This window comes from Rhea pennata, chromosome 27, assembly GCF_028389875.1.
Source record: "Rhea pennata isolate bPtePen1 chromosome 27, bPtePen1.pri, whole genome shotgun sequence".
In the NCBI taxonomy this organism is placed as follows: Eukaryota; Metazoa; Chordata; class Aves; order Rheiformes; family Rheidae; genus Rhea; species Rhea pennata.
The window spans coordinates 5,206,586-5,348,110 of record NC_084689.1 but is presented as its reverse complement, the minus strand read 5'-3'; the positions used below and the strand labels follow the sequence as shown (position 1 = coordinate 5,348,110).

Sequence of the window (141,525 nt, the reverse complement as noted above, 5' to 3'; positions counted from 1 at the left end):
CGTGCGGTTTTTTTCAGAGCTTCCTCCCGTGGTTTATGGCACCTCCAGAGACTACACGGCTAAGACCCCACTGGGGCACACGGCACGCAGCGCCCGGGGCAGGGGGCTGAGGCGACTGCGGGGGCACCGGCCCGGGGGTGGGAGCGGCCTGAGTCCAACCATGCGGGCCTCGAGGCCCCCCCGACACGGCGAGGAGTCACACCGGAAGCAAGGTGGGAGTTGCGGAGGCTGAAAACCCTTTTTTTTTTTTTTTTTGGTGTTGTCTTGGGGTTTTTTTTCCCCTCCCCTTTCGCGCGGGGGGGGGGGGGGGCAAGGCGAGCCGCAAGGCGGTGGTGCGGTGGTGCGCTGGCGCCCCTCCCCCACCCGCCACGGAGCACCTCTCCCCTCCCCCACCTCCGCGACGGGGGCGGCGACCGGCAACCGGCGCTTGAGGGAGAAGGGGGAGAGGCAGGGCGGGCCTGGAGGGAGAGGGAGGAGGGCGCCCAGCGGCGCAAGGGCCGAGGGAGGCCGCGGCCCCTCACCTGCTCTGTCCGGTACTGAGGCTCAGCACGGCGGGCATGACGGTGCTTTTATTCCCCTCTTTCTCTCTGGCGAAGCAGTGACTGTTGAGTATCCGCTGCAGGGAGGATTTCACCATCCGGCCGCTCTGGTCCGAACCCCGAAACCCTCCGCCGCCCCCCCCCCCAGCCGACCACTCTCCAGGCACTGCTACATAAAATGGCAGCCGGGCTGCAACGGGTCCTTATATAGCCTTCAAGCCACGCCCCCTCCGCCATGGCAACGCCCCTCAGAGCGGGCCACGCCCTCGAACGGGAAAGGACTCCTCTGCGGTAAACAGCCCAACTGTCCCTTAGAGAGACTCGCTCTCCATTGGCTGAGGGGAGAGCGGAGGCGGAACGCAGTGCTCTTTTCCTATTGGTTGGAAGCATAAGTAGGCGGTTAACATTGGTTAGAAGCGCGAGAGGCCTGGAATGGGGTAGGGAGAGGGGGCGCTGATTGGCTGCGTCTGCAGCGGGTGGGCTGAGGCTGGCCTGGTTCGGCCGGGAGGCTTCAGCGCGGCGCCGCAGCCATCACTCCCCTCTGAGGCGCTAGTTCGAGCCCGGCGTCCGCGCCCCCGCCTCTCTGAGGTAAACGGCGGGGAGGGGGAGGGGCCAGCCCCAGCCGCGCGCATGCGCCGGCGGTGGTGGGGGAGGGGCCGGGCGGTGACGAGGCGGTGTCCGTTAGCGGCCGGTCGTACCGGTGCGATAGCGGCGGCTGTGGAGGGGTTCGGTCTTCCCCGCTGTCTCGCGGCGCGAACCGGAGCCGGGGGAGGGGGAGGCTGGGGAAGGCGAGGCGGGGGCCCGTGGCGGTGGCCCGTGGCGGGGCTGGGGAGCGCCTCGGTTTTGCCGTCGCGGGGCAGCTCGGTAGACTGCCGGAAGGGCGGCAGCGGTGCCCGGAGGCCCTGCCGCCTGCCTACATGCCGCGGATAACCTTCATCAGCTCAAAACTTAGAGAAACATTAAATAAAAAAGCTTCGGAGAAGAGTAGGCTGAAATGGTGACTTGTTTTTGGTGTTTTCCGTTGTTGGTCTGCACTCGGCTGGAATTTCAACACCTTAAACCTTTCCGTTCCCCCCGGCTGGTGTTTTATACTGTGCACTGTGTGGTAATTTATAGTTACAGCTGAGGTAGTGGGGAGTGGGCTGCTGGTAATGCTTTTAATTGTGGGGGAGGACACTTTGCTGTGCTGTATCTGAATGAGGAAGTAAGCAAATGTTGCTTATTTACATGGCAGAAGCTAGTCTGCACCCTCTGCCTTTAACAAACAGCCAAAACCACTTCCCTGCTAATGTAACGCTACATGTTTGAGCTCCTACGAGCATTTTGGAAATACAAGACCTCGAGACAGACTTGGGTCTTTATGAAGCTGATTCATGGCAAGAGCAAGGTCTAGAGGGGAAGATGCAAATTGGATAACCCAGACATCCCTTTTGGACAATACTGGCATAAACGCAGACTCATGTTTTAGGGAAGGGTCTTCAAAATTCATCCGAAAAGCAGCAGTCAAATGTGTGCAAAAAGTAAATGCATTGTAATTCCCATGACAGCAGATCTTTGGCTTAGGCAGTTCTGAACATTGAAGTCTGTAACATACTAGGTGACACCAGCTATCTTCTGAAAACCAAGCCAGAAGCTGAACGGGGCAGATCCTAGAGTGTGTATCTTATTATTCAGCATGGAAAGAAAGCTCCAGGTGAAGGTTTACCTGATTCTGAATCAAGTTTGTGATCAGGTGTGCCTTGTAAAGTAAGTGCCCTAAAAGTAAGTAGAAAAAAGTGGATACAGAGCCTAAGAAAAACTGGAGGTATGTTTGTTCAAAAATACAACTTTATAAAAAAATGGAGATCACTATTTTTTTTAATCAAATCTAGCTGCGACAAGCCTGTCTTATTACCTTCAGGTACTGTAGCTGTATGGGCATCTTTTGTTTTTACATTATTGCTTATTTTTATTTGCCTTAAAATGTTCCCATTCAGGAACTCTGAGCACATGGATATTCCATTGATTAGTTCCACTTCACACAAGAATAAGTATCTAAATCCCCACCCACCTTCTGTGTCCTGAAACTACATTGACTATGATAGAACAAAGTGTATTGCCAGAAAAAAACATTGTCTGTTTTCCTGCAGCTTAGATGACAAGCCCGGCCTGGCCAGCAGCCAGTTACTTGTCTGGGAGTCATGGTAAGTAAGAGGTGCAAGGGAAAAATTCTTTTCCTGCTGCAGGTATCTGCACTTAACTCCCAGAACACAAAATAACTGAGACATTAGTACTTGCTTTCACCTCACTCTTGAGACTTGGCTATTGATTTATGGAGGTGAATCAGTGTAGTGTGTCCTCCAGAGACCGATCTGAATCAAGAGCATAGCTGCAACTCGGAAATACTCAGGCCAAGCGAAGCACTTCAGAGGAGATCTGGCAATTCTGCATTGTATGTTGCTTTAGAAAGGTTTTTCTGGGCAAGGGGGAAGGGGTTGGATGGATTCAGCGATGGAACGACTGCCTTAGAATTGTGTTTTAGGTTTCATTATTTCTAATAATGATATTTATTATTTATGTGGTAATCTGCTTGTAATTCTTTATAATGGCTCGGTGACAGAAGGCATCATCTTTGCAGCTGCCTCCCTCTTTACTGTGACAATTGAAATAGCATTGATCTTTGGATCCCTGTCATCTCAGTGGGCCGTTAGACCATTTTACAGATGAGTGACCTGGACACTGCTATGCTGTTTTGTAGCCTGAAAAGGGCCCAATCAACTTGGGGTTTTTTTGTTTGTTTGGTTTGGTTTTTTTTATGCATTAAATACTGTGTGGGATTAGTTCCAGCTGCAGTTTTGTTTAGATAGCCTGACTTTTCCAGTTTAGCAGTGACAATGAATCATAAATCCTCATAGGGAGGACTCTGACTCACAACTTTAAGATTAACAGCTGAGGCAGTTTGAGATGTTGCCATCTCCAGCTGTGTATTACCAATGTTTTGCCACGATTACCATACCCATAGCAGAGTAAGCAGAAGTAATTATATGTCTGTGTCTCAGTTGCTCCAGCTGCATTCATAGTTTGGCATCTTAGTCCAAACCCATCCCAGTCCCTGGTGTTATCTAATGATATTAGAGTGACCTCTAATAGCTGAGGTGTGGACACCCATTCCTACATGCCCAATTCTGCTGTGGCATGATAACTTTAAACACAGAGGCAGGATAGACAACTGCAAATAGAGAATCTTGTCCTGAGGCTCTAGTTCAGCCCATGTCCCCACAAAATACAGACCAAGACGACCTTGTTCCACTGGCTCCCCATGATCAGAGCCTTCCCATCTCCAAGATACTGTTTCAAAGGACCAGTGTAGTCCCCAAAGCAGGGGATATGCCAAGGAGTCAGTGGCAATAAGTTTATATTAATTCCCTCCTGAACTCTTTTAGAGCATGCACTGAGTCCAGATGTTCTGTGTTCTTACACAAACACATAGCAGCAATTAGGCTGTATAAAATTACCTGGGAAAATATCTTGTACAATCTGAGTTACTAAATAACCAGACCTGCAAATGGAGAAAGGAAAGAGAAGCAACAAAATGGAATACCACAGTAGGAATCTAAGTTTAAGTTGTTTCAGGTTGAGGAAAGCCAGAGTTTTATTTTCTAGAACATTATCCCTTTTTAACCTCATTTCAGCATGCTTTTCATTCTCTTTCTTTTAACAAGGGAGATCCTGAACATTAGTCAAAATTCTCAGCTAAGGATTCTTTGTCAAGCTTTTATAATTTTACTTTCTGAAAGCTCTTAGATTGGAAGTAGAGTTTCTGGTAGCAAAGGAGTATGTAAAATCAAGTTCAGGATTAGTAGCTGATGTTAACAGACGTTAGAGCAAGAAGTGGGCAAAATAAGTAACTGAATGTCTTCGTCGTTGTCTGTTTTCAGGTTTGCAAGTGTTTGTGATCAGATGACAAGAAACTTAATGCTTAAAAAGATTTGCTGGACCTGAAATACTCATTGACCATTCTGAAACTCTGCATATTAATATCATAGTTCCACTGTGGTTTTTTTTTTTATTTAGAAAAGGAAAGATCAACAGTTCTGGTTTTTAGCTAATTAAAACTTAACTAAACAGCAAGGCTGCAAATATTAGTGCATCTGTTTTTTTTTTTCCTCCCGCTGAGAAGGAGCTTTTTGAGAGTGGTCTGCTGCTGGCCTCACTGACTGTTTCCAAGTTCTAGAGGAGTAACAAAGCTCCAGTGAAGATGAATGGAAAAAAATGATATTTGACATGTCGCAGAAAACCTACTGTATTTTCTGCTTAGCTGTGTCATGCTGTCAGAGCTCCTCTTGAATGTGGAAATATGGGCTGTTTATGACATTGAGCAGCATCACAGGAATTAATCTGCCTCTGATTTGCTGAATAGGGAAGTTCAGCAGAAAGAAAAATATAAACTGCCTTTTAAAGTGTGCACAGTCCCTGCATATCTTTATAGATTTATTAACTCCCCCCAAAAAAGGTAAAAACTTTTTAATAAATTCAGTGATTAAGACTTTCAATCAAGTGGTTCTGATTGCATTTCTCTCTCTTTCCATTGCAGGAGGGCTCCATTTGTTCTTACAGTTTTAAGAGTTATACAGAGCTGTAGCTAAACACCAAAACAGAATAGAATATGAGACAGAAATGTCAATCATAAGATGTTTTCACAGAAATCATTGTATGTGATGACTTTTCCACCCTGTAATTTAGCGGGTTTTAATCCCAGGCTACTATAAATGTTCATCTGGGTCAGCTCCATGTGGAGAAGTACAGTAAAATATTACAAAGTCTTTACCAAAACACTGGACAGTGTTATATCTAAAATTTATAACATCTGTAGTTTGTCAGTCTTATAAGGTAGACCCTTAAATCCATCCGTCTCCTTCTTTGGAGCTTCTGATTCATTGCCTTACGGTAACAGTTAACTCTCAGCTAATCTTGAATATTCCCCCAGTAAAATGATATTTGATGTGTTGCAAGCTATTATCTTTGTGGGACGTTTAATTAGAACACTTTTTCTACCTGGAAAACTCTCCTCATTTTCACTGACTCTTCCCTCTGAGGATGATTTGATTTGAAGGTCAGGTTTTTTTGCAGATCCACTTGTGCTAGAAGGAAATTCTGTGTGCCACTGCAAAGTAAAACTAGCATTCTTAGATGTTTATCAGCACAGAGAAGAATTTATTTTCCAAGGTCTTTGTGAGATACTAGACTAGAAAGCAGCCTCTCACAGCTCAGGCCAACGAATGTCTGTACTTCTCACCTAGGAAACTTTGGATCTCTGCTTTCTCACTTAAAACAGCTGGTATGAAGAGGACTGTATATTGAATTGAGGTAACAGATGCTTAATATGTTTTTTAAATCTTGTTATCTGTTTGAGGGGTGTAACCCAGTGTAGTGGTGACCACCTAGTAGGTTCTGAGTTGTCTTCTGTAAGTTTGCAGGATCAAACTTATTAGGCATTCTTTTCAGTTGCTGTAGAAAAATAATGCGGGGGTGAGGGGAGAAGTGTGAAGTGATTACAGGAAATATAGTCAGCTAGATAGCGAGCAAGTAAGCATTATAGAGACACAAGATATTACTGGGTTCCTTAAAATTTCAGGGAAAAGAAGTGTGCCAGAGCACTTCCGCAATTTGCACTTGTGATTTTGTAATTTAAGAATAATGTTCCGCAAACTTTTTATTTTTGTGCTGATTTTTTTTTTCCCTCTCTGGGTGTTGCTGCCAATTATAAACAAATGCTCATGAAGAATACAGAGGTAGTTGCAAAACAATACGGTGCCAGACATTGCAACATCCTCTCCGCCATGGTACGTTGCCTGGTTTATTTGCTTTGAGCCAGATCCCGTTCGCAGTGTTTTCCCTCCGCGTCCCCCAGCTCCCCCTCCCCAAGTTAATGCAAAGTGATTAAGATCAGATCCTTGCAAAGTGTGCAGTCCCGTAGAGGGGAGTTTAACTTGCGGATGAGATCAAATGCCTTAGTTGCCTGGAGCACGGAGGAGAGCAGTGGGGTGCACAGCACCTCGCCGAGCCAGGTCCTGAGAAAACAAGCCCCTGTTTGATCATGTGCAATTAGCATTTTGGGTGTGCAGTGGCTTTGTGGAATTCTTTCACCAACGTTTTCTTTCTCCGCTGACCCTTTTGCCTAGCCGCTTGCTGGAGCCTTTTGTGCTGTGGATTTATTCGTTTATTTTTTGCTTAGCTTCCCTTTTCTTTAACGGACTGGTTCAGCACAATCCAATGTTTCTTTGCAGGGTGGGCCGCTTTCACACCCCCCCCCCCCCCCGTTTTCATGATGGGGGGGAGGAGGCCGCACTGGGTAAGGTTGGCTATTTTCATTTAATTCCTATTGTGCTCAGATCGGTCAACCTTAGGGCCGAGGAAGTGCACATACAGCTCGGTTTTTGTAACTCAAAATTTCATTTGGAAACGTTATCAAAACACACAGATGCCGGCAGGATGAGCGTCAAGACCTGTGCAGAATCTGCTCCGTCAGAAACAAGTTCAGAGTCCGTTTTGCCTGCCTAAACATTTCGCCCAGCACCTCATTAAAATGGATATATTCAAAGGAGACTCCCCCCCGCCCCGATTAGATCATTCCTTTGATAAGAGTATTAACGAGCGTATTTTCCCATAAATAAAACGAGCAGGCCTCCAGGGCAGGGAAGGTTATTTAGCCTGTAATAAGTTACACACCACACCGGTCCTTTCGAGAGTTGCTGGTACGGGAATCCGATGAAGGCCTCTGGCCGGCAGAATTGGCCCCGGGGCGATTTCTTGCAGCCGTAGGATTGTGCTGCTTGCTGCTTTCTTTTGGGTACAGCAACCCCGAGATGTGATTTTGGTAACACCACCACATCTGCTTACGGGGTTTTTAAATAATGCTCTTGAATTACAGGCTAGTGAAAGGTGACAGCTTGACAGCTCTGATAAGCCCTTCCCCGGCGCAGCAGGTACGGCAGTGGAAACACAAGCTCGCCCTGCAGCGTATTCCCCTCCAGCCACCTGGCTCGCTGCCCCTCTTGTCCCGGAAAACCCCTCAGAGGAGCGAGTAAGGAGCAGACCCCCACCCCGAGCTTTCCCCACCCATCGCTCTGGAAGCCGCAGAAGGAAAACCCAAGACAACTGGTGCTGTCGTGGTGTTCATAAGGGGTTGACTCCAAGCTGCCATCAAATAAGTCACCAGGATGTCAAAAGACATGATTTTTAATCGTTATTGATTTAGGTTTCGGAGCCTCTAGTCCATTACCAGAGTTTTCCAGTTTTCTTACAGGTTTTTATTTATGAAGCTGTTCTAGATGCACATTAACTTCCATTGCCTCCTGTTTCTCATTAACTTCTAGGAGAAGCTGAGAATTGAAGGGGTTCATTACTTACCCCGATTGAAAGGTTCGACTCGGTGCGAAGCACCGCCAGGCCATTTTGTAATGTTTTACAGCAGCACTCTGGAGAAAATCACGTCGGCTGTCCCCGTGTTTCCTAAGTAACCGGGCCCTAGGGGAGCTGTTAATTCCCGAGTGTCCCGCTGCGTGTAAGTACAGCAACCTCGCCAAGATACGCTAACTCAACCCACAGGGGCTTCCGGTTGCAGAGGCAGGGTCGTCCGACAATTAAATCTCCTGACTATAACGTAGTGCTTTTGACTTCTCCTGCCGCTCGTTTCTGGCGATTTTGGGGAAGGTCATGGAAATCGACTGTCTTTTTATCACTGCAAAAGTACGCTGCCGTGGAGAGCTGAGTGCGTGTTTGTAACTTAAGACCAACAGATTTCCTAAGGTGCTGAAAGATAAAGAGCTGACGTAAGGAAGGCAAGAAAGCTGGAAAATGCCATTCTGGATCAGACCAATTCAGTTTGTTTTCTTGCTTACAATGACTTTTACCAAGCAGTTCAGAAGAAGGTCTGAAAACCTAGTGCTTCAGAAGTCTATCTAAAGAAAGGGAGCAGTTGTTACAGTCTATTTTTACTGTCTAGACAGTGATTTGAAAATTAGACCTTGAATATATTTTGGGGGTATTTTAACTGCTGAAGCTATTACTTTTGTTCCTATGGATGTCTGATCTCCATGTAAGTGTTTATCTCAGTCCTTAGGGAGTTTCACAGGCTAATTCTGGATTGTTTAGCATGTCCTCTTCAGTTGCATGCAGACTGCAGTTCAACTCGTCATCTATAAACCATCCCTTGCCTTTCTGGTACTTTCCCTGGATTTTGTCATAAAGCACATGTATTTCTTACCTCACAGTTTATTATTCTCCTTGATGTTTCCGTGCAATATTTGTTTTGCTTTGGACACGGACATGTCCTCAATCTCTGATTGCCAGCTGTCAAGCAGCACCGGTAGCCAAATATCATATTGTCCAATTGTACAGCCTCAGCCCATCTTCAGACTCACTGAGCTCATTTGGGAGGAGAATGTAATCAGCTCCTCTTTAAGGAGCGGGATGTGACAGGAAGCGATGAACATCAGCAGGTCAGTCCTTAACAGCTGTCAGAACAACGTACGCAGTGCGACTGCTCCATCGTTCTGCTGAATCGAGTCATGGACTTAATGGGCTGGAGTATGTACGTTAAAACCTATCCCTGTAGAGCATCCCTTAGGGAGGCTGGAACTTACTGCACTTGTGTTAGTATAGATGGGGAAAATGAGAGACAAAAGGTAGAAAGGACTATCCTCAGGGCACGCAGCAGCAAAGCTGAGAGGGGAGCTGAAGAGTTTTTACTCATTTCAGGTTGCCTCCTCTAGCCTCAAATTCTGCAAAAAAATGGACTGAGGGGGTTTTTGGGGGGTCACTTTAAAAACGTCTATTTACCTCAAAGCACCTTTGAAATAGGCAAAAATGTTCCCTTGACATAGAACTAAATCACCTGTCCTTATCCTGCCTCACTTCTTGTTGATAATCCTCTTCTTGTCTTTAAAAATGTTTGTGGGAGACTATTCTTTTGCAAAGATAGTCATGTTTAATTCTCTTTTATATTATACTGGGCATTTTTTTCAATGATTTCCTAATGTCTTGCTGTTTAGAGTTCAATTAAGTTTATGTATTGTGGTTTTAAGTTTTTATATAGGTTCAGAAATATGCTTGCTTGGTTGTAACTGGATGCTTTTTTCCCGTGAAATGTTATGGAGGTGGTCCTGAATCATCAGTTCATATTAAACTATTTTTTTATTTTAATATTCTCATGGTAATGCAAATTGACATTATCTTTGTCTTGAGTCTCTGAACAGCTCTAACTGCCATTGCTGTTGTTTGTATCTTTGCCAAGCAACACCAATGCGATGGCAATAAAACTCTGGTCATTTGTACTGCTACTTTGGAGAATCCTCTTGGTGTCCCTGAAACTTTTAACCCTTTTGAGTTTTTACTAAAAAGGGCTTTATATTGCAAAGATCTGATCCAAGTTTGAAGCAGCGTATCTTCTAGCACTGAGTTTGATCAGCTAGTGCCTCCCTGGGAAGCCAAAAACCTTAACATCTGGGACAGTAGATTCTTTCATGAGCCTTGCATGCAAAGCAGTGTGAATAAGCTGCCATGTAAAGGTTTAATTCTGAATAAGGCTTGATTTAAGCCTTTATCATTCTAATTCAGACTGTAATACCACATGTTTTCCTGAGTTACTCCTGATGGAAGTGTATCTAACCTGTTCTTAAAATCTTCCAGTGACAGGGAAGCCAAAATTTCCCTAGACAGTCTCTTATAGTGCATTTTTGTCCTTACTACTAGAAAATATTTGGGCATTTTCTCTTTAAAGTCATTTCTGCTATTCAGCTTTCTGTAACCATGCTTAAGGAAGACAGTTTTTCTTTGCTCTCTAGTTATTGTATTCATGCAGGACATATTCAAAATGTTTTTCTCAAGCCATAATATTTCTCACAGCAGTTCTGATGAGACCTTTTTTCCATGACCTCCAGGTATAACAGCCATGACACATTTGTTTGGAGGAAACTGAAAGATTAGGAAAAACAAGCTGTTCTTAATTTTTGTTGAAAATAAGCTATTGTTGTAGCTCTCCAAGTTCCTCGCTCATTATAGCATTTTGAAAAGTTAACAGTCTCAAGGCACAAGCAATCCAAGAGAAGTCAGCTTATGTAGCTTCTTTGATTGATTTTTCATCTGGGAGGATTTCAAGAGTTCTTGGCAAAGCTTTGTTGGGACATTGAGCACTGGGACACCCTTCCTCCTCCTGCCCCTCCTCCCCTCGTGCTGCAAGGTTTAATTTCCCAGTTGCAGAGACTTGAATGTGGGACATCTTTAGTAATGGGAGCATAAGGCTAGAAGACAGCTTCTGAGTCAAATCCAGTCCTGTTGTCATCACACATAGTCCAGGATACCATTCATAAAGGTATAATGCTCCATCTTCAAAGCATTTGGATTTTTGCCTCCACTATGTCCTCTGAAAGCCTGTTCCACAAGCTGAGTGCTCTAAGAATTATGAAGGTCCTTTTTTAATCCCAGTTATATTTATGTGTGGCTGATTTTTACCCAGCTGGTCTCATGCCAACATTGTCCATATGCTTAATTAAGTGTCTAAGCCCTCTCAAGAGTACTTTTATACATAGCAATCATACTCATTTTGACCTTTGTTTTGTTAGGCTAAGCAAACCAAGATTGCCTTCTGTAATAGCTTCATTTTTCCGTGTTGTTATACTTATTGTCAAAGAAATACCTTAGCCAACTTAAATTTCTGCTACTCAACTTCTATATACAAAGAATCTCTCGGTGACCATGTTAAGTGCCATCATCTCTTAGGTGGAACCTAACTGTTTATAAATGCATTCACTGAATGCTGAAATAAGGTAAAACACCCACACATATCCGAGTACAATAGGGAGAGAAAAGCTTGGCATATGCACCTGGGGGTTCTCTTTTGACAAGAACGTTAGGGCTAATGCTTGTTATGCTTACCAAAAGGGCTGTTGGAACCTCAGTATTGGATCCTGTGATTCACTGAGTCTCTGCTTTGATGTTTTGTTGAAAGCCTTTTTCAGTGGTCTGGCAGAAGGATGCAAACCACCAACTGAACCACTGGTGCAATAGTATCTTGGTGGAAAGAGGTTGGCAAAACTTTACTCTGCACCGCAAAAATGTTACTTAAGGATTTCCCACCAGTCTGGGCCTGAGTCTGTTTAGCTTCTATATGCTTATTTTTGATAAGGAACTAAGAGTTTTTTGTTTTTCATTTTTTTTTTTTGGCTGAAAACTAGTTGCTTTTCATCTTTCTTTGTGCTCAGAGCTAAATGTACTCTTAACATGGTTTCCCCAAGACCACCGGTATTGCCCCTTCAGCCCTAAAGGCTCCTAGTACGGAGTAGGTTTCTCAGGATGGTGTGTTTAGTAAGCATCACTCGAGGAAGAGCAAGAATGATGCACTGAAAGGGGCTCAGAAATGATGCTGTGATTTTATTTATAAGAGCAAAGAACTTGCCAACCCAAAGCTTGCTCCCTGCTGTCCTACAAGTCCTGGAAACAGACATATAAAAGCAATTTTATTTGGAAAAGGCTGTAGCTCTTATTCTGGATAGAACTGTGCTATAAGAACCAGCTGTGCTTTTCATAGCCTTGGGTAGGCTTGACACCCGGGTGGGGGGACTTTCAAGGCACTGAAACAAGTTCCGCTTCCTCCTTGTAGCTGGGGCTGCTGCTGCTCAGAGCTGGGAAACTCTTTGCCAGGGGAAGTGGACAGTAACAGAAATATGTTCCCCAAACCGAAAGGAGTGGAGGCAGAAAGGGAATTAAGATGAAAAGGTTTATGGCCAGGCCTTGCCTGATTCAGGGATCACCCTGTTGTGCATCAGGACTAGGGCTGCACTCTTCCATCTCTCAAACCTCCAGCATCTAGTAGCTGCACTGCTTCCCCCAGTTGCATTTAGACCCCTTTGGGCTGTGCTGCTGTGGAGACTGTGAGGAACTTGTGTGATGCTGAGGATGCCTAAATCACTCTACTCCAGTCTGCCTAAAGCCTCTGAGCCCCAGTGTGGCACCAGCATCTGGTAAGAGCATGGACACGTGTTCTTGTCGTCTCTCGCAGGGGGCAAGCACCCTGCAGGCTGGTGTTTGCACAGAGCCATGTGGCTTCCTTCCAGCCTCTTGGCTGTGTGGCGAGGCAGTTGTACCGCACAAGGAGTGCAAGCGGTACGTCCCCCAAATCCCACGCGTTCATTCTGCCATGCTGAGCCTGCCCCATCCCCTCTCCCCTCCCCAAGTAGCCCACATACCTGGGCATTTTTGACTCTGCGCTTGCTCTGTACTGTGGCTAAGTAACGATGACTCAGATGTTGCTTTCCGACATCCCCTACGTGCAGAGCTAAAGGAGCTGGAGCGAGTCCCACGTCATGACATTAGTATCTCTCCCCCACTCCTCCTCCCCGTCACCCTGCACCTCGACTCCTCAGCAGTGGAGGGTGGAGCAAGACCAAACTGGTCTCTGCATGCATATTGCCTTTGTCCGTTGTGGATGAACGTAGAGTGCTGGAGGGAAGCATTTTAACGACGAAAAAGCATGCAGGGCTCAATTGTTCCCTGCATGCGTGGAAAATTACTCGTGCTCGCTCTTCCCTTTGCTTGAGCAGCTCCAAAACAGGCTTGTAGGGGAGGGAGGAGAGGAGGGAGGTGTACGTATGTGTGGAGCCAGGCTTGTTTATTTTTCTTCCTGCCTCTGAAGGATTTGTTCTGAAAGATTCTCACCTTCATGTTGGTAGGAAAACACGCAGCAATCGGAAAGCGTTTTGGGGCCAGCCAGTTTTAAGTGTCACTAGGAAAAGAATAGAAAGAAACGGGGGGCCCCTGACGTCCCAGCAATGCAGCGCCGTCCCCTGTCCCTCCCTCCCCTTCCCATCTGGCCCAAGTGAAAGCAGATGGGAGAGGTGGCCACAGCGGAGACATGGCAGAGGTTGCTGATTGCAGCGCGGACACAGGTTACCGATCCCACTTATTCCTGCTGGCCCTGGGGCACCCACCAAGAACAAGCTCCCCCACTGCGTGGGGCACTGCTACAAAGAGAGTGATGGTCAGGTAATTGGACAGGGCAGGGAAAACAGGTCCAAAATTCTGATACACAACGTTTCAGTGACCCTGGGCATCTCTCCAGACCTCTGCTGTGTTTGTGGAAGAGGGAAACCATCTGTGTACCATGCAGATATGTTCTCAGGTGTCATTCTTGCAAAGTGCTTGGAAGAGAGAAGGTGACAATATGAGCAGCATCTTATCCAACTAAAGCTACCCAACCCTCCAAAATTAGTATTTTATGAATACATTGAATTTCAAGTTGTAAATCCTTCTCTGCCTTCCCACAGTAGGTGCTTGAGGACTAGCAGGGCTGGTACCTTTGCTCACCTGCAAGCAGATCGGTTACTGCTTCTCCAAAGCACCTTGTGTGCACACACACCCACACATGCGCTCGAGCCCCCAGCTGGCTCCGGGTAGGTCGGGGGAAGCTTTGTGCTCCTTCCTCGTAGCAGCTGGACACGGGATGTAGATCACCATCCCGTGAACCTGCCCTGGGTCCATCCCCACTGCCTCCATGGCTGCTTTTGTTCGGGGTTGATTGAGCGTGTGCTGTTCCTGCCTGCTCCCCTTGGGTTGTTTTTTTCTTTAGTGCTTCATTATGCTTTTTCTCACCACTCTGTTTTTTTCACACCCTGCCTTTTTTTTTCCCCCTGAGCTGCTTGCTTGTTTGCACTCCTACTTTCTTGATTCTTCTTTTCCTTCTCTCTTCTGTATTTCTCCCCTCCCTACGCTCCTCACTCTGTCCAGTTTTCCTGCTTATCTCTTGTTCTCATTGCATTTTCTTTCTGGACTTGACAACAATTTTCTTAAGTATAAGAAAAGAAAAACTCCAGCACTATGTTGCCGCGAGGCTTTCATTCCTTGGCTGCATTCATTAGGGATATAGGCTGATCAGACTGATTTTTTTTTATTATTCTCTGTACAAGTCATGCCTTCCCCTGCTGCTCTGCTTCACCTCTCCACTTCCTTCCCCGGGTGGATCCCCAGAGGCTGCACTCTCCCTCCAGCCCAGCCAGCTGTATTCAGTTATCTTTTTGCCTTTCTGTCTCCAAGCAGAAAACATTTCTGCTCCTCACTGACTCGCCCATTGGCTGCCATCGCCGCCGGAGGAAGCTGCGTGCGGGAGGAGCGGCGTTGCTAAGAGCTCTGCAGCGATGGAGGTGGGATGGGGCAGGGGAGAAATCTGCTGGGACGTGGCTCCCTGCTGGGCCAGGATCTGCTCCCGAATGCCAGGGAATAAGGGAGCAGATGTCGCAGGTTGGCTGAGCGATCGCGGCCGTAGCCAGCTGCCAGTGTTTACTGCCCAAGGAGGAAGAGGAAGTGGCAGCAGCGTCGAGGCTGTGTCGTGAAAGGGATTAAGCTAAACTAATGGAAATTGTAAGCTGGGTGTCAAGGATGATTTCTGGCTGTGGGTTGTGGTAAGCTGTGGATCATATCCCGAGAGGAGGAATGGAAAAAAACATTGTTTGGATGCTGAAAGCTGAACAGAGTAAAGCTCTAGAGAATAATGTAGAGTAACCGGGGCTGGTGGATTTAAGATTAAACTTTGCAACACAAATGCAGACTACAATAATAAACTCATCTAGGTTCTCTTCCAACCTGTCTTAATGAATTCATTTACCTTTCTGTGCTGTGGGGAGGGCAGCAAATATTCTTCCTATTTTACAGAAAGGGAAGCCGAAACCCTGAGAGGCCGGGGAATGGTCCCGGGGTCAGCGCCCGCGGGGCTGCGTGGCAGTGCTCGCGCTCCAGAGCTGTGTGAGCCTCTGCCTCATACACGTGAGCATGATTTTCTCCAGTCTGCATCCTTCAGACCCGTCCTGTTGCAGGAATACAACAGGCTGCCCTGACAAGCTGATCTCTTCCTGCCAGCAGTGTGAGCTTATCTTCAGATTTTCCCCTTGCATGGGTGTTCCTGGCATCTGTAACTCTTTTTGCACCCAAGAGTCTTGGGCTGGGCAATTTTGCATATATTTTTGCCTTTTTAATTTGTTTGACTTTGCTTTGGGATCCCTTTTGTGAATCTAATGTCTTTCTGAAATGCAGCATGAGCCTTCTTTCAGAGGAGTGGGTCAGCTAGGAAGCAAAGCAGTTTGTGTCCCAGGTGTTTTGCTGTAGCACTGAAGCTTAGTGCCCCTCTGTGTCTCTGTGAAATGCTTCGGGGTCATGGCATGAGCCATCCATTTTTTTCTGGAGATCCTTTCAATTTCTCTAGTACCCAGATGCAGGTTCATTGGGAAATCCTGATTTGTACAGGGATGGGAAGGAGGGAAGCTGGAGTGATCTCCCTATACAGTCAGGGAGTTGTCTGCTGTCATTCCCCCCTTTTTTCCCCCCTTATCTTTCTAAGCCCTTGAGCTGTTTCAGCTTTCTCTATGCTGTCCAGGCCTGGACAGGACAGCAGGGAGCGGTATTTAGAGAGTTTGCGAAACTGCAGCCGAGCTGCATTCTCTCTGCAGTGACCTCTCCCTTCTTGGTTTCAAATTCTTCACATCCCTCTTTCCCATGTAAGTGGAGAGTTGCTCTATTTAGGGAGCAGTGAACACACCACTGAAGGTGTGTCCAGCAACAGCTTTCTGTGGCTTTTAGGTATTGCTTGAAGTCCCAATTCACTGTCTTGCTCCTGGCTGTTAGAAAGGCTCCAGGCAGAAGGTGCAGGAAGCCAAGCTTGGCTTAGGTGTGGCTCCCAACTTGGTCTCTTTTGTAAGCAGTTGCTCACAGCGGCCTCAGTTACTGCCTTCCCCACAACCCAGCAGCCTCTCCCTTCTTGATGTTGGAAATTATTTCACTTAGAAATCAGGAATCATGAAACTGAGCTCATGGGATTGGTTAGTTACATGAAGGGAAGCAATCCCACAGCATTTTTTCCCTATGAATAATGGTAAGAATCCCTTTTTGGGCACACATTGCATGCCATCATGGGCATGGTTACACTGAGAGGCATGCACAGGGTAAGTAAGTCTGAACCCCGGGGAGACTGGAGAAACATTCCCTGGCAGTGGGATAGTGGAGAAGGGCATTGGTACTACTAGTATAAATCCAAAGTAATTCTATCAGTTTCACTGGAGTTAACCAGAATTTATATCCGTATCACTGACATAGCAACCTTGATGGTTTGACATCTAGGGTTAGAAGCTTGAAGGACACATGTAATTTAAGCCAATCAAGAATTTAATGGATGTATAAGACCAGCGACCTTCATGCAAGGGGATAGAAAGTGGGGGGAGTAGCAAAAAGAACAGCTGTAGTAGGGAATAAGTTAGTTAGATGTTCTCATAGTGCGCAATCGGTTAGTTTCTTTGCTGTTTTCTCGCTACACCTCCACTGTCGTCATCTTTAGTTTGTAAATCATCTTCCCTTTGCACAGCCCTTGAATTCCAAATTGGCAAAAGTTACATGACTTTACCACTTATGCCGTTTTTTTCTGGCCTGTTTACATCCCGTAAATTAAGATAATGATGAGCTTGGCATGGGATCTGGAGGTTTTTCACAGCAGGCTTGGTTTCTTCCCTTTAATTAAACATTACAGGTTCCTCATGAATCATAATTCATGCTGTTAAACTTTGATGAAAAGCCTTAACATAGTAATTTATGGGAAATCTGTTTTGATGTGCAGATTTGGACCCCACATCTAACCTTGTACACAACTGTAAAGCTCCTGTAAATCATCTGACTTTGCTAGATTCGCACCTACCCTCCACTGCGAATCAGCAAACCAAGTCCAACGATGCAGGCGTGTGGCACAGTCTCTGTCCTCTGCGGTGGCCAGTTTAATGCCTTTCTGAACCATGAGCTGATCCTGGCTTCGGGAGGCTAACAGCCCCTCGTGGGCCGGTCCTCCATGTATTTCTTTAAACCATTTTCCAACATATTTACTCCACAATTTCATGATGTGGCTGGGCAAAAGTACTTCCTTCACTGGTTTTTAACCTGTTGCAAACTGCATCTGGGGCCCCGGGTTTTCTGCTATGCGAATTAAAAAGTAACAGTTCCCTTTCCCACCTTCCCCATGGCATTCCTGCTTTTTGGAGCTCTTTCAGGTAGTCGTTTTTCTTCCAGGCTGACGTTCTGCTGTTTTCCCTTACATGGGAGCTCTGCCCTTCACGTGCTCTGCCCCCACCTCCATCCCAGCCCTTTTTCTATCTTAATTGTATCTTTTCTGACATGAGGGGACCAGAGCTGCTGGCAGTGTTCACCATACATGTGCACAGGGGATTTATACAAAAATACAATGGGTTTTTCCAATGTGATCTCTATACCATTTGCAACAATTCCCTAGGATGCCTTTTCACTGTTGTAAAGCCTGAGCTGACATTTGCAGAGTTGTATCTGCATTGACTCTAAGATCTCAGAGCAGCATTAGCTCATTTTCAGCCTGTTACTGCATAAGGATGGAGAGGATGAAGAATGTAAATCAGGAAGAAATGAGGCTTCTTTGGTTCCTCTGGCTGCAGAAGTCGTCCCCTGTGATTGTTTGATTAGCACCAAATTTCAGCTGCCTGGTGCCTTGTCACTCGGCGCCGGCACAGTGTTCCTGTCCAGGGACAAGTCAAGTCACGCGGCTTTTCAGTAAGATGGTTTTAAACAGCCATGTTCCAGACAACTAAATATTCTCATTCAGCCCAAAGTGCAGCAGGCCACATTTTCAGAGGGGTGTCAGAAAATCAAAAGGAGCCCTCTGTGCAATGGTAGCTTTTATAAAACATCTGCTTGGCAGAGATGATCACATGTCTGATCCCAACATGTGTGTCAGATCATTTCCATCTCTTTTCCATGTGAAGCTTTCGCCACTTATTCCCACTGCTCTGCCTGGTTTGCCCTATTTATAGAGTGCCCTTCACTGGAGTATCTAGGCTTTTAACCTTTATTCTTGGAAAATTATTCACTTCTTGGACCTGCTGTGGAGCAATTATTCACCAGCACTCCTCCCCAACGTGACATTAAAAGAAATTCCCACGAGGCAGCGCATAACTTCAAATCTTTCTGCAGCCAAACCCAAACTCTGCCTTGCGTTGTGAGCTGTTTTGTCTTGTCCTGTAATTCTCAGCCTGGCTGTGTTGTTCATTCACCTGCAAAAAATGCTCTTCTGCCTTTGATTCTTCCCTGGTGAGATCATTCACCTCCGAACGCAAGAGCAAAACACACACCAAATGATATTCTGGCGCAAGTTTATTTGAGTCTTTTTCAGTCACTGGCTTATTACCTCTGCTGGGCCACCACAGCTTCTGTTCCTGGTCCCAGTAACTATAAACAGGCCAGTGGTGACAATGGAGCAATCTGGGAGCAGTTAGTTCCCCAGCAGAGGATATCTTCTGTGTGCATTTAAGGCCGAGTTGTCTCTGCTGTCTCAGCGTTTCTGTAGCACCCTTCCCTACATTACGGAGGTGCAGAGACACAAATAATCAGCAGGTTGTCAGAGGTGTGTATTGTTAATTGGCTTCCAGGTGGCATGTGGGATTCATCAGACATCCAGGTGGCATGTGGGATTCATCAGACATCACGAGAGGCTTATTTCCCAAAGCTTTGCTAGGAAGGGAGGGGGGGGGGACTGTGCCACCTTCACATCTCTGGAGGGATAGAGGTGATTAAAGAGGAAATGGTTGTGCTCTTTTTGCTTTTGTTGTTAAAATCTCTGGATTTCTAGAACGTGACATCACTTGCATTGCTGTAGAGAGCTGAAACCGGCTCCGCCACGCTGGTGAGACCTGGCTCCTTCCTGAGATACAGAGACCTGGGGCTGGCAGACACAGTGTCCAGAGCGAGGGAGGCTGCTGGTGTCTAATACTACCGCAGCATTTCCTACAGCAAGAAAACTCCAGTGATTTTGAATGGCTAATTTGGGGCCTAACTTGGGGCTTGAGGAGGAAATTCTTTCAGTCTGTTGTTTGCATTTCACTGGAACAAAAAACCAGCAGAAGGAGTCAGCTGGCTCTGCTTTCATACCTCCCAGCATGAAGCAGGCTGGATACATGGGGGGCGAGGAGGGGGGAGGAGAATTGATGAAACTATGGATATTAATGTGTAAACATTTGTCTTGGAGCTGTTTCGCAAGAGAGCATCCCTTTGATGGGCTTCGCTTGTGCCCCTGAGGCACCACTCGAGGGCAGCCACGCTTCAAAGGAAAACGCCTGCTCCAGAGCTTAGAAAGGGCAAGGCACTTCCACCTCCCCTTCACTGCATGGGTGGCACCCTGTCCTTGAATGCTGCTCTCCAGAGCTAGGCAAAGCCAGGCAGATCCCAGGAGCAGGAAGGGTTTGGAAGTGCTGCTGGAGACCATCCAGTTGGGATGAGTTCAGCTGCAATGGCTCTCCTTGGCTGCATCCAACCTGCCAGTCTGGGAGCGGGCCATGGTCCTGCCCTTCCATGTCCTTCTGCCCTGGCTGAAGCCCCCTTCTGACTGCTGTGCCTAGATTTGCTTCAACAGGATAGAGCCTGCATTTGGATCCAGGTCGCTGGTCCTTTAGTTGAGCTGTACACCCGAAAGCACAAAACCTTTAGTGGATTTCTGTTAATTTAAGGAGTTTTTAGACAAGAGATAAGGTACAAGCAGGGAACAGGGCCTGAGGAGCTGAGCACCTTGCTGCTGGTATAAGGCTGCGGAGAAGGAAATCATCTCCCGCTCTTCTGCCCACTCATACAAGAGTGTTGCCATTTTTTAATAATTCCATCATCACTTTAAATAGCTGTTACTACCATAGCCTCCAGGCTCCTGACTCAAGTCCTCACTGGCTGTACACAAAAGCAAACACCGGCACCGTGCCATTTTCTCTATATATCTCTGCTCCTACCTGCCTCATCCTGGGGCACATTTCATTACTTTGTGCCTTTTTGCCAAGAAATACCAGACTGGTGTTGTAGACAATCATGGGAATTAATTCAGTCTGTGCTGAGCTCTGCTCCTGTGATCCAAGATTCCTGGATCCAGATTACTGTCTCCAGCCCCCAGAATAGAGCACAGGGTGCTGGTCCTGGAGTGAAAGTGAGGTTGCTTAACCAAGCTGTCTTTGAGAGGAGAAAAGGGGAGGATCAGTAGTCAGAACAAGCCTTGGTACTCCCATCACCATGTTATATTGGTGAGAAAACAGCATAAAAAACAGCGCACATAGCCAAAGATTAACCAGAATGATTGCATAACTCAATGGCACCTCCTGTGGAGGTCTTTGTCCAAGTTCCCTTACAGACAGGCAGCCAAGTGGAAAAGAACCTACTTTCATTAAAGTTTCATTCTTGCATCTTCTGGTCTGTCAGTTCATAAAAAAAAACCTGCTTAAGCTTGTGTTAACCCTGGCAAGTTTGCGATCACACCTTGGCTTTTTGAGAACATTTGTTTCTTCTGGTGATGGGAGGCAGGTTTGCATGAGCATCCATCTTACACACTGGCATTTTTGATACCAAAGAGCCACAGCTCTCTAATCCCCTTGTAAATCTGGCATAACTTTATTGATTCAGTGAAGCTGCCTTGGATTTATACTAGCAAAACTCCTCCTGGCCTGCAACTCATAGTCTCAACTAAAGGGTTTGCAATTTAGAAAGCCCCAGTAGGTTGTGGGTATTAACGATGACCTGTGAGCACAAGTTACAATGATTTCTGTCCTCTTAGGACTGTACGAATGGACACTGCACAAGCACCAGATGCCGAAAGTAGAGCAATGCTGCCAGAAGGCTTTTGTGTTTAGTCCATGAGGTGAAGGTAAAATTAATTGCTTGGCTGCTTACTGTCAGCCAAAGCCAAAAGTATGCTCATTCTAGCACTGCAGCACTGGGTTCCCAGGCTCTGCGCATGGTTGCTTGCGTATTTGGCAGTGCAGGGTCAACAGAAGCTGTTTCAATGGTGAAGGGAGATGCTCCCTTCTGCATACATATCTCCGTTCGACTGCTTGCTTCACCCGGTTTCAGCCACATATTTCTAGAAATTTGGTCATGGAGAGTCTCAAACCTTTAGTTTAAATACAGATCTTGTTCCGTGCTGTTTGACCAGGCAGGGAGATTTGGGGAAAGGAATAGAAAATGTTGGAGATCGTGAGATTTGATGTGTTTTGATTTAGCTAGGAGAATGTGATCCCAGAGCCCCACAGTTCCTACGGGCCTCAAGTAGGGCAGGAGGACATGAATATTTATGTTTGCACTGTTGCAGTAGAATTGCCTGTGCTGGACAAAAACCTCTCTGCAGGTTGATGTTAACAATAGTGGGCAAAAAGGAGAGAAAAATAAATAATTTAGAATGCAGCTTTGGGAAAGGGAGTTTGCTGCTATTTTAAGGCTGAAATGGCCTTAAATGGTTTGGTTCTTGCTTGTTATTATGAATAATGTATTGTGTTTGGCGTTTGTACAGGTAAGGAGAATGAAAGCTGAGAGCAGAAGGGAACTTCACGCAAAAAACCTTGTCCCCAAATCTTAGCCTTTTCTGTGTTGTTTATAGTTAACTGATTTAGAGACCAGACCAAATTTTGGAGAAGAAGAGGCATCTTCAAAGTTTCCAAACCTCAGAAGTAGCAAAACGCATCCATGAGGACACTAGTACATTCCTTAGAGAGTCAGGAAACACTGGAGCAGACCATCCTGGTGGTGTCAAGGGGAAAACTTCTTTTTAAGAAAGCAGAAATCAAAATCTTTTCAGCTTGCTTTTTCCCTCACAGGGAAACAAAGAAATAAATGGTGTGAGGCAGGGTAGAGAGAGCAGACAACCGGTGTGTATGAAACCTTTGGGTGTTGTCTTTGAAGGCTCCTGAATATTCACTTGAGGTTTCATTGTCTGGTAACAACAGAGAGAGAAAAATTGCTCAAAGCTGAAAAATGGGGAATTGCGTGGGGGAGGAAGATGGCATTGAGAAACATCAGCTGAGGGTCTCCCGATGGTTAAGAAGTTCCTGCTATTTTTGTCTTTGCTGCAGTGGCTTCAGCTCTACTTTAAGGTGTACTTTGTACTTTTATGATGCACCTAATCCTAAAGACTTGAAATCGGCCTGCCTGGGGCATTTTCTCCCTCCTGCCATGTAACCCAGCCAGTGCAAAGGGCCTCTGGGCAAGCATCCTCCCTGAGGCCCCCAAGCTCCAGGAGCTTCCTGTGAAATTGTTGAGAGGCTCCTGCGAACCACGAATATCCTCCCTGCAATGACAGAGGGTCGAAAAGGATTTTCTTTTGACATGGGCTGATTGCTTTTGAGATGACTGCTCAATCCCACCGGGACGTGGCAGCATTATTAATGGTGTCAGGGCAACCTGGAGCCCTGGTTAAGGCTCTTTTGATGGTTTGCAAACTGAAGAGGTGAAAGGAGAGTGCTAAATCGACAGGATTAGGTCTCCTACCATCATCCCAAAGAGCCAAAGTAATCCAGAAAGACAGACCAAAGCTGGAGCAAGCACAGAGAGAGGCTGCCACGATGGTGAGAACACGAAGGCTCTCTCGTGGCTTGAGAGGACCTGAAATTGGGTGGTTTAGTCTGTGTTTAGGCTGGAGGACAGGGCTGCAGCTCTGGCCTAGGTGAAGAACGTGGCCTGGCCGCCAGCAGCTGAGGGATTACAGTGAAATCAGACCCCAATGGCTGCTTCGCCGTGCAGATGCCAAGGGGAGAGCGCTGCTTGACCGGTCACATGCCATGGGCAAAAAGAGGGGGAGATCTGCACATCCCACCACGCAAGGTGCACATTCAGCCATGGTCAGGGGCAGCAACGAATCCGTCACTGCTCACTGGAAAGAAAGTCAAAACAAGGCAGAGTTGTGCTCGTCGGGACGTTATTCCCAGGCCATTCCTGGGGCTGACCAGCCCCCCTCCCCCCCGCCAAAGACTCGCTTCCCATTTTATCTCCTTTCACCTCAGTTTTCCCCGACGTCCGTGTTTCAGACTAGACAGGCTGATGGAGCAACAACTCCCAGCGGTAACCCTTTAAGGGACAAACATCGCAGCCTGTTTCCCTGTTCCCAGACAGCACTTCCAAGGACAGTTCGTTTGAAATGTCATGTTCAAACACAGTCACTTACTTGTATTCTCCTCAGAGGTACTAACGGCTGTAAATCTTCAAAGAGAATAATGATTAGCCCTAAGCAGCACTGGGCTGTGAGAAAACGTATAATGGAACAATTATTGAAAGCAGCTGAGACTAAAAGTAGCATTTAATGGGATCCGGCATCTTCTGTTCCAGCTGACCTGAATGTTGCTTGTTCTGCCAAGCATAGAGAATGAAAACCTCTGAGATTTGTAAGTCACAGTATTTAGGTCACACGTGGATTAGAGTGTGATCAGATTGGCTTTAATATAGAGCTGCTCCAAATAGATGTAGATCATACAGTGTGCGAAGGAATCAGTGCTTTCAGTGGCTTTTAGGGAGATCACAGGGGAGCCTGGTGAAATGCTCTACCCCCAGAGCTGTGTTTTGTAAGGTCTTTCAGAGGCATCATAGATTACAAGTGTTATTCACCTGCGTGTGATCACAGCAGCTGTGGGCAGGGGCTGAGAACCCTTTGCCACAGTCCAGATTGCCACCACGTTGGCTGCAGCAAACCTATGCACCATGCTTGTCCCTGCTTAGATGTAGACATCCAAGTGAGAGAGGAGATTGTGGTGCAGCAGAGGCTTTGAGCCTCTGTCTTGACATAGACACTAGTCACCTCTTCTGCTCTTTGCCATGAAGGTAGCAGAGACCTTTTTCTCTGAACTTATTTCATCAAAGAGCGTATCCATACTGCTCACAACCAGCTCTGGGTCACAGATCCATTAGATGCGGTATTTTCTGTCCCTGACAGCCTGATGTCTTGTAATGGTGCTGAGATGTCCGAGCTCTGGCCAGCCCTGGAACTAAAGCTGATAAGTGAACCCAGGAGTCTTGTTGGGGCCATCTGGAAGGCCAGGACCTGAGAGCAAACCGAAGCCAGGCTGGATCTGTTCATGTTATCTGAGCAGCTGCTTTTTCACCGTATCAGCATGAAGGGTGATTAGCGCTGGCGTAAGGCCAGAGCAGAGTATCCGTTTTCTGCCGGGCCAGTTAATGGCCAAGTTCTCCCCTCCTCCTAATGGATAAAACAGACGAATGTGATCATTAACACTTCCCCGCCACCAAAACCTCACACTCCTGGCAGAGCCACAGAGCCTGGAGCCCCCTCTGGGTGCACTGAGGGAATGTGTCTCCCATTGCCATCAGTGGAGGTGACCTTCTTCCTGGTTTTGCCTGAGCCTTTCATCAACAGACCACCCCAAAGAGCCACTCCGGGGACCAGAGATGGCTTGGGTCCATCTGCCTTGTTCTCCAGCAGATCCCTGGGCTCCTGAGCAATGGCTGCTCCTCACCCTGCAGGAGCTCTGCAGAGCTGAGGCCTGCCACCAGCATGATTCAGCCATCACCACTAGGAACAGTTATGAGAAAACATGGACCCTTAAAACAGTTGGATGCAGCTGATAGCTAAAGACACTGCCCTGTCCCTGAGTGAAGGGCTAGCTGGCTGTAGTTCAGTGCTGGAAAGGTACAAGTGGGAGAGCATTTCTGGGATGGATGTGATTATCTTTGCTATCCTCTGCTGGAAGAATGTGCACACAGGAGGTTATGCTGGTGCTTGGTTTTTGGCATCATGCTAGACCCCACTTCACTTCTAAGGAGCAGTGGTGTTATGTCCTCACAGCCTGCTCCATGGGCATGTCCTTGCCTTCAAATGAAGACCCATAATCTCCCTGGCTTGCTGTCCCACCAAGAGCTACACGCTCTGGGTAAGAGGAGGACAGAGAAGAGACTCAAAGACTCTACAAACTGTGATCTCTTAAAGCACAGGCCAGACTGAGATGTCACAAATCCCACAGAGTTGCTGTTTCTTCCCTGGCCAATTCTGCCTTGCCTCAGCCGAGGGACAGAAAGCATCCTCAGCTGTGATTTCTTGACTAGGCAAATCACAGCAACACTGAAGCTACAGGGGAAAGCCTAGGTCTGAATCCTTGTAGCAGTCCTGCAGTATTAGATGTTTTCTCATAGCTGAACCCATCAGGGCTGGGACCTGCAAGCAGCCAGACAGGGCATTGCACCAGTACAGTGGAGCCCGTCCAGGTATTACCTGTGGGTATTGGCCTGCACAAAGGATGCGTGGTCTGCCTCGTTGGATCCCTCCCAGTGTGTTGGGAAACATTACCCAACCCCATGGTTATGCTTGGTGGCACAAAGCCACAGGAACATCCAGCTTCCAAAATGCCCCAAGCTTGCAATTAGCTGCACCTCCACGAGGAGATTGCTCAGCTCAACATATTTAAAATCTTCCATGATGATAGATTGTGATTTGACAGGAGACTTGCAGTTGGCAGACTGAGAGTGTCTCTTCACTTCCTGTAACTTCCAGAGTGTTCCCAAATAATGACAGTATTCATAAAGGTCTGTGGTTCTTCTAATCACCTGGAGAAACCATCTCTCTGGCTGATGCTGATGTGTTGCTACCTCAGGGTTAGGAGGCAGCAGCTGTATTTCAGCACACAGATATTGCACAACTCTTCAGGATGAGAAGAGCTAATGGCTGCTGGATCCAATTGAAAGAGGAATTTTAGGTCAGCAGAATATTGTTTGCAGTGCTGGGTTATGGCCAGGTTGCTATGGGGACACCTGCACCTTTAGATTTTTGATAGTGCAAGGAACTGGGATGCTCTTTCACCTGATTTCCCCCAGAAATTACACTGCTGTGAGCCTTTCTTCCATCCATCAGCCCTGCTCCCAACTCCAGTCCCTCCTGAGCCCAGTGGTAATCTCCAGCCACAATTAATAGCAGGGCGGAAGGGTTCAAAATGTGAAGCATCTGCAACAAGCCCGTGCAATGCCTGGCCTGAGTGCCATGCACACCTCCTGCAGATATTTGTTTGGCTGCTGGTGGCTGCAAGGCAGCACATTGTGTCGGGCTTGCCTAGAGCCAAAGGGGCCATCATGTGCATCACCTGGGATTGCTCCAGCGCCTGCCGCTGCCTGCCACCGCATGAGGGACTGGGAACAATGTTGGCATGGAGCTGAATCTTGCTCAAGCAACGTTACAGAGCACCTCATATGGAGCTGGGCTGGAGGTGATGTCCACAAAGCCCAGTGGTCCTTGCCATTGGCTGGACCTTCCTAGCTAAGAGTCAGTTAGTGCATACCGTGGGCCACTCTAAATGAAAATCTAATGCCAAATGGCCTCCGTGCTGTGTCCTTCAACTCACTGCAAACCTGCACCCAAGCTCAGGCCGCCCGTGGAGACACCAGGCTCTTTCAGGCCTGAACATAGGCTTGGGCTGAGGCTTAGCAGGCAACACTGAAATTCCTGTCATTAAATGAGGGCAAGAGCCCAACCCTGCCTACATGCAGGGTTGGAAGATAAATGCTTCGAGGACTGGAAGAAGGTAGCTGCTTCACAGGCCTGGGGAATCCAGCTGGAAAGGTCTGATATAGCCATGGGTGACATCCAACTTGCAGCCAATGAGTGGAAAGGCCTGGAAACATACCTGGTGAGCCAGTGTACCTGGACCAGGGCCTGGGGAAGCAGCAAATCCAGCCATGAAACTGGCCTCCAGCATCTGCCTTCCCTCATACATCTGGCAGGAGATGAAAGAGGCAGGACTGGGGGGCTCAGAGGCGGGAACAGGGGCTCTAGGGACGGTGAATGAATTGCAGGGAAAAAAAGAAAATTCATCACCAAAACTAACCCGCACGGAAAATAATCAGTGACTAATTTTATGTCTTGATGATTGCCTTTTAACTGCAAGTTATTTAAGACGGCAACAAAGAAGATTATGTCCTGGTGGGAGGATAAATGAGTGTTGCCATAGAAGCGAGGCGATGCTGCAGCACTGCTCGGTCCATCCGGACCCGCAAACCCGGGCTCTTGGACTACCAACCGCCGAGCTGTGGCAGAGCTGTGGGGGTGTCCAACGTGCCGCGGCGAGAAAAGCACTCGTGCGAATCCGAGGCAAGCTGACAGCCTGGGAAGGCGGAGAAGATAGATTTGCCTTGAGGAGCCAAAGCCGGAGAGCTGATATTTAGCTTGAACGCTGAGCAGAGCCTGTGGGCGGCCGGGCCCCGGTCCATCGTGCTGATTGATTATCCCTTGTGCTGCTCCGCCAGCCACTTTCTCCCTGCGTTTTTGCATAGCTGGATCACATTTCCAAGGCTTTTTCCCCCAACTTCTCCCAGCAAACCTGGTCCCTTATCAATCTTAAGGCAAGGGACCAAGGGGAGTTGCGAGGGATTAGGAAAGAATTGGCCCTTGGGAATTGCTTTCCTCCCTCTGCCTGGGTTAAATTGTGCAGTGATGATGGAGGCTTTCGAACTCGGCATGGGAGTGTTCAGAGCTAAATGTGCAGAGACAAAAACACTCCCAGTCCCTCCCCACTGCAGGAAACGTGTGTTGCAAGATTCCCCGGAAGGGATGGGAGAGCAGATTTCTGTCCCACGTCCCTGCTCCAGAATGAAGCACAGCTTGGGCTTGGCATGTCTGCAAGCATTAATCCCTCCATCTCCTTTTTTTTTTCTCTCTCTCTCTTTTCCCTGGGAGGATGAGCTAGTCAACAGGAGACGAGGGCAAGATTACGATTCTGCAAGCATCACGTGAAACGTGATTAACTGGGAACAGAAGGGATTTTTATTTGGCCTGTGTATGATGTTCTGCTTTCATTGCATCCTCATAAAGCAAACATGCCTCGCCGGTTAACTGCCCTGCCCTTACCGGAGTGGGAATAAAATTGAGAAAAATACCCTTGGCACACGAGCCCGCAGCCCTGGCACAGCGAGGTCTTTGTTTATAGCTCCTCTCTTCCTCCATCTGGGTTCAGCTTCTGCAGCATGTTATTTATACTGCAACACGGTTCACTGCGTGCTTTGTCCTGCCTCTGCCAAAGAGGGGAAATCCCTGCCCTGGAAAGCAGATGACTGCTCTGGAGTTCGTTTGCTGCATGCTCCTAAAGCAGGACCACGATGTGTTTTTCCTCGACGAAAGGTGCTCTCGGGCAGGTGCCCATGGAGCAGCAGGCTTCCTTCGCGCTGCGTGGGTGCATCCCCACGGTCCAGGCAGGAGGGAAAAGCCAGGATCCTCCGCGAGAAGGAGAGACATGACGTGCTTGGGAAAGCCCAGACAGAAATGATTTGCAGTCCTGTTTGGGACTGGAATTTGTGGTTTGACTTGGTCTTTCTGGACCTACCTCTGGTTCTGCAGGCCAGAGCCTTGCAGCTGTGGCAGCTGCTATCATGCCAGGGTGAAACAAGGGAGCAAACATGCACCCCGCCACCCTGCAGGTCTCCTCCCTGTCCCTTCTCACTTCTGCCCTGGGATCCGTGTGAAAACTCCTGGGAAACCTCCAACCTTGGGCACAGGCCAGGCCAGGCCATACATCACGGAGAAATCAGAAAAACAGAGACGAAAGTGATGTTAAGGGGAAAAAATGTGCTGTAAGTTATTTTTAAGGCTGGTAATGGGAAACAGAGAGGGCCATTTGCAACTGTCCGATAACTCCGGGACTTTGAGGAGCGACTGGACCATTTTTGGTGATCGGTTCCCTTTAACTTCTGGTATCAGGAAGCCAGGAGGAAAGCATGAGATCCTCTGGGAAACCAGCACCTGGTTTATTCCTTCTTTAAATCTTGCAACCAACCAATTCTCTAACCCGTGCTAAAGAAAAATACCAATACCGCAAAACCAGAACATCCCGTGGTAAGGCTTATAGACCTAAACCCTTTCAGAAGTGGATGTCCAGAGGGCGTCACCTCTTCTCCACCGGGCCTGACGCCCGCTGGCTTTGCACGCCACCGACACGCCGTGGCCGTCCGGCCCGTCGCTGGGCCCCGCGTCCCCCCTCGGCTCTCGCGGCGGAGCGAAGGCGCCCGCTGCCGACTTGCCCTTTCGGCACGCGCGGCGGGCGGGCCGGCCTCCCCGCCGGGCGCCGCGTTTCGCAGCGCCCCGTGATTGGGTGCTATTTTGCTCCGGCAGGATCCGGCAGCTGTTGCTGTATATTATCCCGGCGAGACCCGAGGCGGACGGGAGGCGAGGCGGCCGCGGCGGAGCCCTAGGTACGACTTTGCCGTGCTTTTAACCCTTTTCGCCGAGCGCCAGGCGGCCTGCAGCGAGGAGCAGACGCGGCCCCGGGGCCGGGCCACCGCCCGGCAGGCGCTGGCGGGACGGGCGGCGAAGGCAAGGGACTATTTGGGGGGGGGTTTGGATGCGAGGCAGCAGCAGAGGCGCCCGTGGGACGTGGGCAGCAGAAGTCCCGGCGCCGGCAAAGCGGGCAGAGTCATTTCACGGCCGCGGCTTGGCACGTTCTGCAGAGCGGGCGCGCGGAGGTGCGCCCAGGGCAGCGGGCGCGCGGCGGCGGGTGGCACCGCCTTCCCACGGGAGGTTGCCTCCATCCTTTCGAAAGCTCCGGCAGCAGCCGAGGGCTGAGGTCAGCTCTCCAGGCTGCGGGCAGCCGTCCTGGCCGGGACGAGCCATCCCCGGTGCCGGTGGCCATCCCCACCGCCTGGCCGGGATGGTTGCCATGTGGTTGGTACTTCCAATCCTCACTCCGGAGGAGCCTCCAATGTTGGGAAGGGGCTCAGCATCCTCCTCTGGCCCCGGTGCTGGGGTCTCACTGGGACCCCGCTGAGCGGGGACACCCCGTGGTGGCCGTGCCACTGCAGCTCCGGCATGACTGCACACGCCGGGAAAAAGGCGTTGTGCTGTAGGCAACTGGCCTGCCCCTGGCAGCGGGGCAGGATTAGTCCCCATCTGCCCCCTGAGCAGAGACCCTGTGTGAATCCAAGCCAGCAACAGAGCCGGGCAGCATGGAAGGAGCCCGGGGCGGAGGAGGATGAAGCATTAAAGCACACGGGGCCTTTTGCGCCTCGGACCACGTGGAAAAGTGCAGCCCTGAAGGCTGCATGCGGGAACAGGGACGGGAAAGTGGCAACCTCCTTGCTCCGGGGCCCGAGCACCCAGGCGCTCGGCTACCGCGGGCAGGCGCGCGTCACCCTCACACCGTCCTCCACGAGGCCGGATCGGCAGGACAACAGCCCGAGCACGGGAGCTGAGCTTAGCCTGGGACCTCTAATTCCCGGCAAATGGCTAGAGGACACGGCGGGATGGCCCGCCGGCTGCGTGTCCTGCTCCTTCTTGACCGCCCTGCGTTTGCTTTGTCCCTCTCGGTTTAGCGAGCGTCCCTCGAGGTGACATGGCAACGGGTCCCTGGGAGGTGCTGGAGTCTGACTTGGGATGCCCTGAGGCCACCGAGGAGCTGCTCGGGCAAGTGGGGAGCGCTCAGAGGCGGCCGAGGAAGGACGTGAGAAAAGGTACCTAGCCCTCGCTGGGGCCCTGGTGGCTGTACTGACCCTGGTTGGCCTGATCCTGCAGCCAGGGCATTGGAAATGCTCCTCTAGATCTTTCAGGAGAGCGCTGAGCATCTCCATCATACTGAAGTTTGGGGTGACCTTACAACGGGATGGGCACCCTCCGCTGGTCAAGAGGTGGGGTGAGATGAGCGGCAGCACGTTTGCTTTAAAGACGATTGAGAACCATAGAGGCTTGTGCCCTCTTCTGGGCTTCGCAGCGTTGATCTTTGCATAAAAAAAAAAAAAAAAAAAAAAAAAAAAAAAAAAAAAAACACTTGAAAAGGGAATTTCATTCATTCCGTTTTAAATTCAGGCCTCGTGCAGGGTGGTGGAAGACCGTGGCTGGCCGGGGAGCTGATGGGGTTGAACTAACCTGGCATAAGGTGCTGATGAACTGAGAGGAGCGATTTTTTTTGTTCATCTTACAACGCAGGCTGCAAAGCTTCTTCAGGTTTGCTGGGTTTGTGAAGGTCTATATGGCTCGAAAACAAGACAAGCTTTTGGGAGAAAAAACCTTTTAACAAATAATTCTTCATCTTTGTGCTTTAGCGGGGGGCCGGGAACCTTCCCAGCTGAGATCTCTGAGTCCTCGTGGCAGGTCCAAGACTTCCCAAGAGGGAAAAGACCAGAGTTGCCATTCCTGATGTTGTTGAAACAAAAACCAAACATGTGTTTTGTTTCCACATTGAAAGCAAAGATCTTTTTGGCTGTTGTTCTACAGCCAAAAGGTTTCCTTTTATTTACGTCTTTTGCATCCAGTATCATGTTTTAGATTTCATCTCAGGAACTAGTGTTGTTTTTTTTTTGTTTTTTTTTTTTTTTTCCCTCAGTGTTTATTGCTCCACTGGGGAAAAACATATGGATTCTGGATCAAATGGGGCATAATTTCTGCTTCTGATGAGCACTTGTGTGGCCACAACATTCAGGTCCCAACGGAGCGAGTGCTGAGATCAGAGTTGCTGTGAGAGCCGAGACCTCTTCACACTGAGATCAGTTTAGTATTTCTTTAATTCTATAGCTCATGCCAAACCCACAGGTGCAAAAAATGACTGACTGCAATGACCAAGAAGGCCAGCTTGCTCCTGAATCCACTGAATCTAGTCGTGGTGAAGCGCTGGAGAGCTCTGGTTACTCCTCTGAGTAGTTTTCCTTTCTATTTAGCATCTGGAATGAGCTGTGAAAGTGCAGGGTTTGGAGGCGAAGCAGTTCGTGGTGCTGGGAATGGTCTAGATGGGCTCAGGCACCTCCTTGCTGCTGCCCTCAGAAAGCTGAGATCCATCCGCAGAACCAGCCTGGAGCAGCGCTCCCATCCACGCATGTACAACATCATGTGGGTGCAGTCAGGACCACCAAGGTTCACAGTCCTCTTTGGTGGCTCAAGGCCTTCTTGAAGATCTGAGTAGCTTGCAGAGGTCTGTCTTGCTGCCTAGGCTATGGCTTGAGCTGCATCTGCTCTCCCAGCTCTGAACAGTGTGTTTCTGAGCCGGTTTTCAGGGCGTCCTGGTGTATCCCGGGCTGTGTGTTTGCCAGGAATGTCACCATCCCCCTCTCAGCTTTAGCTCACCCAGGGTGGTGATATTTTGGGGCTCAGCAGCCTGCAATTGATGCTGCTCTTAGACCTGAAACTTCCAAGCTGGTGCCGTGACGCTGAGGGCAATGGGCTGCAGCCCAGCTGGCCGGTGGCTTTTGCCTGTCTTAGGAGACCTCATTGCACATGCGACCTGCGGAGGCTCTGCCGTGAGGCTGGAAACGTGCTGGCAGAGCCGCTCTTAGGGGCTTAAGATTGCTCCAGGCTGAAACAGCCGCAGCTCTGCCGCGCTGAAGGGGAAAGCACTGACGTGCCGGGAGCGCGGTTTCCTTTCCGCCGGGCTCGCTGGTGGCACTGCGAGGACCGCGCCGCCCGAGCCCCCGGCGATGCGCACACGTCCCAGCCTGTTGCTTGACAGACTGTGTTGTGTTTGTCTTCAACAGGTGCCGATGTGCCGGGGAGCAGCGACGGGGCGGACGGCAGGTCCCATGTAAGCACGCCGGACGCGGGATTGCCAGCAGCGCTCCCTGGGGTGCTGCCGAGGGGGATGGGCGAGCGTGGCCATCACGGCAGGGTTTCGGTGCTTGACCTCTCCTTGAGGGGACTGGGCCACCAGTCCTGGGCCGTGGGGCTGTCCCAGCCCCACGTGCTCGGCTGAGAGTGGCCACTCTGGTTGAACGGCCCAGGGCAAAGCCACGAAGCGCCTGCAGAGGCTGAGATTTCCCATCTGATGACCCAGGAGAGGATGCCGGTGGCAACGGTTCGTGTCCTGCCCTGGTGCCTTCGGCTCTGGCCACGGTCGATGCAGCTGCAGCGGAGGTTTTTCCATCAGGGGAGCAAAACCAGAGGCGGGGGGGGGGGGGGGGTCATTCCCCAAGGACGTTTAGGCAGGAGCGGGGCCCGGCCGGGCTTTGCAGGGAATTGCACCGCATCCATCTTGTGGGAGCCAAAGGGCTCCCGGTTCAGCTGTCGCTGTCACTGAGCCGCGCTGGCCGGCAGGCCTCGCCGGGGCGCGCGGGGGGCCAGCCGAAGCCGCCCCTGCCCCGTAGCTGCCGGAGGGAGGATCGCGCCCAGCGGGGCCGGGAGGATCGCGCCCAGCTCGGCGCTGCAGCTCTGCCTCTTCGTCGGGGTGCAGCTGCGCGCGCGCGCATGTGTGCGTGCACGCGCGTGTGCGCTCTAGCGGGGCTGCACCCCAGCGCCTTCCCTGCAGCACGGAGAAGCCAGCTAGTGGCTGAACTGATCCTAGCAAAACAAAAACAAACGAAAAAAACCTTTTTTTTTTTTTTTTTTTTTTTAAAAAAAGGCTGCCAAGCAGGTTTAGCTGAAGCAAATGCATGCGCCGGGGTTGGCTGCTCCACGGCTCAGGTCAGGAGCCCGGTTGGTGCCGCTCGGGATCCGGCAGCAGCGTTCGGTCAGCCCCGTTAGACCTCCGAGGGTCTGACTGCAAATATTCAGGGGACTTGAGTCCACTGCATTAAGCACCCTCTTCGCTGGGAGGAGGCACCTGCACAGAGTCACGTACCTCCCCCCGCTTCCCGCCCGGCCACGCTGCTGGTGTCGCCCTGGCTGTCGTGTGATGCTCTGACACCCCATGTCCCCTCTGCCCCCGTAGGGCCTAGAGGAGGAGACGTCCCAACTTGGTGTCTCCAAGGAGGATCAAGCCGAGCGGGAATTGAGCATGCCGGAACCGGCACCCCTCGACGTGGATAAGAAAGTGGTGGAGAAGAAGCGTGCGGAGAAGGTGGGAGCGAAAGGCAGCGCTTCTGTGCCCCCAGGTAGGTGTGCTTGGAAACCTCTCATCCACCCTGACACAGTCACCTGGTCCCACAGTGGGGACAGACACCCCCCCCCCCCCCGTCCTGCCTCTCTGCCCAACCCAGAAAGTACATCTGGCCATGGAGCCATGATGGGATAAATGGTCCTCTCCACAGGCCCCAGGAGCTCAATGGCACTGAGAGGACATGGCCCCTCCAAAGTGGGAATGGGTCTTGCTGGTCACCTGCCGGATCTCCCTCCTTGTCCTGCTGGGCTTTGCCACTGGGCCTGAGACGGGGGAGAGCAGAGAAGCCAAGGACAGATCCGTTTGAGCTGTGGGATGTTAAAAAGCTGTTGCAGCCTGAACAGCTCAGGTTGAACCCCACATCCCTTCTTCTCCCTCTTCTCCACAGCACAAATCCACTGCTGGCAGCTCCTGCCCCTACTTCTGCTTCAGCCCTGAAATGGGGGTGATGCCAGGAGCTCTTCCCCCCAGCACTGAGCCATTTGCCATTTCCCTGCCTTCCCCTTAATGCTCTTTTCCTTTGGGCTCCCCAGTGCCCAAGAGCCTCCCCGTGAAGAGAAAAGTGGAGCCCCAAAGCCTCGACGCCGAGGAGGAGCCGCTCATTTGGGAAGGGCTCACCCTCAACAAATGCATCCTCGTGGCCTCCTTCGTTGCCCTGCTCAGCGTCAGCTTCCAAGTGCTCCAAGGTGAGCGGCGGGCGGCAGAGACCAGCCCCACTCCTGCGACACGGCCCCATCGGGGCTCACAGGGGCTCGGGGAGGGGTGAATTGCCCAAGGCCAGCCAGCAAGTTGCTGGAACAGACACCCCCCCCCCCCCCCCCCGGTCTGCTGGGTCTCAGCCCACCGGCTGCTCCTGGGCTGGTTTCTGCGGGGGACGGGGCACAGCTCGGGGGGATTTGGGAAACGCAGAGCAGAGTGAGGTTCTGGCCACGCTGAAAGCCGCACACTGGGCTGCCACCAGCACAACGTAGTCCCCAACGAAGGGCTGCAGCTCCAGCCTTGTGGTGTGGCCAGGATGGCCAGACCCCTCCAACAGTGCGTCCCTCAGCTCCACTCCTCCCATTTCCTCTTTGCTTCTCTCTTCCAGCTCCGTGCTCTAGGGAAGGAATTAGCAGTGACACACAGGCCCCTCCACCTCCACCCCTGCACGGTAGGTTCAGACGCTCTGGTCTGGCTCAGGACTGTCCCAGTCCTCTGGGTCAGGCTTGAGATAGGGCCATGCCCTCATGCAGCCAGTGGCTGGGGTGAGATGGCCCCCAGGAACCCTGTGTTTTACTGGCACCAGGGACCAGAGTGGGCACTGTGGGGGGAAACGCTGATAATCTGGGAGAGGAGACATCCAAGCAGCCCCCCCCCACCCCTACCCCTCCACCCTGGCCTCTGTGTGTGCACAGAGATGGAGGCCCTTGGGCCTCCCCAGAGCATTGGCTCACCCTAGTCCTGTCCTAGAGGTCATCGACTCCGAGGAGGATGTCCCAGAAGTGGTAACTGCCCCACCAGTCCAGCCCAAGAGCAGCCTGTTCGAGGACAGTGATGGTGACGATGACAGAGACGATGACAGTGATGCTGACAGCAACCTGGTATGGGCCTGGTATGGGGTGGTTGGGGAACAGCAGCCTCTGGGCACTTCCCATTTGGTGGAGCATCTCACCTCCCAAGGGGTGGATGGGAAAGGAGTTCCAGGCCCTTCCTGCGATGGGCTGGCAGATGTCACCAGGGCCTGGCTAGGGTGGAGCCACTAGCCAGGGAGGTCAGTGCAGGGACCAAGGCTTCGGCCACGAGAGCATGGCCAGCTAGAGCTAGTGCCCTGCCTCACTTTGCTCTCCCCACAGGCCAAGCCGTGGATCTTCAAGAAATGGTTTGGCCGCTTGGAGCCAGAGGATGAAGAGGAAGAGCCTGAAGCTGAACCCAAGGAGCCACCAGCCAAGGTTGAGGTGAAGAAGAGCCGAGAGAAGCCCAGAGGCCCGGAGAGGAAAGAAGAGAAGCCCAGGGAAAGTCATGCGGCCCAGATGGAGAGGAGCAGCCGGAAAGAAACGCGACTCAAGGACAAAGCCCCCGAGGACAAGGCTGCCAGAGCCCCAAGGGCACCCAAGGAGCCAGAGCAACAGCCCTACAAGAAGCGGGGCCGGGAGGGTAAGGAGGGAAGACGAGAAGGGAGGGAGCGGGAAGAGCACAGGAAGGATGAGTGGAAGGGCCGCCCTGCCAAGGTGGACCGCGAGGACAACCGGAAGCGGGACTGGAAGCAGCAGCGAGGAGAGCAGAAGGGCAAAAAGCCCTGGGAGCATCACACGTCCGCCCAGGGGAAGGACGGCACCGCCAGGCCCAGGGAAGGCAAGAAGCGTGACTAAGACCCCGGCCTGCAGGCCTGGGATGAACAAGGGGCTGAATGACACTAAATCCAGGGGGGTTAAAACAGCCCCCAGCCTGGGCGCTGCAGCTAGCACCCCAGCAACCCTCCAGGGCCAAGATCTTCCCGCTCATCCCTCACGCCGAGCCTGCTCTCTGGAGACACCAGACTCCATCAATCTGCTGAAATCTCCAGCCACAGGGACATCTCCACCCCATGCTTTGAGAGGAGCCAGCAGCTCGTGTGGTCGAAGCATCGGGTGAAGACACCTGGGTCCTGTTTCCCATTCTGCCACCAGCTTGCTGGGAGACCCTGCCCAAGTCACGTCACTTCTTTATCCATCTCCCTGTCCCCGAGCCAGTGTTGTGGTCAGAGCAGGCAGATGCTCCAGCATCTCTGAGCAGAGGCATCAGGCAATTAGAGCAGCCCGGGAACGTGGTACAAGCCTCCCCGTGGACTTTGGACCCCCTCTGGATTAGATGCATAAAGGCAAGCTGAAAGGACTGGGGAAACGAGCCTCTCGCCACTCGGGCCTCACCCTAGTTCTCCAGCCCCACCAGAAATACCTCTTGCCGTTCATTTTAGCTCTGCGAACCAGGCCCACCGCACGGTACCTGAGGCATCAGGATGGCACAGTCAGCAAGGCGCTGGCGTAGTGATACCCGCGAACAGAGCTTGCCTGCAGACTGTTTAGCACTTGAATTCAATTAATAGTTTTATTAAAAGCAAATCAAGAGAGAAGTTTATTCTAGGTTAAAGAAGCCAGACTGCTGCCATCCTTGGATGGACGTCAGGGAAACGAGCACAAAGCCCTAGCCAGGCCCTGGTACCATCACCACAGGATGAGCGAAGCTTGCTAGGAACAAAACACCGCTGACACAGCCCATCACCCTGGGCTCCCTTTGGGATTTGCCTTTACAGAGTAGCTTGTAGGAACAAACCAGAAGTGCAATATCTCGCAGTGCTGTAGTAACTACAGGCGATGTTAATAGCCCCAGACCGCGGCAGATTGCAGTATTCACTACATCGATAGAGGTTAAAATAAACTATTTTCATTTTTAATAATGTAAGAAAAAAAAAGAAAAAAGAAAAAAGAAAAGTTGGTCCTGGGTTTAGTTGTGTGGTTGCACAGGAGCTCACCGGAAGCTCAGCCCCGGGCGGTGCCAGAAGGCCCCGTGGGGCCTGCACGGCTGGGGCCAACACGTGCCGGCCTCCAGCCGTGCCCGCGGCCTTGCGGCCGGCGAGGGGATGGTGCAAAGCCGAAGAGCCGATCCCTGCGCTCGGGGCGGGGGGGAGGGGAGGGGGTTGCAGTTTGGGAGGCTGGAGGGAGCATCTCACCCTTTGGGGGGGGGCAATCAGGCCCTACATCAGCTCCAGGCAGGTCACGCCAAGTGCTGGGGCAGAGCGGGTAGGACCGATTTTTCCGAGAAGAGGGAGGCTCTTCCCTTTCGTTCCTGTTACCGCGTCCAGAGGGAAGAAGAGCTGCTGCAGGGACGAGCGTGCGCAGCCGCAGCGGCTGGGGCACTGTCACTTGGAAGATGATCCAGGTGCAGCTGGGCTCTTTGGGGCTGACGCCAGGAGGCGGGGGGGACGCTGGATGAGGACCGCAGAGCAGGTGCCCTGGCAGCCACCCGGCCCGGGGAGGTGACAGACGCTGCCAACGAGGACAGCGGGGGCCACAGTTTGCATCCTATTTATGGTGTTAGCAGCGACTAAGCTGGGCCGGGTTTGTCTGAGCATGCAGGGGGGATTTTGCTGCCTGTCTTGTGCTTCAGAGCATTTGGAGCAACGTAGACAGCGTGGGCTTAGTTACGGGCCGTGGGCTGGACTCGGAAACAGCCGAAGCGTGCTGCAAGCGAAGGGGTATTCGAGGAAGCAACAACTGCCCTCCCCTGGGAGCTACAGAAACAGAAGGCAGTGGATAGTCGTGGTCGTAACTGGATCAGCCAGATCTTTTCCTGCCTGTGATGGCCCTGCACCTCCTGTATCCAGCCCAAACCTTGTTGGTCAAACAAGCCTCCTGTATCCAACCAAAACCATACAGCAGCTTGGGCCTCCTGGTGCATTGGACATCCCTGGCCTCATGAAAGGGAGCTGGGAAACAGCAGGCTGCAAATCAGCTCTCCAAGAACTAGCAAGGTTAAAAACAACCCCAGAACCAGAGCAACACTAAAGCCAAACCATGGGGAAAAGGCAGGCAGAGGCCACGCACCTCAGCAAGGAGGCCCAGCTCCAAGCTGCAAGGGCAAAGCAGGAGCAGAGTGAGACTAGGGAGGGTCGGGACACGGCCAGGAGCCTCTACCGACAGCCACACTCCTCTGCTACCATGTTGGGGAACTTGCGGACCTCCAGCCCCTCCGTGGAAATGCTGATGATGAGCTGGTCCGAGTAGCGGACGGGCACGCAGCAGGGAGCCCGCTGGAGGGGCGAGCCCCGCTCCTGCATGCCCAGCAGCAGCACGGTGTGCGAGTAGTAGCTGGGGACGCGGGTGGAGAGGGGCAGCTTGCAGGGGCCCTCGCAGTTGTTGGCCACGTACACCGTGGGCATGACGATGAACTTGCGGTCGTGGAGGTCGATGGTCAGCTCCTGCAGGCGGCAGTGGGCCTGGTGGCGCGCGCTGCGGTTCTGCCGCAGGACTTTCCTCCTTTCCTGCCAGCGGGCACGCACCGTCTGCAAAGCCTTCAGCAGCAGCAGCGTGTGCAGCTTCCCGGAGTTGGGGGGCTGCTCGCTGGCTTGGACCTCACTTGGCCCTGGCGTGTAGTAGCAGAAGCTCAGGAGATGCTGGAAAAGTCCCATGTTGGCTTGGAAAGAGGGGATGTCCTTAAGCTCTTGAATCACTGCCTGCAGCTTGCCCATCAGCAGCTGCAGCACAGTCCCCTCCGGCTGCCAGCCCCCAAAGTGCTGCTCCAGCACAGCGGTGCTGTCCTGGGGGAAAAGCAGCACCGAGGGCTCCTCTGACTGCACCAGCCGCTCCAGTGCTGCCTTCTCCGACAGGTTGAGCAGCTGGTGAGGGAGGGTCTCCATCATCTGGAAATCCAGCCAGTGGTGAGTGCTGGGCTGGGTGGGCGGCTCGCTGGAGGGGCTCAGGACCTGCCGGATGAACCTGGTCAAGGTGTCCAGAAAATGGCTGCTGCCACTGAGAGCTGGGGCTGAAGCATTGGCTTGGCTTGGCAAGGTGGGGGACAGCAGCTCCTTAGGGTCAGTCTGGGGTGGGCTGCAAGGGAAACATAGAGAGGGTCACAGGGGCCCTTCTGCACCCAGGGTGGTGGATCCAACCTGAGCATTCCCTTCCCACCAGGCCTGCCCCCAATCCTCCTGGCCTCACTCCTACCCCTCCCAACACGGCCCATGTCCCCAGACCCTGGGCTGGGAAGGCTCCCAGGTCCCAGTCACTCCCTGTGGGGCTCCCAGGCCGCTCAGTGAGGAGCCCAACCAGTGTCAGACCCTGGGCAGCTCCCAGCCAGGCACCCTAGCCCAGCACCTTCACGGGGTCTGCCCTGTTCCCGTCAGACACCCAAGCCTTAAGAGTATCCACACTGGCAGGGGAGAAAGGCCAGGACACTCTCCCTGCTGGCTTTCAGTCCCTGTGCTTTTCTGCGGCTGTGCTGAAGCCCACAGACCTGAGCTGTGGGTATGGAGCCACTTCCACCGCCCCAGCAGCAGAGAGGTAGGAAGAAGGGGCCAAAGCGTGTTCTGCCCGCCGTGACTTCGCCAGCAGGAGCAACACAGGTGTCATCCTGGTGAAGCACTTTTCATCAGAGCCAAAAAGGAGCTGCTGGGTCTCTGCTGAGGGCAGGGAGGCATCTGGCAGGGAGAAAGGTGGTTAGGACAGTGGTCCAGGGCCCGACAAACATGCCCACGTGGCCCCACAGTCCTCATAGGAGCCCACAGCCTTCCCCTTGTTACAGTCAGGGTTGAGATGATGCCAAATGCCCAAGTCAGGGCATAGAGACCATTAACAGAAATGTCCCCTGCTGCCACAGGCTTCCCACAGTCCCATGTCTCCCACATCTCCGGCTGCCTTGGACCATCGCTCCATACCTCTGTCACCACGACGGCTAATTGCCAAGGAAACCTCAAAGCTGAGCTGCTTGTCTGTGCGGGTCACAGATGCTACTGAGGCTCCGAGGACCAAGTACTGGGTGTCCTTAGAGAGGCAGAAGCTCTGTACAGAGACAAAAGACACAAGCTGCTGAGAATTTGGGTGAGACATCATGGGGGGAGGTAGTAAAATGATCCCCTCATTACAGTCCTTCCTGGCTCTGGATCCCCTGGGCCTGACCCTATCCAAAGTAGGGACAGTGGCTAACATGACCCACCAGTGTCGGGTACCGTCAGATGTTTTAGTGACCCTGGAAACGGTCATGTCCACTTCCAGGCCATCCTCGAGGTTGACCGATGGCTTTGTGAGATGTCTGGGAACCCAGCTGGCAACAAAGTAGGCACCCAGGTAGGCAGTGAGATCAGCCCAAGGGCCCAGCTGTAGACATGCTTCTCCTTTGCTAATGTGTCACTAGAGCTGGCTTTGCCACTGCTTCCCCAGCCAGGCTGGAGAGCACTGGGACAGCTGGGAGGGGAGGGAGCAGTGCAGGCAGGGGGGAGCTGTATGGCCCCCCAGATTGGACCCCCAGCCTGGGTTGTGTCACCTCCTTAGTGCTCTCTCTTTGTCCCTGCCAGCAGCTTGGGCACAGGGTAACAGCACCATCTTCAGGCACGGCTCAGCCCCGCTGGCCCCAGCCGCTACCTGGAAGAGATGCTGGGATGCGATGAGAAAGGTGCCAGACCAGGAGTGCCAAGATTCCTCCTCTCCCATCTTTCCCACTAGCTCTCCAGGCTGGAGCTGGCTGCTCAGGGCAGCTACGTGTGACTGCGCCTACCTGCTCCTGGGACAGCCCGTGGCCCGCTGCCAGCAGCTCCGCTCTCTCCCTGGTGCCTTTCCTGGCTCGGCCGCCCAGGTAGAACAGCAGCAAGGCGAACCGCAGCTCTCCCAGCGACTGCCCCACGTCCGCCTGGAAAACCAGCTTAAACTGCAGCTTTGCCTGGGTCTCCCACTTCACTGAAAGGAAAACGCAGAGAGTGAAACAACCCGCTTCTGGCACGCGGCTCGTCCGCCGACTCCTGGAGGCACGCCGGGAAGGGGCAACAAGACCACACGTACACAGCTGAGGAAGGGGCTTCAGGGTCAATCACTGGTTCTACACAGCAGTTAACAGCGGGGGATGATAGGAACGGGTCCCCTCCTTGGCTGGGTGGGTTATTTCACAGCACAGTCACCCATGTCCACAGTTATTTCACTGTTCTTTGAACCAGCTGTTGGGCCAAATAAAAACTCTTGGTGGGAAAGAGCAGGGAGATGTTACTGATTTGGAACCTTCTGGTGGCAGAGACTGGAAGCCCCAGCTGCTCGCCCTGAGCTGGTCAAGTGGAAGGACACTGCACATTTCCATCCTTCTTTTCAGGGCAGATAATCAACACTGACAAGTTCAGGTGAAAACCCAAAACCTCCTAAGGGGAGGAAATAATTTCAAGGCCAGAGAAACAACTGTGATCTTCTTGCTAACCAGGAAGCCGGATTAAAACCAAGGATCGAACCAGGCAGCCCTCCCTCAAGTACATAACTTATGATTGAAACAGCAGTGTTGCACGTATTTGATCTACATGCGAGAATTAAGCTATAAAATAATACGTTCAGGTTCCAGGACTATCAAGTCAGTATTAAGCATAAAATATCGGCACTTTTTAGGCTGCTGCAGTCAGAAAGGTTTACTCCGCAGCAGGACCGCTCGGGTCTGCTGGTCCGATTGTCCCCTCTCTTTTCCCCAGCAGACAGAATCAGTAGTGGGTCGCGTAGGAAATCCAAACGATTAAGGCAGAAAGTGAGAAAAGCTCTTGCTTCTGAAAGCAAAATGGGTATAAAAGCCACTGACACCGTGGTACTTGGGTGTTAATCACAGCCAATGACAAAGCATGTTACTGCATACACGCTGTCATCACTATTAAAACTGCAGCTGCTTAAAAATATAAATGGAAAGACATTTTATTACATCAGTCGACTGATTCTAAAGTGAACCCAACCCCACAAACTTAATTCTTTGGTAGCATCTCTAATTTAGGATCATAAAATAACATTCGTCTGCCTGGGCACCATGCTCAATCCTCTTCTTTTAGTCTTAGCTCAGCAATTTTGCTTTCTTCCATCAGGAAAGCACCTACCTTCCTCTAGATGCAGCACAAGGAACCGATCCTCCCCTGGCTCTGCCAAGTGAGCGCGGATGTGTTTCAGGGAGTGGAGAGCAGCGTGTGCATCCCCGGCCGGACAGATCCCAAAGGTTTCAAGATAGCTTCCATCCCAGCTGGCACGTTGTCTTAACAGCTTGATGAAGCTGCTTTCATAGCGGGTGAGAACACCCACGACTTCCAGGTGCCTTGAGGTCATTCCATCCTGCTCCATTTTCACCCTGCACACTGGACCTTCCAGCCCCCCAAGTGGCCAAGGGTGAAGGCTGGAATCAGACCAGCTTATGCCCCTATCTTCAGTGTTCAACTGGAGGCATTTTGCTCCTGGGTCAGTCTTGGAAAAGAGGCGAGTAGCAACAGTCATCTTTGATCTTGCCAATGAGCTCGGTCCTGCTCTTTCATGTACACTTGCATTTTCTCTCTTCCTCTCCTCAAGTCCCAACTCCTTTGAAAGAGGCAGCTCTAGCTCATCAGTAGGGGAAATCCGTTCCCCAACGCTCCCTTTTCTCGGCAGTGCTACAGATGGGAGCAACAGCACCAGGCACTGCAAAAGCACCCTGAGAGCAGCCTTCATGTTCCCGCTTCAGCTACTCCAAACTCTGTTGTCCGAGTTGCTCAAATGCATCTCTCAAAACAGTTGTGCGGAAGGGGAGGGTTGCATCTCCCTTTTTAAAAAGCAGTGGCCTTGAGTTGACAGTGCACAACACACCTCCCTTGAGAAACCCAAAGGCTGTCACGCTATAAAGGAGGGAGGGATGTTTCAAAGAAACTTTTCTGTTCTATTTTTGGGTTTGCATGTAGTATTGGAAACGTAAAAAAATTAAAGCTGTTTCCCTTTCTTGTAGGGATGTATGTCCTTGACTTCAGATGTTTTTTTTAAAGGATGATAGAAGTCTAGACTTGAGTCTTCATGGGGACTGGCACACACTATTCCCATCAGCAACGAAACACTAGGAGGGAAGAATTAGCTAGACTAGGAGGAGTCTGGGATAAAGACAGATAATGGGAAGAAACTAAGAAGTAAATGTAGAGAAAGTGTTTTCTCTCTCTCTCCCCCCCTCTCTCTCTTCACTGGAAAGCCACCTTGTGCACTTCACAGTTTAGAAAGGCCACCTTACATCTCTTCCTGAAATCTATATTGCTCGACATCACAAAACTACAAGAATATGTAAAATAGTATCTTAAGGGGTGCAGCAGGAGCCTTATAAATTTGAATACTTAAGACTTGACTAGATCAAGTCTTAGAAAGTGACAAACACATGTAAAATTATAAGGATTCTCCCTTGATTAGATACCAATGTTCACTATAGCATTTGGCATTACTAATGCCAACCACCTAATCCACTCTGGGGAAACCTCCCCCCTGGCCAAGACATCTTCTTATTTTGGTATTGGAGGGGAAAGGAGAAATGTACCTTCAAAAAAGTTCAAGCACACGGTCAGACCCTTCCCTGGGTTTCCAGGACTCCTGCAGTTGATTAGGGCTCAGGAACTGGCTACAGGATCCAATCTCACTGTGCATCAAAACCAGACTGGGATAAAGGGTAACAAACCAAAGGGCTGGTGAGTACAGCTCTCTCTTCTAAAGGTGCTAGAATAAAAGATATGAACCTGACAAAAGTGAAATTCACCCAGCTTGATTCAGACATCAGGTCAGCTCAGCTTAGGAAAAAAATGCTTAATACTGTATTAAAGCCAGCGAGAGTTGGAAATCCTCTGCCTGGCTCTTGTCTTTGCATGGCTCTGAGCGGGATCCGTATCAAGCCAGCAGAAGAGGCAAAGGTTTTGATTCTTCCCACCAAACAACAGGCACGTAACTGAAGTGCTCTAGCGAGCACAGCCTCCCTAGGTAGTCGCTGAAAAGAGCCGGGCACTGGCAAACACCGAGCCTGGGGTCAGCCAGCTCAGCCTCCAGCAACGCACCCTCCGTTTTACCCACAGAGTGCCCTCGTGCTAACTGAAATGCACCACTTAAAGGAGGTGAATCCCAGAAGGGACAGAGAGGAGAAATCGCCAAACTTTTTCTACTTTTTAATGGGAACAAAATGATTGTTTGAAAGAAACATTCAGTATAAAAATAACCCACACAGAGAGGGCTAAAAGCTTGCCAAAACTAATCTACCAGTGGGAGGATACATACAACAAAAATCATATGTAACGACAGCAGGTGCTTCATAAGCAAACAGACAATATTTTATGAATTACAGCAATAAAGTAAGATTTTAATATAATTGCAGTTTCAGTAATGTTTTTTGACTAAACATTCCCAGAATCTCTGCCATTGTCAAAGATGATTAAAGCACCAACAAACTATTAAAAACTTTGTTTGTGAACCCATGCTTGGCATAAACAGTCTAGTGAGCACGGGGAAGGAGCTAGACAGCTGCATACCAGAGAAGGATGATGTTTAGAATTGTCAATTAAACCTTGTCTGGGTCTTTTCAAGGACTCTTGAGAACCAGTCCAAACTAATTGCTCAGTAGAGATGCCTCTATGCTTTTAGCTGGCAACACCTGAGCTACAATAGTGCTCCAACACTGGGAGAACAGAAGGTTTCTGATATTGCACAACCAATGCCTTTCTGATTCACTGAACTCGGCACAGACACAGAGAAAACTGCATTCAGAAACTTCTACTTGCCTTATGGTCTGTCCCCCAATGTGATTACTGGTGCTACAGTGGTAAAGTAAAATAAAATCCCTTCAGGTGAGACTGAAGAATCTCCCAACCACTGAATGAACTGCTTGACAGAGAACATAGCTGAGTATCAACTGATTACCTGGCTGATTATTTATGGGATACACATCAAGCAATCTAAAATGGAAAAACATGTTGAGCTAACACAATCGAATTATTAATACAGTTATCTCAGTTAGAAGTAGGTGAAGCGCCTAGAGATTTCCAATACTTTTTCTCCCACTGGGATATTTTCTGACATATAAGCAGATTGAAAATGTTTTGATACATTTAAAGGCTAAAGAACGTGAACACACAGCAACATTTTTAACCAAGACACAGGAAAACAGAGAAAGCGAAGCTGAAAACCTTTTAATGAATCTACAGGATTTGGTCAAAATCATAGGCATATAAAACAGAAAAGTTTATCCGAATCCATTCTGACGTGCATATAAAAAGACACAAGCCAAAGGAGTCCAGTGGGACTGAGTCCAAGAGGGGCTTCAGTTGGAGGGAGGTGGAGGGGGGATAGTGCCTGGCCCCTCGGTGGGGAGAGGTGGTCTCATCATGGGTGGCAGAGGAGCAGGGGGAGGTACACCGGGTGCTGGTGGCAGCTGAGGTGGTACTGGCGGTGGTGGCACTGGTCCAGAGGGAGGCATAGGTGGCAGAGTCATGCCTCCTGGAGGAGGAGGTGGCATGGAGTCTGGCAGAGGTGGCCTTGGGGGCAAGCCATTCATCAGCGGAGGTGGAGGTGGCCGCTTCACAGTTGGGGGCCCTGGAGGGAGGTTTGGGGGAGCTGGGGGCTTCTCCATTTTGAAGTGGAATTGAAGGAAGAACTGAGTGAGGAGAAACAAAGAGAAGGGAACGATTGGACCTCGGGACAACTCCGGGACATCACACACGCACATTCTCTGCCCGTTCTCTCCCTGCCTCAAGGAACAAAGTTTGGTTCTTTCCTCAACTGTCACTTTCACAGATCACAACTGGTTTTCTACTGTGACAGCGTTCAGGGCTTTCATCAGTTTTGGCTGGTACGTTAACTCCTCTGAAACTTGTTCTAAACGCTTTGCTCTTGGTGATGGGGTCAACATCCCCCACCTATGCACTGGTGCCCTGTCCCCACATGTGATGCCTGGTGGGTATATACATGAAACAAGCTCATCACAAACAGCTGCGTGCAGGACATGCACAGTGAGGAGCCCATATAGTGGTGCAGTGTGTATTTCTGCCCTGTTCTGCTGCTGCTGACAGCAAATTTCATTCAGAAGATTCTGCCTCCCACACTAAATTCTCACAAAAATCAGATACAGAAAGATTCCTCAAATCAACTGTGTCTTATTTAAAAAACAAAAACAAACAAACAAAAAAAAAACTGAAGTGCTTGGACCTAGCTTCACAACAAAAGACTGAAATCCCTTCTTTACGCTCCACATAGGTATTCAGTTCTGCAGCAGCTGTACAAGCTTTGCCTTCAACACTGCATTTCTAAATCCATCCTGCCTCTAGACACACTTAAGGGGCAAGAAGGTCTTGGAAGTTATCTCAGTGACCTAGTCAAATCTCAGTCTCCTTACTGAGACTATGAATAAAAGGGACATCTCAAAAAAAATGCAGAAACTGCTCAGTAGGTAAACACTGTCTCCATTCAATGTCAGGAGCCAAAGAAACTCATTTCATCTATCTCAAAAGGAGTCATAACGCAAGTACACTGAAAGAGTCAAGATCTTAGCATCAAAGCCAGTGACATAACATCAGTGTGTTCCTCCTGGACTGCCTTTTTCCCCAAGCTGCTCTGCCCCTCTGCACTCTTCTATGCCTAAAACTCCCTCTGCACTCTCTTCTACCCCAAGAAAGAAGTTCCAATGCTCCAGCTACCTGTTTGGTTTCCCTGTTCCAATGGGTCCAAAACTTTCCTTCTGCTTTGTCGATTTCTCTGCTTGGCACCTGCAACAAAAAGAATAAGGAGCTATTATTAGCTCCACCAGATTAGCTCAATGGCCCTTTTTAGCCCTAGAGCCTGCAAGATAAGCAAAGTTATTCCAGGCCTTTGTGAGATGTGCTAGTCTCGGATGTTATTAGATAGAGATGGGGGCAGGAAAGAATTAAGTTACTTTCCTATCGGTCAAGGACAAGTGTGCTGGCAAAAAAAACTCTCAACATCTGCACAAAGGCTGAGGAGCAAAGCCCAGAAGGCTCCTTTCTGTGCCAGACAATGAGAATTCAATGGCTCCCCAGAGTTCAGTATATAGCCTAGTTTTCATGCCAGAGTTCTCCACCAATACTCATTGGGGTTAATGACTTCCAGGCATCTCTTCTTGACCCCCCCCTTTCCACTCTATTAACCCCACAAAGCCTAGAACTGAACAAGTCTATACTGCTGTTCACTGGGAATTAATGTCTTGGAAAACGTAGGAGGGAAACTCTTCTCATAATCAGTTAATCTCAAATCTTACCTTGAAAGCTATGGTTTCATAGGGCTCTGCTGCCATCAAAAGGTATTGCCAGCGTCTATCAGGGGGCTCAATCCTTTGCTCATACGCTGACATGAACCGATGCCGAGGCATGATACTTTCTGCAATCTCTGGATAATCAATCTGTCGGAGTGTTATTGCAACATTAAGGAGAACATTCCCTTCTCAGTCCCCCTTCCTACAAAACAAACCCTCAAGCTATGAAGAAAGTCAAAAGATCAGCTCCACAAGGAAAACTTAATGCTACCAAAAGGAACTGGCCTGACATGTACAATCATGGATTTGTCCATTTACTGCATATACATGCCATCAGCAGCAGAGGTCTAGTGAGGAGAGGCCTTTATTTATTTATTTATTTATTTATTTATTTATAATGAATCCTGGAAAGAACTATTTACTTAGCAGCTCTTTTACTTGGACAACATAGACACCAAGAATATAACAGTGCCCTTACCTGGAAAAGAAGGCTCTGTTGGCCCGTTTCTGGATCTCTCTGTTTAGTCACTGCAAAGACAATAGGAAAACTCAGTACCACGCTAACAGGGCAGAAATAATGTTGCTCTGACCCTAGGTAATACACAAAGCTCTTTGCAACAAAATATTGCAAGTTCTTTTAGTTTAACAAATAAAATACTACATTGTCTTTAACCAAAGCTACTATGGGTCACTACTGAAACTCAGCTGCTGTGGGGCAAAGACACTGACACACTGTGCATTGAAAAACAAAGCTGGGAGATGGACTGAAGGCCAAAACAAAACAACGGGGAGTTGAGTGAAAAAAATAGAGCTATACGCTCAATGAGTGATTTGTGAGCATCAGTGAAAGATGGTACAGCACAGAGATTGAAACAATGTCATCATCTCCTGTCTCACTATTACAGTAAGAGCTGAAAGACTGAGACACACTAATCTCTTATTAAAAAGGTTCTCACTTGATTTTCAGCTCTAAAGAGATGTTCCGTGGGCAATTTAAACAATAAAGGACATCGAAAGATAAGGCCATATCTTATTCATGGCCAGATCTGCTAAAAAGACTAATAAATAATTCATACACACAGCACTGCACTTCTAGCAAGCTCCACCAGGCATTAACCATCTGCCATGACAGAAACCCCCTTGTACCTTTATAACCTGGTCGTCCAATTTTCACAAATTTCTTCACTTCCACTTTGACTTTTTCTGGTGCAGGCTGGGCAGGAGCTTCCTTAGCTTCCTTGGCAGCCCGACGAGCCCTGAAATCATGAGGGAAGGGTATCTAGATGCACTCTTGACACAGACAGACTTATACAGTTTGCTTTTAAAGCTCTTTTTCCCCCTTCCTTCAGAAATCCCATAACTGGCTTTGATCTTCAGCTTGAAATGAAGCTTCGCAGAACCACTGTTTGGAGTAGATTTAGTCCATACCTGCTCACCAGTGTCAAACTGTTCACTTCAAAACAAATACAGTCAAAAGACATTCAGGCACAGTGTCCTGCTACATAACGGAGTTCAACATTCATAGACGAACACAATCATAACTTTGAAGTGTCTAAGTAATGGAGAATAATGCTACAATTGAGAATGACTTACAAATTAGTCTGATGCTTCTTCCCCTGGGTATGTGCTAAGTAACTTCCCTGAAATGAAAGTAAGATAGAAGAAAGTTGAATGAAGACAGGACTGTTTTTAAACTGGAAGATACTTGTCACAGATCAGAGGCTATGTTACATGTTGAGAAGTAAAAAGTGCTCTAAACTACAAGGAAATTTTAACCTTAGCAGGGAGGAATGTTACTCAAAAATTGCAGACCACTCACAACTGCTGAGCAGTCGTTAACTGTTGTGCTTAACACACACAAGCCACCACCCATCCACCATCTCCTCAGCAATCAGTCACTACATATGCCCCGGATTGTTGCATTTGAAGCCAATATTATTCTAAAATATTTGTTCCCATGGAGATCAAGAGAGACTCACCTCATTGTTGTGTAGCGTTAGGCAGAGCTTGCATTCATAAGAACCCAAGTGATTTTTCATAAAATAAGGGTCCTAAGAAGAGAGTTTTTAGAAAGTTACAAGTAAAATACATGGCAAAACAACACAGTAAACAAAATAAATAATGCAGAATTTTTGTTGCACTGGAAGAACCAAGTTCCTGGATTTAAATTATTAGCATAACATTATTCTAGGAATATAAAAAGAGAGACAAACAATAGTAATTCTGTTAATTGGTAACAGCATACCCAACCGCTGTGAAGCAGCGGCAAAATATGAACCAGTCCCGAGAAGCCCAAAAATAACACAATAGTAGCTACTTGAACACACAAGTGTTGGCATCCCTCTGTTCAGCCCTTTCACAAACGTTTCTCCTGCAACTCCTGTATTAGAAGAAACAGAAGTATTTCACTCAAACCCACAACTCTCCATCAAGTCTCCAAACTGGTTCATCCAAGCAGAGCTCTGAACTTCTCCACAGTTTACAGGATGGAAGCAACACATCCTTTCGTTCCTATATTCACAGAGTGGTCAATGCTCACCTTGTTGATGTCAATCGTTTCCAAAGCTAGCTGTCGAAGTCTCTCCCTACGGTCTCGGTTACTTTCCGAAGCGGAGGCTACGCCTCCGCTTCCAGTTTTACCTCCAGGACGATGCTGAAAATCCATGATGGGGACTTCTGTACTTCAACTAGTTAAGAAGAACGGTCTTGGTCTTGAAAAAGTGAAGAAAAGCAACATAAGCGATAATTAATGTTTTTCCTAACCTGGACTTCATATTCTTATTTAGACCCATCAGTAATAACAGGAGACAAGTACAATAAAAGCATTCGCTAAGAGCTCACCACAAAACGCAATTTCAGAGTCAGGAGGTCATGTGCCACTGACTCAACAAGTTGAGTAGAACTAAAATGATCTAAAACCCTACATAAGTCACCAGACACCTTCCAGTCTCCTCAATGCCTTCTTCAGCAAAAGGACAGATGGATTCCTCCCTCCAAACATGCAGCTGGGCTCCAGCAAGGCTCTGCAGCTTCACTACCGACACATAAACCCTGCACGAGCTGCACCAGGCACCCCAATTCCCTCCATCTCAATAATGAACAGCCCCAGAGCCCTATCAAGGGTCCGAGCCTCTCCACCATCAAGGCTCAGAGCTGCCCCACTGCCCCAACACCTACCAGCATAGCCCCAGAGCCTCTTTCGCTGAGCCCCCCAAAACCTCAGCAGACCACCCACCCCAAATCCTCAGCAAGGCCATGGCCTCAGCAACTCTCCCCCCAACTCCCAGCGAGGCCCCAGGGCTGCCCCATCCCCTGAGCAGAGGTCCAAAGCCCCTCGCACACACCCTTGCTCCACAGCAAAGGTCAAAAACACCCCCCCCCAAATCCTCCATCCCTGAGCAGAAGTCAAAGTGTCTCTCTCCGCCGCACACACATCCACACACCCATCCCCTCAACAAGGGTCAAGCTCCGATCCTGCCAGCCCCTCAGCAAGGATCAAAGCCCCCCTCCCATCCTCCATCACCCCAGGAATGGTCAAGGACCCCCCCAACCCCATAGCATGGGTCTAAGGCCCCAAACACCACTGCCAGTCCCTCAGCACAAGTCTAACCCCCTAGACACCACCCCCAACCCCTCAGCACAGATCTAACCCCTCCAAACACTGCCTTGAACCCCTCAGCATGAGTCTAACCCCCCAGACAACACCCCCAGACCCTCAGCACAGGTCTAACTCCTTCAAACACCCCCCCTGAGCACCTCAGCATGAGTCTAACCCCCAGACACCATCCCCAGCCCCTCAGCACAGATCTAACCTCCCCAAACACCCCCCTGAGCCCCTCAGCATGAGTCTAACCCCCCCAGACACCACCCCAGCCCCTCAGCACAGATCTAACCCCTCCAAACACCCCCCTGAGCCCTTCAGTATGAGTCTAACCCCCAGACACCATCCCCAACCCCTCAGCACAGATCTAACCCCTCCAAACACCCCCCTGAGCCCCTCAGCATGAGTCTAACCCCCCAGACACCATCCCCAACCCCTCAGCACAGATCTAACCTCTCCAAACACCCCCCGAGTCCCTCAGCATGAGTCTAACCCCCCCAGACAACATCCCCAGACCCTCAGCACAGGTCTAACTCCTTCAAACACCCCCCCTGAGCACCTCAGCATGAGTCTAACCCCCAGACACCACCCCAGCCCCTCAGCACAGATCTAACCCCTCCAAACACCCCCCTGAGCCCCTCAGCATGAGTCTAACCCCCAGACACCATCCCCAACCCCTCAGCACAGATCTAACCCCTCCAAACACCCCCCTGAGCCCCTCAGCATGAGTCTAACCCCCCCCAGACACCATCCCCAACCCCTCAGCACGGGTCCAACCTCCCCACATGCCACCGACGGCGCCTCAGCACGGGTCTAACCCCCCAAACGCTTCCCTCAAGGCCCCAGAGAGCTCCCTTCCCCCCAGCCCTCCAGCGACAGCCAGGCCCCAGGCCCTCCCGCCCCCCAAGGCCCAGGTGTCCGCTGCGGCCCCGCAGCCCGGCCTGGCCCGTACCGGCCCGCGCCCCGCGCCGCGCCGCGCATGCGCCTCGCCCCCGCTGCGGCGCGCGCCTTCCGGCGCCGTGGGAGCGCTTCCGGGGCGGGGTGGGAGCGCTTCCGGGTCGCGGCCGAGGCCGAGGCCGAGGCCGAGGGTGGCGGGGGGGCGGCGCTGGCCGGCGGCCGCCGAGGGCGGCGGCACCTCGCCATGCGCTACAACGAGCGGGAGCTGCTCTGCCTGGCCCGGCAGCCGGCCGAGAAGGCGGCCGAGATCCTCATGCGGGTGCCCAAGAAGGGGAGCGGTGAGGGGGGCCGGGGCCGGGGCCGGGCGGAGACACTGGGGTGGGAGGGACTGCGGGGAAAGACGGGACCGGACTGGGAGTACTGGGGGGGAGGGCGAGGGCCAGACTGGGATTACTGGGTGCAGGTCAGGGGCTGGACTAGGAGCACAGGTGTAGGACAGGAGCTGGACTGGGAGTACTGGGTGTAGGACAAGGGCTGGACTGGGGGTATGTGGGGACAGGACAGCGGCAGGACTAGAGCAGAACTGGGAGTACTGGGAGCCTGGACTGGAGGTAGGCCTGGGGTGTAAGACTGGGGAACAGGAAGGAGGATCTTGGGCCTGGACTGGGAGTGCAGCATCAGGGCAGGGCTGGGTGCTGGGCTGGAGAGGCTCGGGCTGCGGGGGAGGTACTGGGACAGGACTGGAGGTACTGGGGTGAAGTGTGGCTTGCAGAGGCCGTGAGATTGGGGCTCGGTGATAGGAGGAAGAAGCTGGCTGGAGGGATATGCAGACACAGAGATGTGGAGGGATTTAAGAGGCACCGAGGTGGAAGGTAAATAGGAGCTTTTCTCTCTCCCAGCACCTTGAGTGCGCCAGTCAAAATAGTCAGCTCTTCGCTGAAATGCTCCAGCAATATTCCTTGCAAACCAGCACTGAAATTTTTGTTAAATCAATGCTCTTGCTCAGAGCTTTTCCTTTTCCTGAGGATCCTGACGAGCTTTGTCCCTGACTTTCTTGCTGGTGGTTCCAGGCAGAGGTGGCATGTGCAGGAGGCTGTTACGTGTATTGCTGACACCGTGCTTTGAGATCTGTCCAGCGAGAAGGTGTTAGGGTTTTCGTTACAGTCCGGCTAAGAGCAGCCCATTGGGATAAATCAAGACGGTGCATTTCCTGAGTGGGGCGAGCAGCATTTAGGATTGGATGTGCCTTGGTATGTGGCAAAGGTTTAAATTAAAATGGAGCTTCCCCCTAGGCTTGGCTGAATCGGCGTGATGCTAGCAAAGATGGAATGCGCTTCTCTTTTCCTTTCCGTTGCCAGCTGGCTCACACGCTTCATCCCACAGACTTGCCACCTGAATGCTCTTTTTCTTTGCAGTGTTAAAGAAACGCCTTGTGAAGCTTGTTGTCAACTTTCTCTTCTACTTCCGGACAGATGAAGCGGAGGTATGGAACCTGCTTTTTTTGTGTGTATATTAATTCCGTGTACTTTGTAAATTGGTACAGTAACAGGCAGCCATAGCTAGAACAGAGTGCCCATATTTGCTATTTTATCAAAACAGTAAAAGCTCCTAGGGGTGAGAAGAAATCACTGCCATCTAACCACACGCATCCAGATACCGTTAGGATGCATCTGGAATGAATCCTTTAAACAGAACCATTGCCCCAAACTGCAGAAGATGGAATCTGTAATGTTTAGTTGTAGCACTGTAGCTTTTTGTGTTAAACTGTGAGAGGAAGTTTATGTTATGCTCTCCTGGGAAAAGAATTAGCATTGTTTCTTCTTTTCTACACCAGGAATATTGCTTACTGTATGTAAGAAGAAATTTGCCTGGCTATTCTTTGTTAATATTATTATTTTTGGCATGCAGAGGCCTGTGGTAGGCCTTAGGACTATAGGAGAATATAGGATATATAGAATATAGGAGGGATGGGACATCTGGGTTCTGTTTCTGGTTTTGCCACTGCAGAAATATTATAGTGTTTTGCTGAATTCCTTGATAACTGTTGCTAAAGATTGTGTATCTGAAAAATGAACATAAAAGGAATCTTTATAGCGTGTGTGAAGAAAGGTGCTGTGTGTGTGCTGGCAAGAGGTATTACAACTTAATTAATTGAAAAGCATTTTGTGGCATTTTTAGACTGTGTCTGTTATAAAATTTAACCCTGATAATGGCTGTGCTCTTATTTTAAGACATTTCTTTTCTCCTGCCTACTGAACTGCAGTCACTAATCAGTTTTCTACTGAAGCTGCAATCACATTGCTCTAGGTATGGCCAAAAGCTGAGCAATCATTCTCGTGTATGTGTATGTATAAAGATTCATCTGTAACGCCCATGTGAACGTTCCGTTATGAGCCTTTGAGGATGCTCCTTACAGCACGTCTCCTTTACTGTAACCCAGAGCTAGCTTTGCTGTTTTCTGTTCTGACAATTATTATTTTTAAGCACTCTTGTGGGTTTTGATGGAAGGCAGATGATGTTATTGAATGGATCAAAAATAATTTGGCAGGTAATTAGTTCTAAAGTAAAAATATCATGCCAGAAATATAAATTAAAATGTATTTTTCAGTATCATCTTTGCTGCTTTATTTGTCTCTTGCATTTTGTTTAGGTTGGACAAAAGAATTCACTTGTGGCTTGCTTTTATTTATGGCTTATATCACTCCTTGGTTTTCATGTCCTTGCTCAGTGTGCACGGGGTGGCAAATAGTACCTACTATTTGTCTGTTTATCCTGAACTGTCCTAGTTCATCAACACACTGTTCTTAGCCTCTTGTGAAGCTTTGTGTCCGGCCTTACAAAGTTAAATGTGGAATTGCATTAGTCTTTCTATGTGCCATGTGAAATATTTCATCTTAATTTGATCTGTTGAGCTAGAGAGTAAACTGTGCCACTGTCTGTGCATCACAGAAGTGAATGCTAACCCCCAGACTGAATCTGAAGAAGCAGAAACACAGCGTTAAAAATAAGGCTAGTACAATGAAGCATGTCAGCAGACATAACCAGGCTGCTTAAAAGAATGCTGAACATTCATTTAATTCTGGACTAAATTACCTTAAAGGTGGTGTGAAGTTTTGAAAGGCAATGACAAAATTATGTGGGTTCAGAACTGTGTGAGCAATATCTGTCTCTCTCACGTGTTTCAAGCTGTCTTCAGAGTTAGCTGAGCAAATCTTTTTTTTACTCCGCAAAGGAATGAGGCTATGAGTGTGCACAGCAATTCCAGCATCAGCTGATGGTCAGGAACTTGCTACGCTGGCATAACTTGGGTGGTTTGGATTTTCTGTTTATACTGCAGTTAGCGCAGAATATGCAAAGATATTCTGGAAATATATTTCCTCTGATAAGTTTCCCCTGTAACTACTCCTGGGTAAAAATGAATCTGGTCACTGTCACCCCTGGTGATCCGCATCTGTAGAACTGGCTGGACAATGTGTGTTTAAACCCTCTCTCTTGGTCTTTTTCCAGCCCATCGGAGCTCTGCTGCTGGAGCACTGCAGAATCACCAAAGAAGAAGAGAACGTCTTCTCAATTAGTGAGTTCTGCATATGGATTCCTTTAGCTTTTCCCTTATGCAATTAAAAATACTATGTAAAAGGAAATATTTTGCTACTTAGTTCTTGTTTTTCCCTGTGTTTCTCTGGTTACACAGGGGTTTCTCAGCCCCTGTCTTCATCAACTGCCAGTTATTACTGTGATTTTGCCGTTGTCCATTCCTGAGGCAGTGGTATTTCATTGCTGGCCAAAATCGTATGTCTGTGATTTGCACAGCTGCATGTGAGGAAAGAAGCTGTAAAAACACACTGGCTGTGGCTCAGTGCTTGTGGAAATCCCTCTCTAGGAGGATTTGGTATTGACAGATTGCTGCTTCTGTGCTGTTACATTTTATCAAAAAAAAGTGAGCCTCAGATAAACCATCTGTCGGGCTAATCTAGCACCAGTCCTCCCGCCACAGTGTTTGTCCTTGTGTTGATAGCCATGACTCCAGCTGGCTCACGGTGTGTCGTCCTTTGTAAGCAGCCTTTCATCCAACAGCTAATCATTGTGCAAGAGGTATGTGGCAAAAATAACAGGATGTTTCTCCAAGGCCATCCCCATATCTTTTTGGCCTGGCTGTCAGGCACAGCTGCTTTTTTGTGCAGAGCCTTGTCTTCTCTTCCAGCCGGGAGGGACCGTGTTCTCACTGTCTCCAAAGGATCCTTGAAACAGCCTGAGCTTACCAGCCTGTCTAGGCACCACACTCTGAATTACCAGGACTTTAGGACTGTCAGGAGCCCTGGTAAATCAGGCTTCCTGAGAAAGGTGTTAAAAGTGATGGCACTTGGAGTCTGGTTGTGTCCCTGTACAGCAGCCCTGAGGGGAGTGATGCAGTCTGACCCAGTTACTTCTCAGCAGCAACCTAGATTTCTGTGACTTGTGTACTAAAGTGCAAATCTTTGGGAACAACATAATTAATTAGATGTCGATGTCCTGATTTTGTCTTGATAAAGAACTACACATTAGCACAGGGACTTATTTTCCACTGTGCACAGTACCAAATTCCCAAAGCTTCAAGCAAAGACAGGTCAGTGCCTTCTCTGAGTGTGATTTAATTCCTCAGATAGATGCCCTTTGCATATATCAAAATCATTTCCTCTGAGCCATTTTCCATTTTGGTTACCCTGGTGACTGCTTGCAAGTAGGCTGAGGGAATTTTAGTCCTGAATCTGGCCATGTTCATCCAGATTCAATTCCCAGTTGTCACTCTCAGTTTGAGAAGTTGTTCTTTCCTCTCCGAAGTCGCTGGCTGCTATAAGCTGACAGACGCTGAAGGCAGCTGCCCCAGGCCACCCGGGAGACGCTGCACAGAAGTGCCTCTGGAGTTAGTGTCGCTTTTTTTTTCCAGGCAAGAAGAATACAAAGGGATTGTAGCAGTACAAGGTACTCTAGGTATCCAAGGCACTTCTAGGCCACCATCACTTCTGTGCTGCTTTAGTATAGCTGTATGAGGAAGGACATTTATGTATAAGCAGCCAAGCAGGGGAGGGATTGGGGCAGCTGAGTAGCTGTAGCAACTTGTCTGCTTTTTCCAGTGCCTCATAACAGGTGCCCAGAGGAAACTGGTACCTGAGCTGGACTTTGAGTGCGTAGAAGCAAGCTTGGCTGGGTCTTTGCCCTTAAGAGGACAAGGAGCGAGTGTGATCCCAGGCCGTCCAGGGAAACCTAGAGGGGACAGCCATACCAGAAAGAGGCCTGGGTTACCAGCTTGTTCACAGGCCATCTTAGATGAACAGAAGTGCTAACCACAGCCTGACACAGTCTGACAGTGCTCCAGAGACAGTGGAGTGCAGGTGACTCTGCCAGGACTTTTCTTACTCCTTTTCCTTATCCCTGGTAGGTTTCATTGAGGAGCCGGAGAGAAAATACTGTTTTGAATGTGACAGTGAAGAGCAGTGTCAGGAGTGGATTGAGGCACTCAAGCGAGCCAGGTAGGCTGGGCACTACAGCAAGGTCTGTACTGTGCAGCCTTGTGCTGTTTGTATTCTGGGACTGGCTTGTGGTGAACTCGGGGAGGAAAGTGGTTGTCTCCTCCCAAGCAGGCTTCCCTTCAGCTCTAAATAGCATCTGAAACTTCCCCACATCCTTTTCTGCTCATCCTGCTGCTGCATGGTCTGTTCCTGTCTTACAGCTATGAATTCATGAGGAGGAGCTTGATTTTCTACCGGAATGAGATCCAGAAAATGACAGGGAAGGTGAGTACTTTGCAATTGGCTTTTGAGATGCTGGCCTGGACGGGGGGCTGGTGATCTCAGATGTTGCTGCCACCTGTCCTACACAAAGTTGTTTGCCACTCTGTGTAGGAAAGAGGTCCCTTAATAAGTCTATTCTTGAAGGTATAATCTGAACAGCCCGTCAAGCTCAGTGACCTGAGAGTCTTCCTCTGCTGGGGAAGATGCAGTTTGCATCCAGCTGGGACACGTGCATGAGGCTCTCGGAGTGTAGTGCTCGGCTCAAGCCCGTGTACATTCTGTACGCAGGGCAGAGTGGCTTCAGGTTTGCAGTCAGACAGACCTGTCCTGGCCTAGCCCTGAGTGCCACCAAGCCCCTGCAAGAGCTTCCAGGTAGACCTGGCACTGGCAAGATCAGGGTATGCTTGAGTTGAGGTGCTGCTCACACTTCTGCCAGGCTCCTTGGAGCATTCTTGCTCCTGGCAATCTTGAGGCGACAGGGGTGGCTGAGACTCAGCCATGAGCACCACGTGCCAGCATGGAATGAGTACAGCTCGTGAGTGTTAGTTTTCAGCTGTGTCCTCCCCAAGGACACACAACTGGAATTAGCACCAGCCCCTGGAGCGCTACGCTGCGAGGTGACCACATGCGGAGCTGCAGCCTGGTGAAGGGACAGTCCTGCTGGTTTGCCTGCTTGTCCACATCTTGCTGATGCCCTTGATGTGTTCTTGCTGCAGGACCCCCTGGAGCAGTACGGGATCTCTGAGGAAGCCCGCTTCCAGCTGGGAACACGCAAGCAATAACCCCCACGCTTGGGCTGAACTGGTGTCTGGCCACAGCCTTCCTCTGGAAGGGGTCAAACCCAAGCTTCCCCAGGGAGGAAGAGCAACAGTTCCCCACAGTGGTGACCAAGTGACTTTTTAATTTATTAGACAAGTAATTTAGTATGATTTTTTTAAAGGGAATTCATTGCACATTCCCACTTCTGGTGCCCCTGACCTGCCCCAGTGGTGCAGGCAGCCAGAGTCTTAACTGCTCACTGCAGACCAAAACTGCGAGCTGACTGGTGGCTGCACTGACATCTCCGCAGGTGCCCCCTGCTTGCATTGCTGTAGCTGTGGGAGTAAAACAGCCACCACTCAGAGCAAGAGCAGAGGAAGCAGGGACTGAAGAGAGTCCCCAGCATCTGCTGTCGTCCAGCTTCCCTCTTCATTCCCATCCCCCTCCTGCAATGATTTACTCAGCTCTTCTGGCTCCAGCTTTTCCAGCAACCTCCAAGGGAGCTATTGAGGGTTGTTCAGCCCCTCACTGTAAGAGGATTCTCCAGCTGATTGCATTTCTGTGCTTGCAGGGTTAACCCCGTCATGTCCTCTCCTGTTGGAAGCCATTTTTGGTGCTGAGACGTCTGCTAGCAGAGTCTGAAGGCTGGGGGAAGGTGGAGGTGGGGAGCTTGGCAAGGAAGAGTGCAAAGCCTTCCACTAGCAGGGCCCACCCTGGCAGCTCAGCCAGTGCACCGGCTGGTGGGGAAGGGACATCGCCTCCCCTGTGTCAAGGCAGCAGTGTCTGTGCAGTCACTAGCACCTGCCTCGGAAGGTTCTTTTTCTTCTTGGGGCAGGTGGTGCTAATTGCTAGAAGTTTGATGAAGCTTGGCCCCAGGGCCAGCTCACACTACAGATTTTTAGCTAGAGTGCTCACACAAATGCGTGAGGAGGGAGAGGCTGTTTGGCTGCAAAGCACTAGGGAAAGAGCAGTCTGAAAGCTCTGTGTCTTGTGATCTTGCTTCCCTCTGCACTACTCCAGTGGGCTAAGCTGTGCAGTTACTTTGCTTCCCAGAGAGGAAAGCCAGACAGAGAGGTTTGTAAAGAGAGGAACTGCTACGTGCGCGTTTGCTCGATGTATGCGCTTCAGGGTGTGCAGAACTGCGCTTAAGCCCAGGGAGCCTGTGACATCTGTGGATTAACACTGTTCCTTGAGCCCTTTCTGCAGCTTTTTACTCCTTTGTGAGCTTGCAGAGGGAAAGACCTGAACAACTACCCCTGCCAAGGTCACAGAGACCTACACCAGCTCTCCCCTCTGCCAGGGAATGAGTGCTGCCTTCCCTGGGACTCCTGTAAGGAAATGATAAGCATTAAGGCACAGCATTTCTCCTGGGAAGCTCTGCACCTTCAGGAATCGCTATGACTGCAGGAAGGCGAACCATAGCCAGACGCAAGGGGCAGAAGGTTCCCCGCCACGCTTCCATGCGTGTGCTTCAAGAGCCCCTGCTTCCTGATCGCCGCCAGGACAGTCCCTCCAAGCCAAGACGTGACTTGTGCAATAGCAGAGGGTGCGGCTGAGTGCTGCAGCTCACGGGAACAGAGGCCATTCCTTGCCAAAAGAAATCTGTGGAATCTCACAGGTAACATTTTCACGCAGTTGCTGACAGAAGAAGCTTCACTCATGCCTGGGGCAGGAGAACGCAGCAAAAGGCTTCCATTAACCCTGCAGAAGCACTTGGGTTTGACCTGAGCACGGGGTTTTGCAGCTTTTATCTTCTTTCTACCTGGGAGGCAGGAAGGCTGCTGTGCAGTTAGGCAGCACGTGCTGAGCAAGCTGGGTTAGAGCAGCCTATGCTGTGATCCAGATTTGAAGGGTAAGTTTCGAGTCTCTTGCTCTATAATGGGGAATTAATGCAGGAAGATCAGCCTGTGCTTGCGAGCTTTAGTGGCCTGGCCTACCTTCTTTACCTCACGCTGGTACTAGGTACTAGGAGAGTGGCAGATGCCATTGATGCTTTATTTTTTAACCTCAAGCCCAAGATTCTTCCTTTCTCTTCCCACATATCCCCGTTCCCTGCAGTGGTTCCAGGTGCTTGCTCCAGCCATTACCAAAATAAGCAGAGGGACAGCAGTCCTGCATAATAAACTGAGGACCTGAGAAGTTGGAGGCAGAAAGTAGGTTATTTTTGATGACAGATGGCAACTCCAGGGGAAGCAGCAATAAGGGATTAAAAGCAGGAACATATCAGAGCTTGTGCTTTAGGGAATTAAGTGTCCTCAGATGACTTTAAAGTGCATTTTAATCTTCGTGAGCCTACTCTGCTTCACTTCAGCACAGGGACATGTTCCTGACGTGCTGGTGGGGTAGACAGCTACCTTATTTACTGTGATAATAAAAAGACTTGTCCATGTAGTCGCTATAGAGGTCTTACAGGTGATAGACGTGCTTCAGGCTCCCAGCAACAGGATAATCCGAATTGCACGGGAGCGTGTTGCGGTTCCTCGTCGGCAGTTCTGGGTGAGCAGAGCGGCCACGGGCTCCCGCATCAAAGCGGCAGGTATCATCTCGACTGTGCAGCCATCAGCATTAGCTTACCGGTGCGTGAACCAGACTGCAGAAAGGAAAGGTTTAAGTTCATTCCAGCCAGTTTCGGAGGCAGAACGTCGACATCCACACGTAAGCTGAGTCAGTTCCCCAAAGTCCAGTGAGTTCTTTAATATGCCAAGTGAACCTCTCTATAAGCAAAACCCTAGGAATTTAGTCAAGACTTGATCCTCTGGAGCAAACAAGTCCAGCACTACAGCAAGGTTCACTGTTGCTGCCAGCCACCTTCAATAGCTAACACAGGTCTCTGCTGTGTGCCTTCCACTACTATCAGTAGCTTCCTCTTTGTATGAGTCTTTCAGAAGGTAGGTCTCACACCTACCATCTTCACTGTATGTAAATTGGGCATTTTATTTAGATGTTAGGGATAGGGAACAGTTGGGTGAGCAAGCCAGACTCCCAACGCTTATTTAAGAAATGACATTTCTTAACTGAATGTAAGACAAATGCTGTGAAAAGTTACGTGGGCCTGTCGCAGGCCCAGTAACTTGGTTAGCTAGATCAACTTTGAGAGTAGTGCTAGGACACTGGGTTAGGTTACAGGAGTAAGGGAAGATGGTACTTCTAGCCACTTGAGAGATCTACATTAACTGCTGGTGATTTATAGACAAATGTTTGTTTTTCATACTCTGTTCACTATGATTTTTGTATTTCGGTGGCCTGTTCCAATGAGCATTGAGTACAGGCTCCCTGAAAGTATACTGAAGCTGTTTATCTGTTATACGATGAATGTTTCCAATAAAAATTGTTTTAATCAGTGTGGCAGTCAGAGCTGTTCTAAGACACTAGGGGTTGCTGACGAGGGGTGGGCAGAGCGAGCTCCTGCTCCTAGCTGTGCCCCTTGCTTGGCTTAGGCACTGCAGCAGGTTTCTCCCACCTGCCTTGACTGCTCCTGGCATCGAGCCTCAGCTGGGCTCTGTGCAAGCAAAGCTAGAGGAGGGGATTGCTAGCAGCAGGGATTGCCAAGGAAAGGGCAGCTGCTGCAGGAATTGGAGTAGGGTTACTCTAGAGACTGCTCCTTCAGTCCTCTTAGGAAGAGCTACATACTTCTGGAAGGAGCAGGCAGTAAGGCAGCTCAGAAGCTAGCTAGTGATTTTTCCATAAGGGGATTTTTGTCATGCTTTTTGCAAACGGAGCCAAGCTTTGCCAGTAACGCGCGACAAACATGCTGCTGCAACCTTTCAACATCTAGCATCGTCTGGAGCCTTCCCAGGGAAAGGCTGTCCTTACTTCAGGAACTAGTCAAGTGTTGCATGAGTCAGGGTCGTCATCTCGTTTTAGGGATCCCGCAGCAACATTATTGGCTTGAGAAGATTTACAACCATCACTTCTGAAGTTTTAACATGTTGCCTGATTGACTTTGCGGCAGCAAAATTACTGGCCAGAAGTGAAGAGTAAACTTCGCTAGGGTGGTTTGGTATGTTAAACCCTGTCACTTAACCCATCTTCAGCCTTGGCAAAGCTAAATGAGTTGCCCCGTTCCAGAGTCAGGGGAGGTGAGCAGGGAGTTCGGGCTGCCCCTCTCGCTCCACGAAGCTGCCGTCCAGAACGTTTAATTCTCTCTGCTCTGCCGGCCGCTGAAAGCCGTCCCCTCTGGAGGTCTATCCTGCTGAAGCAGTGAAACTCCACAACAGTACGGTGTATTAAAATACATACACTTTAATATAAAGACAAAACTTCAAAGCATCGTTTCAATTACAAATCAAGGTAAAGACACAAGAAATTAAAGTGAAGGAAGGGGAGAAAAAACTAACTCTTACATTGTGGAGAATTAGAAAGGCAGGGTGGAAATATATATATTATACATACATATATACACACCAGAAGAATTCACGCTACTTCTATGGAGGAATGAAAGGAATGACAGGACAACTTACCGGTATAAAAAAAAAAAAAACCCAAACAAACAAAAAAAAAGATAAATTAGGGGAAGTTTGAATTTTAAATAATTCAGTTTAATAGGCTAAATTATATAAACTAATTCCTATTCACTAGGAAACATCCCATATCACTGTTCTAAGAAAATGGGTATTTTTAAAATCCATTGAAAAATGGATTTTTATTAGTAGTTAAAAGTTTACTAATTAATTCCTGAGCAACAGCAACCTCATAATCTACTGCTTTCCCCATCAAAGTCCCACTCAGCGAGGGCAGGCTCCCACTCCTAAAAAGTTTAATTAGAACAGAGACCTAAAGAGTTGGTTTTTAATTTGAAATTGATTGCTTAAAAGATTAATAAGTTAAAAAAAAAAAAAAAAAAAAGCCAAGCAGGATGGATCAACCCATTCTATCTTCTTCTCATTAACTCCAGAAACACGACCTTTCTAAAGGATGTTTTGACTGCACCAGAAAAGGCAGTCAGATGTACCTTAAAAAAAATCACCACCACCACCAAAGGATCACAAACTTGAGAACTTCAGGGTTAGCATTTTAAAATTGTTTTAAAAACTGATTTTTCAAACTATAAAAAACCTCCCAAAGCCTCTTCAGAAAGAGGGTCGCAAGCATTAAGTAAACTGTAGGAGTATTTTCATTTTTTTCCCTTGGTTTTAAACCCTGAAGTTCACAATAATAGCATCATTCAGTCTAAATAGGTATTTATATATTTATAATGCAAAAGGATAAATAAAATATGGCACAACGAAGTTTTAAAAACTGGTAATCCAACTTTTAGTGAAAATCTGATATGCAAGCTATGGAAATGCTGGAGGAAAGGAAAGGGAAATCTTGAACGGTTAGCCATAAAACTTCAAAATATTCGTACACTGACTGTACATCTGTGCTTCAAAAAAGAAATCCAATTATTGTGATCTTTCCTCAGTGCTGCAAAGATAGTTCACAAAAACACTGTCTAGTTTCTTCTCCCCAAATTGTGATTTTAAGATACGTTAATGTTGGTTTGCAGTCCACTGCATCACTTCCTTAATTGAAGAAACCATCATTTGGGGTTCTCCCAGTCCTCTTAAATGTTTTTGGCTCAGGCAAAATAATAAAAGCAGAGTTTTTGAAGACCACCTGTACTGGTTGGAAGAATTCCCTCAAAAAAAAAAAAAAGTCAATAATCTTCAGGTTTCCATACCCTGTATTCAAAGGTTTGATTTCAATGCAGAAAGCAAATGGACTACACGTAGGACCCTTCTCAGCCTCACATTAGCACTAGGACAAGTTACCGTGTCCTACTAAACAGCTCTTCCATGAGCTGCAGCACCTGGGATTGACGTTAGCAGTCTACAACACGATAAGGGTCCCCCGGGTCAGCGACAGGCATGTTGTGTAAGCAGTGCTAGGAGATAAAATAGCACCAGCTCCGGACCTGGCTGGGGAAGAACGGCCACGGGGAAATGCCGTTCTGCGCCTGAGCCAGGACGGGAGTCTCATCAAGAGTCTCATCGACAGCTTGAAGACAAACTCCAAGCATTAGGAGTCTCCTCTTCCAGCAACGCAGCAAAACCTCGCCTGGAGAAGGCAACTGCAGACTGTTAAAGCCTTAATAATTTAAGGATCCAATCCTGCAAACCTTCTGCACGGAGTGGCACTGCCCACCGGTTCAATAACTGTTTGCAAGACTTGGCTTGTTCTGCAGAGCCATCCTCCTGCCCGCCAGCTGCACCACATGTTGGGATCAATGCTACAACCTGCCCCAGTGACTCCCTTCTGCAGGAGTACTACACAGGCACAGCTCCCAAGGGCCCTGTGAGCTAGTTACGTATCCACAGAAGTCGCAAAGAGCTGGGCCCTCCACATAAACCCAGAGAAGATGAAAGCACAAGCTGGCCTTCAAATTGCTCACAGTGACTCACAAAAAACTAATCACTTGAGCAAGAGCTAAGTCTACCCAGCTGCAGATACCAGCTCTGCACCAGGTGATGCTCTCTCCTGCAATCGTTCAGCTTTTCCTATGCTCAGATTCTCTTCCCAGTGGGGGAAAAAAGAAAAAAAAAAAAAAAAAAAAAAAAAGAACAACAGGTGGTGGGAGCAGGTGCTGCTTTCTGAATACACAATCTGAGCAAGAATCAAACCACAGAGGCCCCAGAGGGGAGGCCAAGCTGCAGGTCCGCGCAGCGCCTGCCTTGCCAACGCTTCCCATTCTAGTCTCCGCTGCTTTCAATATGCACGACTGCCAAAATAAAAGCAAGCTAGGCAGATCTGGGTTACATTCGTTTCCTTCCCACTCACGCCCTTCTACTTTCTGAGGCAAAGCGATGATCCCCGATACGTCTGTTCAGATTTCTGCAGTACTGACAAAATGTTATTGCACTCTAGTAACAGCAAATACTTCTCAAAAGAAAACTCGCGCCCACAAGCAGGGTAAAGGCACACAATTACACATCTAGCCGCAGAGCTGACCACGCTGTCAACACAGAACAGCCACCGCGGTCAAGCAATATGGAAGCAATGCTTGATTTTGAAACGGTTGAGTCGGAGATGCAAGGGAAGAGCTTAAAGCAAGCCTGAAACCCATCTGCTCAGCAGATTTCAAACGAAGAAGTTAGTTGCCCACATATTCAATTTGATTAAAAAGAATTTAAAAAGCTAATAAAAACATTTTGACTTGCGATTGCACAACAAGCGTGAAAAATAGTTGTGCAGATGTCAGGCTGAAGAGTGACAAGGCATGGGGGTTATCCACAGAACCAAGGACTAGCAGCGTCTCTTCAGGACAGAGTCATCCCTCGGGTTTCCCCACGCGTGGGACTCCAGGTGACAGTGCAGTTGCATATTGAGACCCGGTAAGCTCATCTCCCCTGCCATGCCCATGCCTACAGCAAGTCTTAGCACAGATAGAAAACCCAGACTAAGCCCAAACCCAGAGACTATTCTAACCTCACAGGATGGCAGGGTGAGAACAAACTGTGTGCTACAAGAGAAAGCAGCTAGCCCCATAAGGAAGGAAGATGGAAGCATCAGAAAAGACTTCTAGTTTGCCTCGCCAAGGAAGCAGTAGTTCCCGCTGTTTACAGAAGACACCAGCAGGAAACTGCACTCTAAAATCCGTATCTAAAGTACACCTAGGATGCTCTGTACTCCCCGTTGCTGGCAGTTTCCTCACAAGCCACTTTCCTTTCACCTCTCTCACTGCATCCGCAACCTGAACTAAGAGGAGCCAAGCTGCTTCCTACCACTAGTGATTGTCCACAGAATCATTTGCACCTTTCCCCAAGAAAACTGTCTTGTTTGCACCAAAACAACAGGTAATGCAGGTGCCATCTGACTTCCCAAAGACCTTGCAAACCACCGAGGTTTCAGTAGCAACCCAAATCTATACCCTCTAGCAATCTCTCTTCACTTTCTCCCTCAGCTACACAGAGCAAAGCAATCTCACTTCGGAGTGCCCCACACTCCCTTGGCTAACGGAAGAATTGTTGCTGAATGACTAATCTACAGCAAACAGCAAGTTTAAGCTCCATGCTTTTGGAGCACTCCCAGCACATCACAGCTTCAGAGCACAGTGGGTCTCAGTGGACTGGAAACGGCGAAGGAAAGCCAGAGGTAGCAAATCACCAAAAAAGGAAGAGAGTGCAACGCTTGTTCCCTAAGCCTGACATTTAGCAGCAGGGCACAGGTTTAGCTCAGCACAACATTTAGGAAGTTCTTTTTTTTTTTTTTTTTGGCAACATACACGCTACAAGATATATTTTAACTTCCTGATGAGTCCCTTGCTGGCAGCAGCAACATGGATGAAAAGGAACATTTGTGACAGCCATGAAGTGACTGGACTCAGGGCAGGAAGCCGTAACACAGAAAGAATTCGTTCTGAAACTCACTTTGGCTTTGATTGCTCAAAAGCATCTCCAATTATTGAAAACAGGTTTCAGATCTCTGGCACCGCACTCAGACATTAAGGTCGCAAAGGTTTTATTCTTGTGGTCATATGGATTGGAGCTTTTATTATTCATCTCCTAATACCTCCAAGAGCTATTCCTTCAGCAATCCTTAAGACAGACAAGTCTCCTCCCCATATTGCAGACAGCAGGGCTCAGATTCGAAACAAACTGAACTTGCCCAAGATTATGGCTAACAGGCAAAGGATGCATGGAGCGGAGAAGAGGAAGACTCTTAAATCCCTCAGCAACCTCAGTGACTTAACCCAACTGAAGCAGTATTAAGACACCAATCCAAAATCTTCACATAGAAGCACCAGGTTTCCAAAGAGATGTAGCACTAGGCAAGGTAGGGGTATTCCTGACCATAGGCACACAGGATCCCAGAGCCTGGCTTCCCATATCACGGTCCTTACTACAAGCATTAGCTTATCAGACTCCTGGAAGCTGACCTCAGGTGAGGTTCCTAGGAAGATTTAGCCAAAGACTTCCACACAAGCAAAATGCATTTACAAAAGGACACGAAAAGCTGAATGTGCCAACGGCACCTGGCATGGGTGGAAGCCACTGGCACAGGCAGAGCAGCTCTGGAAGGCTGCAGTGCAGGCTACTGCGACTGCAAATTTCAGGTCACTGAAAATTACAGTACTAAGGTGATCAAGAGGTAGATGAAGGCCTAGCCTCCACAGATCACAGGAGGTTAAAGCAGATGTCCAATATTCTGGGCTGCCAACAGACAGAATCCCTTTCGAGCACTTCCCTGACCATGCTTTTGTTCCTGGGTCTGCACCACATAGAGTTATGCTCAGCCGGTTTCCTTTGGTTTTCCCAGATGATGATGACTGGAGAGCTGAGTCTCAAATGCTAGTTAGCTAAAAATACCTAGTTAGTGCATGTCTGTCTAGCTAGAGCCAGCAGGCTTCCTTACATTACAGGTGTCAGAAGACTGCTTGTGAAGAGTCCTGCACAGACACCACTGACAGACCATCACCTTGCCAAAGCAGTCAGCACCTCCAACCTTGCACACAGAGCAAAGAGCAACCCTTTCCTGCAGACGACACTGAGGGAAAGAGGCATTTTGCATTTCCACAAGGAGAATATGCACTGGGAGTCAAATCTTAAAGTTCCTTGCCTAGGGCCTTTGCTCAGAAGGCTCTGTCAATTCCGATTTCTCTGGAGACATCGACCTTTGAAAAGCTGTGAGCCTCAGGGGCAAAGCAAGTCATGCCACACAAGGAGGATGTGCTCACCCTCTTCAGCTGAAAAGAAGCACTAAGAGTCAGCTGGATGATATATGCATCAGGTAGAATATTTAAAGGTTAGAAAGTACACTAGGTGAATTAGACTTCTCCAAATTCCCCTTCTCCACAAAAAGTAGCATCCTTCCTCTTGGTATCTTGCGAGGTGAACACAGGCAAGATCTCCCTCACAGAAGCAGTCACAGCGACTGAACTCTCTTGCTCGATGTCTTTAGTGGTTTGAGAAGAAGAGAGGCCAAGAGGTCTAAGCAGCACTGCATCTTGGTCCCCTTTCAGAAAAGTGATCAGGTGAAAACAGTCATTGAAAGCTGCTTCTTCTATTTCCTCCTACTCTCACATTAGGGATATAAAATAGGTGACAAATGTAATTAAGGCTACAGGCCTTCCAGCAATTGCTCACGCACAACCTATCATTTTGAAGTCTTCCAGAGACCTGAGCACTTTGCCTTTCACTGGGAAGGATGCTAAGGCAGCTCTGCAACTTTCAGTTACCCAGGGATCTGGATCAAGCTGGAGTTGCCCAAATCCCAGCCGCATAATATCTGGATTACATTGCGTTCCTGGATTCCAGGACATAAACTGGGTATGGCTTCTACTAGAAGCTACTGGATGTTTCTCAGCTATCACCCTCCAAGCATCTTTCCCCTTTCCAGGGTTTCATCTTGCTATTAATCACTCAGCAGGGTGCACCGCTGTCAACTCCTCTCCCACATGCAAAGCAGAAAACAGCTCCAAACGTCCCTAACTTCCAGGGATGTAAACCCCTTCTCTTTCCACTGAATAAGGAGGCAAAGCTAGGTCAACTGTTTCTGCACACAAAGACTGCCTATGGAAGAAACTCTTAGGAATCAACAAAAATAACTGCACTTTGTTCTAAATCTCTACTAGATTGCCAGAGGTGAGAGAAAGGGGCCGAGAAAGGGGCCCTGCTGAAGTCTGTAGGGAGCAGGAGTTCTTAACATACCTCTTCCCCCATCGCTCTTCTAAATGCAACCAGCACTGCATTCACAACCATGCCTGCCAAACCCAGAAAAGACAGCAGGAGAGAGCACACGAGGCTGGAATTATCTTGTCTACTCTGAATACAAAGGCAGGAATTAAACAACTAATTCATTAAGCCCAGCTTTTTGTGACCACAGGAAACTCCATCAGGTGCGTGGTAAGGCAGGGCTCAAATCCAAGGTGATGCTTGTTTGCTGGAGGTCTGAGACTCATCAGGGAGTCTAGCAACCTAGAACGGATTTAAGGACAGCGAGTGCCTCTGACGCAGAGTGATCAATACTGCCCCTCCGAGTGCCTGGGCTAACAGGCAGATGTTTCCCAAAGCCTCTACGTGTTTTTACTCTAGTCATTTTGCTGTTGCAGTTCCCCTTCTTTTACTGTATTTTCCTTTATTTGTGCTTGGTCCAGTCTGAACTACGGACCAAGGTGATTTCTACATAATAGATCATCCTTCTCCGCATTTTGTGCACTTGAATAAATAAGTTTTTACAAGTTTACTGTGCATTGTACAATCTAAAAATAAATGAAATAAAGTATATGAAATTTATAAATTTTCATCACATCTCTATAAAATACAGCCACTGCTCAGAGTGGCACTTTCTGTACACAGAACACGAAGTCACAATACAATTAAGTGCACCAGTTTGATAGTGTGGCAGCACATTAAGTTAGATTGTGGTGTTTTTGTGAACTACCATTTAGACCTACTTAAAGCAAAGAAATACAAAAGCAAAATGCACTTAGTCAATAAATGTACACGGCTAAGCCATTTCTGAATCAAGTATCAAAACCCTACTAACAAAATACATTGTACTTAGAACAAAAACAACAAGCTGAGAAAATATGCTACCTGCACCAGTACAGAAGCACGATTTTCAGTCTTCCTAATGTTGTTAAAAAGGGCCTGACCAATACCAGTGATTATGCACCCTGTCCATATGCCAATAACATCCCAAAACAAAGTTACCAGACTAGCTACCAAAATTCACAGTGACTTGAGTGCCACCAGCAACTCCAAATGGCCAGTGAAGTAGTTCGAACGGGGCAGGACTTGAATTTCTTCTGTTCAAACTGTGCCTGAATTGGCTGAGCTTCCCTGGGTCAAGCCAGGTAATGTAGCTGCCATTCCAGAGGGGAGTATTGAGTTCTTGTTTGTAATGAACACAATTAAAAACCACCCAGTTAACAGAGCGCCTGGCTCAGTTCAAATTAAAACATTAAATCAAAAGACTATCGTTCCCTATAGTTCACACTGCTGCAAACCAAGTGGATTTTGGTATATGAACAGAGTAAGCTGAATAAATAAAATGCAGACCTTTCTGAGAACTGGGTTTGGCATTGGTCAACCCTCCAATTTCAGCACCAAGGGTTCAAACTAGAGGCACAGTTCTGACGGATGAAATAGCACCAAGAGGAGGCTCTTTATATCTCTGCTGGTGTGCCAGTCCTTTATTATTCAGAGAATTTAATAATAAGCTGTATTTATGACTCTAGGTGGAATAAAATAAGTCAAAATTGTTTTCACTTTATAAAAAGATAAATACTTTATCTAAACTATCAACAATACAAACTGGAGCTTTAAGCATTTCTTTTGCCTTTTTTTTTCTGTTTTACTCCGATTCACAGTAAATGTTTTCTCTGTTGTTTAGGTCTTTTTGTGTTTTTGTTTTGTCCAGTAGTAAGAGTAGAAACCCCTGCACAGGCCAGGTGAGCACCTTTCAGTGGAAGCCGAGTGAAGTTGGTCCACGTTGTCCTTGCATAGGTCACATTGGGTTGAGGTAGAAATCCTAGTTACCTGCACAACAGGAGGAGAGGAAGAGACTCATCTAAATAAGAGACAAAATCTACTAAGTTAGATGCGATAATCATGTCTATATTGTTCTGAAACCTGTTAACCAGCGGAGGAGAAATGATTCTTTCCTTGACCCATCTGCAATTAGACATAAAGATGCCTCCAAGTGCAATACACAGCCCCTCTTGGCTTCTGCCATTTTTAAAGCTTTCTGACAGTATAATTGTATTAAACTCACGTGACTGACCTCAAAGATTAGCAAAATTTGTTCTTGCATTCAGTACTTCAGCTTTTCTAACACATACTGATCTGCTTTGTGTTGAGTTGTTGAGTTTTATTTATTTATTTTTTTTTAATTACCTTGGGGAGGGTCATCATCCAGATTCAGAAACATTAGGAGAAACAAAATAGATTATTTTAGTTCCCAGTTCCAGATTTCAACCTCAAGTTCAGCAAGGTCTTTGAATATAAGCATTCATATAAAAGTTAACGAAATTGCTCAAATATTTGACCCACGTTTGAGAACTATACTGAGCTGGACCACAACTATGGTGCATCTATGTTACACATCATCTGCTGGGGCATCCTTTGCTCCAGTCTAGTTTTTGTCATCCAGCTACCCATCTCTGTACTTGACTTTTGCTCTTTGTCTATCTTGTTCAGGAGCTTTTTCTGACAGAACTGTCATCCACAATCACATGGAGTCTAGCATAACAGGACTCCAATTTCCTGTAAGGCAACTGCTTCAACAGAAGACTTCCAAACTGTTCTCATCTGAGTCACGCACATATACAAAACCCAAAGCCTAAACCTCCTCACCCCATCTCCCCAGCTCTTATTTCCATCTAGGGTCCTTCAAACCTATTGAGCAACCAGCATGCTATTCCACATTACACCATTAGTTCCTGCTAACGCACAAGGGCCACATTATTGAACTGCTACTAACATCACTTTCTGGTATATGAATGTTGAGGTAATACTTACCTGCCTCACAAAAGCCTAAGTGAGGATTTTTCAAGTATGTGGAACAGTTTGATGATGAAAACACTATACGCAATGCACAGTCAAAAGAATCTCTCAGGTAGATTGTAGTTGAGTCAAATGTTTTATAAGCAGCAAAGAGTATTCAATCATATACTGTACGTAACTTTGGTATCAATGAACAGCAACAATATCAAAGACCTACAAGAAAGCACGGAGCAAGCTCTGGGGCCTAACATACTCATTTAACTTTGCAATCACGAGTTACAGCATAATGCCATAGAGTATTTTCATAACGACAGTACCCAACTCTGTGCTGGTACACTTTGTTCTGCAATTGCTCTGAAAGGCATTCAAATACTTAAGTAAACACACATACTCTCCCGAGATCTTCCTCTCTTCTATGGCCTCTGCCTTCAGTAAGACTGGACTACAGTTAACCCTGCATGTTCCCTATCTTCTCATTCACAGTCTAACCAGTAAGTTAGTGATTGCCAAAGTGAGCATAAATAGAGCATCCGATGCAGTCTGTTGCCGTTAGCCCTATCACAAAGTCCAGTAAAGCTGCAGTGCACAGATAATGAGGCCTTCCTGGTTTATTCTTATCCAGCCCAACATAACCCTTCTCTGCTACCTGTGATTATATGAGGCGCCATCGTAACTGCTTTTGCTCCTTCATTTTGCAGTGGTGCAAGGGATATATTAATTGCAATGCAAGATCAGTGCATTTGCATTCCAAGATAAAACTGCAGCTTGTAATCTGGAGATATTTTGAGTATTTAGAGCAGCTCTTGTTGACTGACACTACAAGAACAAGACCACATCGCCACATACAGTCACAAAGCAGCGCCTTGACACGTCCTAATGCTATGGAAACACAGACTTATGGGAGATGCAAGTTAGTGTCAGAGGGCAACGGAAGGGGGAATCAGAGTAAGCAACAACCACTTCCAGTATCTGTATAAAAACATACTTAAAAAATAGGCATTTCCTCCTGATTTTGGATCATCACAAAAAACATTTTCAAGAAGTGATCCCAACCTGAACATAATCCTAATGTCAGATGAGACAGATCAGAGTAACCATAGTGAGCACTCCGTGTCGAGAAATCCTGACTCCCAAACAAGAAGCATTAAGACTCTCCATCCTCTGCCATAAGATTGCTTCCCCCATTTTAGAGCTCTTTCACAGAGCCCATTCCCACCCTGTCTCTGCAAAGGAAGAAGCATCATTCAGTATCTTGTATAAAACTCCTGATTTTTTTTCTCTAGCCTTACCTTACAAAATAAGAACTGTTAGCTAAGCAAGCTCTTTATCGTGGCTTAACCCCAGAAAGGTGCGAAGCATAAGGAGACTGCATGCCAAGTGTAACCCACATAGCGGACGTGCCAGCTGCGTTGGACTGCGTGATCATTGGCGCGGTTTGTGCCAGCGCCAAACGGGGCAGAGGCGGGTGATGGACTGTAAAGGAGGGGCGGGAAGTTTTGTGCTGGAGAGAAGCTAGCTTAATAGACAAAGAAGCATTAGCAGATTGGACAGAAGCAGCAGAAGAGGATGGCAAAAAAGCTTCGCCAGGTGGGATGGACGGCAGGTTCTGCAGAAGCGGAGGTTCAGAGTTAGAAGCAAGTAATGGAGGAGGTGGGGGTAATGAGACGTTAGGAGGAGGTGGAGGGGAATGAAAAACAGATTGCACTGGCGCTCTGTTGAGGTGCTGAGCAGATCTATTCTCACTAGATGTTACTAAATTAGAGGAGGGGGATGGGAAGGATGAGGATGAGGTGCTGGCAACAGCCTGCAGAGGGTTTAAGCTTAGCACTGTGCTGCTAGAGACAGCACTGCTGCTGAAACTGGCTCCAAATTGATGAGGAGAGGAGGCAGAAGGCACCGCATGGTTAAAAATACCTGCAAACAGGAGAGAAAAACTCAGCTTCAACAGACGGGCTTTGTACAGTCTCAAGTGACAAGAGAAACAAAACAAAACAAAAAAGCAAAATTATAGTAGTTACAGCCCCATACAAAAATATGCAGCATGAGATAGCAGCAAGCAATGAGAGATAATGGTGCAGGCCAGGAGGTACAAAAGATTTCACTTACCTTTCCTACTGCCAACCTCTAAATGCCACGAGGAAAAATGGTCAGACCCAAGAACTTTCAGCTCTACACCACACAGGTGAACTTTTGATGAGATTACGTGGTCTCTAGAGTTGTTTATCTGAAGACTCAAATTGCTGCTCTTCCCTCCCCACCCTCCTGCTTTCCCACTTACAGGGCAGCAGAGGGGAGATTGTATTTCCAGCAAATCTACATGCTGAGAGATGTGAGAGTTAGGATTTCCCGACATGGTGCCTGAATGATTATGGACAGGTAAGAAAAACTGCCTTTGACCCTTAGTATTGGCAGGTTCAGACTATCTTCTACTCCTGCTAGCTTGTCTCCAGTTTGGGCCACAGAAGCCAAGCCTGTGCAGATTCCCAGAAGTGCAAGGTGCATATGGCATTGCCCTTCCTGGCAAAGAAATGCTCTTCATGTCCATTCAAGAGCCAGAATGCTACGCAATTCCCAACACCATCTCCTCTGAAGAGATACTGATGTTTTGCTCTTCCTGGATCATGCTATATCCATTCAGGCCTAATCTCAACCTTTCATCAAGTTGTCAAGTTAGAGATCCTTAACATGACAAGTTAAATCTTTTACCTGCAGGCAGACCTAAGTTGGTTCCAACACAGCAACATCTGAACAAGCATACATTATGAAATCACAAAGTCTGGGTGTATTCTTTCATTAAGGTGATACAACATGCTCATCTAGTAGACAAAGCTCATGAGATTTCACTGTGGGGAACTGAACTCATCCTAGCATTTCCGAGAGATAGAGGAGACGGGTTATGTGAGACAGATCTGCTTCACATCCTGCAGAAGTGAAAGGGTTTCACCCCTGGAGAGGCAGAGTCAGACTTTCCTTTAGGCCCTGTCTTATACCAGAGAAAGAGTTCTGCCTACCTCCAACTGTTCCACCTGTAACCCCAGGAGAGAAGTTCCCCATAGTGTGAGAATTAGTCAGTCTGGTTGCAGCTGACGACACGTGGACCAGACTGGCAGCAGCTGGCATTGAATTAAATAAGGACTGCAATACGGAGGAATTTGTCACCGAGTTGAGGTTTGCTTGCAAGGCCATGGGGCCAAGGGGGAACTGTGATCCAGTGGTCAAAGCATTTAGGAAAGGATGATGCGGCTGAACAGAAGATGCTGGGTTGCCTGCTGAAGAAACAGCAGGAGAAAGGCTTTTACCATTCAGAAGGCCACCAGATGAAACAGCAGCAGAAATGAAAAGGTTGTGGCCATTTTTAAACTCCACATCTCGGTCCCTTCCTTTGCCGACCTTTCCGTTATGCTGCAAGGAGTTTTTTTCTGAAGAACCCCCAGTACGAATGCTTATTTCGCTGATCTCTTTGTTTTTGACCCCTGACCGATTTAAGTCTTCTCCTTTCGTGCTGCTGAGGCCTTCAAGTTGCCTCTTGTTCAAAAAAGGGTTTGTTTCCGATACCCCCACATCTTTGCTTCGCTGTGACTGAAAACCCAGGGAGCAGTTGGAAGCTGTCACATCTGAAGTTTTATGCGGAAGAGAAGCACCATCAATAAAGCTGTGTAAACCAATGTCTGCTGACAGTCCACCATTGTACGTGAATCCATTAGTGGAGTTTGTACTGGGGCTGAGCCCATCTGCCCCAGAGGAGGGCATGGCAATGCTTTTCCTCGCATGTGCTGTGATCTTGGAGTCAATGGCTAGGCTATCCTCAGAGGACGGCCTAAAGGCAAACAGCGAATTCTGGCTCAGAGATGAAACAGACTGCAAGGGACTATCTGTAGTTTTGGTCAGGTTGATGTCAGATATCGGTGAAAAAGTAGACTTCCATTTACTGCTATTCATGTTCTCATTGGTTTGTGCTTGTTTCCTCCCAGGTAAACTGCCCCCTAGTTTGGAAGAAAAGGTTACAAAAATATCAGAGAACAGCCTTTACTGAGTCTATTTATTAAGGACAGGGAGCTTTTCTGTTCTTGTTTCGTCTCCCCCTCACCAACATCCGTATTAAATCAGCCTGTAATTCTATTGCTGATTCAAAGGCAGAAATACTCAAGAGAAGTCGCCTAATCATCCTCCAATTTTAGTTTAATGCTCTGAAAGCCTGAGAAGGTTAATCTACCCTTTTCCTCAACCTTTGCACGACAACCCCCTCCCCAAACCCTGAGTCATTGAAAAAAATTAAAAACAGTCAGATGGTGATCTGTGACTACAGAAAGAACCGACCTAAGATCTGTAATTATCAGCCACCTGTCTTAGTGATGATTATGGAAAACCCCAGCAGAACTGCAGTCTGCTCAAAAGCACAGAACTGCAGAAAAACCTGCTAACTGCTTAAGTCAGCGGCAGCCAACCCATTCCCAACACCAAGCATTAAAATGAATGATTAATATTCCTCATACCTACCATTTTCAACAGTCTTCTGTGGAGATTTGCTCTCCAATGATATTGTTGCAATTTTCCTCTCAATTCTAGTGAGAGAATAAGAAGGTTATAACACTAATTGCAGTTTTATTGTTGCACATTTACCCTCATAGCTTATCTTCCTTATGTTCGTGTCTTAAGAGTTGTCTAGAGTATATAAAGCAAGTCATCTGTGAAAGCATATTGTTACCAGAAGTATTTAACATTTAAAAAAAAAATTCCACCAAAAGCTTTGAGTAGAAGCTGTTAAAAATTTGCACTCTTTCCCAATATTACTGTATGTTCAGAAAACTTTACTGTTGCTCTTCTTTCATGACAAGAAACAGGCCATTGCTCTCATCTCTATATTGGTTGCTTTTCTAGTACCTCAAACAAGCAAAAAAAAGTCATTGCATCCACACGCAGGCGGAAAGTGGCAATGTTCAGAGCAACACACAGTCTGGAGTAGGAAGTGAAGAACTCTCAATCAAGCTGGAAGTGAGATGGGGAGTGAGGAGACAGACTCTTATTAAAAATTACACCCTTGGCCCCCAGTACTCCTATGAAACAACACAGTAATTAAAAAAAATTTTTTTCATACTATTTCTTTCAAAGGCCAGACATTGTCAGCCATGCAAATACAGCAAGAATAACAGGTTCCCACTTGTTCAAGCACGACTCTCTAAATAACTCTCCAATTTTTAATTTCAGCCTCACGAGAGGCTTGGCCTTGTGGAATCATTATCCAAGTAAAGGGAACAAAGAGAAAAGACCTAACACATCCCTCTACCTTAGAGCACCTTCATCAACTGTCAGAGACCTCTCATTGCAGAAATCTATGCCTGCGTATTCACCTGGTGCTATTGTGCTCATCTTCAGATCCCTGCTCTTCATCTGATGTTAGAGGGGAGTAGTGAACGCCATTGGTCTGAATGAGTGGCTTTTCCTTTTTCAATACCGGGGGCTGGTCATTGTCCTGGTAAGGAACAGGAGAGTTCTTCAGGGAGTTTTCAGGAGAGGAAATGGCTGTTATTTCTAAAGGCTGGTTAATGTTATTGACCTGGCCAAGAAGAAAAGAAAACAGATAAGGATGAGAGTATCCTTTTACAAACAAAGCATCTTGTTAAAAGATATTAAAACAGGGTGTATGCATGCTTAGCCCTGACATTGTTACACTTCAGCATCTTGCACTAGAGTTGTTTAACACAACTCAGAAGAATATCTAGTTTTAATGATTTGATTTTATGTTTAAATGCAGAAATGAAGACATGGGGTAACTATACTTCTTTTCAAATCATTACTGCAGGATCACATGAACACAGCCTGTATAGTAAGTTTATTAATGTGAGAAAGTCATACGCTTCTGGCACTTTCATGCTATTTAGTCAGTCTTAGTTTAAACTACTTTCAAAATATTTAATCTACAGCCAAAAAAAAAAAAAAAAACACTTTGCTGCAGACCCCACAAGCTTTTTGTCATAAGGGAACAGCCTGAACTAAGAATTAAAAGATTATTTTTAATAATTTAATGTTCTGATTTAAAAAACTCTTTGAAGATCTTCTGCCTGTACAGAAATAGTTCATCAACTTTTCAGCAATTCTCTAGCCTCTCAAGGGGGCCATTTTCACATAAGCTTTTCATACCAATTCTAGCCACTAGTACTGTAAAACCTGAGAGTGTTAAAGAGAAATAAATTCCAACTGCTCCACTAATTCATAGAGGTTTCCCAGACCCTTCTGTTTTGCTAGAGCTCTTCATTTTTGCCCTTACCATGGAATTAATATTGAGCGGTGAACCTGATGGTTGTGTAAAGAGTCCTGCAACAGTAGGTAAGGATTTGCGTTTAGGGGAGACCCCGGAGTTCCCGCTGAGATTCCCAGTAGATGATCTCTTCCGCCGACCTCGCTTCTTCCCATCCTGCACATGTGCTTGGCCACAGTCCAGCCAAGTGCTCGGGGGCAGAGGACTGTGCTTGTTGGAAGGGGATTGTTTTACATGTCCTGTATTAGGAGAGATTGTAAAGATGATTCTTCTCTTGGTCTCATTCTCAGGATCTGAATACGCTGCATCAGACTGAAGATCCCCCTTTGTTCCTTCGGCAAACATCTTCTGAGCATCTGCATATTGCAATACCCCTACCAGGCTCTGGGAGGTGCCATTTAACCTGGGGCTTGTTGAGTGCTGGTGAGCAGGGGAGTTTTGCCCAGAGTTCCTTGACTGCATCATTAGCAAAGGATGTTGTGGAGTGGAACTCCGAGACCCTACTGAGTTAAACAGACTCCCAGAGTCGTCCAGAGCTGCCTGATCAACACTATGGTTAAGATGGGCTGGGCTGTTTGAAAGAGTTCCATTGACTGCCACGGAGCCAGAAGAGTAAGAAAAACCTGTTGAAAGGGAAAGTATACATCATTGCTTCTGCTAAGTGACAGTTCACAGTGCTAGATTTCAGGGATGGTTAGGAGTGGTTTCAGCTGTACCTGCATTAGACTGGCTAGCAACTGTGTATTACACAGGGAACTCGGTGTAGCTGTTCTTTACATAGTGAGGTTGAGAACACAACTCTGGGTGCTGACAGCTTCAGCTAGGAGTTAGCACATTTCACTGCTCTCCTTTGCCAGTTGAGGAGAATTCACGTGCTATATGGAGATACCTTACGGCCTACACAGATTTTAAATGGAACTCAAGTTTTTTTTTTTTTTTTTGACTTTTGAAGTCAGGGCTCCTCCTACGATCAAGAAAATTGTCGATTTCATTCACCTTCTTTCCCCCACTTACTTACTTCCTGCCAATAGATGCTTTGTCATCTATACAGCCCACTCCCTACTCAAAATTAAACAAAAGGCTATGGCTTAGGAAATGACAGTGGATCTTCAAGAAAATTGTAACAGAATAATGCCACATGGGAATAAGCATAGAAAGGGAATTAAGTGTTTGTCACAGTCTATCAGAAATCGGTTTAAATGCTCTAGTAAGATCTTGTCTCTGGGCTACCTAAACAAAAGGGATAGAAGGGAACACAGTATTGTTTCACACCTTCAAAAAAACCACTTCATTGGTTTTATAGGAAACTGCAGCCAAACCCTTGTTTTCAAAACAGATGCTAGTAACAACACAAGCCCCTAGAGGTGGTAAACATAAGGAACAAATGCACTCTCTGAAGAGAGATCAGCTGTAGAACAGCTTCTGTATGCTACAAATTAAGTTTTCCTGGTTCACAAGGTCTCTGTATCCTGAATATAGCATTGTGTGGCTAAAAGCCACAATTTCAACAGATAAGCAAGCTCAGAAGCAGTACCTACACTTGAAGAATCCCTACACTCTCCCCTCTTGATAGGTCTTCCATCCCCAACTACACTAGTAGTTGTGCCTGTACAACTGTTTGTGGGACACCAGTGTGGCTAGCATCAAGGAATTCCCACCACCCTACAGAAATAAAACTTTCAAAGCCAGGTCAGTTTAAAGCATACCTGTGAAATATATTTTGCTGGCTTGCTACAGTGTGCAGGTAAGAACATTTTAATCCACAGAGAGTTTACAAAAGGAATTATTTACACACACTGCAAGATGCTGCAGTTCAGATAATAAAGGCAAGTTCAAGCTGATACTCCACACAAAAATGCATCCAAAGTGTTTCATAACATCGTCGTGCAATATGCATGATTCTTTGGTCCTATTACAAAACGCACATCTATCGTGCAATCTGCTGAATGAATGACCTGAAGTGCCCAGAACTCAGACATATGCACTTGCAGGTGCTGTCATGGTGAGACAGCACACCTTCACATAGACGAGGCTGTTACCTGAGGTAGCCAAAGCCAGTGGCTTGTTTCCAGCAGCATTGCTTACGCCATTATGAGAACTAGCACCAATCTGCTTTTCAAGTGTCGATGAGTCTCTATTCTGATGAACTGGGCTAGGTGTGCTTCTCTGGGGAGACAGAAACGAATGTTTCAGTCCAGCAAATACATTAAAAAGCCACCAATTTAAACAAAATTTATGTGCACTAGAAGATCTACCAAGACAAGCGACTCTACTTCTTGATTGTCCTAAATTTTGCTTGTTTTGAGAAAAGTACAGATCAGTAAGATATGGGACAAAAATAAATAATGATTGCATTGCAATAGTATCTAGCACATGCCAGATACCATGCAAACCCAGAAACAGGCTCATTGTCCCTGGAAGCTCAGGTGCAGGACAGCACTGCAAACAGAACAAATGCCTCAGCCCATTGTTTCATAGGCAGCCAGAAAGGAAACAGGTGGTTGTATCATGCCCCCACCGGTGGTACATACCAGGGTCCCCCAAAGCAACCCTGAAACAACATGGAATGCAGTAGGCTACATTCTCTGGTACATTATCTGAGATACAATAAACAAGTGGTATTTTTCAAAATGAGGCACAACAGTTGTGAAATCCTAGCCTGAATAAATAGCGTGTTGAAGTCAGAGGTGGTGCCCAGAGCTGACACTTCACGCCCTATTCACTCTCTGAGAGGAGACAGCAACTCTCCTTGGAGTCAGGAAGGCTCTAGTCCTGTTACAGCTACAGAGTCTATGGCTGGAAGGAGATACTGGATTAAAGATTATGAAACAACTCCAGCTTTCCAAATATAGGATTGTAATACTGATGCCCTCAAACACATTCGTGGATAGAGTCTAAATCCACAGCACTTACGTGAAAGCAGTGAATAATTCTTAGCTCTCTACTGTAAACTCTCTAGTGATAAACATGTGTGAGAAACAGAACCTGGCTTTTTTAATCTTCTCTACCTCAAAGAGTCGCATGGACTTACAAATTTTCCAAAAAAGATGGTCTGAAAAATTCCATAGTTCTAATACCTGAGAAGTCAGCTACAGAACAATTACTCACACAGTAGGTATTACAATCTCAATGCACTGTCCACATTCATCCCACACTCATGAGATTAAAAAAGATACACAATTTATGGATGGGCAAACGGAGGCAGAAGAATTGGTCTCCTAGTGTCACACAAGGAGACAAGGGCTAAGAACAAGTTTACTTGTGAGGTTCTTGGCTCTCAGACCCACACTCAAATTCTGCTACTTTTTCAAGTCAGTTAAGACCGTGTTCTTCTGAGGCATGTATTCACTTTCCTTTCTGGATGAAATACTATGAACTCCACTGACACAAGTGTATTAAAATCTAGAGAATGACTAAGAGACAAGAGGATGCATCCCAACAACAGCCTCCCCCAAAGCATCACAGACAGTCCAGATTAGCAGCCCACTCAGGATCCTGGTGCACAGTACACCATTACTGCCCAATGTGATTTTAGTTAGGGATGGAAAGCGTTGACAATCCCTTACTCACCACCTTCTCAACACGGCTAGGTAGGACTACGCTGGCCAGAGGGATACTAACAGGGAGTTTATTGGGCTGCACTGTGCTGAGAGGAATACTGATAGGTAGGCTGGTGATAGTTTCTCCATTACTCACAGAGGTTCTCTCTCTCAAAACCTGTAAAAGAAAAAAAAAAAAAAAAAAAGTAGCAGCATTATTAACTGCATCCTATTACCAAAAAGACTTTTTAAAAACTAACAGTAACCTGCTCATTCAGTTGTGTTTGGTCATTTAAGGATTACATGCTTAAGAGTGATGACTATATAAGCAAAGATAGCTTACCCAGCAACACCAATCTATTGGGACAGAAATATCTGACAGTGTAGAAAGATATGCAAATTAAAGCTACTGCTGGCCACAAAAGCATAAGGAAAAGCATGCTTTAGGCAAGCCCATTTCCTAGTGTCTTTGAGAGAGCTCTGTGAAAAGCGCTCATCTGAGAATTTTTTAATCTTGAGGTCCTCTGTATGCAGAAGAGGTAGCAGCCAGAAAAATTTCCATGGTAACTTCCTGCTGAAGGGCACTTCCTTGCTCTGAAATGATCACCAGGAGGATCCATGTCAGGACCAACTATGTGGCAGGACCACAATTTCTTTTTCTTTATTTCTTTTTTAAATGAAAAAGAATCTGGCTTTGAAGCTGAAACAGACTCAGACCAGACCAAAGTCCTACTGTATTACTGGTATAATTCATATGCAAACTAGCAACTCTCAGGAAAGCATCTCTTTCATGAGCACTGCACTTTCTTCCTTTAGCCAGGCCCTTCCTTCTACCACACCTACTGTTTCTTGTGTTATATCCTATATCAAGCCAACTGCAGAAAGGAATAAGTCTTCATCCCCCAGTCTGGCCTACTTTTTTCTTTGTTCTAGCAAGTATAAGGTCTTTGCACTTGAGCATAATCAGGCTTCTTCTTACCTTCTCGCCTGCAATTGGTAAGGCCGCTGGGGAAGAGGGCCGAGTTTCCTGAGGACTCAGCTTTATGCCATTTGAAATACCAGGGCTTAGATATGTAAGGCCATTCTCTTTTACATGTTCAACTCTGAAACAGATAGGTACGATAGTTAGAATGCAAGGAATTCCCGTACTAAACTCAAGGCACTATACCACCTTGCTTACCTGATCAGGTGGCACTGCTGGTTTGTCTGGCTTATGACACAAAGCTATAAGTGTACAAAACTATTTTAAACTATTTTTTGACAGTCCAAATAAACTACTGTTACTAAAACCAAACAACATTACCCCTCTTTTCCCATCCTAGGAAATGATCACTCTCACCTCTGTATCTCATTAGTTGTTGCTTTTCCATTGACTGCATGGTCTTGATTCAAGTGTCTCCTTAGTGCTATTTTAGCTGGAGAAAACCTGGTGTAATCAGGTAAGGACAAGCTTGTCATCTTGTCTGCCTTCTGTCTGCTGTTGTGGTTTGGAGTACAGGGAACTATTTCTTGGTCCAGATGAGAGGTCGTGTACTGAGGGGTGTTCTGCTTAGAGGAGGGCCTGCTAAAAGTGTTATGGATTTCATAGGGAGTAGCATGGCCATTCATGGACAGTTCAGGGCTCATGCCATTGATGTGGGGCATAGGAAATTTAGAGCATTCAAGCTCAAGCTGGAACCTGCCATGATCAGCCTCAGGATCACGACTCAAATGATTTTTATTGCGTAGCTGTACTGACAGTGACTCATCAGACGGTGTATACGATTTCAGCTGCATGAGCTCCTGCTGTCTTTGACTTTTCTCAAGTTCCACAATGCTGATCTTTAAATGAAGAGGAGGACAACGATTAACGACCATACTTAAGAATTCTATCACATTATGGAGTTTTGCCATCATATACTTCTCAGAAATAGTGTATCCACTTCTAGGAATAATGCAAGTGACCTACAATTTTAGAACCAAATTTCAACAGGCTACTCTGATTTTGCAAGATGAAAAGGTGTAGGTAAGGGGAATGGTTCAGAGACTGTTAGAAAGCACCTTTCAGCTCTTAGAGGGAAACATAAGATATCTCCAATATAAATATATACATATGTATGTGTGTATGTGTGCATATATATATGCACACACACACACACAAGTAGTATGTAGTATCTCACTCTTGCCAGTCACAGAAGGAAAGACTCACCCCCTGTCAAAGCATCCATCAAAAAATTCTGAAGTTTATCTCACAAGGAAAGAAAAATTTTCAGTCACAGGAGTTTCACTTGTTTTCAATATGGTTAAGTGGTATTCTGTGGAAATCAATTCCTGAACTGAAACTTCAGAACACGTATAAGACACTGAAGTCACACATTATCTAAGCAAGCAGGACCTTTCTTTTCACTAGGTCAAGCTTTTTAAATGATGTACTGTCTTTCACAGCACTACCAGGGAATCAGGTCGCACTGTCTGTTTCCTTTAATTACACTAAGAGTCAAAAAGTTAGCCGTATTCTTATTCGTCTCAAGTTTACCAAAACTCTGGTACTTTTTTTCCCCCTAGAAATTAATATTTAACAGCCAGCTAGCTTAACCTTAATATCATATTTAATCAAATACCCTAACTGGTCTACGATCCAAGAACTAGCCCAGGTTGGTGATTCTTGATTTTTTTTTCTTTTCCCCCTTCTCTCTACCTGCAACTCCAAACAGTGCTTTTGTTTCTCAGAAATTTGGTTCTTCAATGCCTGCTTCTCCTTCAGCAAGTTCTCCAGCGACAGTGTTGACCAATCCAGCTTCAGTTCTTCACATCGTGCCTTCAGCTGCAAAGACACAGGATGAACAGATTAAAAGACTTTCACACATCTCACACTACCTGAGGCACAAGTCATGCTTTTGCAAGTGCCATGGATCTTTCAATTGGACTTCAAGAAGCTTCTCATTCTCTTGAAAGCTCCTCTCAGTTCAAGTCAAACAGCATCAAAACGGTCCTGTAGTCCTCCCTTAATGTGGCAGGAGATAAAACTAGTTTAAGACAGAACCAGGCTATCACCGAACACAAATCTGGATGCATCTCCGCATCCAGATTTTTCCCTTGCCCACCTTAACACTGAAATGAATAGTAAGAGTTATGGCTACCATGAAGCAAAAACTACACAAACTTCTTGGCCAGTGAAATCCAAGTTCAGTGATGAGCCCGTACATGGCTGTACGGCTGAGGAGGACCACCTGCATTCTCTCCACCAGCATTCCATCCTGGCTATTGCCAGGTGAGGCAGCCCTCGGCTCATGACCTGCCCTCCTTGCATTGTTCTGCTACTCAGAGACCAATGCTGTACATACCAGCTGTAAGCTCTGGTTCCTGAGTTCGCTGTTATCCTTCTCCAGCTGTTTCGTCTGTTCTTTCAGTTGCTGATTGTGAGCAGAAATTTCCTTCTGAGCTTGAATCAGGTCATTGTATGTCAGAGCTTTAACTCCCAACTACAGGATAGAGGGCGAGAGGAAAAGATCATTCAGTAAGGTCTTGACACACTAATCCCAGAAAACTGGCACATTCAGAAGGAATATTAAGGACACTTGTAAACTTTCACAGTTCATAGAAAGTCTCTCTGCACTCTGAGGCGCTTTCTCATCAATATTTTATAAATGAGGTAATGAGGAAGGACAGAAGTGGCTGCTCAATTCAATTTAAAAATTGTCATTTAGTTTCTCTTGCCAACCATGAGGACACTGTTTTTGCAGAGCCACCATGTTTCCCTTTGCGCTTCTGAACTTGCATTAGCAATAGAGTTTGTTCAACTAGTAACCGCCCTTTATTAAAATGCTGTGCTGCTGGTGGACTGTTATCCCATTTCCCTTGGATAAAGGCACAGTGGCACACAAAAATTTCAACAGTGAAGATAAAGCCTAACCAAAGGAGCAAAGAGATTCAATGTCATCTGCAAAAAGGAGGCTGAGGACCCAGGACTACTCTGATCTAACTCCTTTTTAGCAAAAATACATCCATACAGATGAAAGACAAGCACACACTTCCACCAGACCAAGGCTACCTCATCAAGTTTCTGTTGAAAAAGACGTTTTATTTCCTCTTTCTGTGCCTGGCAGTGGGTAAATAACTGCTGTGCTGTCCCCAGTAGTTGAGCATTCTTTTCCTAGAGGAGGAAAGAGTGGAAAAATGCACTTTTAACATTAACTGAAGCATGCTTTGAAGGAAGATTCCTCTTAAGATGTAAACATATAGCTTAGAAGGCAAGTTGGTACACGAGTAGAAGTGTATCTGAGAGGAGATCTGAACTAATCCACCTCTGTCTCAGGCTTCTGTTGTCTTGTATTTGTTAGTGTTCGACATTCTGCGGAAGTTAAGCAAGCTGAAAAAAACCTTTAAATACATTGCTCTGCTATACAGTAAAATATAATCACGACATTCTTAAAAATTCATTTTTATCCACCTAGCACATCTCTAAAGAAGTAGTAATAACCACATCCTACAGAGGAGAAACAGAACTGGAAAAGATTATCTGGATGAAATCTGTTACTAAACTGAGAATAGACTCTAAATCTCAAGAGTCCCAATTCAGAGTTTTCCTACACAATATTCACAAGACACTTAGTAAATGAAAATACGTTGTGGGGGAGGCAGGAGGAAAGTCATAAATTAGCCAAACCATTTTTGTTTCTAATGCCAAAATTACTTTAATGAGCCACTCTGCCCTTCCGCTCATGGAACACTTCCTGCCTGTAACATTCCTTAACTAGATATTGGCTTACTCATTTTGGGGTCTTGCACTATGCGAGCAGCAAAGGGCAAAGGTAGGACTGGCTGAGGGTTCTCACATTTTTTCCATTCCTAATCACAAGATGAGTGCAGCAAGAAGAGAGAGCTTTGCAGATCACACTTCCCCCCAAACAACTTCTGCAGGAACCAAACAGGAATTTGGAAAACACTGAGCATTGACTTCTGAGGAGGTGGAAGACAAGGCAGAAAGATACCTTGACCTTCCAAACCATGCATTCATGAAGCAAAGCAGCAGAGCTTGCAAGTTCCATGTCTGAGAGAAAAGCACTGGACTTGGTGTACAGCTCTAGTCGCCTCTCACGCCAACAATTCGGCCAAACAGCTGAGTCACTGCAATGCTAAATGGACTGCCATAGGTGATGCTGAAAGAATCAGTTATGCTCTCAACATCAGGTATTTCACTCAGCCTTTACAAGCAGCGGAGGAGCTGACAGCTCCATCTAAAGGTATTCTGGTGAAGTAGCAGCATTTTGTGTATTTTAAAGTTGTATTAGAGACATTTTTATTGTCCTTTAATAAAAAGTTAGGGGGAGTCCTTAAACAGAACAACAGCACCTCTGCCAGAGGTTCTATATCTGCTTCCATGAAGTTTAACTAGCCATGCTCTCAGCGTAACACCCCATCAAATAATCTTTATGCAACAGCTGTCAGATGCCAACACAAAGTGATTACTTTTCCATACTCTCAAGTCATACTTCCAATGTATAGCACAATAATTCCATGGTATCGTTTTTCATTCCATTTCTGTGCAAGGAGATGTTAACTTTATGATTTGATTTTTCTGATAACATGTATACACACAGAAAAATATGCTGCTTAAGGGAAAAAGCCCAAAATTCAAAGTGCTGTTCAACTGTGAAAACAAACCAAAGCAAGTGTAGTAGAAAGGTTCTCATTAACATCACAACAGCATCAGATCAATTCGTAGGAAGGAATGGCGTGACACAAGTTAGCCTTTCTCATGTACAAAAAAAGTTCCAGTTATGGAAAATCCCATAAAACAATGCAATAGCTTTATGCTGACACTTTCAGAAAAGCCCATACAATAAAAGAAATGTTTAACAAAGGCTACTGAAAGGTTGTAGCCAAGACATTAAACGTTACAATGGAGCTCTAATGGGAAAGGTACCTCTGCTTAAGTACCTAAGCAGGCTATCTCATCAGGACTAATTTATAAAGCAATTAAATTATTCATTAATTGAGGTAAGACAATATAAGAAGAAAAGGTATTTAGGCAGCAAATCTCCTCCCTCTGCTGGAGAGAAGTCTCTACAGCAACAGAGGAAAAAACTACACTTCGTAATTAAAGTATTTTCTTCACCTTTCCATGTATTTTAACTCACCATTTGAAGTTTTACACTTTGCCCACCAATGTAGTCTTAACATATTATCAGTACTAAGAGAGCGAACGAAGCATTGTTAAGTCCGCTATGACAGACAGCTCTCTCTTTCACCTTGTTCTTCCATTTGTTACACGTTTAACAAGCCATCCTGATGCTAGAGTACCCTGAACTCATTTAAGCTTTCTTACATCGTAAAAGGAATAAAATGTCAAGAACCAGAAACATCAGCTCCAAGGATTTAAAGCAGTCCTCATTCAGACTTGCTGCACTCTTTAGCCAGATTAAACACAATTTAATTATTTAAGCGCAGTGGCAGCACACAGGATGCCTCCATGTAGGAAGACTCTCTAAGAGGATGGAAGGAATGTACTAAAGCAGCACATACTGCTGGAAAATTTGACCACCACCTCTTGCTCCTGTAAGATTTGGAAATGACAAGTCTAGGAGAAAAGGAAGGGTTCAACCCACACCACTTTCCTGCATATGCATGCAGTTGTATGTTGAAATAGAATTGCAGAATCTTATCAGGTGGCCTGCAGGAAGAGAGATCCACCTTTCCCAGATCGTGGGTGGGAATTTAAGCACAAAAAATGACAGGCTGACCTAGTAACAAAATCCCCATGTACAGTCATTCAGATTAAGCATTACCCTGGTAGAATCTTTTAATTTGTATGGTGCAGCAGAGTCATTAAGATGTACAAAATTGCAGCCTCCAGCATTTTCCTTCTTCATCTAACGTATTAAGTAGTCTGGCAGCTTTTGTTTAGAGATGTCTTAAAAAAAAAAAAAAAAAAAAGAGAGAGAGAGAGAAAGAAGAAAAAAAGAAAAACACACCCACCTTTTCCTGCTCCAGTAACTGTTGCAGACTTGCTTTATACTGAGGAGTTTTCATGTATGCCATGAACTGCATGTACTGGATCTTAAAAGAGTCTGCAAAATACATAAAGAGATAATACATTTCCAATGAAACAGCAATGTTCCCATTTAGCGATACTTGCTCCCTCTTTTTTGTTGTTTGGGCTGTAAAATAGACCAAATGACTAAAGATCAATTTAGATGGTGCCGAAAATCTGTGTTCCACTGCAAACTGACCTCTTGGATCCATTAGTCGCTAATTACAGGTACTTCAACATAAGTTTCTTCCCCTTCACCATCACACCTCTCCATTACTTCTACCCTTTGAAGAACTGTGCCATAACACTGATCCCACCTTAATTTACCTCCAATGTGAAGGATATCTTACAGCTGTACATTTCCTACCCCCTGCAGGAAGAACACAAAAAAAAAAAAAAAAAAAAAAAAAAAAAAAAAAAAAAAAAAAAAAAAAAAAAACCAAAAAAACCCACACTCCCAAGTTGAATCACCTCTTGCATTGCCAACCACACCACCTCTGTAACCTCCAGAACTTAGACAGCACTTCATTTTTGTTTGACTTAGCCTTCAGTTTTAAAGCAAAAAATAAGTTTTGATCACCAAGACTGTATCATTCAAAAATAAGAAAATAAGTTTCATTTAAAATAATTTCTGACAAGCCATTTCCATTTAAAGTTATTTTGGCTTCTTGTTAAAACCAAGCTCCACTTCTTTTGTGCCAAACTAGAGCTGAAACAGCATCAAAAACAAATGCAAACCAAAATGTCAACTTCAGCAGCAAGCAAGAGAAGAGATGTGCTAGTTATGTCAATGAAAGCAGAGGGACAAAGTGCCCCCTCTCCTGTTCAATCTACAGCTTTCCAGTATGGCTGTCTATTGACAGTCCTTTGAGTTACTATATGTTTAAAATGCTTAAAGTAAAGCAAACACACACACAGCTTCAGTCTTACCTAGCAGCTTCTGTAGTGCAGGTGGGGTGGGTGTCACCAGTAGCTGGTTAGATGAATGCCGTTGCACTTTAGGAGGTAGTTGGTAATATGGACTATGAGGTGACTTGTATGCATCTAAAGTGAGAAAAAGATCACGTTTCCAGTTTATGAAATTCAGCGTTTCTGGCAAGTGCACAGTAGCTTTGCCATTAGAAAGTACGTCATTTAATGCAAGATCCAGCAAACTGGCTAGATCAACTACTACTACAAATGGTGTTTGAAAGGACATCTACAATTTACCCTTGGAACAGCAGCAGCAAAGTCTCAGCCACAGTTCACCTGCAGCTTCTGGCAAATAGCTACAGACAGCTTCAATCACCATCATCTCAGATAGAGACATACCACCACTTCAAAAGGAGCTTTGCTTCGATAGTAAGGGAGAAGTTACAATACGAAAACCAAACTAAACATAGCAATAAAAGAAGAACCTCAAAGCACTCACTCAGACCCTCAACACTTATCCAAGCTCATTCAGTAGAGGTGAAGCTTCATTACCGCCAGCCTTAAACTCACCCTGAGGAGAGGATGAAGATGTTTGTGACACAGTTTGAGCGTGCAGAAGTTCTAGTGCAGTTTGGTTCTTCTTGGTCTTGCGCTCTGTATTTGCAGTGTTCATTTTCTTGGGACGTCCTCGTTTCCTACCTGCCATTTTCCTTCCTTTTTTACTCAGCTTTTTCTTACGTGCTTTGGAGGGAGATGGCTTTTTAACAGAATTTGCCCCAGCCTTTTCTTCTTCAGCACCAGAATCCTAAGAGATTTTTTAAAGCCCTTTAATATTTAGCCATTTATACCTAAATATGCAGCATTCCTTTTAAGCAAGTATGAGTAAATTCATTTAATGATTTTTTAGAAGAAAGTTGAGGCACTCTAAACAACTTCACCAGCCTGACAGATTTCCTTGAGAATAGACCCAAGAAGTTGTGCCAGTTCTCTTTTGGGTTTACTCATTATAGAGAAGGAAATCTGTAACTTATTTAAGAAAAGTTGATTAATCACCTTGTACTGAGCATTTTCACCTATTGCATTCCTTTAAAGGCTAAAAGTACATCAAGTACTTAATATTTTTCACAGAACAGTCACTATATTTCTAACAACATTATGCAACTGAATGGGAAAGGAAATGAGTGTTTGCAACAGCAATTCAACACACTCCAAACTCCATTCAGCGGGCTATGGCACAGGAAAAACTCTGCCAGTCAGTATGGAAGGCAAACGAGGGTACAAAACCAACCGCTCTGTTCATCATGCAGTATTTTTTTTTCCCCAAAAAACTACTGCTATAATTCTCAAGGGTGGTTCTTGTAAAGTTATTCCATCACATTTTTCCCCACAGTAAGACTACAGCAGCTTACATATTCAGAACATAGTTTTCCCATATAATCAGGCTTTTACTGGCACAGATTATAAATCCAAGCATAGATAAAACAGAAAATATTTACTGTATGAAAATGCAGGTTCACCTTGTTTTCTTGAACCTTTGTTGGAGTAGTTGTGTTGCTCTTATTTTCTCTTTGCTGACGACGTCTAGCTGCCTCTTGTTCCTCCTGCACAAACATTTAAATTTAGATGACTTTATAACACTCTGTTGGATTTTTAATATAGACCCTTATCTTTCCCAGCTTATTCTTCTAGGCTGTTATATAAAGACTAATTTAAAAAGGGAAAATATCCTTTGTTAGAAGCAAGGGAAAAACCAGCTTATCCTGCTGTAGGCAACACATAGTGGGAAAAGGAAGGTAGGTGCAAGTTACCATATTGTGCTGCAATATCTACTATAAAGGGCTTCAAAAATGCAGCCTCAAGAGAAAGGACAGTAGGTCACAACTTCTTTCCCTCCATCTCACACTAAAATATTTTATGTATAACACCAAAGAGAAAACACACATCACACACCAAAAAGCAAAAACCTACTAAGTGTCAATAGCTTTATGTATACCCTCAACCTTCCAGGTATTATTATACCATTACAAAAACCTTATGTGACTTGAAATGGCAAAGTCATTCAATAAAACAAATTCAACTGTACCCAAGTCTGTAGACAAGCCTAAAAACACAAAGTGACTTTTAAGGTTTACTTTCTACTAGCCACTAAGGACAGAAATTTTCAGAAAACTCGCAAAAAGCCTTTCTGTACCTTCCAGGTGACATATAATTTGCACAAAACAATTCTGACAACATCCTTTCAATTTAAACCTGCCATTTATGCAGACTGGTTGGTGATTTACTTAAACAGCATCATCATTAAAAGTAGGGTAGTTCAAAGATGTGTGGGCACCACCCTGCATTTTTACATTTGACTCTCCGAAGTCTCTTCTCCCAAGTTTGTATTCAGCAATCTGAAATACCCAGTCCCATAGCTACCATTAGTTTGTTTTCAACTCTTACTTAGAAAGTCAGTCTGAAGAGTAATGTTCTCCTGAAGTTAAATTTAAGTAGTCTCACTTAATTCCCCTCACTGGGAATGCCAGCCCCATAGGTCATTTCAGACCAATACCGCCCAGCACAGAATCTCAGAAAACCTCTAGCATTTGAATTCCACATGTGATAGCACTGCATTTCGTGTCTTAATTAACACACTGCAAAAGTAACAGCTCGGAGTGCTCTTCAGCTTCATTTTGATGCAGTCAGACACTGGGACAGATTTACTTTACCATTTCTTTCCTAAACCTCAGTTCTTTAGTGAAGAATATACAGAATTTATAGATCTCCAATGCAAGGAGAAAAAAGACCTTGAGGTTGCCCCATTAATTCTCAATTATAAACCCCCTGAACCTGACTGCAGTAGCACTTGATGGTTTATGATGCTTCATTAAGTTCCATGTACATGTTCCTTAGTCATCAAAAATTTTTTTCTTTCTTTCTGGTAATTCTGAAGATCTTTAACAAAGCCCTCATAATTGTTGCTCCCTTATTTTGAGTTTTCTACAGAAAACTGACTGGAACTTACCCTGAGTTTTGGATTTTTGAGACTAGAAAAATAGTTTTCAAGCTGAAAAGGGAAAGATAAAGATAGTCATTCTGTAAGTCAGAACAGAAGATGACATAAGAACAAAATATTCATTTAAAACAAACACAGAACTGTGGAAATTCTGACCATTTTTTCCCTCTGATAAGCTACATCAAGAAATCATTTCTATTCATTCTTTTTAAAATCACAGACTCTAATGTTGTATAGTGGGACATAATCCAAGCCTCAACAAGGTTTATCATCTTCAGTACAGCCTATCCTTGTTTTAAAGCTTTATGTAATCTATTGCCACTCAACAGAAGGTTTTTTCAGTGAGGCTACTTCATTCCTACACACAAAACATTTGTCTGCACTCCAGTATGCTCTTTAACAATATTATTAGGCTAAAGTAGACTTAGAAAAGACTAGACTTAGGCTTAGTCTTACCATTATATTGCAAAAAAACCTCAGACACTATAAAGTATTTCTCTACAAATGAAAAAACAGTGAACATATCAGCATTGTTATTAAGCTTTGCAACTGTAATTTCAATTAAGATTGAGAATTTCTGCTTGCATATCATGAAATTAAGTGCTCAGTATATCACAAAGCAAATCAAAGAACTAAAAACACAATCTTTACTCAATGTAAATAGGAAGAGTACTATACACAGTTGTTATACTGGAACATGAAAAGGAATTATACTCATAAATCTATGCATCTTCAACAAATTTACAGACTACCAAAGTACTGTGCACAATTAATCTGTTTGTGCAACATGCTCCTCTGAAGTAGCTAAAGGCTAAACCATGCAGCGTTTATTGCTGTTATGTTATAGGTCTGCACATACGCAATATAAAAACAACTCTCAAAAACACGAGTCTAAAGTTTGCATGTCGATTCCAAAGCAGGTAAAGCAGTCAGAGATCTACTGGCCTGTACTTGTATACTCACTATGGTTCGGTCAATAGTATGCAGGTAGTAAGAAACTGGTTTCCCGGTCCATGACACAGACCCTTTCAGTGGTGATAGCTCCACAACTCTCATTATAGTGCCAATGTCTAAAGGAAGAAAGACAATTTAGGGAATTAAAGCTCACGCCAGTATTCCACTCAGTACTACTGAGCTGAATCCAGCCATGCAGTATTAAAGCAGGTTCTCAGCAAAAATATATAAACTTTGTCTACAGATAGCAATGTCCTGGAAAAAAGCATAGCAGCAAGTTTAAAAAGCATTTCTTATTCCCTTGCCATATGCAAGGGAAATGCAGAAAACCTGGGAAATGCACCTTGAAGACCTACCTTCTATTTCTCCACAGTGAACCATTCTAGAGTAAAATTATGAGTTAGGGCAAATTTTAACAGAACAGAACTTTCCTATGCCTCAGAAATAACTTGTACAAGGAACCCAGTGACAACACATCTGGCGGGCAGGATTTAATTAGGTAGGAGCAGTTACAGATTGTGGATAGATCGGATCATGTAAACTATAACTTTGCATTGAGTACAAGTGTTTTAGATTTGTTTTCTTTCCTATATTTGCTTTGTTCCCAGAACTAATAGGTGTAGGATGTGTCTAAGTATTTCCATAACCACTGAACACTAAGTGGCATGACTGTAGAGAAAATATTGTGGCACATTTCTAATTAAAGAGAAAATTACCCAAAAGAATCAGAAAGCAATGTTTAGAATTCAGCAACTGCAATCACCATATTACCCACATTCTAATACTTGTTTTGGTCTGTCCCAACAATTCCCACATTGCCATTTCTTTTTCCAGAAGGAATTACTAAGAACAAAAATGGCATTGAGGGGGGAAAAAAAAGTTACCTCTCCTTAAAGTTTTATCCTTTCTATTTTCAATTATTTAATTGTTCATACTTTAGAATAGAACAATTAACAGACAGCAGGCCACATCAGCCAAGTCACACTTAGGCACAAAGAAAAGCTGAATAAAGGTGTTAAAAAAAACTTGGCAAGGCAGCAGCATAAAGCTAGCATAGCAAAGTGAACAAATCACTTTCCCTGTACGTCCAGGATATGCCACGTTTTATGCCATGAGCTCTATGCAGATGACACTTCCTTAAAAGCGTCATTTAGAACAAGCTATTAAGCCTGAAACAAGTCCCAGTCTACAATATCAAACGAATGTTTACTTGATATTGGTACTTCCCATTTACATGATGGCTGCAGAATGAGATTAAAACCTAAAACTAGATTTCCACAATTCTCCCTCACACACACTATTTGTAGTATATAAAGGTAATTTATTTTGAAGAATTCTTCCTGGAATTACCGTAAGAATTACCTTTAGGGGAAGTTTTTAGCTATTCTTTCGCTAAGCAAAAAATAAGGTCAAACCTTAACTAGCTATTTCCACATAATTTTAAAGTCAACGTTCACGTTAAACAAATATCAGGTGGCAATCCAGAAAATTATTCCCACTGAAATCATACTAAGGTGAAAGCCGAAACAGAATAAAGAAATGGCTCAACTGATAGCTTCCCTAATAAAAGGCTTGTTTTTGACTTGTATTAGTACATTGCCTACTTTGCCTCCCCACCACTTATTTAAGAACTGCAGTATCCCAAATCTAGCAAAGAGAAAGAAAACAAGATAGTGAGAAGCCTGGGAAGAAAATACTTGAGAGGTCAAGAAATTGTGTGTGGAAGCAGGTCTCTTAGCAGAGACCTTAGCCTCAGAAGTATCTTCTTACATTTCATCTAGCTACAGTGCGCTGTAAAGAGGTAAGAGGCTTGACTTAGGTGCTCTCCGTCTTACTAAAAAGTGACGGACTGGTCTCAGCTTTCTGGAGGTTTGAGGATGGCCAGTAGTACATCCCTGTCTTTTAAGTATATATCCAAAAAAACATTGGCAAGCCAGAGTCAAAACGGTTAATAAGGTTCCAAACAATCAGCCACTACAGAAGACAGCATCACAAACATACAAGAATCTGGCAGCTTTGAGTGTTCAATGAACAGGACATTCACAACAATTCAAGCTTAGCAAAAATAACCCACAAAGGCACTATTTCAGTGAAATGTCTTAATGACAGTCTTCAAATTACTATTCTGGAGCTTCCATAAATGGCAGGCCAAAAAAAGGAATACAGAGACTGAGATTTGTAACTCAGTATGCCACTTGCCATGTTTGTGAAGGAGGAGAATAAGGTGGTTTTTAAGTTTAGGGAGAGTTTTGCATTGGACACAGGTGATGCAGGTAAGCCCTGGCCTGGATGTTCCTCCTGCTTGCGAAGCTTTCGGCAATAAGAAGTGAAAAAGGTCAGAAGCAAAAACACCACCACAGGGGCATAAGCATTCTCAACCTCAGACTGCGGTTCACAGATCTGCAAAGGGTAACATCAGCAAATATCAAGCCTGCTCGATTCAGAAGGGGAGAAAAAAACGCTGGCAACAAAGCAGATACTGCCGCTGGGTGTTTATGGGATGGGCATGTTTGATCAGTTTACGGTAGAGAAGATAAGGCATTCAAAGATGTACACTTCAGCTTCTAAGCGCTACAAATCATGACAGGCGGGATTTACCTGTCCAAATTTAGACAAGTATGATATAAGGAGTCTATGTGCACACTAGTTACTGCGACTCCCTTTGTAATTAATAATGAATCATACCCTAGAAACACTTCTTCTTCAACTATAAAACATGCCCTAGCATAGGAAGCTAGGAAAACATCTGCACTATAGATATCTAAATGTAGCAGGGTGAATCCCATAAAAGAAGCATCCATCTCTTCTAGTGGATTTATTTACTCAAGACACTTGCACCCCTGGCATGTGCACTATAATACCACAGCATTTTTCTATATACTTATATAGCTCTTAAAAAGAGCAGCAAAAAGTCCCACTATCGACAAGGCCAGATAACAAATACCATGTAATAGCAATACATAAGGAAAAAGGGCAATCATACCGCTCAAGTTTCGACTGTTTATTCTAAAATTCAGAGGTGCAAAAGGTTTTGAGGACACAATTCTCCCGCCTGGAAAAACAAAAATTGTTAAGTCAGTTAACACTGTTTCTTCTAGAAATGATTGGTTACTGAATACAACTCAGTACACAGACCTAAAATAAATAAAAACTAAAACTATCATCTTTATACCATTACCAGAAAATATAAATATATATATAAATACATCACAAAGCTAATTCTAGCAGCATCTAGGGAAGTGAATATATTAGTCCTGCTAGCTAGCTATGAGGCAGCACATCAAGGACCACTTAAAAATGACAGATCTTAAAAACACTTCAGAAAAAGGAGCATATTAATTCTCTGTGGCAATCTACAGAAAATTTAATTAGGAACACTGCTATCTCATTCCTAGTTAGGGTCTTTTATACACAAGCCCCTGAAGTCCTTTTATTAAAAAAAAAAAAAAGATGTTAATCTCCATTTTACAGCTATTTATGGTCATTTAATCAAAGGCACAGAGTCTGAGCAAATTATGAAACAGAACTGTGGGGAGAACTCAGGTGTCTTGATTTTATAAAGAGCTCTTGAACTTGCCACATCTATCCGCTTCTTTTAAGTCACTACTAAAGAAAAAAAAATCAACAAGTAAAATCAGACAAGATAAAGTTTTGGGATCTTCTGGTTTGCATCAGAGCCCAAAAGTTGTACTATCTACTTCAGCACAAAGCTGCTATATTGAAGTCGACTCTGGCTCATTCCACACGCTTTTTTTGCGAGAAAAAATACGTATTTTTTGTAACTTCTGAAATACCAAAATAAAATCATTAATTATCCAAGAGGTAAAGTGGAAAGAAACCAGGACAACAAGAGTATCTCAGGTAACTTAAGGGCTACTGTGGCATTACAGGGCATTCCAGTCACTAGTATCCGTGATGCATCTTCTCAGGAGGTACTCGCAATGTTACCAGTGACAGTGTCCACATTTTAACATTTACTAATTAACGCCCAATTCCAACTGTGGCAATTTTAAACTAGAAGAATCCAGCAATTAAATTCAGTGCACACTGATGGAAGCGGGATTTACAACCCCCTGAACATACAACCAAGAAGCCTTGCAACTTCAACAGTTACATATATCCTCTATCCTGCTGTCCCCACCATTGGTGTTCAGAGTATCTGAAAACTGTAAATTTACAGAAGTTTTGTCAACTCCCCCAGCAGGTAGGAAAAGAGTGGTGGTTCCTCCTACCCGACAAGGCCCCACATAAAATTTTAACACACAGAGCTATCTCCAGACAAGGAGGATCACATGGACTGGAGTATATTTAACACAGGAAGTCCAATGAGTAACCGCTGTGGTGCGGATACTTGTCCAGAAGGAACAGAATGAAACCCACCAACCTGGCTTTTGATGGTTATAACTAAACCGTTACCACCACGGGCTCCCGCAGCAAGCAGGAAACCAACGGAAAAGAGTTTTACGTTCGATTTGTTACCTTCCTTCATGTTCGCAAATCGCTCCTTCAGTTGGTGATCCACCTCAGGACCAAAGGCAAAATTATTCACAAAAATAACACTGCAAGATAATGGTCTAGTTAATAAACAGGGATAGACAAGTGGCATTTTAGTACATAAACATACTACTATGCCTCAAAAATACTGCTGCAAGTGACAGTCACCATGATGAAACAAAAAAATATTATTTGTCCCCAATTATACTGCTACTTCCATCCAGCAAACAAGTTTTCCTCTCACATAGTTTCACAAGACAGTAAGTTATCTTTAGCTTGCACAGATATTGCCCAAACAGTTGTCATTCTATGACAATTCCTCTCATCATATTGCTGGGTTTTGCACCACAAACTTATTAATTACATCAGCAAGTTTCAACACAAACAACGTTTAAAATATTTTCACTACCTCTCATACCGAGATCAACACGAACAACTACCAATACGCTTATGGTAGCAAAGCCACACGTGAAAAATGGTACTCCAACGTAACAGATACAGACTTCATCCAATTACTTCTTCACATTTGCGTAAAAACACCACAGCAAAATATCATAGCTTTTTTCCCTGCTAGTTTAAATTCTTTCCTAATATAAAGAGGCAGCTCACACCTCTCAATGCGTTATCCCTGTTCCAAGCTCAGCACTTCATCCTAACCTACAACAGAAGGGTTGCATCTTTCCTTCTTTCTGGGTTAAGAAATCCAATGAGAGGCTTTTGCTTCTAAAACATATCAGTCACACGGAAACAGAAAGACCTGCACAAAGGCAGAATCACACAAACGATTCCACATTATGGATCAAAGAAATAAGCTGTCTATTTTTAAGAATCAAAGTCTGCTCCTGCTTTTTGAGTGGTAACTGCCCTTGGTCCCCGTTTCCTATCGGCTTGCAATAGGACTCCTCAACATCTTTTAGAAGCCATTAAACACCCTGAATGCATAAGCTGTGTAAGCTTTTCTGGTATAATGTTACAATGTACAGATTCAATTCCCCTTCCAGTGCCTCCACACACAAAACACACTTTAAAAAAAAGGACACTGAGTTTAAGAGTAGTAGCTATTTAAAACAACAGCTAAGAAAAAAATGCATACGTATCAATAAAAAAGAAAAAATCTTATTCTTGTTATGCCTTGCTCTTGGATATTTGGGAAACCCTGCTTGGCAAGTAAGACTAGCAGGGGTTCTTTCCTCCTCCTTCCCATCACGTGCCAAAAAAGAGGCCTTGCAGAACAGCCAAGCATATTAATGGGACTAGAAAACATCCAGGAAAGGAAGGGAAAAAGAGCAAGTTTGCCAGGAATAATTTTTAGTGTTCGTTCTGGCACAATATTTTGCATGCACATGACAGACCTACAGGAGCCCCTAGTCCTCCTTTACTTCATCCCTCTTTTCAGGGTGTATTGCTAAGCCTCAATGCAGTTAACAGGAATATCCAGCACCACACAGCCTGGTTACATGTCAGCACTCACTTGAACAGGACTGCATACTATTAAAAATGCACACGCTCCCTTCGGAGTTCAGCCTTTGGTCCACACTAGAAGGGTGACACTTGAACTTACTCTGGAAGTTTGGATGGCTCAAATACAAATTTATCAGGCAATCTGCAGTCTCATTAAAAATGAGCAGATGCTGAACAGTTGGCATGCTCGGAACAAACACAAACACCTAACATTTGTGAGCAAAAAGCTACTTTATGAATTTCTGTAGCAGAGAGCAAGGATCAGTGTGAAGCCAGTGAGTTGCATTCCATGCAAAATAAACATCTATCGGCATTTCCCCAGGCAGTTAGATGAACTCCATCTAGAAAAGAAAAATCAAAATTTCTTCCAAAGGAACCAAAGCCGCACAGACAGCAGAGGAGCGTGCATTTAGAACAGCAAGCAAAGCAAAACCACATGACTATACTGCAGGGCTGGGACAAGCCTGTCCACAAACTAGAAGGCAGCTCCAGAAGTTCAGCTGAGGTGCGAAACACAAAAGTCATCAGCCTGGCAGACACTTTCTTGATGGAGAGCTTTTAAACACTGGCCTGGAAGCAACCCATGAATTGCCACAGCCCTGAAGACTTTCAAAAGTCTTTTTGACACCTGTTTTCCGCTCCCTCACACAATAGGGTGGCCCTAGAAGGTCACATATATCCATAAGACTTCTTTCTGTACTTAAAGCTGAAAGAATGTAAAGCCTTTAAAAATACAAAGGAATATTTTAATTCTTTAACAACTCTGTTCCCCTTTTACTACTGTCAAAAAGGGCTCTAACCTTCCATACAGATCTTCACAGATAAAAGCATTCAAAACCCAATCAACTCCCAACTTAATATAGCATAGCCTCACTTGGTCTTTTGCTTTTTTTCAAAATGGAAAGTGAGCCTGGCTGCACACTAGGTAAACTAGTATTTTGCCCGAAAAACTGGCATTAACTATACGGATATACAAAATAGGCATCTATTCTCTCTATAACCAGATACACCCTTCTGTGTAGTAGCAAGGAACATGCATTTAAATCTCTTCTTCTAGTCAGTCAGAAAATGGGATCTAAAGAAGCCAATATAAAAGTTGGCAGATAGGCTTTTGGCTATCTGCTATGGAAATTCTATATAGAAAGCTGGCCAGCCTCCCAATTTCCATTATACAGGCTCCCAAATATTCAGCTCATAAAGCAGCATTCAATTGGTGTACTGTACCTTGTGTTTGCAATTCTCTCCCTCCATTCTTCTGAGAGGAAGTCACCTCTTTCCAGCTTAAAAAAGAACAAAAGACAAAACAAAAACCACACACAAACATACAAGAGTTAACATTGTTCCTTTCCACTGCGCATCTCTTCTTGTTTGGAGAAGGCCAAACATGCTTTATTAACTTAGTGATATTACTACAAATCAGGCCACATGAAGTCTTTAGGAAATATACAAAAGACAAAAATAAAAAAATACAATTCAGCAGCCAGCTTTTTGGTCCCAGGAGGTTTCCCTCTCTCCTCCACCCCAGAGCTACTCTTCTATCACGGGAGAAATGGGCAAGGATTTGCAAGGTACCACCAGCACCCTACGAATGCTATACTTTATACGGATTATAGCAAATAAGGCAAAAAGATCTCTGCACTGCAGAATCCGTATCATAAATAGTCAATGAATGCCTCCTCAAATCCCCTCTGACAAACAAGATCCTATCTTCTCCTTCTTGCATTGGGGAACTGAAGCAAACAGCCCAGTGCTGGTAAAGGCCACAGTCTAGCTAGGCTTTCTTTCAACTGATGGGCAGGCCTCTTATTTTTCAGTGGTGCTAGGCATGAATCTTGAACACTTCCAAAGCTTTCAAGTTGGAAACCACATAACACATATGAAGGCCTTATTTGAAGAGGACTTCATGGATGACTTCAGTGAGTTATTGAATAACTCACTGATTAGAACACGACATGTCACAGGTCAATACTGCAACAATTGCGTTTTTCTGCCGATCAACAGTTTCTTCAGCTGCACTTCAGGAATGAGGGAGGAACCTCAAGGGAAATGCTATTTTGCTGTGTCACGAGTAAGGCAGAAGGAGGCTTGAGGGGGAAGAGAAGGGGGAGGAGAAAGAAAATGTGCAACTATATAATTAATGACTGTAACACAGTTTGAAGGAGGAACAAGTAAGATGATGATTTGTATCACAACCCCAGGAATATCAATCAAAGAAACAACAGTGATCGCTTAGCATCCTTTTTCTTCCTGCATATACTCCTTTTTATTGGAAGGAGTGAACACTTCAAACGCCAGTTTCTAGCTTGTTCAAGCTTATTCAAGCTTGGTGACAACTCAAACAGCAGTGCCGGCAATGCAGATTCACCTAGGCTACTCTAAACCGTGCTAGCTCGGCAGGGAGACCTGTCTTGGTCCTGGAGCCTGTGTTAGAAATTGTACAAGCTGATTAGGATAACTAGTTAGAATTATCTGCTCCGCCTAATGGCTACACTGAAATAAGGTTTTAAATAGAATGACTACCTGTAGTATCACACATGCTTTTTCGGGAGGTAAGGGGGTGAGATGTACCTTTTCCTATCTCTACTACTGTAAAAATAAAGTACGTGTTGGAGATAGAACTGAGAGAGATGATCTAACCTCACCAAGAAATACTACATACATTCAAAAGCTAAAGCAGAAGTCTATTGCAATATCAGAAGTTTTACATATTTTTCTCATCTACTATACTTAAACATTACTTCTCAGGCACCATATGCCCTATTTGTGAATGCCTATTTTCTCTGTATCATTTTTAAAGCATAACCTTGTCTCAAAGATTCATCTGCTCTAGTAACTAGTTTCTTGCTTGTGTACCCAAGAGACAAGAAAAAGGGAAGAAAACCCACATGCAAGTTAACTATATTAATTTTACAACAATTTGCACAAGTCAGCTTCTATATTGCTGTCCTCCATGCCACACAATTTCTAATGGGTGCAGAAAGTTTTCATACAGTAACAGGAGAAAGCAAACCACTTCAGGAACAATAAAGTACAACTGTAAAGCCACAGTCTAGAGGAGAATAAAGAACCAGAGTAACGTGACACTATTTTGAAGTATTAAACTTTACATAAAGGCCTTGAAATCTAACATAAGTGGTCATGAAATCTTTATTTGGACCCAGTCACACTATATATTTTTCTTGCCCATGCATTTAGGAAAAGAAGTTACAACCAAAAACATCCATGCATTAACCTGGCAGGCTCAACACATTCTTCCTGACTCCTTCAGTAAGGTATAGCTGCATTACAATTCAAAGGAACCTCAGCCCCGTTTAAACACTATTTCTGTACTGTAGTGCTGTCCTAGGTCAAACATAGCCAACACTTAAGGGAAAAATCTCACTAGGAAAAAATACTGGAACTCGGAAATAACCAGATGGTCAACTGTGGCTGGGAGAAAACTGGTTATTTTTTCCCCTCTGGAAGCAAGACAGTGATTTCTAGCTCAGCTGCTTGCTATACTCAAAACAGAGTGCAGGAGCTATCTGACTGACTCATCTTGACAATTAGTTTCTTTACGTACACCATATGTAAGCCTTCATTTATTGATCACTACTTCCTTAAAAAAGGGGGGGGGGGGGAAGCAATCCCTTTCCTATCAGCTGCAAAGTAGATGCAAAAGCCAACATCTCCTAGCAGTGCAAAAGCCCAAACAAAAATCCCAATCAACTCCGTGGTTTCCAGCAATTTTGTAGCCTGAAACAAGAACCGGTAAGGAAATGCAAGTTAACAGTGTTAACACTCCTGACCAAGTGCTGCACAAGGTAAGGCAGTAAAAGAACACTGTATGTTAAGGTCACGTAGGGAAACCATGTCACATCAGTGAGAAACGGCAGTAATAGCAATGGGAATGCACTCAATCTCCTCCAATCAGTGTCCCCACCCCCATCACGTTCTCTCCTCTCCCCGAGAAACTTAATCTCCTTAGTGAATAATGAATGGAAGGGACCATCTGTAATGCAGATATTTTCATCTGATTAGACAATGCAGGAGACGCGCTTTATCTGAAAGGATAATTAGCTCCCTGAAATCCGCTTCAGAGAGCTGCTAGCCTGCATTGTTTCTAAATTTAGAAGGAAAAAAAAAAACAGGTTTTTCTTCAGGTTTTTCAGCTGGACAAATTTGCTTGACAGAGACTGCAGAAATACGTTCAACGGTATCCTATTCCTCTAACTCGAAACTGGCAGGCTGCAGCCACCAGGAAGCAACAAGAGAGACATCATAGCAGGCTTATATTCATTACATTGCAGAGCAACGGTTTCTGAAGGTCAAGTGCCCTTTTCCTTGGGAGAAGACCTCGTTCTCCCCCCAGATCTACACCAGCAGTCCCTCTGGTAATGCTCTGTTTGACCGACTGCACAAAGCCATAAATTCACACGCAGAATGCTTCATTCCAGCAGCCTCCGTGCAAACACTTGGCTCACCAAAAAAAAAAAAAAAAAAAAAGTTAATTCTGCCTGGAAAAGTACACATGGTTATTTTTAGGTTCCTGTTCTTTTCAAAAATAACTGGCGGCACAAATCCAAACCTCCAAAACATGGCATCATTTCAAAGCCACAGGGGACGTTTGGAGGGCTTTTCAAATACCAAAACATCAAGATTCCCGCTGAAACTGGGCATTCAAAAATATCTGGGACAAACAGATATCTTGCCCGTTCCTTAGCCACAGCATACTGTTAAGCAACGGGAGTTTTTAAGTGTAGGTGATGTCATTTATAGCCCCACAAATCACAGCCCAGCAACCGGTATCAGGCAGTAAAAGACAGTGCTACTCCTACACAACTCACTCTGCTTTTATTCAGAAGGGAGATTTCTGAGAAAAGGAGCACCTCACACCAAGCCAGAGCAGCCTGCAGGCTTACAGATGCCAGGCTCCCACTGGGTTACGCACAAAGATTACCTCTGATTCACGGGGCTGAACCACGGAGAATCCTCCATATTAGAAGCTACTGGGGTTTCCTTTGACTAGACAGTACATGGTGTTAGAGGTGTCAATCCAGCCAAAATCCCAGTTGTTAGCAATGCTGATTTGTGTTTTCCTACACTTTTTTTGAAGAGCTGTACATGATTTCCTCCTATTGTAAAATAAGCTCTTAGGTAGCAGAGGAACGCTTCCCCTTATAACACCCTAGATACCTGGGGACTGTCCTGATTTTGGATCCATATGAGGATATTTACAGTTAGAAACCATGAAAATCCATCCATCTCTTAACTGCAATACTGTTTTCATTTGGTAACTGCACATGTGCAGAAATTCCAAGAGAAACTAATTATCTAGGCCCAACTACCTTAAAAATCTCCTGTTTCCTTCAGACAACAAGTTTCTTGAGAAGACTGACATGAAGCTAATCTTGCAAACTTTCAAGTTCCATGGGAAAAGAAGCTAGAATATAAGAGAAGTTGAAACAAAATGAGTTGGGTTTAAAGTGGAACATTCTAGCCTAAAAAGCTGAAGCAGCTACTGGTAATGAAAAACCTCTGGAAGCATAACAAATACAGAGAAAAGGGCATGAAGGGCATACTAGCAAAGGGCATGATCGCTCCTAACTGATCAGGAATGAGATATCAAGGAAGCAGAGGAGCAACTGAAACTGAAGAACAGTAACACAAAAACAAGAAACACAAATCTCAGGTCTCAAACTCCAACTGATGTTTGCAGAGGCACTAAGCACAATCAGTTGTCGCTTCACCAAAATAACAACAGGTAAAAGACAAGATTTAAGACAGTCAGGAGATCACTTGTCAGAGTAATCAAAAATCCATTTGTCCTGGGATCACACAACTGAACTAGGCTCCTGACTGTTGGAAAGCAAACCTGCAGGCGCAGCCCCAGGATTTATTGTTGCCTTATGGCACCACAGTTTTTACTTTTAGAGCATAGCAGCTGTGACATGCATGAAGTCTAAACCTCTGTCCTCATTATTCACACAAAACAGCAGGTGGGATCTCAGACTTCTTCTCACTGAACTTCTGCCAAGCTCCCCTCCTCCAACATTTTATTCTTCTCAAAATACTTATTTTGCATATGGCTGCCTAAAACGTTAAAGAGTGGAATCCAGAAGTTAAGCTCTGTTCATCACAGGCTATTTCAATCTATGCTTATTCCGTCCAACACTTGGGATTTTGAGACCTCACTAAACATTTTGCAGAGACAGAAGTGTTCTGCACCAAGATGAAGGTACCAGAATATCCTGTGCCTTCCAGTGTCTTCTAGCTGCTTTATGACACAAGTTTGTTATCTAAAAATAGAGTCACCTGTCTAAGGAATGAATAAAAAAACCCAACATACTGTTTGGCAACAGAAAGCTAATGCATACCTTGTTTGGTGAAGCAACAAAATAAAAACACACTTTGTGTGTCTACACATAATAGACCAAACTCTATCCTTAAGCTTGACTGTGGCAAAGTGATAGGAAACCAATTTTCAGTTAAGTCAAAAAGTGCTGTAAGTACTCAACACATCCCCAAAAAAGCAAACTGAATACTTCAAGAAAAAAAAAAATTGCTCTAAACACTTCTCACAAAACAGAGCTATAAAAGCCAAAGAACCTAGAAAAAAAATAAGTAGTTTTGTTTCAATATAGTACCAGATTCTGTCACATGGAATGCACAATATGGAAATGCTTGCTGCCTAAGGCAATCAATATGCTTTCAATATTTTAGTCCAAGTTCCTCTCCTATTCTTTAACTTACACAGCTCATAAGCAGAGTATCTTCAGTAACGATTCCTTTCATGTAATGCCAGCTGGGTGACACAATGGAAAAATGCCATATGGCGACTTCGTGAAAAGTAAAGCACGCACAGTGTTTCCACAGCAGGAAAGAGTTAGCAGCCTGATATCAATCCTGCTACAAACTAGTCCCACAGCAGGCCCAGCATCCATCTGACATAGCTCAAGCTACAGGATAAAGGCATTTTAGGAAGAAAGTACACAGAGGGAGGGGGGTACTGTCACCTTGCTCTAGCCTACTTCCAAATTGCAGCACCCTTCATTACAAGACAAGCCCCCTAAAAGGCACTCGGCATCTCAGTTCAGTCGCAAAAACTGGAAAATAAAGGCTGGCCACCGAAGACATGCCATCTGATACTACACTGCTGGGATACTGAAAGCCACATGGTTCAAAAACCAGTCCAGTAATAAAGCAACAACATGCTTTGTTCAAACAAAATGGAAAAGTAGTTCCTCAAGCTTGCTTGCATCTCAGCTGTAGTACACATCACCAGCTGCAACTTCCAAGCAGGAAAGTGCTTCAACTTCTCTGGGTAATTAGAGACCACCACCAATCCATGAAGCCTCTTTCCTGAATATAGAAAGTAGTAAGAGAAGCCCAAGAAGAAGTATTGTTAAAATTCTCAGTGGGCTGCTAGCATACTATGATTACATACATCTCCTCACAGGCAAGTGGTTAATTAGGGGAGCAGCTTTTCTTAATAACAGTTAAGAAGGGGCAGAAAAGGAAAAGTAGAAAGAATAACACAAAACAGTATATGACATGACTGTGCGCATGCTTCTAAATCATTTCAGAGTGGAAAACACATCCACAATGACTGAAGAAGGTTAGAAGGAAGGGGAAAGTGTTCCAATATGTCTTCCTAAATCCAGGCAGACAGATGCCCTCTGATGACCCACTGACTCCTCCTGCTCTAGTTACACCTTTGGGGCACTTTCTCTATCCTTCCAACTCAGAACTAACACACCCACTCCTCCTCTCCAGCTAAACACTCAATCCTGCTACGGGCCCTGGAGTTTCAGGCACTGATCTTGCAGGGCAGGTAGTCAACTCAAAACTTCAACCCCATGTTCCCCAAAGCTGAAACCCTCCTGCCATTCCTTCCATCACCTGTCCCAAACGACCACATCTTCATCTGTCCGCAGAACCAAAGCTTCAGCTTTGTTTTACAAGTAGGAGATTTCAGAAACCCAAATAGGCGTTGCCATTTTCAACAGTCTACCCAGCAGAACCCATGTACCAGAGGAATAAATAAAATCAGTAAAAGAAAATTTGACCCAAAGGAGAAGACATATGGCAGCCTCACTTCACGAACAATGTTTTGTAACAGTAAAATCTTCCAAGAACTTCTGAAAAGTCCTGAATGTACTCCCAATAACACCATATCAAATGTCAACTGAGACAAAGAAAGGGCCCTGGGAGGATGTCTTAGAGAACACCATCCTCAGGATTAGGATGAAAGCCAAGAAGCAGATGAGTCGCACTGCTGCTTGGCTGGTGAAGGGCTGAAGAGGACTTTGCAAATTCTGTACATCAGTATGGATCACAAAGTTTTTCAGCTGAATTTCACTCACTGTGTATTCTGCATGTTTTTTCCCATACCATTTCATCCACTTTCTGAACTCTCTGTCCATCGTCTAGAAGAGGGAGGAAAAACAAAACCACCTATTAGGACTTTCCTTTTTTAAAGAAAAAAAACAGTTACATTGCAGTGAAAAGAGATGCAACTCTGACAGTGCTCATTGACATACAAGGCATTTTTGCCACTAACACTCAAAGGATAGACAGACATCTATTACAGTAGTTTCTTTTTCCTAAGAAAAACCTTTACTTCACCAAGACCAAGTCAAAACCGGCCTCTTCTTCTCTCCTCCCCTTTTCAGCAAAGTTACATATTATAGAAAGGTAAAATCAGGTGACTCTGCACTAAAAATGGCACAACCTAAAGAAGCTACTGTATTGTGCTATGCAAACCTTCAGTGAATAGGAAGCACTGAATGCAGCCCAGTCTAAGTTTTGACAGCAAAGGAGGAAATGGGATAAAGGCAGGTCTGCTAGGGCAAATAAGAAAGCAGGAGGCCGCATGCAAAGCAGCTGCAATAGCAAATGGAAGGAGCACCACGCTTGCCAGAGCAACCAGGAAGAACACTTCAAAGTACATTTAAACAGACCAGGGTTACAGAGGACAGAAGGCTCCTCTACTACCAAACCAAATAGCTGGCATTGGTTATCCATTGTCTAAATACAGGGAGAAAGGAGCCAAAAACCCCATGCATCAAGATAGTGCCTTACAAACAAGCCCCTCTATATTTACAAAATACTGTCCCTCCCTACATAAACTGAGACTACACAGTGCAAGTCATTACTTTATAGTGGCAGTGAGGCTGCACCTTATACCACATTCAAGAAACAAAACTTGAACGTCTTGGAAGAGTGAAGAAAAATCCTCCTGTATTTTTAACTCCACAAATGAAAGGGCTAAATTTGGAGGTATCAGGGAAGGGAGATAATGGAGAGAAGCATAGCAGGAATTCTGGTTTCCCTTGCAATCCAGAGATGCTGGAGACCTCCATCAGCGAGTGAGTAAAACTGTGTAGACAGATGTGTTTTAAAAGTATTTAGGTTTTAAGAGCAGCCCAGAGCTTAATCGGACAATTCATACAGATCTTCAGTATCTTCCTATTCAGTATGACTTTTCATTTTGACTTTTTTTTTTCATTACAAAAAGCCTCCCTCTTCAGCTGAAGCTTTTCAAGGTCATCTGCATTAACTATCATAGTAGCCAGACACATGTTGCCACAGTCAGTCTTAACTAGAAGCTTAATCCAATCCCTTCCACAAAATGTTTGTCAAAGAAAGGGAGGGAAAGTGGTCAGCTACACACAGCACAAGGCAGATGAGCTGTACTCAGATTCACACACTCTGAAACTGCAGCAGCTGTTGAGTTGTTAAATCTGACAGGCCACCGTCTCTAACCGGCAGGATGATGCAGTACATCGTGTTCATCCAGTAAACTTGTGAAATATTGGTGCACGTCTTTTGACGCTGAAAGGATCCCATGAGCTAATACTCTTAATATTCAATTAGTAGGTAAAGTAATTGTATTCTTTACTGACCCAATTCTTATTTTCACTGAAGCCTTGTGTTTACCCACAGTGGTATGAAGGGGTATTAGTGAAAGCAAGTATTTATCCTTCCTTCTTTAATACTGATCTTTAAATTAAGCTCACTATTAAACAAAATAGGAGTTTAGGTCTTGCAATTCACTCCTCTCCTCCCTAAATAAATAAACAAACAAACTAGAACACTCATGCAGAGGGACTGAAAAGAGTGTTCCAGTTGGAAGTTTCCATTGGGACATAGCAGAGGAAGAGATCCTTTTTTAGATCGTTCTCTGATCTTCTTCATCATTGTGTTTACATTTTGTGTAAACCATTTTTTTATAAATTTTTTTTAGCCTACAGTTTTAGTAACTGAGTTGAATTTCAGCTTTCTAGTACCTAAAAAGGTGGATCACTACAATAAGCAAAAAGATAACTTTTAAGAATTAACCGTTCTGTCCTTCATTCTCAGATTTGTCCAATGCTACAGTCTTTGAAAGCACTGTATCAGACTCATTTCAGACACAAGATTCCAAGTATTTAGGTGAAGCCTATATCATATTCTGTTTTGAATAGGTCATACACCATTATGTTTACACAGCTTAACATTGCCCAGTCCTGAAATCTCTTTAAAACTAAGCTAACACTGTTTCTGGTGACCTAGCAAGCACTGCTAGGAAATGATAGGGACATACGCAGCTTGCTCCAAGCGTGCTGTGCTCCAGGTCTTACTCATCTGAGGAGCAAAAGCATCTCAGACTGAAACTCAGCTTTTCTGCCTGGTACTGCACAGCACTTGGCAGTAATCCTGAATCACTGAGTAAGCCTCAATTTCTGTATATAAAACGGGGTGTACAGATGCATGCACTTATAGATGTATATATATTTAAAAAGGTGTGTGTGTGTTTATATATACATGTAACATCATATACATATTTTTATACATATATATAAAAAAATATTTAAAAAATAAAAACCAGACACTCTTCACTTCAAACAAAAGCAGCAAAATAATAAAAACACTCACCTCAGCATATTTGGCTGGAATATCAGCTTTCTCCACTCCGTAGTGATGTTTGCAGTTTGTGGCTGCAGCCACCTGAAGCACCACCTGACCCACACCTATGGGAAAAGAAAAACGCCTGAGAACAAGTCACAGTATAAAAGCACTGCAAGAGGAGATGAGTGCTTTTAGAGCAAAGGCCAAGTAGTAATAAGGAAAACACAGATCAACTGTGGGACTGGACTTTAGAATACCCAGCTTCAACTCCTAGTTCTGCTGGACAGTTCTCATACCAAGTCTCTCCATTCCTCAACTGAAAAGCAGATTTAACCCAATATGCATTACTAAAACAAGTCCTATTTTCCAGAGTTACATGAAATATGAAGAACCCACTTTTCAGTAAAAGGATTCTAACTACGAAGTAAACAGGACAATTTAATTTCTTTCCTTCAGACAAAGAAAAAAAAATATACTAAACTAAAGTAGTACTATACTTTTGTGTTTTATATTTTTACATACACAGAGGGCTTTTAACAAAATAGTGTAAAACTTAACATTTGCAGCAACATTTGTACTGATAAACACTAACAGCTACTATAATAAAATATTAAGGGCTCGTTTTCACAGATACAGAGAAGCTTCAGGATTATCTGAATTTTAAGATTTTTGTCAACAAGTTTTCTATGCATTCCATAAAATTTACAGATTTTACACTGTACTTCACCATTTAACTGAAGTAACTGAAACAACATCTAGAAAAATCCCACCACATCCCAAAACAAACCCTTGCTGGTCATGTTAAAGTATAACGAAAACACTTAAGAGTTTATTTATACAGCGTTTTACCACGATACACAGCACTTAACGTAGTCTGAGAACATACAAAGCACATTTAAGAACAAGTATTACTTTATTCTAAAAAAATAAAATAACAGGCTCACATCTCAAAACAACTGCAGAAGCAAAGCTACACTGGCAACACTATTACTTAAAAATGCATGAACTTCCCATCACTCCAAATTCTACTCGTGTCAGACACCACCAACAGTAATTAGCTGCCAATTCCACACCTTGCCTGAATGCATTCCCTGTCTCCTCTCTCTCTCTCTCTCTCTCTCTCTCTGGATTACGTTAAAAAGAAAAAAGGAAAACTATCAATTAGATTTTCTGTCTCTACAAACAACCCAGATTTTGCTCACTAACTAAAGGAATGTGGAACAACGTTGCTCCAAGTGGCCACTTTGAATTTTCTACAAGCACGCAATATTCATTGGTAATATATTTACACATCACCTTTCCTCTATGACTAACGCAAGACGTACGCTTGCCTCATCAGTGCACCAGGGATCGAAAAGGATAACCCATTTGCACAGAAAACATATTGCTGTTTTCCATTTCACTGATTGCCTGCAGGAAGCCACACTGGTAATTGCAGGGGAGGAACTCCTGCCTTTAAACCATTACCAGTATAATGCCGTCTGGCACAACCAGAATTGGAGTGCTGACAGGATGTTGTTGTTGTTGTTTTACTTTGTTGTTGTTGTTCTTCCACATTTTGCACACACACAGATTTTAAACAGATGCAAACAGGGATGCACCCATTTCTGTAGGGGGGAAACTGTTCAATGCCTTCAATAAAGACTGACGCTTCCCACATTAAGCACTGGGCATGGAGTGTGTAAAACAGACAAAAAAAAATATTCTGAGGGACACAACTGTTTCAGTATCTCTTGTTTAAGAGGAGCAATAAGGACAGAAAGACAAAAGAGAAGATCAAGAACAAGCTGCATTAACTCAAATCATATGGATACTGCATAAGTTATTAATTTTGTCTTTCCTTGGCTTTTCTTTCGCAAGAACTTAATTGTGTTGCAGTTTGTTTGCCTAATTATGATCAACACCTCCATATAATCCACTTGCAATCAGCCAGTTAATCCTGACATCCTACACAGAAATAACAAAAAGAGCAGGTGGGGGTTTAGCCCTGCTGTACGCATGCAATCATTGGAAAGACATTAAATTTGCTCATAGAAACAGTATCCTATCACAGTACTTTCCTTTACACTCCATTCAATAGCACATTCACTACAATTCACAAAAATTTACTCTAACAGAACAGATTCAACAACCAACAGAATACTTTTTTCCTGTATATTCTGCTTTTAATTATTTCAGTGCTCCAAACATTAAAGACTTCTGAATTTAAACCATTCTTTTCAAATACATCCGAAGCTCTGTAAATTTCTATATCGTTGGTCAATAGCCAACACTGAAGTGAGGATAAGGGTAGTAATAAATATGCAATTTTGCTTCTGGTGGTACTGAGTGTAAGGAAATCTAACTTTTAAGGTTGATCTCACACTTCATCTTGTTACATAAGCAGCAGCACTACAGGAGTTCAGATACGATCTTCTTTGACCTTCCCACACAAACAATTGCAAGTATCTCTGATCATTTTTTTTCCTTCCAGCTGGAAAACAGCTCACCAAATCTGATGCTTTTTTTTTTTTTTTTTTTTTTTTTTTTTTTTTTTAAGTGTCTCACTTGTATATACGTCACTGAAACAGGAAATTTTAAGACCTAAGTTCCACTGAAGGAGAACAGGGAAAATTGCTGAAGACCCCTGACTTGGACTATGTTAAGTATGAAGAAAACAAACAAACAAAACCATAGCAGAACTACCAGTGGTAAGTATATTTAGTTGTAAGTATATTTTAAAATATTTTCTCCCAAAGCCCTCTATCTCACCAGCCATAAAACCAAAACATGCTTCATTTAAAATTTCATGACCAAACCAGTAAAAGGGGAAATTCTTACTATTTTTTTTCCTGCTTTGAACCAGATCTTAGCAACAAAAACCAAGAATATCATCTTCTTACTCAGTATCTCTGTTCCACATGCATTTGAGTCATATCTGGTTTCTTTACCAACCAGAAACACTCACTTCCTTTTAAAACTTTGGCTTGTAGAGGAGATGCAGTTGTGGTTTACTGAGCTGTCAAAGTCAGCTGTCAAAGCGGACTTTAAAGTCTTTTTTTGACATACTGAAAAGTATGTCAGAGGGTAAGTTATCTGAAAATCAAGCAGTTACAGGTCAAGCATGTCATGCTGGTGTAGGAAGGGCAATTTCATTTAGGAAGGGCATAAACTCAATGCACAGAAAATGTCTGAATCCTTAAGAACAAAGTCTGTTATTGTTATCTTTCCAGAATCATTTTTAATATCCTCTCTTTATAGGTGTATCTACCAATAGCAACAGGAACTAAAAGCTTTCTAAAGAAGAGACTGTTTTTGTAATATGGGTTTATTGCATTTCTAGTCCATTTCACTAACAATGTAGGGAAGTATCTGTTTGGTCTATTTAGTATTATCATAAAAAGGAAGAGCATATTGTTGGAGGATTAACTAGAAAAGGTACTTATTCTGCAACACAATCTTCAGTCCTAGTTTACTTTCATCTTTCATTCAAAACAAAAAAAAAAAAGGAGTTAAAAATATTTTGAAAGGAAAAAAAAAAAAACACACCTTTAAGTTTATTCATCACTTACCACTGCCCAAATCAACAAACAAATCGTCCTCTGTCATTTTAATTTCATCTATCATTTGGGCCACTAAGTCAAAGGAAGTTTCTCCATAAACTTCTGGGGAAAAGGGCTCATAGTTGTTCAGTTTCTCTGGATCAGTCACCGAGTGGTTATATACTTGCTGCAGGATATGACGGAGGAGCCCATTGGAGGGACGAGTGTTCAGTTTCATAGGCTGGGTGGTTCCCTTCCACTAAACAGAGAGCAGGAAGAGAATACAAAGCAAATACAAGGACAAGTAAACTTCACCAGAACAAGGCTGCATTTGCAGGAAGCATAACTGGTACAAATCCCTCCCATCCCTTCTCCCATATGCCTGCAGGTGTTCTCTAAAAAGAGCAAAAGATGTTAAAGGTATTATGCAACAAGGATTAGTTCCAAAGTCTGTGTCACATCGACTAACAGGTAATCTCAAATATGCCTGCTAGAAATAGGTGACAAGGGGAAATTAGAGATGTAAAAAAAAAAAAAAAAATGTAATAGGCAACGTAAAGCTAATATTGGATATATTCACAGTAGGTGACAAGTGAGTTTATTCATTTTTCATATTTACTGATCATCACTGAACTGTCAACTCTACTACCAGTATTTGAAGAGGTTTCATTTTCTTTCATAAATTGTAGGATGGGAGAGATCAGATGCATTCCCCAGATCAAATAGGGAGTGGCAGGAAAAGAGTTGAAAATCAAGCATCCATTCTTTAAGAAAAGGACCTTCTCCTAATGCTGCACAGCAGTTGTTAATTTTTAAAAATGCTTATTTTCTTCTGGGATAATTTATTTTGCTCCTTAACCATTCTTCTTAACCATCTTTCTTTCAAAAAAGAAAAAAAAAAAAGGAAAAAAAGAGGGCAGGGAATGACAACTCTAGGATCCCTCCCAAGCATTCCTCTATTTGAGATTCAAATACAGTTCCCATAGCTGTTGACAAAAGACATGGTTGAAGAAGCCTGAATCCAAACAAGCACAAGTTTTATGGAGTTGCAGGTCCATAAAGCAAAGCAAAGTCTGATGAAAAAGTCAAGTCTCATAGTCATAAAATTGCATACTTCAAGTAATTCCCACAAGCACCTTAGAGAGAAAAACATCCACCTAAACTTCCAGAATTAAACAGAATAGTAGCATTAATCCATTGTTCATGTTTTATTTTTTGCAATTCAACTTTATATTGGGGTAAGAAACCCAAAAAAACTATCTCATTAAAATGGTCTGAAAAGAAATTTCACTCTAGTTTTTTGCCAGAGCGATCCTGTAGAACAGAGAAGCTGAACTGAATAGAAAGGAAATTCTTAAGCCATGGATCACTGCCACAATACACAGGAGGGTTCATATGGATTATTTAAGTAGCCCATAAGCCAGAGATTTCCACATGTGAAAGTAAAGCTATATTATAAATCCTTGTGAAACATCTACACACTGACTTCAGGGAAATATTTTTTCGAAAGGTAACCCACCTATTTCAACGTATCCAAAGGAGGGTGCCAAGGGTTCACACCTGACAGTTACAGCCTACACATTTTTCCCCCCAACCGCAAGTTTGGTTTTCTTTTTAGATAAGAAATGCGCTCCAAGATAAATAAATAAATAAAAATTTAAAAATCCCTCACTGTGCAGATGTAATCAAGAAAACAAGGTTTAATGTAAGTTTTATTAACTCTCAGAAAGAATGGAAATTGCAGAAGTATTGGTGATGAAGTTAGACTAACACATGTAGTTCAGTGTTTAAAAAAAAGTCAGTACTTTCTTGGGTATTATTCACTAAACATGAATTTGAAACCAGCTAGATAAACATCATGGCGTAACAAAGGTAAATACATACCAACTGATGAATGCTATCAATGGCTCGGTTGTATTTGTCACAAAGTCTCTGCATGCTTTCAAAGCTACAAAGGGAGGGAAAAAAAAAAAAAATCAGGGTTAGTTAGAAACACAGAGCCAGAAGAGGCAGTTGAGATTTGAAGATTTTTGGGTTTCTTTTTTTTTTTCCTTTTTTTTTTTTTTTTTTTTTAATCATAGATACTCATGATTAAAATGCTTTCGTACTGCCTCTGTTGCTCATAGATGAGCAATAAATTCCACAATACAGCATATTCATGTAGTGGAAGAAAAAGTGGCATTTTGCAGTAAGATTTTGGAAGCTGAACATTAATTTCCTTGATCAACAGGAAAAAGGACTGAACTTGAACTAAATTCTGATTTATTAGGAAGTTTGGCATTCTTATTGTCCATCACCTCCTTTCCATATCCTCAGATGCACAGAAATTTAACAGGTAAGTGAATTGCTGTGCTTTGTTCCACCTGTCCATGTAGAGGGCCCCAGCACACAATCTGCAAAACTTCACCCATCAGAAAAGCACACCAATTGCTTCATGGCATGGTTGGGTTTACAGTCAGTTCACCCAGTCATGTAATGACAGAAGCTGAGAGGATTTAAAAAAAAAAAAAAAAATCATCTCAGCCAAGGAGGACAAGGTATCGCCAGGATCATCATACATAATCAGATTCTACAAAGCAGCAGCAAAAGCACCAGGGCAAGGAACTGCATGTGTAACATAATTAAATCATGGCCATCCCCAAATCAGGAAGCGGGGAGGAGACCGAGGCCACGGGAAGGAAGCAGCTCTTCATGAAACCTCCTATTATCACTACGCTAGTAAGACTCCCTCATTGAAGAGGGCTGCTGACCCTCTTCAAGCTTTCCACTGCCTGTGCTTAACACCACGTTAGGACAACAAGAGAGGCTGAAACGGGTTTTGACTGCGCGCAGAGCTCGCGTTCCTACGATTCACTGTTCTGCGCTCTTACGCACTTGTCAAGTAATTTTTCCTGACAAAATTTTTGAAAGGCAGTAAACAGACTAAAACCATTACCAAAATTACAGGTTTATGACTTCCTTGAAGAAGTCATAAAGAAAGTAAGTAAAGAAGTAAGTAAAGAAGTAAGGTGAGACTGTTGGGAACAGAGGTTTCTGTTATCCAGCACCACTGCTGACAACACCAATGCTACCGAGTTACACGGGCCCAGTGAGGACACCGGCTCTACACACGTTACAGCACTGCAGTCTCAGTGCGTAAACCATGGACTTGATGTTGCTGGGTCCTGGTCTCTTCTTTTGAATTTGTTGGGAAGCAGAGAGGGACTAACATGTCTTGTAGTGAAACAGTTAAAAAGAAAATGAAATAAAGAGAGGAGGAAGTAATACCTCAAGCAGACTGTGATAAAAGTATCACTTCAGTGCTCAGGACAATAGCCAACGATGTATTAGAAACTGATGCAGTTTCATTTGTAAATCTTGTTCTGAAAGTTTAGTCATGTTGTAGAGACTTGAACAAATTCAGTCTTTCCCATGAAAGCAATTAGGGAGGTTTTTGTAAACTATAATCTCTTTTTCCAGGCTCAGTACAGCCAAGTCAATACACAGAACATCCAACTTCTCCACAGATAAATCACAGGGTCAGAATCTGCCTCTCCCAGCCACTAGGAGAATGTTGCATACTATACGTTCATCTTCAGCCGCCTGTGGAATAGGCATTTGCATGTAGCCAAAGGCATCTTCTAGCTGCCCAAAAGAGTGGTATAAATAATTTGGCTTTTTATTTATCCCGCCACTCAAATAGCATCTCACTTGCACTGAATTCTAAACAGAGGAGAAACGGGGAAGGTTAACCTCCTACATCACGGCAGGAGAAGGACACAGCGCTGACAGACAGTTCTGGCATGCCATTTTCTAAACAGGAATTCTTAGCTACTACAAAAGTAGAAACCTCAATGCCATTCAGATTCCTAACCCTGGACACAGTCCAAGAGTGCAGATACCAATCATTGTTTCAGAGTGAGTAATTCCAACGTACACCAGAGCTCAACTTTCTGCTGTGTGGAGTTTCCAATTATGTCCTTAATCCAACAGCCTTTGCCAATATTTCTGTTACACATTTCCTACCAAAATAACTTTGTAGAGTCTGAAGCCAGTTCTAAAGGAAAACTTCAGTTTATAGTGTCTAAGAATAACCAGTTACAAAGTAATTCATTATAAACCATTTTGGCCTGCCCTCCTGGTAGGAGGAAAAAAAAAAATCCCTCTCACCTTTTTGTATCATAGTCAATTAAAACATAATTTTCCATAGCAAGCTTGAGATCTGGGATTTCTTCACAAACCCACCTGAAAGGAGAGAAGAAACAGAATAAAAACAACACCTCCAATTTAGTTTAATAAGACAGTCTGCCCTCAATCCTGGACTGGCATTGCTATACATAAAGACAAAATACTGCAGCAGACACGAAAGATCACAATATTGTTAGGAGTAAGGCTGAGATCACAAAACGCTAATTGGAAAGCTGCAGTGGTTCGTATTTGTTTGTCTTGAACAAGCAGTAAGATGCCCATAGACACTAGCAGTAGTATAAAGCTCTTGAAATAGCACAACTTCAAAATGAGGCGATAAATATATTCAACGCATCTAAAAATACATAAAGCCATAGCTGATGCTAACCTAACATAAAACATGAATGCAAAGTGCAATTTTTGATGATATCTTTAACAAAGCTGATACTGTTATAGGCATTCTTAACAAAGCTGAATGTAGAGAGGACATTTCCTACAGCATCCCAAAACAATACCACCAAATACTTGTTATAGGAATATTCTCCTCTGTGTAGTACTCTAAACTGCTCTTCCACTTTACTTAATCAACCCTGAAATAGATTTTCAAAAGTCACCTTGACCAAAAGAAAAAAAAAAAATCACCCTTTTCCATGATGAATTAACAAAGTCTAAAATGTTGCTGCCATTAAGAATGGAAAGCTCACACCCACTTGCAATGCATCCAGCAACAGAATCCAACAGAAGAGGCCTTCACTCTTGGAAAATACAAAGATTAATTCTTTTCACAGACAACTTAGAAGTCATATAGACTTTGCACACTCTTTCCTGTGAAAGCATCAAAATCGGAAAATGTTTATCTTCGAAAGAACTCCGAGCATAACGTAGGATGAACTCCAAGCAGAACGGCAAAGTTTCTTCTTTGTGGACCTTGATGCATCAATTTTGAAATGGAAAAAAATATATAATGACCAGAGATCCAACAGTTCTAGTTCCTTTTGGGTGATTCACAATGATTAAAAATATAATAAGCAAGAAAAAAAACCAGAACTTTTAAAATCTATGGCTGCCTCTCTTCTAATATCTACCATTTCTCTGAAAATATGACTACTTTGATCTCTGCAACTCTTTTCTCTTGAATTAGGGCCAATAAGGCTGTTTACTACTAGCTTGAAAAGAGAAACACTTCTTTGAATTCTTTTACCCAAAACTTTCATAAGACTGCTCAGTATCAAAAGCAACCACATCACGGTTACTCTGCAAAGGCAAACAGAGGCAGTACGAAAGCATTTTAACAGCCTGTATATACTGCAGTCAAGCTTAAAAGAAAATCGTGAAACGCTGCTTTGGTCCAACTGCTTTCCAACACAGCTTTCTTTTTGCTTTCAGCTGGTGTAACACAGAAAGCACAAGCACAGATGACTCCAGCAGTGTCAGCGCTACGTCTGTTTAAACCTCTTCACAGAAGGTCTTTTCAAAAAAAAAAAAAAAAAAATCACGCTGACAAATGATGTCACAAGTACCAAGGCACAGAATATTATCAAAGTCAGTACAACTGAACTGGAAGTAGCAGTGACAGCGCATCTTGTGTCAAGGTTTGGTAGTTAGAAAAGAACGGTTCTTTAAGGAAAAAAATCTCAGCTGTATCCCCTAACACAGTCATCACCCATTCTCTCTGATTAACAAAAGAAATCTGTTTTGCAGACCATGGTAAAACACTATGACTTCATATATGTAAGTGGTGTTTTCAGCTCTAACGACCAAGCAAGCACTTAGCTCTTCGAGTGATGCTGGGCGCAAAGAAGCCTCAACACTGTTTCCTAGGCCATGTGCTACTTATCAGATTTCAAGTCCAGGTAGATATGCAGACTAAACGCTGTTCACATTTCATCTGTATCTGCACTGTCCAACCGTTAAAACCTGCTGCAGGTGTGACACTCAATCACAGAAAGCCCTCAACCCCAGAAAACATAGAAAATAAGGTCTAAAACAGTTATCAAGAACAGTTTTTAAACAAACCGATGGGGATAACACTGACCAGAGGTGTTTGGAGAGTTTTTGTGCTCTACAGAAAGTCACTTCCCCATCTTGCAGAAATAACAGCAAGCCACATCATAGCCACTGCCTGCCTCTGACCCTAACACTGTTTTGGAAACAGTCTTCCTACTCTGTATTTGTTTTTTTTACCTCCATCCTCACATTTTTTCCCCACACTGATCTAACTCTGCCAACGGAATTAAGATGAATGATAAGGACATCATCTCCAAATAGGTACAAATGCTAATGATGATGCAACATGACAGCAATAAAAGAAAAAGGGAGAAGGAAAGAAAGCGAATAAGCAGTTTAATCTTGATTAGGACCAGAACTCAACACATCATGACAATGATACTTTAATTTTGCTTCTCTAAAGATTAAACGCAAATTGTCATCACTGGTTTGTGAAGCACAGCTTCCTGGAAGCATCAGAAACTTCATTATACACAGCATCAAAAGTTAAATATCACTATTCATTTTTAATTCTGTCCAAACAAGAACAGAATTTGGCACGCTAAAAACCAAATTTAAGTTGAGTAGGGAAAGTTACAGATTTGTATTGCAACACTACCGATTCAGCTCAGAAAATAAAATTTAGAGCTGCTAAGTTATTGTGACTACTGTCCTCTTTTACACTTTGTCTCAAGAAGTCTATTTACTGAGATAAGTAACACACAAGAAATCTCAGGCATGTCTACATTGAACACTTACCGAATTGTCTCAATAATTTCATGAGCAGCATCATGGTGTTTATCCTGAAATTAAAGAAAAATAGATATTTCAAACCGTCATACCTGTCAGTTACAGATTACAGGAACGACCACCTTTTTGAAAATACAGGTGACAAGCGTACAGGGAAGGAGTCTGCAATTGCCACTCAGGTCATTAAACCAATTAAAACGATCATTGAGAAAAAGGCTTACGGATTGTATTTTTTCAAGTTTCTGTGGACTAGCACAAGATTTACATAAAAAGAGCCACTCTGCTTATTTCTCTGTCACATTCAAAAATAAGGAATGGTGTCATTGATACCCATGGAGATTTCTGGTATGCAGTAGGTATGGGACTGCAAGTTCCAGAGTCAACAGCTGATTTTTTTTTTTTTTTTTTTGACCTAGCATCTGGTACATGCTCACGTCTCTGTGCAGGCAATACAATTCTAGAGCAGCAAATCGCTTTCTAAAATAAAGCATCAAATAAGCAGTAAGAGCTGATTTCAGTATAAAAAGCTCATGGTTTCTACTGGAAAATGTAGACTTTTTCATAGATTAAAAAAAAAAAAATCCCAAAACACACACAAAACACATTAAAAATTGTGCATTGTACATATATGCTAGACTGTGGCACAGATGTTTGTTGACATTAATATGGGAAGTTCCTTGGGAACAGCAGAAGCACAAGCAAGTTTAGCAAGCCATTCCAAATGAGCGCCAATAAAGCCATTGTAGGTTTTTTTTTTTAAAAAAAAAAAAAAAAAAAAAAAAAAAGAGTCTATTTTAGGAAAGTTACAGGAGTTCCTATATATATTACTGTGGCCATATTGTGAAGTCTTAGTTACCAGAGACTGCCTGCATAGAGTTTAGGTTATATTTAGATATTTGTTTCTTAAAGTGGGTTTGACCTTTTAATTAAGACTCCAGTATCTAAGGACCTTCCAGAGATGGAAGGTCCATTTCTCTCTCTCTCTCCCTCTCTCAAATAATTTTCCTTTTTTTCTGCTACAGAAATGTAATTTCCACAGTGTTACCTGTGGAAAATTCTATAGCAAAGGGTAGGGACATGCAACAAAAAGCAAAGCGTCAGTATTGGGGGGAAGAAACAAATTAGAAGTGGAGCTCTAATAGCTGGTGATTATTTCAATTTATAGCATGTTCTTCAATAACTTGTGAAAGTTAAATGTAAGCTTTCTCCTGACAGTATCACAGCTTTCAAGCCTGCACGAGGAGACAGATTTTCCTCCTGTGCAATGGGCTCATCTACTCAAGGTCAACCTGTCTCATACAAGTTCTCGTTCCAAGAAACCTGCACACATACGAGTAACAGGCCTTTCAGGGAATCGGAGAAAAAGTCACATGAGTGAGAGGGATGGAAGTGCGGGCAAATATTTCTTTGTTTGTTACAGTAAAGGTACAAAGGAACATTTCCTATTTTACTAGAAAGTTTTTACTTTTAGAATGCCAGAAGTCAACTCCATGTCTAGGAATTGCATATGGGCAGAAAAGTCTCATCAATGAAGAAAAACAGAATGTTCCAGTAACAACAACATCAAAAAGGAGAAGCAGCCACAAAGTAGTAAGGACGTTTTGGTTTCAATAGACAGCAGTCTAAAAGTCAGTGTTATCTCGGTCATGTTTCATAAGAAAATGCCGATGTTACACACAAACGCCGGGAACCCTACAAGCCATCCGGAACAACTTTGGGATTACGCTTCTCCAGTCTTTGCCATTGACCTCATGGCCCCAGACTGGGCCAGCCCCAAAGCCAACAGAAAGCAATAGCATCAATAAACAGACAATCAATTTAAGTGCAGAAAGGTAAGGCAAGTAATCATCTTGATAAATCTTGGCCTAAAAAAGAAGAAAGTGGTTGAACTAAAATCTGCACCTGACTCGGTGAGAAAAGAAATATATATATATATATATAATTAAATAAAATACACGTACACACATATGTATTTATATAAATAGGTCCTATTTCTCATCTACAAGGTATTAAAAAATGATGCACACACACAAGACTCTCAGGTCATTTACAAACACTCCCTTTAAGTTTTCACCTTTTACTACAATTACCACAAGATAAACCCCATAGCTGATCTAGCTCTTCCAGTAAACTGTGTTCCTATATAGTAAGGTTATGTTTTTACCAACATAAGTACAGTATTCATGCAAAAGTGTATTCATGTTCATGTTGGCATAACCATTTTCTCCGAAAAAGTTTACATTCTTCACTGTTTTGTACGATTTCAGTGCTAGCAGAACACATTAAAAAAAAACCCTGCCCTGTAAGTCTTCATGAAAAGTGCATGTGCATTTACGCCCTGTAAATGTTCAAAATTGCTTATTCAACAGATTCCTTCATCTTGAGTTAAAAAAACCAACCAAAAAAAAAAAAATAAAAAAAAATAAAAAAATAAAAAAAAAAAAAACAAAGCATGCCTATGACTACAGATCTTCCAATTTAAACAACTGGTTTTGCTAATGCAACCTCATGCTTCATGTGAAGACTCCAGCCAGAAGAGGATGGTCAGAGTTTATTCTGTATCATTATCCAGGATTAACAAAGTTGAAAAAGCTCCACATTTACTTCAATAAAACTCTTCATGTTGAGAGACTTACCAATTTAACTATATTCTTGAACTAATATACTTTGTCCGGGTAGACAAGCTCCAAGATCATATGCAAGTCTTTCAGAACAAATTAAAGCTCATCTCCCAACATTTCCCCAAAGTGCAAATGGCTGGAGAAATGGAGGAGGAAAGGGGGGGGGGGCAGATTTAGTGAAAATACTGATCACTTTCACTTTTTTAGCCATCACTTTTAGCCCCTTTCAGAATTTCAATTTTAAGATTTAATAAGAACAGGCACTAACCAGCATCAGCATCTGTGTTTATACAATCATTTATGACCCTAATGGAGATTCTTCAGCAACTCAAAAAGCAAGTCGAGTAGAAATCTCACCAAAACCACAGATCCCACTCTGGGCAGGATCAACCTCAGCCCTTCACCCTTCCAAGTAGATGCACTGGTTTCGGCCAGACATGCTACTCTTAGAGCAGCTGAGTGCAGTGAAGCAGTTTTAACCTAGATCATTTTACAGGCTCATGATGTGAACACTAACTGGCAGGTTGGGATGGGCAGATGGGAACCTGATGGTTCTGCAGAACAGCCCGACAAACTTTACAGTTAGCTCAGCTAATGGTTAAACCTCTACATTTGAAGGTGGCCTGAAGCTTCTCAAATTCAGATGTACCCTACTACTTCTTTTTCAGGCTGCAGCAACCCATGACCAACAGCAGAATGCCAGCTATGCCTCTAGCACAGGCACATTATACAGGCATGCCATGATGTACTTTGGCAAACAGTCACCAGCGACAGTACAGCATTACACTGAATCTGCATCTATATTCCCAATGCTTTGCCAGTAAAACATACTGATAAAGAGTTTCTAACAAACAGACTGGCTCTGTATCATAAAACACATTGTGCAGAAGCCTTTTGGACAAGTCTCAAGAAACGTATCTGTTCTGTACATAGTCACGAGATGATGCCACAGTACTTTTTGTCACGAAGAGGAGCTCCATTCATCCTCCGGCTCTGCTCAGAGCTGTTCTCCCTCCCTTCCTCCTCCCCTACGCACTCATGTGAAGCAAACTACGTGCCGTTCGTTGGTCTGGCTGTACTTCTGCGATGATCTTATATTTATGTAGTTGGAGAGGCACTCTGAGTCTTCTGGGCCACATAAATGGAAGCTATTTCATGAGATGAGACATTATCTCTTTAATGTGGTCTAAGCACTAAGTATTTAAAATAAAAAGCTGCAGTATATAATTATTGAGAATGCCCAAAGCTATTCATAATAAGTTTTTTCTTAAACTTAAACATACATATTAAAAGCTAGTTATTACAGTCAATTCTCTCCAGCTGAAATTTATAATAAAAGGTTTCTTATTTTCAACCTAAATGTTCAATCTAAAATTGAAATGTGAGCTCCCAGAGAAGATTCAGTAGTTTTTGCCGAGATGTTTCACTGGAATAATTAATGGAAAGAAAGCAAATGCTCTTTCAAAAGTCAGTTGTAATAATCTAATTTTCTATGGAAAAAAAAAAAAAAAAAGTGGAGAAGAGTTGCAGCCAGCATTACTGACCAGCTTCACAGTTCTGATTCTTCAGGCTAGACTTTTCCACCTCTATGCTACTATTACTCTAATCATAAGTATATAGCCAAAAGTATACTGATGACTCTTACTTTTAGTACTCCAGTGCCCAGATATCCTACTGATAGGGGAAGCTCCCACTGTTGTGCTTACATACAGTCCTAGCAGAAAGAGTCTTCCTGCACAGTTTTGCCTTTTTGGACAGAAAGATTAAGCCATGGAATTATTTTTAAGAGTTTGATCTTTCTCTTCACCTCTTCCCCCAAAGCTATCTATCCTGCTTTTTCTGAAAGCTAGGACTTTTTCCTGAAGGTTAAATTAGACTCTCCTACCACAGGAAAACAAGGATATACAAATGTGTCCGAATGCCTCAATGCAAAGGTCAGCCAGCCCTGTTTGAACTGGAAGGTGTTTTATATCTGACAGCTATATGAGAAGTCCTGCTTTGGGCTTCTGTTAACTCAAGTGAAAAGAACACTCATCAGTACAACCAGAACTGATAAATTTTGAGTAGTAATCACAGCTCTTACTGTAACGCCTACATAAGAAAATTAATGGGGCCCCAACCACACTATGCATCATATAAACAGTACCAGACATTTCAGTTGTCTATACATAGCTTCGTTCTGTGAAACATCAAATTTCTAATAAAACCCCAGCTAAATGAGAAGTTTTTACAGAACACTCTGCAAGAGTAAGTGAGAGTGAATACAACCATTTGTTAAATTTTTGCCACAATGTAAGCTAGCTGTTACAAAGGCTGGTAACGTAATACCAAATACAAAGCACTACACACTTTTCCATGAGGTGTGGCTGTTTTGGTCAGATTATTTTTACATTTAACATCCCTTCGGATAGCTTAATCACATTACTGTGAAATACTTCTGTAATCCAGCACTGCATCCCAGACTCTCAGGCATATTTGCTAAGGGACTGGTTATTTCACAGAGCAACAATTTGTAAATTGAATCTCTAAGCTAAAGCAACAGATCTAAGCACTATACATTTCTTCCTCAAACACATAGAGCATGTTCAATTAAATGTTGCGGCTGGCATTGCTTGAAATAAGGAACCACATCCTACTGCCCTTCCAAATTGTTGGCATCTTTTTATATTTCATTCCTTCTTAGTAAACTGTGGTTATTCCGTTGGGGCACTGGGGAAGGGGAGCACTGTATTTTCCCAAACAATCCAGCTTCACTTTCCCCCACATGTAAAACGGAGCATCCCTGCGAAGTCTTATCAGTCTACACAGTGCTATGTACTAATGCCACAAAAATCCCACAGGGAAAAAAAAAAAAAAAAAAAAAAAAAGCAGAAAATGCAGATTAGAATACCTTACAAAGGTAAGAGGAGTTACTATTTGAGAATTTGGATGTGGTCTTGAGAAAAATAAATACAAGCACTTTTCATCAGTAGATGTCAAAACAGCTTAGATTCCTTATCTGCTTTTCACAGATGGGTGTTTTTTTTTTTTTGTTTTTTTTTTTTTGTTTGTTTTTTTTTTTAAACATAGATAGTGTTGACTTGCCTAAGCGTAAACTGTCCCACAGCAAGAACTCAACTTTGCAGGGCCAGTCAGGTGCTCTACTCTCACCACATTTCCTCCCCAAACAACAGACTGGGTGACCAAAGCAGTTCTTCAGAACTGGACAAACAAGCTGTGGTCAAGCATCTGCAAAGCAAGAGGAAGACATCTCCTAGAAGCTTTTCATTGTCCACCAGATGAATCTGAACAATTCAGAAGAAACAAAACCCAAGACAACCTAATTAACAATAAATTAATAGCACCACTCGTGCACTTTTTAATGACATCTTTAAATATCATCCTACTTCCAACATTTGAATTATATAACATTGGCTGTCAAGTTCTAAACACTGATGCCATTCCTCATACTTTCACAGAAGTCACTTTGATTGAGAAATTCTGATCTGCAAATGGCTATGATCTTATTTAACTTGCAAAAAGAGGAGGTCAGTCTCACTAGCCTCTAGTTGCCCATAGAGGCAACTTTCTCCACATGCCGTGGTCATAAATCTGAAGGAGAGGATGTTACAGCTGGAGACAAGATGGTTAGCAGAGATCAAAAAGATGGAATAGAAAGAACCAATTTATCTTGCAGAAGACTAATGGGCTAGTGCCTATTTAACATCCCTCAGATTTCCTCCATCTGTGGTCAGACGATAAGCATTTCTCGAGATACAAAAAAAAGGTAGCGTGGAGCTACTATAGCTGCAATTGCCCCAAAGGAATTACAGAATCACAGAATCAGTAAGGTTGGAAGGGACCTCTGGAGATCATCTAGTCCAACCTTCCTGCTCAAGCAGGGTCACCTACAGAACATTTCCAAGGATTGTGTCCAGGCAAGCTTTGAATATCTCCAGAGAAGGAGACTCCACAACCTCTCCGGGCCAACCTGTTCCAGTGCTCCATCACTCTCACAGGGAAGAAATTCCCCCTTACATTCAGGCGGAACTTCCTGCAGTTCAGTTTTCGCCCGTTTCCTCTTGTCCTGTTGCATGGGACAACTGAAAAGAGTTCAGCCCCATCCCCTAGACACCCTCCCTTCAGGTGTTTATACACATTGATAAGATGCCCCCTCAGTCTTCTCTTCCCCAGGCTAAACAGGCCCAGCTCTCCCAGCCATGCCTCATAGGGCAGATGCTCCAGGCCTCCGAACATCCTCGTAGCCCTATGTTGGGCTCTCTCCAGTTGCTCCTTGTCTCTCTTGTACTGGGGAGCTCAGAACTGGGCACAGTAGTCGAGATGAGGCCTCCCCAGGGCTGAGTAGAGGGGCAGGATCAGCTCCCTCAACCTGCTGGCAACAGTCTTCCTAATGCACCCCTGGATACCATTGGCCTTCTTGGCCACAAGGGCACATTGCTGCCTCATAGTCAACTTGTTGTCCACCAGCACTCCCAGGTCCTTCTCTGCAGAGCTGCTTTCCAGCAGGTCAGCCCCCAGCCTGTACTGGTGCATGGAGTTATTTCTCCCTAGGTGCACGACTCTGCACTTCCCTTGCTGAACCTCCTGAGGTTCCTCTCCGCCCACCTCTCCAGGTCTCTCTGAACGGCAGCACAGCCCTCAGGTGTATCAGCCATCCCTCCCAGCTTGGTATCATCAGCAAACTTGCTGAGGAGGCACTCTGTCCCCTCATCCAGGTCTTTGATGAAAGAGTTGAACAGCATGGGACCGAGTACTGAGCCCTGGGGGACACCACTAGCCACAGGCCTCCTGCTAGACTCTGCGCCACTGATGACGACCCTCTGAGCTCTGCCCTTCAGCCAGGTCTCAATCCACCTCGCTGTCCACTTGTCTAACCCACACTTCTTGAGTTCATGTAGGAAAATGTTATGGGAGACAGTGTCAAAAGCCTTGCTGAAGTCAAGGTACACACTGTCCACTGCTCTCCCCTCCTCTATCCAGCCAGTCATTCCATCATAGAGGGCTATCAGATTGGTTAAGCAGGATTTCCCCTTGGTAAATCCATGCTGACTACTCCTCATCACCTTTTCCTCCATATGCCTGGAGATGACATCCAGAATGAGCTGTTCCATCACCCTTCCAGGGACGGAGGTGAGGCTGACCAGCCTATAGTTACCTGGGTCCTCCTTCTTGCCCTTTTTGAAGGCTGGAGTGACACTGGCTTTCTTCCAGTCCTAAGGCACCTCTCCAGCGCTCCATGACCTTTCAAAGAGAGTGGCCTGGCAACAACATCTGCCAGCTCCCTCGGTAAAAGCACCACTCTTAGGAGAGGAGAGTACGCAGCATTCTGCATGGCACTTGAATGCCCCCTTTAAACCCACTGCCTTAAGGATATCTGAAGTTTGCTTGCCTCCTGACTTAGGACAGCCCCCCCAGGGCTTAACTTACTTTGTATACTGTCTAGCAAGATTCACCAGTACAGTTTCTATGTCCAGAACATGTCCATCTTCAATACACCTGCAAACAGTGGTTGCTAAGAGTCAATGACAAGCTGAAACCAATCTGAGAAGTACTTCCAGCTGCTTCAACAGCAAAGAAAAGAGACTGCCTGGGGATAGCCGAACACAAGGAAAAATCTCAAGCTCTGCAGTCCAGACAGCTACTACCTTGAATCACTCAGACTTTTTAGGGCTTTGGCCAAGGCTGAAATGCCTATGACCCTTTCAGTATGGAAAGGGGAAAGCGTGGTCTGTGCAACATTTCATGTTACAGCTAGACTTTAATATTATCTGATTTTATACAAAAATAAGATGGTGCCCTGTAATTTCCACAGCAGCAACCAAACCAGAAGCCTTCTCTGAAGCATTCAATGACTGCTATTACCTTATACCAAGAAGGTATAAGCACACACAGAAAAGTATATACATATAACAATGCATATAGAGAGACCTGTTGTTGCCAACAGCCTGGGTCCGTTCTTTTAATCTTCACTAAATTGGGAAGAGTGAGCTACCAAGATTGCATTTTGAAACTTATCTCCCAGACAGTAAGAGAAAAGACAAGTTTGTTATAGTTTCAGTAATTAGTAAGACTTTACTGTGTCACACAGAACTAAACAGAAAACACCGTGGAAAGCATAGTGTGCATTACGGCCTCCTTAAGACCTACTTAAGAATTTTTAAAGAAAAACAGGGCAAAGTTTGGACCAAGGTCCAGTATTTAGTAAAACTACTAAATTAGCAAGGAAATAAGCAGACTAGAAGATCCACATTGATCTGGGTAACCCTCAGATACCACGAGTTCAGGTGATCCAGAATTTGTACACAAGAAGCGTGGATCTGGCTGGCACACTGCACTCACACTTCATTGCAGCTACTCAAGCCACAATAAAAAACGTTCTGCCTTTCCAAAACAGCAATCACAACTGTTGCTACGGACACTGCACAAATGCAAGAGGGAATGGTTCCCATGATAGCATGTAGGAGGGGCTGCAGAAATATATTAACATGCAATCATTCTGTAGAAGTGTCTAAGGCAACATCCACATGGGACAGTTACACCAATATAACCTATTGGCTCCAGGGCTCCAGTCTGTGCAAACCAGACATAGACCAGATTTAACTAAGTAGTAGTTCTATTATGCAAGAAGCCTTTTTAGTCAAAAAAAAAAAAAAAAAAAAAAAAAGGAAAAAAAAAATCCAGACTGCTCTACTGGAATATATAGGAGAAAGTATCTGTTTCAGTAAAATGTTAACTTACACTGGCATATCCTATTGTCCTTTCAGTAAGTTTTAGGCAATTATAAACTATTTCCATAATATCATAGCTGGAAGGAGCATGCTTTACTACCCGAGCAGCTGAAGAAGCACAATGTGTACATGCAAAGACGTCCAGTGTTTGCTCATTCAGGGACAGAGCGGACTGCTACGCTTTCACTATAGTCAACAAGAAAGAATGCTCTAGCCATCATTTCACAAACACTTTAAATCAACACAGCCACCTGCCTAGCCACTACTTTCTACCAAAGCCGCCACGTCCTCTGGCCCCGCAGCGCCTGTGCACGCACACAACACACACACACACACAAAGTCAGTAAAGACCTAGATTAAAATTCAACTTTTTTTTTTTGGCTTAGTTACTTTTCAACTAGACCAGTTCACTGACCCAGTTCAGCATACTACTGTACAGATAAGGGTGAGGCAGCTTTAACAGAGGGGCAACCAGATAGAGATGATAAAACTATTTCTGCTACAGGAACACGCATTTCAAACTTTCATGTAACCATGGCCTGGGTTAATAGAGAAAGAAACCTTCCTAGAGAGCAGGGAGTGCGGAAATGAGGGGGGAAGCAGAGAAGAATGCAGCCTTCATTGCAATCTTCATTACCAGAAACTTAAGCCTTTATGCAAAACCTAAGCAAAGGCAATTAACATAGGTTATTCCTGATAGAAATTAATACCCAGTCCCCAAAGTGTCTGAATACAAACTGCAGTTGCATTACTTTTAAAATTCCATTAGGAAAATGGATGCAATAAAAGAAATCAGAAGCTAAGCTCATTTTCTTCCACATTTCTTTGATGATATTTAAAAACACCAAAACTATTATTGATAAAAGAACTTGTATTGTCTACCTCTAGAACAGTGGAAACAGATTAACAGACTTAAATACATTCGCCTGAAGTGTGTCATTCCGTGACAAAACTCACAGTATAAGGCTCTCCACTGCCTTCATTTAAAGCATCTGTGAAATGCTTGGACTTCATCTAACTCTACTGGAAAAGTCATGAGGAGCATCAGACTATGCACATAATATATTCAAAAAATAAACAAATTTAGGGAGCCAGAAGTTGTACATGATCTAGAATTTTACTGGTTTATATAGATAACTTTTCTCATTTTGAAGATAAGCAATCTACTTTAAAAAATAACTCATCTACCTGTTCTCGCGGTTAGTTTCTCTTTTAATTAAGGTGACCCAACCCTCAAAAGCAAGGGGAGATGGATGAAGACTTCGGGACTCCTGCAACTTCCTCCTAACAATCATCAGCCCTTCCTCTCAGCAGATGCTGACCTCTACATTTGCTGTATCTGTCACCAAGACATTGGAGGATTGCAGGAGATAAGCTGACATTGGTGACAAGTGCATGCACACTTTTCAGATGAGCGAAGAGAAGAAAAAACAGGATAACTGCTGTTGCTGGAAGAGGCTATCACATCTACTCCCATTCTTGCTCCCATAAGCCCACTGTCTTTCCAGCTTCTCGGTGGACACTGGTTCTGTAAGAGGCTGGGAAGCAGCTCATGACACAGCCTAGTTCTTTCAGTGAACATTTGGAGTTTGAACAGCTGTTCTCCATCTCCTGCAAGGAAAATTGGCAGGCCAAAGTGAAGCATCCTGCAGGCCATTGGTAAGACAAAGCTGACTTAAACAACCACTTTGTATTCTATGAAGTGTCAGTCTTGGACAACTCAAAATTCTGCTACTTATCACACATAAATATTCTATTACAACATAAGTTAGCAATAAAGCCTTGTATTCTTAATGAAGCCCACTGACTTCCTAAAAAAAGATGTTTCTGCAAGGTACAAAAGAAGAATATGAATAGTTATGTTCTTCCTCCAGTAAGCTCCAACTTGTGTTACAGAGCAAGTTACACCCACTACAGATTTTGAGCAGCACACATACAGAATTTCTAAGTGCTAATCATTTTTAAAAGCTTCCATTTTAAGGACTTGTAAATGGTTTAGGCTCTACAATATTACAAGGTAGTCCACATTTAAGAGAAGAAAGGGGAAAAAAACAGAACATTACTGTGCCTTCAAATGAGCAGTCACTGAAGACAAAGTGAGAACACAGACTCCTATCACCAGCTTTACAGGGTCAGGTGCTGTAACACCTGAGCTCTTCACATCAAAGAACTTTGCAAACAGATACCTAAACCAGAGGAATCACCTGCAACACAACTGAAATCCAGCTGTATCTCAAGAGGAATGAGAAAGCAGTTTAAGAGCCCAAACTTTTTAGAATTTTTAAAAGTATATACCATTACACACAACAAGAATGCTGCTAAGCTCTACTAAGTAAATGACAAAATAATGCCAGCAAACTCAAGAAACTGTATACGCTTCACACTACACAAAATACTAGAAGCCTTCTCAGTCATAGAAAAGATATAACAATCCATTAAGTTCTACAAAGAGAATTATTAATTTTAAAAAGCAATACAAAAAAACAACTTTTCCGCTATATGAGTTAGCCACCCTCATTTGTTTGTTAGATTTTTTCCATCTAAAATCACAGTATTTTCTGCAAGTTGATTTTGAGGAAACTCTCATTCACTCATAAAGTGAAACGAAAAAAAATACTGTAGAGCAGAAACTTTTTCGTTATTCATAGATCTGCTCCTATCTATGAAGCCATCACTTCCTGTTGTAAAAGACACTCACCTTCTTCCTATATGCTAAAAATAGTACCCATTCAATTTGATAACTATACAACACAAGGCAAGTATCATATGTCCAGTTTAATTTCTTGCTCCTCATCAGGGTTAGTTTTGTCTTGTCTTTAATGATCACTACAAAAATAAGTTTAGTTACATGACAGGTTCCCAGTGTAAACTACTACTCCTCCTGTGGATCCTTCTGTTAGGAGGACAAGAACTATGCAAAAATATTTTAAATATCCTGAAATACTTCATGATTATCAACCTAACAATCAATGATAAGTATACTGGGAGGAGAAGAAAGAAAAAAAATATGCACACTCCACTTCTGCTCTTATCTTCCTCATTACAGTAAAAAGTATTAGTCAGTCAAAGGTTAACTCTTAAAGCAGCAAGCAAAAAAGAAAGGCAGTATGAAAAGTGGAAAAGAAAGGATGAAGGAAGAGTACAAATGTAGACATATGGATGCCTGGGGAGAAGGGCGATAAAGTTTCCCATAAATCCTGCATACCAAGAGGTAAGATATTTTGCCTATATTCCCAGGAGAAACACAATTCATTCACACAGCCGAGACTTGACAGGATAATCATCTCCATATATATTTGGGCTGCCATGAAGGACAAGAGTTGGAGTTGCATGTGGTGGCATGAATTTCCCTTGGCACACTGAAAACTCTCTATACTGTGCCCAACTGTAACCAATGGGTGAATTTTAGGTAGATAAACTCTAGTTGTCAGAGTAGGAACAGTCAGGCCAGGACAGGGACATTAATCCTCACTGTTCTTCTGAGTCTTTAGCAACTACCTCTGTCTTTCAACAGTTGCCTCGCAACTACTTCAGCTACCTGAAAAACAGGAGTACTGTGGTCTTACGGCACAACACAACAGAATAATTTCTACTTCTCCTATATAAATGCTAGGAGGGGGGAAAAAAAGGTTAGGCCTATTGGACTTCTGTTATGTCTTGTATTTTTTGGGTCAGAGCTTTGAACAAAAGTCAGTCTGAAAACTGAACAAATACTGGTTGGCACCCATGACAAGTTAGACTTGAAAGGGTAAAGTACAAAAGAAAACTGCTATTCTACAGTAACCACAGGCTGCCTAGTTAAAAACTGCATGGTTACAGCCTTTCTCACCTTCTGAGCTAGTAGATTAGCAACCTCAGAACAAGCACACTGCTTAGCTCCACTTGGCATTCTTAGGAGCAGAAAAGTACAAATTATACAACTGTGCCAATTCTGTCATTTGCTTCTGTTTATTTGCTGGGTAGCAGAGAAACCCAAGCACTTTTGAAATAATTGAGTCAATTATTTCCCGGTTTTATACCACTCACTCTTGGCACTCTACATTTTTGAAGAATTGGGGGGGGGGGGAAATAGGAAGTCTGCTGAAGTTTTCAAAGCCTTTTCTTCACTAGAGAAGCTTTTTCATTAATGTGTCATCCCCACAACCATTGCCCAACAAGCTTCATCAATACCATTAGATCAGAGAAAAATCCCCTAACGCCTGCCACCACTGCCGTATTTGGGGGTGATTACTCAAAGCGTGAGGGGGTTTTGCCTGGCAAAGCCAGCTCACCGGCTTCCTCTGCTCACCGCCCCCTCCTTTGCACTGACACAACAGCCCGGGGGGGGCAGACAGCATGAGTCAGATTACAGATTGGGGGGGGGGGGCGTGGAAGCACTAACACCTTTTTTCCTCCCCACATATTTTCAGCTATCCGGTTTACCGAACTACCCCCCACACGCTTACATCAGCGCAGAGCGCCCAGACGCTACCGTTCACACAGCGAAACCGCAGGCGGCTGCTGCAAGGGGAAGCCTCACCGTGAGCCCCCCCCCCCATCTCTGGCCACGCGCTCCCGCCTTTTCCCTCCGGCCGTCTAGTACAAGCTGATCCAAAGAAACCCCACGCGCACATGCAAAAAAGTGAAACTGTTTTCCATCAGGTCATCTTGCTGAAGTGTAACACAATATGTAATAAGTAATGGCTGGACCTGGATAAGGGAAATGGCAAGTGGCTGGGGAAAAGGAGGGAGCAGCACCACTGCAGCTACACCAGATTAGGTACAATGCCAAACCACGCTATACAAGACAGGAGAGTACCGCACAGGAGTAGGAACAAGCTGCTGAAAACAAGGCCTTCCTAAACTGAGCTTACCATACTGCACAACTGCACTCTCAACTTCAACATCTGCTCCCGCATCCAGACAGGTGTCTGGTAAGTAAAAGCTGGTTATCAGAGAAACTATATTCCTAGCAAGGCCAAGTGCCATCAGAACAAAACAAAACCAAAAGAAAAAAAAAGCATTAAATTTTTAAATATAGTCTGTTATCCATCTCTACAGTTGATCTTTAATTTTAAAGGGTGACACTCCCTGCTAGGCTGCAATTTTCATTATCGCTGGCTGCCCTTGAGCTTTTAGTACATAACACATTCCAGGGGCGATAGAAGTGTATCAGCCACATCCCAGACCAGGTTTGGGGCAGCGAAGCAATGGGCTAAATCAGTGGCAGCAGCAGGAGGGGAGGGAAGAAACCACATACTATGCACTCTTCCACCTGCACAAATAAAGTATTATCAAGCTTGTATGCCAGTACTCCTTAGTAACAGACACATGTATACCTCTCCAACAGCTGCAAAGAGTGATGCTATGACAACACTGAATTAGCCAATGGGAATTTCTTGCTGTTAGAGCAGAGTAGAAAGACAGCAGCAAAGAGAAAAAACACAGACAAATCACTGAATTATTCAATCCAGATTTATCACTATCGTTGTTAATTTGAAGGCTTAAGCTTCAGTGGCTCATCACAGAGGTTCTCCACCCCAATACGACTTGCATAGCAGCACAACCAAGACTGTCCTCTCCTGGGACAGAGTCAAGGCTGAGATTTCCAGGTTGGAATATGGAAAACTGGAACACAGCTTTAAAGACACCAAAACGGTAAACCTCCTGGGAGGCACAATGACTTGCTCAGTGGAGGCCTGTGCTGTAAGAGGAGTTTCTAGGCATTATCACAACAGAAATGGCTAGCCCTTAAAAGTCAAACCTGAGAAAAAAAAATCCTGGCAGGTATGGAGGTTTAGCAGTTATCTTTTGGGGAAATGCTATTCAGCAGGCAAACAATGAGAAAGCCTACCAGATGAAAAGCGCAGGCAAGACAGGCAGATGTCTAATTTGGAAACTTGCAAGGATTTAAGCACTATTTAACATGACAGGCAGCAAGTCATTTAAAGCCATCAAGATGAAGGATGCAGTTCCACAAGAGCTTAAGCCACTCAAAGTCAACACCAATTCCACCCTCCTCTCATCACCTGACTATGCCTTGCCATTCCCTCCCTTTTGTCAGGGCTGACATTCGCTTTGATCCCCCAGCAAACCAGTTCAGTGCATTTGTAAAAGGAGAAAAAGGGACCAGGGAAGTGCCCTCTTATTGACATACAAGCTACCTAGAAAATAGAAATTGTATGTTTTTACAGACAAACTTGTAAGCTACCCTAAGGTGCAGTTGAACAAACACTGGCTTTGGTGATTTAAGGAAAAAAAAAAAAATCAGCTTCAGCAGCTTCCAAGGCTCTGGTCACTCAGTTCTATAGACAAACAATCCTTCCATCATGCCAGTGATACTATTAGCAGATCAGTGCCCCAAACAGATGAAGGAACTGCCTCAGGTTTTAAAAAAATACCTTTTGCACATCATAGGTCATGACTCCTTAAGCAGGCCCACCTTGTCAAAAGAGGCATTTGAAGTACAACCTCAAACACCTTGCAGATTACGCTGAACTTACCAAGGTATAGAAAAACTCCACATTCAAACCTAAGAAATACTCAGGTTTAACCCTACCAAAAGTCAGAGACATACATAAGAAAATGAGCCAAGCCAAGGACAATTCTCCAGGATAAACCTAAATATCTTCAGGACTTAAAAGTATAAATGGGCCTTCATCTTTTGTATCCTTCATATCTACCTTTAGGTAATAAATACTAATTTATGTGTACCTAAGTACGACCACAAATGACACACACTATTGGCATTAGCCTACTTATGATCACCTGGATCCATTTGCTGAAATGGGTAAATTAGCAGAGTTAATAATGTACTTCTTTTATCTAGAGGCCTACACGTTTCACACGTATTAAATTGTTTATTTTGCTAACAAGTAGAGAAGTATAACTCAGTTTGCAGTATCACAGGCCGTTGACAACTGAGAGCAAGCAAGAATTGGGGCAGGTATTTGGGAGTCAAGGAGTTAAACCGTGCATACAAAAGAATAAACACACTTCAGCTCTGATTAAACAGGGCACTCATAAAAAACAGAGGTCAACATCAGAAAATATTTTGTGAGTCATGAGGCGAGATTACTCACCATGCACTATTCAACTTACTCATCACAGTGTGTTATGGACAGAACTGCTCACCATGTATTCATTAGAAAACCATGGCCTTTCCTTTGAGAAAAGCAGAAGGCGGGGGAAAGAGTCATACTTTCAGTTTTGTATGTAAGCCAGTGGGAGGCTGTATCTGTAACACCAATGCTCTCTCCTCCCACGGCCTTAATTAGTCTGGTAGGGAAATACGTGTTTCACATCACCCTCCTAGGTCATTTTAGCATCTCAACAAGCATTAGTTTGTCAGCTGAGCTATTATGCAAACTCAGCAGTCTGAAGAGATCCCATTTTTCCTATTATATATACACCATAAGCAACAGTCCTTAAGTAAGGAGGCATGTTATTAATCCAGGCATCCACTAATATGAGAGATTAGACTCAGCCTTTTGCATAGCAACACCAACATCACTAATTTAAGATGTAGTGAGAACATAAAAATAGTCAAGTTATTTAATACAGCGTTACATTGCGGAGGTGTTCATCAAGCAGCAACTCTACAAAACAACTCAGCCTCTGCTGTTGCGAAATATGATTCTCTGCCATTCCTGTTGCTCTTATCAAAAAATAATTAGTACGGACTGAGGGTTACCCTATGGCAACCCCTTCAGAAAAATGTATTTCACGGTATACCAACAGGAAGTAGTAAGCCTTTGGAAGCTGAGAGAGAGAGACTACTAGTAAATAAACTACCTGAAGTGTTTTTTTCCAGGTATTCCACCTTGCTTCCTAGAAATCAAGCAGCAGAAAGAGTGGTGAAACTAAGAAATGTTCTGCTTACGTCAAACAGAGCTGAGCTCTAAAACCACAACGGTACATATACCCCGCTGCCAACTACAGCCTGAGCCAAGGAGGGAAAGAAAGTCTACAGTTCAACGGAGTACAATGTTAGCAGGCCAAACACTGCCATGTACAAAGACTAGGATTTATTTCTAAAGCGTCAGAGTTCATCTGCTGCTGCGAAGGCCAGAGTTGCAGGCTGTATGCATGCGCGTCCCCCCCCCACCCCACCCCGCACACAAACATACGCTTCTATAATATGCGGCATGATCTGCTCAGCACAACTGCAGGACAAAACGCTGATTGGCTCCAGATGAACCATCCAATTCTGTATTACTATGGAAAAATCCGCAACCCAAAGAGGCCACTTTAACGGCAGGATGTTCAGGTTTCGCAGCATTTCTTAACATATGTAGATAACACATGTGGATAAGCAATCCTGCCCACTGCATTTCTGATTAACTGGAAAAGAAAATTTACGTCCTCTGCCATCTTCAAAACCACTCAAGTTTTCCCCAGTTAATCAAATCCTAAATTAAAAACAGGATTAAAATACACATTTTTGTGGGTCTGGGTTTTTGTGGAGGTTTTTCTAACCTGTAGAAAGTTTTGTGAATATATATACATACATATAAATGTATATATACATATATATGTAATCATTCATTTCTTCCAGATTAATCCTTAATCTGTGTGATCTTTAACCTATACTTCACATAACCTGCTTAGAGAAGCAAGTTAATATTTGGTAACATGAAGAAAACTGAACTGGTCATCATGATACTTTCAGTTTCTGTCAATTTAAGCATAGCGCGCGCCCGCGCACAGACACACACGAATGACAGAGCTGCCCAAACAGGAAAGGCTGCATTAACTAGTGTGTGCTGGAGGCTCAGGCTCTGCGAGCGGCCGATTAAAACAGCACACCAGCATACATGGAGGATGTTTTGGAAACCACAGATACATCAACAGCACCAAAAGGCAGACAGCAGATCCTAATACACAGCCATCTCTTCTGCCACAAGCAATATATTTCTAATCGTTCACACACACACGTACGCTACGATTGCCAAATGAGCAATGATATCAGCAATACCAGCTTCCCCAGCCTATGTCCCAGCATGTTCTCCCTGCAAAGCGTACGAGAGCAAATCCTCAAACACACGGAAGGATCAACAGTACCCAAGCCAAGATATAAATTATTTTCTTTTTCTTTCACAAAACTGTTCTCAAAGGCAATATAAACATTCAAGATGAAAAAAAAAGTGTTCAAGGACTAGTACAAGCCTTACACAAAAACTAGAAGCAAGCTTCCTGCCTCTCATGAGACTTTCGCTAATTTGAACATGGACATCGTTATCAAGGTCACACATCTTTCACTCACAACACAGAAGAGGCAGGACAGAAGTCAGGCAAGTCAAAAAAAAAAAAAAACACACACACACACAGGCTGCTGACATAACTAAACAGGGACCAGTGACATTTTATTTGAAAGCATGCGGATTACAACTGCCATCAACTGCCAAACCTGACTTGAATTCTATTTAGACTAAGTGAGAACATACAAGGGCACTCGCTTAACGAAAACATAAGCAATAGCACCAATCCTACAAATACATACCAAGTGCAAAGCCTTTCCTTCGCTACCCACAATTAAATTATGCTTTTCCTCTGTTTATCTCCACTCCCGTGACTGTTTTTTTTTCTGGGGGAGCGGGGAAGCAGAGATCCCCACTACCGTCTGAAGGAATAGGTGATTTGTATGGGTGTATAAAGCCCTCTTGCTCATACTCAGTTTGAAACAGCTCTGGTTATTAACTAGTCCCACGAACTGAGTTCAAGAAAACATGAAAACTTTTCACTAACCAGTCTTCATCCCCGCCCTTCAGTTTAGTCAACCAATTATAAAAAGAAATTGGGAATTTTGACTTCCAGGAGAGCAACAACACCCCAGACTGGGGAGCCTGGAAGAATCCAGGCTCAGCAGTCTTTCACTCTGGAGCCTGTTGGTTTGGTTTTGGGGGATTTGTTGTTGTCAATGTATTAAAATAACAACACGATATATGCCATAATCCAAATTATTACAGCTTCCAGTAAGGGAAAAAAAAAAAAAAAAAAGCCTAGCAAGTGACATAAAACACTCAACCTGAACTGTGGTTGGAGGGGGAAAGGAAGGGGACACGAGAGAGGTGGGTCAGGGGCACCGAGGGAGGAAAAATACCTGAGACGCGAGGGGAGCGCGGGAAGGGGCGGCTGCGCGGGGCGAGCAGGGGGCCGCGGCCGGAGTCCCCGGGGGCAGCGCTGGGCAAGGGGCGGCTGGGGGCACCGGGGGGGGGGTGGAGAAAGAAAAGGGGAGGAATTAATAAATAAAGGTACAAAAGGAGTGGGGATACTGGGGGGAGCGGAGGACAGGGGTGACGGGGGGGGGGGGGGAGACCGGCGTGACAGGGAGCGGGGGGGGGGGGCAGGTGCCGCTGTGAGGGGCTGGGGGTGCCGGGCCGGTCTCCCCCCCCCCTCCCCGCGCCGCGGGGCCATACTCACATAGACGGGCAGCGGCCAGGGGTAGACGGCCGGCTCGGCTCCCACGGGCGACTTCAGCCTGAGCTCCAGCCTCTCGCCCATGTCGGCAGCCGGAGGAAGAGGCGGCGGCGGCCCCGCACCATGCTAGAGGGGGCCGGTCGGGGTGTGGCGGCCGGGCCCGGCCGGGGGCGTGTGCGAGGTGAGGCGGCGATGATGATGATGATGGTGGTGGCGGGGAGGAGGAGGAGGAGGAAGGGGGGGAGAGGGAGGGGGAGGGGGGAGGCCGGTGCCGGCGGGGGCGCCCGCTCCCCTTCGCCTCCCTCTATTGTCGTTAGCGGCTCGCGGGGCTCTCCAGCGCCGCCGCCATCTTGGGCCGGCGTGAAGCGAGCACAATGAGGAGCCGGGCCGGGCCCGAGCAACGCGCCAGACGCGGGGGGGCGGGGGCGGGCGAGGCCTCGCGCTCCCTCCCCCTGTCCTCAGCTGCCCTCCCCGCCGCGCCGCGCCGCGCGCGCGCCCCCCCGCCCGCCCCGCGCCGCGCGCGCGCGCTGCCAGCAGCGCGCCGGGCTCGGGG

At 44.9% G+C, this 141,525-nt stretch overlaps 6 protein-coding genes across 16 annotated transcripts in view; 2 read left to right on the top strand and 4 right to left on the bottom strand.

Moving 5' to 3' along the window:
- The window catches only part of OAZ1 (ornithine decarboxylase antizyme 1), a 4,315-nt gene extending 3,613 nt beyond the window's left edge, over positions 1–702 (bottom strand). Inside the window, 1 exon segment of the mRNA XM_062596365.1 lies at positions 522–702. Within this exon segment, the coding sequence (XP_062452349.1) occupies positions 522–637 (116 nt within the window). The 5' untranslated portion in view covers positions 638–702.
- A 338-nt stretch (positions 703–1,040) lies between these two features.
- On the top strand, positions 1,041–37,557 carry JSRP1 (junctional sarcoplasmic reticulum protein 1). Of its 3 annotated transcripts, XM_062596204.1 has the most exons (9): positions 29,036–29,190; positions 29,467–29,546; positions 30,663–30,800; positions 32,811–32,857; positions 33,980–34,142; positions 34,681–34,833; positions 35,235–35,297; positions 35,597–35,727; positions 35,980–37,557. In XM_062596204.1, the coding sequence occupies exons 3-9, from the start codon at positions 30,683–30,685 to the stop codon at positions 36,493–36,495; spliced, it is 1,191 nt and encodes a 396-aa protein (XP_062452188.1). In that variant the 5' UTR covers positions 29,036–29,190; positions 29,467–29,546; positions 30,663–30,682; the 3' UTR covers positions 36,496–37,557. The 3 variants fall into 3 exon arrangements, with proteins under 3 accessions (XP_062452191.1, XP_062452188.1, XP_062452192.1); XM_062596208.1 differs by lacking the exon at positions 30,663–30,800 and having other exon boundaries at positions 29,038–29,190; XM_062596207.1 differs by lacking the exons at positions 29,036–29,190; positions 29,467–29,546; positions 30,663–30,800 and adding an exon at positions 1,041–1,127.
- Positions 37,558–38,792: 1,235 nt separating this feature from the next.
- Positions 38,793–43,305, bottom strand: AMH (anti-Mullerian hormone). Its single transcript, XM_062596386.1, has 5 exons — positions 42,708–43,305; positions 41,372–41,550; positions 40,536–40,659; positions 40,115–40,298; positions 38,793–39,708 (listed from the first exon to the last, which is right to left on the bottom strand). The coding sequence occupies exons 1-5, from the start codon at positions 43,303–43,305 to the stop codon at positions 38,793–38,795; spliced, it is 2,001 nt and encodes a 666-aa protein (XP_062452370.1).
- A 1,442-nt stretch (positions 43,306–44,747) lies between these two features.
- SF3A2 (splicing factor 3a subunit 2) lies at positions 44,748–52,469 on the bottom strand. Of its 4 annotated transcripts, none has more exons than XM_062596434.1 (9): positions 52,408–52,469; positions 50,394–50,565; positions 49,834–49,905; positions 49,448–49,494; positions 49,001–49,110; positions 48,333–48,382; positions 47,861–48,001; positions 47,283–47,351; positions 44,748–46,243 (listed from the first exon to the last, which is right to left on the bottom strand). In XM_062596434.1, exons 2-9 carry the CDS (start codon positions 50,517–50,519, stop codon positions 45,911–45,913), a joined length of 948 nt encoding a protein of 315 aa, XP_062452418.1. In that variant the 5' UTR covers positions 50,520–50,565; positions 52,408–52,469; the 3' UTR covers positions 44,748–45,910. The 4 variants fall into 4 exon arrangements, with proteins under 4 accessions (XP_062452418.1, XP_062452415.1, XP_062452417.1 ...); XM_062596431.1 differs by lacking the exon at positions 52,408–52,469 and adding an exon at positions 50,696–51,109; XM_062596433.1 differs by lacking the exon at positions 52,408–52,469 and adding an exon at positions 50,779–51,109.
- A 54-nt stretch (positions 52,470–52,523) lies between these two features.
- Positions 52,524–62,220, top strand: PLEKHJ1 (pleckstrin homology domain containing J1). 2 transcript variants are annotated; one of them, XM_062596401.1, is made up of 7 exons: positions 52,524–52,690; positions 53,153–53,224; positions 53,768–53,835; positions 55,860–55,926; positions 57,769–57,859; positions 58,060–58,123; positions 58,837–62,220. In XM_062596401.1, exons 1-7 carry the CDS (start codon positions 52,597–52,599, stop codon positions 58,900–58,902), a joined length of 522 nt encoding a protein of 173 aa, XP_062452385.1. In that variant the 5' UTR covers positions 52,524–52,596; the 3' UTR covers positions 58,903–62,220. The 2 variants fall into 2 exon arrangements, with proteins under 2 accessions (XP_062452385.1, XP_062452386.1); XM_062596402.1 differs by lacking the exon at positions 53,153–53,224.
- Positions 62,221–63,103: 883 nt separating this feature from the next.
- DOT1L (DOT1 like histone lysine methyltransferase) lies at positions 63,104–141,170 on the bottom strand. 5 transcript variants are annotated; one of them, XM_062596425.1, is made up of 28 exons: positions 140,976–141,170; positions 121,235–121,278; positions 118,472–118,546; positions 116,207–116,270; positions 114,353–114,581; positions 110,829–110,923; positions 108,275–108,337; positions 101,154–101,209; positions 98,454–98,533; positions 96,958–97,026; positions 93,984–94,090; positions 93,030–93,071; positions 91,543–91,626; positions 90,596–90,830; positions 90,044–90,157; positions 89,059–89,150; positions 86,132–86,233; positions 85,425–85,562; positions 84,779–84,904; positions 83,441–83,922; positions 83,081–83,204; positions 82,133–82,279; positions 80,602–80,728; positions 78,572–79,185; positions 77,655–77,860; positions 76,804–76,868; positions 75,318–76,289; positions 63,104–71,340 (listed from the first exon to the last, which is right to left on the bottom strand). In XM_062596425.1, the coding sequence occupies exons 1-28, from the start codon at positions 141,054–141,056 to the stop codon at positions 71,333–71,335; spliced, it is 4,641 nt and encodes a 1,546-aa protein (XP_062452409.1). In that variant the 5' UTR covers positions 141,057–141,170; the 3' UTR covers positions 63,104–71,332. The 5 variants fall into 5 exon arrangements, with proteins under 5 accessions (XP_062452409.1, XP_062452413.1, XP_062452414.1 ...); XM_062596429.1 differs by having other exon boundaries at positions 77,655–77,776; XM_062596430.1 differs by having other exon boundaries at positions 78,572–78,801.
- Between the last annotated feature and the right edge of the window lie 355 nt (positions 141,171–141,525).

Coding starts and splice junctions, on each gene's coding strand:
- JSRP1 (XM_062596204.1), top strand. CDS start 30,683: ATGGCAACGGGTCCCTGGGAGGTGCTGGAGTCTGACTTGGGATGCCCT. Junction 30,801..32,810: donor GAGGAAGGACGTGAGAAAAG/GTACCTAGCCCT, acceptor TGTCTTCAACAG/GTGCCGATGTGCCGGGGAGC. Junction 32,858..33,979: donor GGGCGGACGGCAGGTCCCAT/GTAAGCACGCCG, acceptor CTGCCCCCGTAG/GGCCTAGAGGAGGAGACGTC.
- AMH (XM_062596386.1), bottom strand. CDS start 43,305: ATGAAGGCTGCTCTCAGGGTGCTTTTGCAGTGCCTGGTGCTGTTGCTC. Junction 40,299..40,535: donor TAGCCGTCGTGGTGACAGAG/GTATGGAGCGAT, acceptor TCTCCCTGCCAG/ATGCCTCCCTGCCCTCAGCA. Junction 39,709..40,114: donor GCTCCATACCCACAGCTCAG/GTCTGTGGGCTT, acceptor TTTCCCTTGCAG/CCCACCCCAGACTGACCCTA.
- SF3A2 (XM_062596434.1), bottom strand. CDS start 50,519: ATGGATTTTCAGCATCGTCCTGGAGGTAAAACTGGAAGCGGAGGCGTA. Junction 49,906..50,393: donor AAACGATTGACATCAACAAG/GTGAGCATTGAC, acceptor CTCTCTTCTTAG/GACCCTTATTTTATGAAAAA. Junction 46,244..47,282: donor GGAACAGGGAAACCAAACAG/GTAGCTGGAGCA, acceptor CTCCTCACTCAG/TTCTTCCTTCAATTCCACTT.
- PLEKHJ1 (XM_062596401.1), top strand. CDS start 52,597: ATGCGCTACAACGAGCGGGAGCTGCTCTGCCTGGCCCGGCAGCCGGCC. Junction 53,836..55,859: donor TCCGGACAGATGAAGCGGAG/GTATGGAACCTG, acceptor GTCTTTTTCCAG/CCCATCGGAGCTCTGCTGCT. Junction 57,860..58,059: donor GAGGCACTCAAGCGAGCCAG/GTAGGCTGGGCA, acceptor CCTGTCTTACAG/CTATGAATTCATGAGGAGGA.
- DOT1L (XM_062596425.1), bottom strand. CDS start 141,056: ATGGGCGAGAGGCTGGAGCTCAGGCTGAAGTCGCCCGTGGGAGCCGAG. Junction 110,924..114,352: donor GTTTGTTGATTTGGGCAGTG/GTAAGTGATGAA, acceptor CTTTTCCCATAG/GTGTGGGTCAGGTGGTGCTT. Junction 85,563..86,131: donor TTCAACAGAAACTTGATGAG/GTAGCCTTGGTC, acceptor TCTATCCTGTAG/TTGGGAGTTAAAGCTCTGAC.